General features: G+C 31.7%; 3 protein-coding genes across 9 annotated transcripts; 2 read left to right on the top strand and 1 right to left on the bottom strand.

Annotated features, from left to right (window-relative positions):
* Window positions 1–13781: 13781 nt before the first annotated feature.
* Window positions 13782–44923, top strand: LOC132730325 (centrosomal protein of 41 kDa-like). Of its 5 annotated transcripts, none has more exons than XM_060716217.1 (12): window positions 13782–13877; window positions 13997–14060; window positions 24867–24914; window positions 35764–35825; window positions 36229–36271; window positions 36677–36830; window positions 37737–37882; window positions 38558–38625; window positions 39513–39627; window positions 40204–40389; window positions 41355–41494; window positions 41902–44923. In XM_060716217.1, exons 1-11 carry the CDS (start codon window positions 13839–13841, stop codon window positions 41480–41482), a joined length of 1053 nt encoding a protein of 350 aa, XP_060572200.1. In that variant the 5' UTR covers window positions 13782–13838; the 3' UTR covers window positions 41483–41494; window positions 41902–44923. The 5 variants fall into 5 exon arrangements, with proteins under 5 accessions (XP_060572200.1, XP_060572198.1, XP_060572199.1 ...); XM_060716215.1 differs by having other exon boundaries at window positions 36229–36280; XM_060716216.1 differs by having other exon boundaries at window positions 36229–36280; window positions 41355–41498.
* Window positions 44924–50716: 5793 nt separating this feature from the next.
* On the bottom strand, window positions 50717–71317 carry LOC132730324 (ubiquitin-like modifier-activating enzyme ATG7). 3 transcript variants are annotated; one of them, XM_060716211.1, is made up of 16 exons: window positions 71187–71317; window positions 65275–65821; window positions 64661–64804; window positions 63931–64019; window positions 62764–62885; window positions 61884–61974; window positions 60605–60749; window positions 59642–59806; window positions 57839–57890; window positions 56954–57090; window positions 56011–56178; window positions 54954–55151; window positions 53799–53879; window positions 52211–52330; window positions 51552–51642; window positions 50717–51330 (listed from the first exon to the last, which is right to left on the bottom strand). In XM_060716211.1, the coding sequence occupies exons 2-15, from the start codon at window positions 65788–65790 to the stop codon at window positions 51592–51594; spliced, it is 2079 nt and encodes a 692-aa protein (XP_060572194.1). In that variant the 5' UTR covers window positions 65791–65821; window positions 71187–71317; the 3' UTR covers window positions 50717–51330; window positions 51552–51591. The 3 variants fall into 3 exon arrangements, with proteins under 3 accessions (XP_060572194.1, XP_060572195.1, XP_060572197.1); XM_060716212.1 differs by having other exon boundaries at window positions 71229–71261; XM_060716214.1 differs by lacking the exons at window positions 50717–51330; window positions 51552–51642 and having other exon boundaries at window positions 52205–52330.
* Window positions 71318–74525: 3208 nt separating this feature from the next.
* LOC132730326 (alpha-aminoadipic semialdehyde synthase, mitochondrial-like) lies at window positions 74526–99942 on the top strand (the record flags this gene model as incomplete). Its single annotated transcript, XM_060716220.1, has 13 exons — window positions 74526–74681; window positions 78778–79047; window positions 80003–80179; window positions 80884–81036; window positions 81637–81783; window positions 82215–82293; window positions 83141–83268; window positions 83683–83957; window positions 89707–89818; window positions 90766–90825; window positions 91028–91098; window positions 92127–92248; window positions 99702–99942. Coding segments are annotated over exons 2-13 (1805 nt in total), but the record flags the coding sequence as incomplete, so codon positions are not given.
* Window positions 99943–107002: the final 7060 nt, after the last annotated feature.

Raw genomic sequence — 107002 nt, 5'->3', positions numbered from 1 at the left:
AAAACAAAAAACAAGACAGACATTTTCCCTGTAAAGTAATGTCAATGTCCCTAGGGATTCGTAATTCATTAAAATTTATCTCCGTCAGCTTTGTCTTTTCATTGTCCAGCATTAATGAAGGAATTTCACGTTTCCCTAAAACTGCGAGGTTGATAAAAACTGATTTCTCTCACGTAGTTTTTTTTATTGTAAATTGTTGCATATTTACATACGTCAGAAGATTTAAGTCATAATACCAAGATAAAGTTATTTGTTTCAGTCTAGACAACTAAATACAAAATAAACTTCTGTATTATCGTATACTGATGCACAATAATTATCATTGGGACATTTAAACCGAAACATAAACTATAGGCCCTTAACATATGTCACTTTATAAGCCAAGTTACTCACTCAATTTTATTTACATCATGTATCAGGCAGAAATATCAGGATCCTATAATGATATCAAATATTTCTCCACATAAATTGCAGAATTGACATTAGGCATTTTTTCAAAGTTATTGAAGGGCAATAATATAGCGATATTGGGCAGATATTCAGAATTTGAAGTTGATTCTGAATTGAATATTAATTTAATGACCCAATGTTCGCAAAGCATGCATGTCAAAACTATTAAAAAATGATTTTAATCTGATATTAGGTAAGATAATTCTGAGATCTTAAAGTAAACTGTAAAACAAATGTATCAGTGATATGTCAAGGGAATTTTTCAGTGATGGCAGGCTTACATAGCATTTACCTTACGTGTTTTTAAATATCAGGCAGATTTTAATCAATATCAAAACGCATATAATCATTTAAGGTAGATCTGTTAGCTTGATCATATAAACATATTTTCTGTGAAATAATTTCTTACTTTAGACCTTGAGCTTGCATGTATATCATTAATAAGCCGACTTGAAATGTATTTACAATAATAATGTTTATTTACACTTCATTTATTTTACTGATGCATATATATAAAAAATCATCATTATAAGTGAAAAACAGCTAGATAGGAAATGGCATATTTCACTTACGCCTTTTTACGTACTTTATTTCATACAACTTGCGTAGGTTTGTTATATCAAAAAGTCTATTGGTAAACACTTTGTTTATTGTAAATGAATTAGAAAAAAATGACAGCAGCAAGACTACGTGCAAGAGTACATAAAAAAACCTGATGATATAATATTTTATGAAAGTCATATTCTCGATGGTATTTTATGAAAGTCATATTCTCGATGGTATTTTATGAAAGTCATATTCTCGATGGTATTTTATGAAAGTCATATTCTCTATGGAAGCCAGATTGGGAATCAAAATAAAACAATCTTTATGTCTGAGTTAGTTGATATTAGCTTTTATTGATATAAGACATGCAAACGATCTTATTTGTAAGAGGATGGGTATAAAAATTGTTTTGCAGTTATTGAAATACAATAATGATATTTGAAAGCTTGCAACTTATGTTTATAAACCTTATGAAAACAAAAATCAAAACGCAAAAAACTAGATATTTTGTCAGCATCAGAATACTTTATTAAGTACGTACATAAGCTTTTGACATCAATGTTTTCTCTTTTGAAATGATACAATTATTATTATGCTTATTTTTGAAAACACACATATGCTTACTCAATATTTGCCATCTAACTATAATTTAATTGACCACATGTTTAAGTCATGAAATGCTCATGAATCATATATGCTTTATTACAACTTTTTTGTTATTCTTCTATAAAGAACGAGTTTTTTTTATTTTCAAGCAATTGGTGATTTTTCTTTATTATTTATGGGATGATTTATAACAGTATTCAGCATTTATGTAAACCCCATAAAGTTGACCGATCAAATATTTGTTGTGATGCGTAAATAAACTAGATTAACATTTTAGCAGTTCGGTGCTGTGTCGTTGTGTCGACATAGCCCTGTCAGCAGTAATTTTTAGTTCGGTTCGTGCTTACAATGAAACGTAGTAGACACAACTCTTGTAAATATCCAATATATCTACATGTATATACAACATATATCTATAAATACATAATTATAAACGTAACTATACTGCCCTAGGATGATAATTTGGTCTTAACGGTACATGGGAACGGTGTATGTCGATAACAAATTGTAAAGTGCCATGAGGCATCGCTCAAAACACTCGTAAACAGGATTTCCAGCTACGGAGCCTACGGATGACGGATTTAGTAACGGTAAGTAGAGATGATAGAGTCATGTTATAAAATGTAATCTCATACCCTTACAAGTCTTGAATCAATATGCGAAATTTATTTATTTATTATTTCGATTTCAATTACGAATAAATTAGATAGCGAATAGTTTGAAGTGACGTCATAATTTATATTGCAAATGACATCATCGATGTTCACGTCATACTATACATGTAATCATAACAAACAGGCTTGACGATTTTCTTTGAGAACTTGTAAATGTTTACTTTATTTCGCTGGATTATTATTTAATAAGTGAACAAATTGTGTCGTTTAAAAAATAAGACGCATGTTTGTGTAGCTTGTGTTTGATTCCCGATTTGACTTTTCTTTGATTGAAATTATCGTGAACTTTTGAATTTGACAATTCAAGGCAAAAATTGCAGTAAAGTTTAGTTTATGTGATTCTAAGCGGATTTTTGGATCGATGTTTAAATTAAAGGTAAGAATGTTATCGTATTAGGCCTACATTCTGTTGTATTTTATCCGAGTCGAAAGAAAAAATGGCCGCCAATTACAAATTCTAAGTTTCAGGGGCGGAGGAATTTGTTTTCAAGAATTATTTTCTTTGAATAAAAATTCCCCTTTTTAACGAAATTCGCTATTTAAAAGTAGATTATTTGTTATTTTGACAGTTATTTATGTGTTACATGATAAATAGAAAAACATGCTACTGTCTTTTGATATCAATTTTATCAGGCTCGGCTGATATGGGCAGAAAGGGCTCGGCAAGCCTCGCCCTTTCTAGCCCATATCAACCTCGCCTGATAAAATTGATATCAAAAGACAGTAGCATGTTATTCTCTATAACACACTTATTGAGATAATTTCATAATTTATTGAGTGTGACGCGACAGAACGCAATTGAATACAGTTAAGTACACAGTTATTTATTTCTTGCACCGTATATAGACTTCACTTTAATGGACACTTATATGAGTTAGAATGTCTAAACATTACTTTAAATCGGCTATTTATTTTTTATGATGTATAGATTTAACATAGATTTTTTTAAAGAGATTCTTCTTCTTGATATTTTTTCATCCTTCAAACTAGATATTATTGTCATAAAATTAGTATTGAGAAAGTTTATTATCTTCGCTTTAATTTAATCCCACCAATAAATTGATAACACGGATCAACAAGGCAACGGCAACGTTCACAGAACGCAGCCCCCGACACAATCCAGTCATACCAGTAGGTCACCCAGAGGGTACCAAACCAAAAAGAAGGAAAGAACAACACCCACATACATGTATACGGCCGACCTCGATGTCCGAGCGTATCTTTCACGAAAACTGCAACTTACAAACATTGTATAGAAGTTCTAAAGCGGCACTTGACTTTTCCTGCAATAAAATTTAGTGGTATATGTAAACGGACAATTTTGAAAAATGAATTTTAAATGGTTTGCCTAAAGAATACGTTGACGAAACTAAAACTTGCTCTTAACAAACAAATGAATCTGTACTGTGTTGACTGGAGGACAAAACAATTAACAGATTGCAAGTCGCAAAAAAAAAATCCAGCTTGTGGAATATAGGTACAAAGGTGTGTAAATACATATCCTGATATCTGGCTGCACAATGACCAAGGAAGCAAGTTTATAGAATCCAGTCGTTCAAACACAAAACTCGCATAAATTGCACTCAAAACTTGACAAGTATTTTCAGAACAATAATGGCTTCTTTGACTAGTCTTTATAGTGACAGGGATAGTGATAAGAATTTTCGAAAGATAAAAGGACACTAAAATTGTGTCAAGTGCTGTAATTTCAGCACTTTTAAGTGTTGAAAAATAAGTACCGCTCAAGATGATGCTAGGGGCGTGAGGAATGTTGCACTTTTTCATTATCCCTCATGCACAGACGCAATCAGACCGAGTCTGCAATTTTCATGTAATTTTGCTGGTTTTAATGCTTCCGAGGGATCACTTTTTTTCTAAATGGATTTACAATCCCTCTGTATAGTCACCTTTAACATGTATATCTGATTACTAACAAGTGAAAAACATCTTAGACACATTGTTGATTAACAATACGCATGCGTCTATTCACAATATCACATTTTTGTCATGTACTTTAAAAATAAGATAGTAATAAGATAAAAAAGAATCATTTGACATGGAAGATGAAATGTTTACGATTTTAATTTCTACATAAAAAGACGTGCATGTTATGTAGCTCGCTCAGTTTGAATGGTCTTTATGAATAATAGACGTGTTTCGTTTTAAGACTTTTAGTAAAAAGTAAATATTTTTAAATAGAATGTTATAAGCAAGAAATTAGAGACAGATGATTCATTAGCTAGTGACGCAGTTACAGTTTCATCTTCATTTCCCAACTACCAGTAAAAAAATAGTGTCGTAAAATAAACGAATATTTATGAATGACAGCTGAAACTGATCTCATAACATAATGTTTTACTGGTTCATCAAATCCTCTATTAGCCACACTTCTTCTATTAAAAACCCGGATATCAAAATAATGAAGTTAATAAATTCAATTAAAATATGGATATACAATTTCTACCTTAGCTTTTTATACTAGACTTCTTCAATAAGTATTATTTAAAGTGTCTTGTCAAATTACTTAATTTTTCCATATCACATCTAGTTTATGATTAAGTGTACATATTTACCACAGTCTCAAAATAATCGTCATACCTTGAATCTTCTCAAGACCTATTTAAGATATTTCCTATACAAAACTGAAAATCCAGATGTTCATTTTACGAAGATACAACATAAAAAAATTTAAAAAGAGAAGGAGTACCAAACAAAATATGAAATGTTAAGGATGTATCGAGAACTTTTCAGTTGTTTTGTTTTTGATTTTGTTAGTGTCATTACTGTCGTAGTGGTCATTACTTTTGTACAGTGCCCGACTATGAAACACATTAGTTATATTGGTTTGCATCTGCAGGGCAAAATAATAAAAGATATTAACTTAAATCTTTATATTACCGTTAACACCTGTTGAAAACGGTACAGTATGTGTAAAAATTAATAGGGGATATGGCATACAAGTGAATTTACTTCAACAAATATTGCAGGTACGTCATGGCTGATACGGGGATGAGTGCACTCAAAGCTTATTGCAAGCCTTGTATGGAAGGGCAAAGACTTCCTGTTCCCAGGTTTTTGCACTTGATTGCAATGATCACCTTTTCTGCAAAACGTGTTTTACTTATCATACAAAGACATAGACTTTCCAAACATCACAACCTTCTTGACATGAAGGCAATGCCGCTAGTCGTAGAACAAGTCCTGTCACCTTCATACGCTAGTCCGAACCTACTAACCTTAACAAAGCTTTGGCTTCCCAACAAAAAAAAAAGCGAACGCTAAAATTATTTTGGGCCATGTTTAAATAAATTTTATTTTTGGCGGGGTATTGTGTTTCCCCCTTGAGCACACGAGAAACCCCCATTTTAAAATTTTTTCAAACCTAACATACCTACATTTCGCGGGCGGCATTGACAGTCAAACAAAACAAAGATGTTACGATTCTTTTTCCCCAACCGGGTTTTAAAAGGTAAAAAAACCTGAGCAATGTAACAAAATCAAAAGGGTTTTTTTTTTGAAAAAAAAAGGAAAATTAAAGGGAACCAATTTTCAAAAAAATTTTTTAGAAAAAAAAATTCAAAAAAACTTTTTGGGTTTTATGGAAATGCAAGTCGTTAATAAAGCAAATTTCCCAAATTAAAAACCAATAATTTTAAAAAAAAGTTGAAAAAAATTTTATAAAAAAGGACGTAAAATTTTTAATAAAATTTCTCTAAACCCTTCCAACAACTTTAAAACATCTAAAACATTTTCAAAACCCCAGCAGAGAATGTAAAATTGGGGGTAAATATTTTTTTAGCAAATCTTTTTCCCGGCCAATTTTAAAAATTTAGATTAATAAAGGAAAGGGAAATGTCACGTCGGGTTCACTGTACGGGATTTTGCTGGGGAACATTTTCCCCGTTCCGAAGCCTTTTCCAAAGTTTTTTTTTCGGGCTACCCCCAGTTAAAAAAATTGAAAAGCCCTAAAGCAAATTTCATTTGATGGGTTTGTTTGCTGCTGAAGAGGGCTTTGAAGAGAAACTAATTTGTTTTTTTTTTTTACCCTTTCAGTCCAAACATGGCAGATGCGGCCCCCTATACTTAAAAAAAATAAAAAGGGGAAAACATAAATTAATCCCGGCATATGTTTCAGTTGACGGGAATAATATATGTTTCCTTACAGGGTATAAATACAGTCCCGCAAAAGAAAACTGATCGTTCTGAATCGCCCAAAGGTATTGCACTTTCAGATATGGAACTGTAATTGTCTGGACTTTCATTAACCTTTTTAAAAAAGTATTGTTGTAAATCTCATCAAATATTGTTTCATAAATTAGATTTTAAACGGAAAAATCCACCACGGTAGCACTAACAATCGTGTACGAATTTTAACAAGCAAATGAAGACTAATAACCAGATTGTGTTATGCGCTACCGTCACAGTTTTATAGTTGCTATCCGGAACACAGCAAAATATGATATTTTCTTGTGCCAAACACACTGTAAACCGTTTAAGCTTCACGGTGCACTGGGCCGGGGGCCCTTCAAAAAAAAGGAAAAATCAACCCCTTTAAAAAGATTAAATTTTTTATGAAAAACATCCTTTTAACAAGCAAAATATCCTTTAAAATTTAAAAGGCCCGGGCTATTTAATAGCCCAAGTTTTTAAATATTTTTTCCCGGATGGCCCCAAGGGGGATTTTTCTAAATGCAAAAGAATATTGAAAACACCATGAGGGCCCACAAAAAAATCTTTAAAAAAACTTTTTTAAAAGTGTTTTGGTTTTGTCTGGAAAAAACCAAAAAAAAGGGTTTAGGATCGTATGAAAACCCATTTTTTTCCAAATAAAAATGTCGCTTTTTTCTTTTTTTAAAATAAAAAATTATTAAATGAGCTTTAAAAGAATTGGTAATTTTGAAAAAAATTTTTTAAAATTATACTTTTTTAAAAAAACTTTTTTCTTTCATGTTTTTTAAGAAGGGCAAACAATTTTTTTAAAAGCATTTTATTAGAGACGAACAGCCTAGTATACTATCTCAATCCGAATGGTTACTAATGGTCGCCTTCTTACCATGTAAAAATATCATTTAGGGTGTTTAACATACACGTGCCTTTCAGAGCACGTGATCCCGGGAAAGTACGCGCGAAAGCCGTGGTATGCTTGGCCATCAAAAGAAATGGTAACCCCATGTGTCTCATGCATGCATAATTTTGTCTGTCTTCCCTATATTGAGCATTTACATTTTCTAAAAGAGGAAACGTCACATGACACACATCTGCAACAGAAACATGTTTTCGCGGTAAAACTCAAATTTCATTTTGTAGAATTCGCACGGAAATAGTTGCAGGTTTCAAAACGGACAAACCGTTGTCCAACATGCGTCCTTGGTCTCGATCACATGATATCCTATAAAAATGCCATGTAGATTTTTTAATGTTAATTTGAAACATAAATATGGAATCTACGAAAGTCAAAGTTTCCACATTCGCCATTAACGGTTTTTAATTACGTTAATCAAAACTGCCGAGAGAATACCATTATGTCAGCAGTTATATAAATTGTAATGCTCGATGAAATATTATAGATTATTAACTTGAATGGTTTGTTAGCACAGCTTAGTAATTGTTGAGCTAACATTTTTCTCAGTAAAAGCAAGCACATTTTAAATTTAATTTCAGCTACAAGTATCGTTAAAGTAAAGCTCGTTACTCAAGTTTCAATTGATCAGAAAATTATACCGGCTATAGCTAGATTAATTAAAATGAAAAAAAGTAACTTTAATATGAACAGGGCCGTATGTTACATCAGAATAGTTGCCTTTCATAATCAATATTTGAGTTTGGATTCATTATTCATAAATCAATATTGCAAATTAACTTATGGCAATCTTGTTTATTTACATCATAACAAAGCTAATAAAACGACATAAGGAAGGTCCTGTAGCCTTATTGATTTCAATACATGGTATTATGAGTTATTATTCGCAGGGGGTCGAACGTATAGCGGTGCGATACTCCTTTAAGCGAGGTGAATTCATGCGATACGCCCTAATGGCGGACAGTAACGAAAACGAAAGTGGGTATGAGCATGTTTTTTTCCAAATATTTGTTGTCTATTGTAATTTTTTGAAGAATAGCATTGTGCATGCTGATCAGAACTTATAATTGTGCATGATTGTCAAAATAAAATACTAATACTTATAGAATTGAGGAAGTTATTGAGGTATTTGTTGCTGCAAATTCAACCGTAAACCTGATATGCTCATGCAAACGAATCATGTATCATTCGTTTTAAAACGAGATATTCGATTAGTTTAAGTCCCAACATGTTTATTTTTGAAAAACAAAACGATACACAAGAGTAGTTTTCCATGTCTATTCGAAAATATATAAAATATATCCAGTTTTCTTACTGTACGCCTAATATTTGGTCCGATAAACCAACTGTACGCACAAATGTTGGTATGTTTTTCTCCTGTAGCAACTTCCTCATTACAGTACATTCTTATTCATTACTGATGAAATATCAAGTTTTGAGTTTGTATGTTAATCATATGTAAATCACAGTGTCAATTAAAATAACAATGTCAATTAATGCATTATACTATGATATAGTTAATTTAAATATTCTTTTCTCACAAAGGTTAATCATTCAAATGAGATAAGTTATTGCACAGAAATTTGAAATTCTATCAAATAATCAATAGTCACGATAATATTCGTTTTGTTTCTTCCATTTATTCAGTAAAGGTTTTATCATTTAATAATATGTTTTTCTATTATTAATTACATATTTATGTTGTCAGAGAAAATAACTTTAATTAAAAAAGCAACATATGAGAAATGGATCTACTATTGTTTTACATGCACTGGTCGCAAAACGCTCCCATCCATTCTTATGTTCACTCAATACCTTGGGAACTACATGTAATTTTTTTTTATATGGAACTTGAAATTTAAAAAAAAATACTGGTTTGGTTTTCCTCTATGGATTGGATGTTAGATATTATATACAGAGCACATCATTGTATTTCAGTAATTCTGATGTTTGTCATTAGCTCTGACGCTTTGAATATATAACTATACTACTCCATAACCAGTGTATACCAAACAGTTTTGTGTATTTGCTTATGAAAAGCATTCATACTTTTAGTGATTTAACATATCTGCCAGTAGTGTTACTTTTAAAACTAGGCTTTCTCTGCAACATTTAATGTATAGCATTACCCCCTCACTTTTTTGTAAATATTTCATTTCCACTGGGAGTTACTCTAACTGTTAAAGCAAGTGTACCATGTGACTAAGAGATTTATACTGTTACAGGCCAACAGTACTTTTTTAACAGTATAAAATCTGGGCAAGTGTTTTTTATGTAAGTAAAAGTATTATAGATTACAGTATCTGTTCGGGAAATAAAATAAATAACACACAAGCACACAACAGTAAAAATATCAACCCTCTTAAAATTACTGTTCCCCTCGGCTAACACTTTTGGCTAGCAGTATTTTCCTTGGGATGATATTTTAACTGTAACCCACAAATCCATGTGTTATTTATATACTACTCCATAACCAGTGTGACTCAATCTAATATTATATACTCAATAGCTTTTTTGTTTATTTGCACATGTGTCAGCATTTGTACTTGTGGTACTTTACCTATCTGGTAGTAGTTTTGTTTGTTAATCAAGTTGTTATGTTTTAATTTGCTCTGCAACATTTACAACTGTGTATTTGCACATGTGAGCATCAGCTGTTCCTAAGAAAGACACTGAGCTGTTTGGTGTCCAATGTCTGACTGAAGTTTGAAATTGAAGTTTTGTGTTTTTCCTGACAGGTCACAATTATGTGCACTACAAAAATAGCCTGTTCTTAGCAACATTTTAGAAAAGAATTTTACCACCTAAAGAATTTTACCACCTGGTTCTCAGTCTCTATCTCTAGAACAGCAGCGCAATGTTCTTTCACTGTATTTTATAGGTTGTTTGAAATGTTCAATTCTATTTATAAAATGAAAAAATATCAGTTTGACAGCAGCATGTACAAAAGATTTGAGAACCTCATGAAGTAAACAGCCCTTATATCACATATTAACTGCTATTTTTTCTGAAATGTTCTGCTTTAAAAAGTGAGTTTTATTCATACAAGATTTCCTAATTGGTTTCTTAAATTCATTCTTACATATTTTGGTCAAATTCCTACTTTTTATCTTAGATCTTAGAGTAAAGGTTACTTTTATCCAACTCCTAATTATCACAAGATAATTATTATCAATTATTTAAATTAAGTTCAAACACTTATATAGATAGTTATACAAAACTTTTATTTCAAGTAAATCTCTAAGGAAAGAAGAAGATTTCAGAATTCCGGAAACGGGCACATATATGGTAGATATCTTAATATAATCATAGGAAAACATGTTCAACAGATGTGATAATGAAAAATATCGAACCTTTAACAGCGTACAGTTATTTTATCGCACCTAAATCCAGCGTACACTTAAATATTTTGACCAGTAAGCGTCTATGTATATCGGAGCACAAAGGTACTTGCTATGCAACTCAATTATGATTACTCTTAAAGCATAAAGAAGAAAAAGAAATTAACTTTATTGAAATAAGCTTGCATTAAGCGATTTTATTCACCGACCATAAATTAGTTGCCCTCATTTACCCCTTTTAATAAATTTTTTAATTATGAATTTTGGGCCCCCTTTTAATTTTTGATGAAATTTTGTCGGTCCTATCTTCACATCCTCAATTTCAAAATAAAGCAAATTTAATTTGAAGATTTATGAAATACTTAATAAAAAAAACTCACTTCTGACTGGGGTTACCCGGGAAAATCCGCCCCAAAGGGGGATCCCAATGAAATCAACCCCGTTAAAGGATATCCGGGACCCCCTTTACGTTTTGACCCCCCGGGTTCGGGTTTCCAAAACAAATCGAGTCTTTTTGAACTTTGAATAAAAACGTATGAAATTTTTTGCGGAATGACAACCCAAATTTAAATTTGCGAGTTTGTCAATAAACAAAATTTTATAAAAACCAAATTTAACTTTATCAGCTTTTCACTTTCAGGACCTATTTAAGATTTCTTGCTTTGTTGCAAAACATTTTTAATTACATTTTCCTCAAATGGACAGACACTGTTTTCTTATCGCCGCATACAAATAATGGACTGTGCAACTGCCTGTAGTTTACCGAGATTTGATATCGTGGAATCAAGCTAAAATTAAATCATGCGTAAACACGTTTTATCTGAAGATAGCAAAGATAAAACTTAAGGAACAAAACGTATTGGTGTTGCACTGTATGTAATAAAACATCTGAATTTTTCAATCTATCCGTTTGTTTACTTTTAGAAACTAAAAAATAAGTTTGTTTTGAAGATTAAATGTATATATTTCAAAGTTTTGTATTTTTTTCTTTTTAGAAGGTTTGGATAGTACTGTGCGGCTTCAAAAACTTAGCCGCCTTTTATACAGTAAAGTGATGTCACACGTGTGTGTATGTTTTTGGTTAGATTTGGTAACGGGTCTGATGCCTTTAATGACTTATACATGTATACTATGTTTATGCTCAAATTAAATTTTTTTATTGTTGGTCATTTGCTTATTAAAAGTTGAGATATCGTTTAATTGGGATAACATTAATAATGTCCAAGGCATTGGGATGAACCATTACGAGCTGTCAGCTCTGTCTATTTATAAATAAGATATCGGATTCCAGGCACAACACGACCTTGGCTAAAGGGTACCCGTCATATCACAATATAAAACGAGTACTACTAGTACGACGTAATGAAATTTTCGTGTCGTTATGCTTCCCCTTTAATTTCAACAACTGCGCAGATCTTAACAGCTTATGTGCCTTCGCAGCCATTTTACGCGCTTGTCTTATGTAAGAGGGAAAACTCCTATAATGGTATTTAAAATCGTTTAACAAACGAGTTGTTCCCCTTAAATGGTACGTTGTGTGTTTCTGAAAGGGTTTGTTGCATCCAACACTGTGACAATAACTACCGGCATTTTTAATACACGTAATTATGACCCAAAAAATACAATGCAATGTTCAAAAACTCGTTCATTTTAGCAATTTAAGAGCAACCGTCTAATATAGACTCAATTATCTGCAAAAAGCAACACAAGTGTGATATGATCCGTAATCATTAATGTGAATTTTGGTGAGTAATAACTTATTATTAAAGTTTGAAAGGAAAGACCGACATTTACTTTAACGCAGTCCCAACATTAACCACCCACACAGAAACATTGATAAGACATCTAACAGGGCAACGATCAAAATGGAGGGTACAGATAATATTTAGTTTGACTTTGAACAGTAAACGTTGGAAAGGAAATCATAAATCATAAGAAATTTAATAAAAAAATGTAATAATGTATGTATGCCGATTTTTAAATTGAGAACAAAATGATAACAATATTTAGTGGTAACATTTCAAAAGGTCCAGATCTTTTATTTTACTTGCGCAAGTATACATTTCTGCTTTAAATAGCTTTGAATAGGGTCTTCAAACAGAAAGACCTTGCTATTATTTGAGGCCACTGCTTTAAAGTACAGATTATTCAAACGCAAAGCAAAGACAAAATATCCTAACAAATCACGCATTTTATTTTAGTTACTACACAAAATGTTTCAAATATTTATTTACGTCTAATTTGTACAAATGCATTTAAAAGCATACAACCATCAAACAACATGCATAATTCATGTTGCAGATATTCGTTTTATGGACATGTATTTCGAACATCATTTTATGTATCTATGTCCTCGTATTTGTATATATCTTATGTAATTGTCTCGTTATTTATGTGTTATATTTGTTTACAGTCCGATATACAAGCCATGCACCTTCCCATACCATTCCAATTTCATTATCTATTCATCCTAACAACTAATTGCTTTTACCACGGATCTTAATTACATATATAAAGCCGTGCGTTTACATATATTTTTAGACGTAACACAGAGCTATATTTAACATTATCTGTAATGTCTGGACATTGGAACGGCGATTGGACAAAGTTTTAAAAGTTCAGCCCTCTATATAATAAATATGTGCACACTGAAAAATCTTAAGTTATACTGGAAGTGTAAATAAAATCCAGCGACGATATCGTGGAACTATATACTGTAGTAGATCTAATCAGTAAAGCTAAAATTCACGTGACGAACGTGCATTATCTAAATTGAATTATCAAAATGAAAAATATTTTATCTGACTGTGTGCGGTAAAGGATATATTAAAGTAGTCATAGGCCTAAGCCTATGTATTAAGGCCTATGTTTGTATGTTTATTGTTGTTATAATGAAAAGACCGTGATTGCTGTCGCTAATTATTTTCCTTCTTGACATTATACTTTAAAAGTTTGAATTGTTTATGTAAAATACTGTGATCACCGCTCAGAGTCATGGAAAACTGACGCCGAAATTTATATTTGTTTTAACAGTTTGTAGAAACTGAGAAAGTAAAACCCCGTCGCGCATGTTAAAAGTTTCAAAGCACGCGGGACTGTTAATACGCATGCGTACATACCTCGTTACGAATATATACAAAGATGTCTTCCGTCAGCACGTCAAGACCGAAAAAAGTGGATGTAATTATAAATTTCTATAAAATTACAATGTGTTATGCTCTGTCAGTTTTCAGGATCGAAAGTTTTTATATATTAACATAAAACCTGCAATATATTCATTAATTTTCTTTGATTTTCAGCCACTCAGCAAGAAAGTGCCGTCAAATCCAAAATATCAGAATGTTAAAGCAACAGTGGACACAGGTTAGTTATAAAACTCATTAATTTCAGTTTAAATATTAATCTTCATGATAGGATTGTGTTGTTTTTTGCCTTTACAGAAAAAGTTTGAGTTAATACTTTTTAATTTATACGGTTAAATCAAAGACCTAGTAGGATGGTCCCCTATGGTACCACTGTTCTTATTATTTCCAGCAAATTGTACAAATAAAAAGAACTTGTATTTACTATTTTATTGAATTGTGTTTAGCTGTCGCATCTTGACTTTAAAATACACATGTCATTCATAGAATAACTCAATGATTTAAATTAGAAACACTTATGGTCAGTCAGCCATGTTTTGAATGGGAGCTTAAACGGAGAGCACTATGGTACCGTGGTATGTTAATTGATGGCCCTTTTTGGCTTCAGTATAACTTTTTGTAACAGAATATGATGTCAATACAGTTTCAGCAGACAACATTTACTTGTCGAAACATGAAATTATCAGTTTAACCTTTAAATATGTAGGTGGCGCGATAGCTCAGTTGGTTAAACCACTGACTATCACTCCTGAGGTCCCGGGTTCGATCCTGGGTTACACCCTTGGGATTTTTCAGAGACACTTTCAGTGTTTCCCACCTACTAGAGGTGTACTGGTAAGAAATCCAGGTAATCCTCGCATGTATCAGTGCTATACACTGGGCATGTAAAAGAACCAAGGGGTCTATTCAATAAGAGCTAGGGACTGGTTCCCGGATTCCCTTGTATCTTAAAGCTGTTTCTTAAATGTATACAATGTATACCTGCTTAGAGTGATCGAAAACGATTTTAAAGCAGTATGATGTAGATGATGTAGAAAAATAAAGAAGTGTTTTCAACAGGCACGGGCAGCTTTGGATTTTCCAATCAATGACAGAATTTATTTAAAATGAAAAACATTTCTTACAATTTCTATCCAAATTCACAAAAAGCAGCACTTTCAATTTCACTTAAATGGTGGAAACAGTATTTTGTGGCATTCAATGTGTAAAGAAACAAATTTTTTTATTACATCGGAATAAGCAAGGACGCGTATCCGCGGGGAGTACTATACATCTGTAGATCTAGGGCAATCTCCTGGTTTAGACCCCTATGTATTTTTCAGGATACAAGTAAAAAGGTTTCCTGCGGGGAACATTTTTAATGATATAAAGATATTTCATTTAACTATTTTCAACATTGTTTTGGGGGATAAATAAACGTTTGTATCAGGAATATAGTTGACAATAATCGATCAATATAGAAGAAGGTCTTTGGAAACTGGTGACCGTTAAACACCTGAGACCGGAGAAGGTCGAACATAAAACAATTATTTCTTTTTAAGAAAATGATTAAATATCATTTTCTGAATAATTCCGGGCAAAAAATATAATAAAGTAAACACACAAGTTTACGCAGAAAATAACTCTATTTAGTATGGCAGATGCCACTATGAATATTTTAATTTTGTAGATTTTCAGTATAAACAATTTATATTCTTTAATAAGAAATATTGATAATTTTCAAACACATCATTTAAGTTTTTCCACCTTAAACGGTAAAATAATTATAGAAAATTAGAAATATCACGTAATAGTTTTTTTGTTGTAAATTAGGTGTAATTCGGACTAATTCCCTAGAGGTAAATCCGTAACGTACCCGCAAACGGTATTTAGCTAGGTTTTCGAAAAGGTCAATTAACCAATCATGTACGGATTACAGATCACATGCTCCTCCATGTACCGAAAACAGGTCACGTGCTCCTCCTTAAACAGGGAATAATACACTAAAGAAAACGGAATGAACCTAATATATACTCCTGGTTTAGACCCTGGGGTCTAATCCAGGATATAACGGTTTAACAAAAAGAATATTAATCCATAAAAGAATAAATTGAGAAACAAGAGGAAACCAGAGAAATTTATTTTAGAATAAGCAGGTAAATTACCCATATTTCGACACCTTAAGATAAATTTCCATTATAGATTAACATTTTTATGTATATCCTTATTTTGACGCAATTTACAGTATCCAACATTTTCACTCGCTTTTCCAACACTACTATAGCATCAAAGGTTTTCAATGTAATAAAGTATTTATTTGAGGGTCGGGTATTTCGACATGGTGATCCTACATTCGACACCCTTAATATGAAAAAGGCAAAGCCTTCAAGCAAGCTGGATTTACTTTTACCATGAAAAAATGTGAAATAATCGTTAATTCATTTTTATTTTGCATTTTAATTCGGTATTTTATTCACTGCTTCTGTTTATTCTGGTTTCCTGTCCTATTATGTTTCCTATAAAAGTGTGCAGAATACCAGTCTACGCATTAGTTTTCAATCAGAATACCACGGCTTTTATGGTTATCTTGTAATTCGAAAAATTGCGATGTGTCAATTTCCCACTTCTGACGAAAGTTTTCAAAACCATCACTCTCTAGCAGGTACTCGCATAACCGTAAAGCTCACTTTGCTAGCAGGCCCTTTAGGCCAGCTCTTCGAGCTCTCTATTAAGGTTTTAGACATAAAAAGTTTAAAAAATATGAAAGTAAATGATTTGCAACACTTTTAATAACACTTTACAACCCAAACAAGCAACAATATTGCATAAAAAGCATGATCAGAGCTTAGCTCTTTAATCAGTATCTCTACTGCCCCAAAGTCATAGCAGGTCTCTCACTTAACTAGGAGTGCCAGTATTAAAAAAAACTGATACCGGCAAATATTTTTTCAGGTAAATAGTCTTCTAAAAGTGTTTTTCTTCCATAATGATTTAAGACTTGTTAATTTTTACTTCATAACAGATAATCGGGTAGAACAACTTAATTATATTGTGTTGTCATCATGACATCACGCACAGTTTAAAGGGATCCGAACCAGTTGGTGCATTTCCACTAAGCTTATCAGTCAGGGCTGTCCTTGGTATGCCAAATATCATTGCCATTTTTATCTCCTTTGATATTACACCACTTTGAACCATAGAAATAGCGTACGATCATCAATTTTGATGGCGAATATCTGCAATATTTCTTTTCATTAGCTTTACTTGTCATGTTTACACAATTAGGCATCAATATGTTATTTTAATCACTGATATATTTACCTATTGCTGAAGTTCATTTTATTCAAATACATTGTGTAATAATTAAATTGCTTTTCAGAATAAACAACATCACCATTATACATTACCATTACATATTACTAATATTATTTTTTTTGATATGAGAATTTCAGAGATCTGCCGAGGACGCGATTTTGCGCCATTGGCGCTAAAAAAATGAGAATGGCGCAGGAAAATCGGCAGCAAAGGGCCATGGGCGCATCTAAAATCTGTGCCGGACTTATAAGAAAACAAAACTGTCTGCTGGGTTATTTAGTCATCCAGTCAAAACTGGTACCAACAGCAACATGTTACCCATGCTCCTGTAATTACGCATATTCTTTAGTTTATCCATTCCCCTATAGCTTTTGTCCATGTTATCTACTTACCGCATTTCTTCTCATAATCCCTTTCCCACACAGATACTCATTTCTACTACCATAAATTTAATCCAATAAAACAAACAAACAAATGATACAACTACTAATATTTAAAATGATTATCGGTAACTGAAAAAAAAGTGTTGCTATTTTAAGAAATGCTGTAAGTTACAGTATAATCTGACAGGTGTTCAACTTGATCAACCCAAAGGTCACTCAAGTTCACGCAAGTTTTGGCTGATGAAGTGTAAAAAAAGATGTATATTTCGTCATCAGAATGTTTGACAGGGTGATTAACCAATCAGAGAAACATTGTGCATGACTTTTTTCATGATCAAAAGGTCTGTCGGCAAATGTCTTTGATGTATGCTGTCTACACAGAGGCATACAAGGGGCAATAAAATTCGTCAATATACAGTGGTAAGGGACATTTGGTGCAAAGTAGGAACAATTAAATGGATAATGCACATTATAAAACATAACAAGTAAGAACCAGCAATTATGTGAATAAATTTGCATATCAAATTTTTGAGCAGCCATTAAAAAAATATTTTCATTTTTGCCTGCAATTAATATTAGTTAGAAAGTTACCATGTTGGCATAATTTTTAATTATTGGTAAAGTACTGAATTATAAGTGAACCACTTGTCATAAAATATGATTTAAGTTTTATTACCGGGGAAATTCAATTACATGTATCTACAAACTTTTTAACAGTTATTTTGGTCAATGTTTACTTATTTTCCCAAGGCCCATACTTTGGTAAAAATGGCCCATCATTTTCAGACCAAGTGGGCCCAGGGCCCAGTACTTTCAAATTCTTGGCAGATCTCTGGAATTTATTATCGAGATCTGATACTTCAATATCGAACATCGTTAACAAGTAACATTTATACTCTACTGTAGGCCCTAATACATACTTTCCAAAGCCAATACAATGTAGGTAATGTCATATTTGGTCAGTTTGATTTAAGTTTGTTCTTAATTGGTGTCACATGTGTCAAAATAATGAACCTCCTTTTAAATTTGGCTTTTAAGTTCGACACTCGCACATTGGTGGGAAATAACATCATCAAATGAATGATGGACATAAATATCTATCAAATTATCAGTTAAAATGCTTCATTTTAAGATTTCATGATGTTTTTATAAAAGGTGTCGAATAAATGGGTATGTCAAACTAAGGTGTTATTGCTCTTATATTAAAAAAAGAAAAAGTAACTTCGAAGTAATGATAGGGTTTCTAAATATAAGTTAATCAATAATGTTTATAAATGAATGTGCAAATGGCTTTGTTTGTACACAAATAAATGCAAGGCCGTAGTCGATGGTCCGACCGGTCCGATCTTGGCCGGACCAATATTTTGACCAAAAATGTCCTGTCCTTAACGGTAAAAAACAACAACAAAAATTTTAAAATAAAAACATGTGTAGCTGATTAGCAATTTGACACTTAACTGGCCTCTTATGCAAGCCTTGGAAATTAATATACAAACATGAAACCAAACAGCTGGACACTGTTAATTGACCAGGTACATGTAGGGGTATTACGAGTACAAAGTAAAGTGTGAAGTTATCTTAAATTCTTAATTGTCATTAATTGACATCACAAAAAATATTATGTATATTCTGAATATGACATCACAATTCTTTAAATTTTACTGCAGCGCTATTCACATACAAATAGTTAAAAGTATTAAGATATCATAACGTGGGACACAGTTCCATCGGAACCAAATCAACTAATATTATTCTTGTTTCCAAAATGAACGACAGCGATGTGTTTTTTGAAAATTCTCAAAATGAGACTGATCAATTGATTATTAAGCTTAAACCATTTTTAACACAATCTGCTTACTTCTGTTCTTGTATGTAATATTTCCTGTACTTGTTTTTAGCTCACCAGAGCCGAAGGCTCAGGGTGAGCTATTGGTATCAAAGGGGGATGCTCTGGCGTCCGTCGTCATGCGTCAACAATCATCTTCTTCTCTGAAACTACTGGGCAGATTTACTTCAAATTTGGTCTGTAGCATCCTTGTGACAGTCACACTTGAATTTGCTCATGTCATTTCAATTGGCCCCTTTTAGGGGTCAGCAGAGCTAAAAATAGAAAAACCTTTAAACATCTTCTTCTACAGAACTAATTGATGGATGATCACCAAACTTTGTCTGTAGCATTCTTGGGTAGTCTTTTATCAAGTTTGCTCATATTAATTTGATTGGCCCCTTTTAGGGGTCTCTAGGGCTAAAAATAGAAAAACCTTTAAACATCTTCTTCTACAGAACTAATGGATGGATGATCACCAAACTTTGTCTGTAGCATTCTTGGGTAGTCTTTTATCAAGTTTGCTCATATGATTTTGATTGGCCCCTTTTAGGGGCCGCTAAAGCTAAAAATAGAAAAACCTTTAAACGTCTTCTCCTACAGAACTAATTGATGGATGATCACCAAACTTTGTCTGTAGCATTGTTAGGTAGTCTTTTATCAAGTTTGCTAATATTATTTTGATTGGCCCCTTTTATGGGTCTCTAGGGCTAAAAATAGAAAAACCTTTGAACATCTCCTACAGAACTAATTGATGGATGATCACCAAACTTTGTCTGTAGCATTCTTGGGTAGTCTTTTATCAAGTTGGCTCATATTAATTTGATTGGCCCCTTTTAGGGGCCGCTAAAGCTAATAATAGAAATACTGTAAAATGTCTATTTCTAGAGAACGAATTGATGGATGATCACCAAACTTTGTCTGTAGCATTCTTGGGTAGTCTTTTATCAAGTTTGCTAATATTATTTTGATTGGCCCCTTTTAGGGGTCTCTAGGGCTAAAAATAGAAAAACCTTTAAACACCTTCTCCTACAGAACTAATTGATGGATGATCACCAAATTTTGTCGACAGCATTCTCAGGTAGTGATTTATCAAGTTTGCTCATATTAATTTGATTGGCCCCTTTTAGGGGCCACTAAAGCTAAAAATAGAAATACCGTTAAATGTCTATTTCTACAGAACTAATTGATGGATGATCACCAAACTTTGTCTGTAGCATTCTTGGGTAATCTTTTATCAAGTTTGCTCACATTAACTTGATTTGCCCCTTTTAGGGGCCGCTAAAGCTAAAAATAGAAAAACCTTAAAACATCTCCTACTTCAGATCCAATTGATGGATGATCACAAAACTTTGTCTGTAGCATTCTTGGGTACTCTTTTATCAAGTTTGCTTAAGTTAATTTGATTAGCCCCTTTTAGGGGCCACTGAAGCTAAAAATAGAAAAAAACTTCAAACATCATTTCCTACTGAAATAATTGATAGATGATCACCAAACTTTGTAGCATTCTTAGGTAGTCTTTTATCAAGTTTGCTCATATTAATTTGATTAGCCCCGTTTAAGCTAAAGCTTAAATGCCCCAGGTCATGACATTTCTTCAAATTATTGTTTAAACATATTCTATGCTCAAGTTTAATATGAGAATATATTGACATTCCAACACTGAAAAGCATTTGTTTCTGGTGAGCAACTCAGGGCCATCATGGCCCTCTTGTTTATTATCATCATATAAAAATGCAACTTAAGAATTATAACAACATCATTTATAGTCTATTTTTCATTTGTCAAATATTAATTATTCATATTTCCTGTACAACTGTCCATCCGTTACATGATAAGTTACAAGTTACACAGATCTTTGTAAAAATTGCCAAAATTAAAATTTACTAGCAGCATGCTGTAAACTGTGTCAAATACACAGGAAAACACTACTGACAGCATCTTAAAATAAAAAAAAAATTCCAGGGAGCATGCCACCATACTTTATAGAATCACCAAATTTGCTGCACGAATCATAAAATCGTAACGAGTCTGAAATGAGTTAGTGAAACTAACATGGTTCACTTTTTTCAAAGTTAATAGACTGGCATTTTTGTGCAATTAGTGCCTTATAATTAAATAGTTGAATAATTTTTTAATTTTGCTGCATTTTGTTATTTTTCGCCTTAATCCATGTTTCGCAACAGAAAGGTTGATTTCTGGTTTTGATGTAGAAACGAGATTCTGACCCAGAACAAAAATATCTCATAATCTAGCTTTGGCATGTCAAAATATTTTGACTAATTAGTGTGGTTATACCAACTGGCATAAAATCCTAACAAATGTTATAAAAAAAACTAATTGATAACAGATCTAATGAAAGTTCATGATTTATCTATGTTCTTATTTCTGGAAATGGTTTCATTAGAACAAGTGTTTGCATTATAAATAGAACAAGTATATGTATAATGCTTGCAGTTAAGGTCTAACTAAACAAATGCTAGGTGTACTGTATGCTCTTAATTCAGATTTTGTGTAGATCAAAAGTGTTTGTAAAATTTATGAAAGATTTTAATCCATTACAAAAACACAAAATTGTATGTACATTTCTTTAAAAATTGTTTAATCACTAGTTAACCTAAATTTGTCTGTGCCTGTTTTAAGTGTTTGCGGCCAGAATGCAGTTACTCCACTTGTGTCAGCCATAGTAGGGTTAAGTGAACATGCAGGAAGTTTAATGGAACATAAAATTTTAGATGAAAAAATGATATCAAAACATGTTAACCCATTACGTTATATACACGCCTTTTAACGCCTTTTTCACCCCCCCTTTTTGTTGTCTCAAATGGTGAAAAAATGCCTTATTTAGGCCCCCAACACTTGTTTTTGTTTGAGAAATGTTGTTAAAAAAGTGACCTCTTTTTCGGCGCGGCTCCCCAACGAAAAGATACTTCAGGGGGGGATGTGCCCCCTTCTGTTTGGGGGGTTTGAAGGGGGGCAGAGTCCCCCTCATCGCCAAGAAAATTTTGGACTTGTGAGAGGCTATATTTTAATGACCCCAGATTGATCATAAGGTAACGTGTAACCAACGCTGAAAAGCATTTGACTCTATCTCAATCCATTGAGAAGTTGCAGCACTTTGAAATCAATTTTGATGGAAAAAATCAACGCCAAATAGTGATTTTTGGCAATTTTGAGATGTCTCCTCGTTGCCATGGTAACAGAAAATTTAAGCCTGAGCATGTTGTTGCATGGGCAATGGTCCAGTCAACATTTGTGCCAAGTTTGATTAGTGTTGAAGCAGTTTTTATAGTATTATAGCAATTTGAACTTGTAACAGGAGACTTTTCAATGAAAACAGCCATTTCTCACAAAATGCTCATGAAGTAATGGGTTAAAGATGTTTTTTTTCTTTTCTCAGTTTTATGCTTTTATTTACTAAAATATTCTTTAAATCATTGTGTTTGCACCAAGCATTTCTATACGCTGAGTCTTGATCCGACCACTCTAATTTGTTCTTTACTTCTGATATTTTCATTTTCCATGGTATGTTAGGTCTTAACAGATAATGGAAAAAAAAACATACAGTAAACAAATTAGGCTTCGTTTCAGATCTAATGTATTGAAACAATTTATAGTATGATTTTATTGACCTGTCAATTATGAATTCATTATATGACTCATTTAAATATTCAATCCACTTCGGTTTGGTCGGTGTAGTTTAAGAGAATTAATGTGGAGTATATTAGTCATGGATTGAAAGTCACGCCAGCTTAATGCGAAGGTTTTCGTTAATTCACAATAGCACAGTCGGTTAGGGGAATGCTTGATAATTGAGAGGTCTGTGGTTCGATCCGTACTGTTGCCATTTTTTTATTTGTTTGGGTCGTCAGACCAAACAAATAATGGTAGCGAAATTTCAGACTCTAATGCTGTTAATTGCAAATGCCGAAAGTAGTCCGCTTTTTTGAAGCGGTTACTTCCCTTTATATGTAACACTAAGGCCGAAAAATTCAGGGGAGATCACTGCGTAAATATGGTCACATGACAGGCGCATTAATTTTCAAGCAAAATAATTCCCGAATGGTCGAAGATTTCTAATATTGCTTTATTCTTTATAGATATACATGCTTATAGTAAGCGCCATGATTATAATTACACAAGTGTTTATTTACAACAACAGTTAGCGTCGTTACAAACCCTAATTTAGAATAATATGCTTTTCTTCAGACATTTAACATGTAAATTCACAGTGGCCAAGGGGTTTGCGCGCTCGCTTAGGAAGCGAGAGGTCTGGAGTTCAAATCCCAGTTTAAAGCAATTTCTTTTTTCAAATTGTTTAAGTCAAATAAACATTGGCTTGAATATCAGTGTTGCAATTAGTCAATCTACTACAATAAAACGCTGGAAAGCATTGGTGGCACTATACAAAAACAAATTGTTTTTTTTAGAATCTCACAACCTTCACCTTTCTGACATTCTGAGACCCAAACAAATTCAGCGCCTTCTGTGCTTTGATTAGTACTCTTTCTTTATTTTTTGCAGTATATTTTAATGGAACAGATTTGTAGTGTGTTTTACGGCATTGAAAAGACAGTTATTCATTTTAATCCATTTAATTTTAAACATGAATTCTTAAAACATGTTATTTAAAAAGAGTATAGACATAACAAAATTCAGTAAAACATAATAAAACAAAACGAACAACATAAAATAATCATATATAACTTCATTAATGTTGAAAGTATTGATAAGAAAAAAAAACATGGACCAACGCGGTGTCGATCTTAAAACACGTGTGACACTTCGATTATAAACTCGTGATTTACCCTATTGCGCTATAACGCTGAGTATACTTTGTTTATAGATACAAATTAAATTCCATCGTACAGCGTACATATCACGGAACTTACCGAAAATCTACCGAAGATTAATATACTGTGTAATCAGTATGTAATTGACAGGTTAATAAAAACAAACAATAATGAGTAATGATTTGAAATAGCTTATCTGATGAAAGACAAATGCAAACTGAACATGCTACTGAAAAAAAATGTCTAACATATATGCTTAAATTGTACTGCATTAGCATAATATATTTAAATATTATAATTTCAATATGGCTGACAATTTTAAAGAATGGAAAAAACACAATCTTGAAAATTGCAATTTGCATTCAGACAAATGTAGAAGAAATTATTTAAACTTTTGCTTAGCTGATTGAATAAAAGTAGACAAACATGAATATAATCAGTAAATTTGTTAATGAATTTTCATTTTCCTCAAATGACTTGATGACAGGTAATATGGCTGTGTATAGATAAATGTTTTCTAACTAACAATTACCTTGCAGTTCAAGTCGGCAATTTAAATCAGCTCTAAAACAACTCGACATGTAAGAAATAAGTAGATTGGAATTTAGATAAGGATCATAGCAGCTTCAAATTGTAGATATTAGTCAAGAGAAAAAGGAATTAAACAATTGACTTTTGTATACATGTATATGCTTTGTATTCTGTTAAATATAGAAATGTATTGTTTTCAGGTGCAAGTGTCACAAGGTACCTAGAGAAGATTGAGCATATAAGACAAAGTAAGTTGTATTATGTATATTGTATTTCAGTAAGTGGTATGTTGACATATTTTCGTGTAAATTACATTAGTTTATTTACCAGTGCAGTTGAAAGTGTGTGCCACCAGCTGACCAATCACAATACAATAGAACTCGGGTTAAGAAAGGGTTTAAGATGACAGACTGTTTTATTCTGGGTTGTTCTTGGGATTGTTTTGACCCTGTTTATTCTATGTTGATTACTGTCTTTCTTTTACATACACAAGAAATGTGGTAGCAAACAAATATTTATAATTAATCTTTTTGGATGAATGTTGTCCTCTGTAAACAAGGGTTTTATATTTATTTAGGATTTTTGTTTAGGATTCTTTTTCTTATGTTTATGTATTTGTATGCATACTGAGATAATCAAGTAAACTTTGAAAACTTGTTTATAATATTACTCTAGTTTGTTGTGACTATGTATTAATAAATATATATAATTTGTTTCTAAAATAGATAATTACATATATGATGATTTTGTCTAAATTTTAATGTGTACTTTCAATGTTGTGATTCATTTTAGAATTTATTATTTAAAATGAGAAATACTGGTACGACTTTTCCCCCAAAAAAGAAAAATAACAATTTTCTTATTTTATTATGTACATGTATATTTAATGTTAAAACAATATATTTAGAAATAGAAAATGTCAATATGAAAATTTTATATTTAATTTTTGCTTTTTTTCTTCTTGTTACTTGTGTGTGGTTAAGCCTTTGCCACCATTATAGAGTCAGACCAGTCTGCATTGTCCTGCCCTGCCATCTGACCAGGCTCTATACTTGTGGCAGCTATAAAAAATTAATGTCAGATATCAGACTTCCTTGAACTTCCAAATTCAGATTAGGGAGCCATTACAAAAAAGTTCAGGCTTGTGATTTATATAAAAAAAAAAATGATAACGTGTTGTGACAGACACTTCAGATTTTCGTCTATTACCAATTAAGTTTTAGAGGAAATAAAATATTCATTATTGCTACATGTATGAATGTATTCTTAAAACTTTTGTGTAATATCTTGTCTTTTGTTTTGTACAATTGCTTTTCAATTTGTGAAAACAAAACTATTTTAAATTTTAATGAAGCTGTATTGATGAAGGGTTTGCAATCATCAATGATAAATGGAAAACAATAATTGACTTGAATAATAAATCATGTTGATCAATAAGAAAATGTATGAATTTCAGATCATAAAATAATTGATCATAATAATTGGTTGGTAAGGGGTTACCTGGACCATTTTTAAATTAAGGACTATTTTGTTAGGTGATCTCATGGTATTTTGTGAAATACAATTGGACCATGTTAAATTTTATTTTAACTAAATTTTTACATTTTTATATTGAAATTTTTAAAACTTTGAATAAACTGTTCTAAATTCAAAGGTGGGCAAATCCATTTCACAAATTCAGCAGAGTTAAAAAACACTTGGTAATCAATCTAGTATAATTAAAGAAAATATCTTATCTCTTTGTATAATGCACTGTATGAAATCAGTATGAATGAACCAAAATCTTTCATCTTATGAAGATGAAATTAATTACTGGTGTTGAATGTATGGTAATTCTCAGATTGCTGGTTGCAAGGGAAGTAATACCTTATGCATCATCATAGGAGCTTTTACAGTATTGTGTCCCTTGAAAGCTAATGTAATAGCAAATGCACAGAGAGTTACCTCCCTTCAGTCACTTGTACACATTCTTTGGCTTTCTGAAGGCTATAAACCATGAAAATGAAAGAATACAACATAGTTTTACATTTAATCCAATTATTTAATTTAATTGCAATTTAATAAATTCTGCATGGTTTACAGCAGAGGCAATCAATAGTGACAGCTTTCTGTCTTTCAGGCCATTAATTTTATCATGTTGGGGGAAAATGTAGCATTTAAAGGGAAATGCAACGGAAAACAGTTTGTATTTTGTAAAGGTAAACAATCACTGCCCTTTGTTTCTAATTTCTTCTTGAAGTGTCATTTAAGTAAAAATTATATTTATATCTCCAAATTCTAAGATAGTATAATTATATTTTAATCTAATTTCTCTAACATTAAACTGTATCATAATCAAATAACATTAAGCAACTGTAACATTTTTTAATGCCTGTTTTTTTTTCATTATGTTACTTGTTTAATATTTGCATGCTAAACTTAGATGTAAAATTCATAGCCCAGTTTAACATAAGTTTTGAAAGTAGAAATTTGAGAAATTCCTTCAAGGAGTATAATTATGATAATAGAGAGGACACAAAGTTGTGAGACTTTTAACCATCAAGGGTGATCTTGACCTTCAGCAAGCACAGCGGCTGCATGGCTTCTTTTCAGGATTTATTAAGTCAACATCAAATTGTCTGACATTTGACCTTCAGGGTTAACCTTGAGCGTCAGGGTTCTTTCTCTCACCTTGTGGAATCAAGTTGGAAGAAAATCTATGAAAAGGATAAGGATGATGAAACAGATACAAAATTGACATTTGGCCTTCAAGGGTGACCTGACTTTTAATTGATTGATATCAAGTATCATTGTGTATGGTAGGTTGAATGATACTTTGGATTCTTCTAACAATTGGCCGAATTTGGAGTCCTCGGCACCAATATTAAAAAGAGATTTTTACACTTTTTCTCATACAACCTTTATTCATGGACTGATGTCTTTCATATTTAGTAAGTATGCATATTGTCATCTTATTTTGGGTGGAGAAAGGGGTGGCTTGAATCAAGGTCACCAGTTTGCCTTTAGCCATAATTATATCTTGTCTATCCCTATTTCTGGCAGTTTTATGGTGTGCAGGAGTAAGAAAATGGAAATTTTAATTGAATTCTGAAATACACAATCAATAGCATGTTCAAATTTAATTGAAGGTTGTTAAGTAATAACTACTTATTAATGATATATATATTGTTATTAATATTACAGTATTGATCAATTATATACTATTCAAATGCTTGTCGCTGACAGTATTAATGCTCCCTGTCAGCCAGCGATCAAACCATATATATATTAATTATAAACTAAATTACCTATGACCTTTAAATATGAGCCATTTAATATAAGCTTTAATACCAGTCTTTAGTAGATAATCCAGATAAAATTGTGTTAAATATTTGATCCTTTACTACTGTAAAATAGGAATATTTTTAATGTATTTGAGACTGATTGATTTTTGAATCGTTGATATTGATATATTAATTGTGTGCTTTTATAACTTGCTGTGTAATATTGACAAGGGCAGTTCAAATTTGATTGTTTGTTCTCTAAATTATTTCTGTAAATGAATAAATTATTAAGAAAAAAATACAAGTAACATTTTTAAGAAAATGGCAAACAGGTAAATATCATCAGCTTACAGTAGAGACAGAACTAAATATCTGCGGACTGAATGTCGACCTGCATGTAATAGTGTTATATTCTAGTACTGTATAATAGTGCTTCTACAGTCATACTGCCTTAGATACAGTAATCAGAAACAGTCTATGAATGGGCATTAAAGTGAAAATAGCGAAAGTTTATTTAAACTGAACTTTCCTAAAATATACGTATACAATAGTGAAATATTGTTAGTATCTGTTTATGCGCAGTATTTATTTAAAGGTGTTTGTTAAGCCAGAAATAGCGAGCAGTTTCCTGTAACAAGAATTACGTGCGTGTTGGAATTTTTTATTCGCAGGCTAAAGAGCTGATCCAATTAAGTGATTTCTACGTTTTATTGTGCAAGTTTATGTGTCATGTAAGGTCCCAATAATTGAAAGTGGTAATTTATTTGATGTCTAGTTGATAGTGGTAGTAGAATATACCAGATTAATGGACATTTTAACAGCAGTATACATTTGAAAAGGAAAGGAGTGTTAAAGATTGAATAAGAATTTAATCCAAAAAGATAATAAACAGATTTTTTTTTCTATAAGAGAAGAAAACTATTCAGAAGTTTATAAGGAATAGGAGCTAAAAAGTACAATTGGATTTAATATTTGAATTTATTAACTTATATTAAATAGATAATAAAGTGATTGGGTGACTTACAGTAGGTCAAAGATGGCAGTTTAACAGCATATATTTTATTGTTTACTGTTGCTGTTGACAATTGGATGCAGTGTGTTAACAATTTGTGACTTGATAAGAGAAGCATTGGCAACTGATATTTTATAAAGAAAATGCCAAAAAAAGGGAACCCTACGCATAGTGACAGCAACTTTAAGGAACCAAAACCGACACCCAGAATAAAATTGTTTAAAGAGGACAGGCATAATTTATTTGATATACTTAAAGATGCTGATAAATCAGCTGCTAAAAGGGGTAGGTCTAATTCGTTATTTGTTAATATGTTAAGCAAGGACCAGTTACGATTTTGAGTAAAAAATGTTAAAACTTTTATAATAATAGAGTATTTCTCTATAGCTTGGAAAAAAAAGCATGGAGCTTAATGAAACACTCTTGCGCCCACTTCCTATACATTGGGGCCAGCACTGTACTGTCAGTATAATTGTGTCTGTTGTTAATTGTTTCTGCTGGCACCTTTGAATCATCTATGATCAGCATTATTTGAATTTAGGGAAACCAAGAATACCAAAAATTCTTATTATATTCCCATCACATAATGTGGAAGGGCCATAGTGTATATACTGAAATCACTTTGTCATGTCTGTATATCTCCATCCAGTGAAGGATTATTTTCCAAGGGATCACCCCTTTTCCAGTAAGAACTATTAATATGGCGGTCTTTAAAGAGCTATAAATTTGACATGAGCAAAAAAAAAAAGATTTCTAATTTAATATGCTAAAGCATTAAATTATTTGTACTGCTCCACAAAAATTGATTGAATTATTAATTTAGTTAGGGAATATATTGAGGTGATAATAATGCAATTTAGAGCCTTATTGCTTTAATATTTTGTTTAAGGTGTGCATTTTGAACTCTTATAACTGATTATGTTTCATGGGTTATTTTTCTATTACAGATTAAAAGGTTGGCAGATTCTTTTGCAAATTGACTAAATATTTGTTAATATTCAGCAGTAAATTCTTTCTGCAGTTCCCAGTAACTGGGGCTTACAGAGAGCATTAAATTTTCAGGGTTGAGTTTAGATGCGCAAGAGTATAATCATAAAAGCTGATAGGCCTGAGTGATAATTACAAAGCATTTGAACAATAAACCTTACATTTTCATCATACAACCTTGCAAGGAATATGAATATCTATTTCCATTCTAACTTTCTTATAAAAATGAGAATTGATAAAAATATGTTGAACTACATTTACTGTAGAAATAATTTTCCTGTCATCAGTTTCTTTATTGACATCATTTTTGACACCATAATGATGTGTAAGCATTCCTGGTATGTCGAACATTATTGTGTTACAATGCACTCAACAGTCCTGTCTGCTTGATAGGGGAATAATGTGAAGCAATTGTTAGAATGGTTGTTATATAATTATTTTTATTACTGTTTTACAGTCTATGTTGTCGCTGTGATATTTTTAAGTGTCCACACATTTTGAATGCATTTTAGCATGTTTTGTGTTGATATGGTTGTCTACAAAATTCTAGTACAAAGAACATATTTCAAATTAATCTTATGCCCATAAAACTACTCTGTGTTTTTACACAAAGCCATGTAGTAAACATTGAAGTAAGCAACCATGCCTTCAGTTGATAAAATTTGACAGGTAGAAAGTTATAATAATGAACTCAAAACATCTAATATGATTTAGAATCTTAAGATTTAATTTATTCATGTGTCACAATGTCACATGCTGACTTTGCTTAGTTAAAGCTAATTGTAAAGTTTTTAAAAGTCTTTAGAAAACATTTATAAATCAAACTTGCTTCTTTCTGGTTATGTTAGCCAGGGATTAAAATTGTAGAAAGAATCAATCATCATGTTTCCACATGGATATTAATGTTATATATGGCTTTTGATTTCTTTGTAGAGTGTTCAAGTACATATAGATTTACCTGTGTAATAGCTTTTAGTGCTTTGAGTCTAAAAAAGGGTGTATATTATTCATATGAAATATAACAATATTGGTGGATCATAAAATTGGTTATTAATCTGTATTAATCCGATCAGGAATCAATTCTTACAGCATATAAGCTAGTGGTTTAAATTTTTTAGATCAATAATTTATAATGTCGGCACTTTATGTTTCTCTACGTGCATGAACATTGTTTTCTTCATTTCTTTACAGAGGCATGAGACTTGTAATGTTTTAGTGGTTATTGAACTTGGGGTTGATTATTCTTAACCTAATATTTGCTTAGGAAAGTGAAATACATTTATACTTGAAGAAGCCATAGTCTTATTGAAGTAGGAAAATAGAAATTGGTATGGGTCCTTTATTGTCTGTGGATTGTTCACCTCTAATGAGTGTATGCTTTTAAGTGTTAGTATAGTAAAACAAATATTTAATCTAACTAATACCATTAAGCTATTAGGTTTTGGGAGAAATGAAAAATTTATACATGTGTTTATGTAGATCATTTTATGTAATGATATTTTCAGCACTGCCTCATGTAAATAACTAAATACTTATACAATTTATTAGTCCCCTACCGGTTTAACCGGAGGGGACTTTAGGTTTACCCTCTGTCCGTCTGTCCGCACTCACGAGAGGGTATATGTTGGGTACTGAATACCCAACAACTACCAATCCTACTCACTCCGTATGTATTGTTGGGTATTTTCTTTGATTGTTGGGTACCTTTTTTACACAGTAAAATACCCAACAAGAATACAAATGTAAGAACGTCCGTCTGTCTGTCCGTCCGCACTCACAGGAGAGTAATTATGTGGCTAGAGGGACAATAGGTAACTGTTCTTTCTCTTTGATGTCATTCATTCCGTAATGCTTTTATGTGGCTATTTTTTCTTTTGCGTGGCTAAAAAGAACAATAGAGAGAACAATAGAGTAGCCACATAATTACTGTTCTGTGAGAACTTCCGTTTGTCAGTCCGTCCGTCCACAAAACTGGATCCCGCGATAACACAAAAAGTACTGAAAATATTTTAATGAAACTTGATATATGGATAGATGGCAGTATGGAGATTATGCACGTCTTTTTTTTTCTTCTAATGTTGAAAATTCTGGTTGCTATGGCAACAAATAGCCTGAAAATATGGCAAATTGAACACATAAACTGGATCCCGCAATAACACAAAAAGTACTGAAAATATTTTTTTGAAACTTGATATATGGATAGATGGCAGTATGGAGATTATGCACGTCTTTTTGTTTTCTTCCTATGTTGAAAATTCTGGTTGCTATGGCAACAAATAGCCTGAATGTCAAGATTTCTGATTTAAATTTTTCAGCTTTTTCACTATAAGTTCTTTATTTCTTAAGGTGTTTACTTCAAACTTTAAATATAAGTTTCTGGTCATCAACCACATCATATGTGACAAGGTTTACAACTCTAGCACAAAAATTATCAGTATTACCTCCCTTGAACTTAGAATTTTTATGAAAAAAATGATGTCTTTTTTAAATAACTTCTTTATTTCCTAATGTATCTACTTCAAACTTCATATATATGTTTCTTATTATCACTCAACATTTTTGAATGGGTAAATACTCTAGCAAGACTACTTCCAGAATTATGTCCCCCTTGAACAGAGATTTTTTTCGAGAAATTGGTATTTTTCACTCCAACTTCTTCATTCCTTATAGGATTTACTTTAAAATCCCACATCGTAATAATATGACAAGGTTGTATAAACATAATTTCCTTACTAGGCAGGGAAACTCTATAACACATTACTGTGATATAGACAAACTTAGAACTCAAAAGATTCAAGTTCATTCATGTCATTTATTCACTGGTAAAATTGACTGGCCAATGGCCCATCAGAAAGTTGCTGGGGTTCTAACCGGTAGGGGACTTATGGATTGCTTGCAAAACTATGATAATTGCTTGTTTTGTTGAGCGTTTCTTAGGAATGATTTGTACAAGGTGATGTATAAGAATGTCTTCTTTTAGAGAACAATATGTAGTTATTGCATATATCAGACATTATACTTTTGCCGGAAAATGTCATCTTACACCCTATAGATTTGTTGCATGGTTTGAATGGTGTTATTCTATTGTAATTATGTATAAGTCAGGTGCTTAAAGCATGTTTTGTTCTGCCATTATAATTCAAGGCAAAAATTCATATTCATGATACTATCTCACCAGGATGTCCGATGATCAGCATCACATTTTGGGTACCAATATTTTTGTACTGCCCTAGCATTTTTCTATACCTTAAGACATTCTGCTTATCAAATTTTGAAAAGATAAAGATCTCTAGATATTAGGTACAATAAAATATAAATAAACAATTTAAAGGGCAATAATTTATGAAGTTTCAATATTTAATTTAATCTTTGTGAATGATCTATCAAATGCATATAATGTAGTGTTAACTAAGGTACAGCCACATAATCTCTTGACTGTATAAAGTTAGGTGCAAACATTAATTTGGCATGAGAATAAAATCATGTCTGCTAGTCTTAAATTAATGTATATTTATAGCTTATTCTTTCACTTAGGTAAGATCAAACAAACAAAATAAATAGAGCCACCTGTTTAACAAATACCTCTGTAGCTAGGGCCCTACAGTCTTTAAACAAAATATTTTAAGCAGTTTTCGACAGGTTTTTAAACAGTGGATGTTAAGCTTAACCGTCCATTTAAATGCATTTATTTTGGTATTAGATATTTTCAAAGGTAAATATTTATCAGGATATGATCATTTGTACACAATAATGGTGGGGTGAGAAGGCTGTTTAATCAGTCAGAGGAAATTTTAAGACATGCCTTTTGTAGTTTAACTTAAAACCCACACACAAGCCTCTAGTTTGCTAAACTTTTAGTTTGTTCTTTTTTTCTTTTAATGAAAGTATTGATTGCAATGTTCACTCACATCTTATGGTTTGAGATGAATGCACTTATATTGATACATTATATTGTGACCTTTTTTACCATTATGTGTTTATGATGTTTATGTTAATGACACTAATGTTATCTCAGTATATATTTTAAGTAGTTTGTATGTTCACAAATCATAAATAAAGATTATATATACAGTCCGAAGTTCTCATGGCATGATTTTGTTTTGTTAACATGATAGGTTTAAAGCGACTGCATTTATACAGGGAAATCACTCTATAGTAAATGTTTCATGTATACATGTAACTGAAAGTGACAGGTGCAAGAAAGATTATCTCAGCAGAAATAAAGATGATTTCTATGACATGCCATATTTTTATTTGGTTTTGACATAAAAACTTTTGCCCTGTTCTATGATTATATTAGTCTGCTGCTTAACTCATTAGGGAGCACACTGGATAAGAAGAAATCAAGGGTTGCTTGTTCTATCTTGGTCAAGGCATAATTTGTCTGTGACAATTATTGATCTCAGACGTTTAATTATTACTTGTCTTTCACATCTGATTCGAAAGTATTGTGGGACTAGTATTAGGTCACTTGTAAAGAAATCAGTAATTATGTGTTAGTTATATAGGAAATTCAGTAAGTTGGGGAGAAAAAAACACCAAGATATGACCAAAACATGTTAATTGCATGATAACATGGAAAACAATCAAATAATTTTTGAAATTATATATTTTATTTAACTCTATTCTATGACATTATGTTGTGTTTTGACCAGTTCTATGACATTTTTTTTATTTTGTCCAGTTTTTAGCTCGACTTTTCTATGAAAAGGGGAGCTATCCTACTCGCCCCGGCGTCGGCGTCGGCGTTGGCGTCACACCTTGGTTAAGTTTTTCGTACCCCCCCACTTTATTTCAGAAGTATTACAAGTATGGCTTTGAAACTTACCATACTTGTTCACCATCATAACCTCCATCTACAGACAAGAGTACATAACTCTGTCAAGGTTTTTGACAGAATTATGGCCCTTTTTTGACTTAGAAAGTGTATTGAGCTTGGTTAAGTTTTTTGTACCACCTCACTTTATTTCAAAACCATTGGAGGTATTGCTTTGAAACTGACCATACTTGTTTACCATCACGACCTTCATCAACAGACAAGAGGACATAACTCTGTCAAGGTTTTTGACAGAATTATGCCCCTTTTTGACTTAGAAAATACATTGAATATGGGTAAAATCCACTTATTGCCTTAACCCTTTGAGATATTGCTTTGAAACTTTTAATGCTATTTCACATCATTACCGCCCATCTGTACGCAAGAGAAGGTAACTCTGTCAAGGATTTGTTTTAAAAATTAAGGCCTTTTATGACTTAGAATCTTGGTTAAGTTTTTAGTACCAGTCCACTTTTTGACTGAACTGTTTGAGATATTAATTTGAAAGTTGGAATACTTGTTTACAATCATGATTCCCAAACATGTCCAGGAGAAGGTAATTCTGTCAAAGATTTTATTTGAATTATGGCCCTTAACTGTCAATGTTTTGTATTATAGGCAAGCACTAAAAAACTTAAAAAATCTAAAAAAATTCATTCCTATCCACTTGTTCACTTTACCATAAATTATGTCATATAAACATTGCTGTAATATTCAAGGGTATCAAACAACTAGTTCACTTTAAAAATACAGAGATTCTTGTATTGCCTTTTACTGCAAAAACTTTTTTTATTGGCAAGCAATAAAAAAGTCGAGCGCGCTGTCTTACGGACAGCTCTTGTTATGACAATATTCTTTGTTTTCCCCTGTTTGATGACATTATTTTTTGTTTTGTCCAGTTCTATATATTAATCATACGGTATTTGCTCTGTTTTATGACATAATATTTTGTTTTACCCTTTTTCTATGAGATTATATTGTTTGCCAAGGTTTTATACATAAAGTTTTTGTTATTACAGATTACAATTTCAAGACTGATGAAATATTCAGACGGATGAAAGTTACAACATTTGTACAGTTGGTAAGTTTAAACTTTAAAGTATATACATTCCTTTCTTTACGAAACAAATCATAAAACAGTCAAACCTGTTTAAAGGACTTTGTCAGATTTTAACTATAATTATATATAAAACTTATGTCATGTTTCACAGTATATAAACAAGTCTACTTCCTGTAATCACAAGACAGGTTTAAGTTAGAATATATTGGCTTGTAATTGGAAGACCAGGAACATATTGAATTGTATAAGCTCGCAAAAGAGAGAAAATTACTTCATTTATCTACTTTGATGTTTAAAACCATCTTAATGTGTAAAGATCTTGTGATGCATTCATTTGTATGTGTCAAAACCAGTCAAACTTTTTCTTGGTAAAATAATCATAATTTTCTTCTGTTTATAAGCTTTATCCTGTTTCTATTTATAGATTATGCAAGTAGCGGAGTATGACAACACATGTTCACTTTACGGTAAGTCAGGTAAGAGTCAGTTTATTGAATAATGAAGAATTTTATTTTAACTGGAAAAAAATTCTTCCATGGGCTTATTTGACACATTGGAAAGCCTTAAAATGTTAAACGTATGGAATATATACTACATTTAGATGTCTTTTCACCCCCACCCCCCTTTGAGGCCTCAAATAGTGAAAAAATGCCCTATTTAGACCCAAACACTAGTTTTCTTTTAAGAAATGGTGTTAAAATAACTTTTTGATCACTTTTTTGGCACCATACCCCTGGGAAAATTCAATTCAGCTAGTGAATATGATACTACACCCAGTGAATATGATTTTATAAAAAGTTCTGTTGACTACAGTTTGGACCAATGAGATTGCAGCTATATTTAGATGATATAATATCAGATATATTTTACAGAGAATGGCTCAGAGCGGCCAGACACAGCTGATGATGAGGTATATAGAATACAGCGAGGGGGTGGTGATCGGTCCCCTGCACCATCACTAGCTGTCACAGAAGGTGATTATGGGGCACCAGCAGCAGGAAATACAGGAAGATCTACTTTACAAGGGTATACTTTGTCTTAATTCCTTTGTTGAATTAAAATCATGTTTCAGTAGGACTTTTTTGGCTTATTACAACCAAGTTTTTCAAATGACAATGTAAAACTAATGTCCTTCACTTATTTCTAACAAACTTTATCATTTAGTAAAATAGAATGTACCAGAGGATGGCTAATATTGCCTTTTAATGTTCAGTGTTGATAAGTCAATTATAAAATAGAATAGACAATATATACTTCAAACTATAGAGCAGCCCTGTGAAGGGCAGTAACTCTTTTACAACAACAGGATTAATTCTTCTGAAAATTAGCCTTCCTGTCAAAGCAACACCTCTTGGTAGCACAAAAATCTATGTCTTCAAAAGAGTGTTTCTGTGCAGAGGTTGTTCTATACATAATTTGATAAATACTAAATGAGAAGTAAAGTTCTTATATAAATGTGGTTTGAAAAAACACAAGATCATTGTGCCAGTATTCATATGTAGGTAGGACCAACAATGACACTCCATACATTCAGTCCACATATATGAAGTTCACATAGTATGTAATACCTCCCATAGCTGCTATTTTGAGGGTCATTCCTTATCTTGTGATATATTTGAGATAAAAAGCATTCCCATTTCTACTATCTTCATGCAAACTGATAAAGTATGTAAGATACAGGTGCTACATTTGTATAACAAAATTTTCCTTCATTACTATAAGAAACTTTGACAATTCACCTTAATAAACTGTTTACATTTTCTTTTTAATATTTTGTAGAATATTGACCCCAAAAATGGGTGGCACTTTTGGCAAGGGAGGTAAATTTTTAAAAGTCGGGAACTAACTATTATGTGATGGAATATTTTGTTCTAAAACTCTCATCGTTTGTTAATTGTACATCTTACCTTACTGTGGTATTTTTTATTACAGGGTCATCAAAGGAGAAGGAGAATTAGATAGAAATAGGGAACAAAGATCATCAAATAATTTCTCAGAAAATGTATTATCAGGATGTCCATACTTGTTGTTAGATGTTAGAGATGAGGATAGTTTTAAACAATGTCATATCATCACAGGTATGATATAGAATTTTACCTTTGTTACATAAACCAGGATACAGGAGTGTAATAAAATAATAAATAATATAAATGATATTAAACTAGTAATGAAAATAATAATAAACGCATTATTTCATGAAGATAATGTTTTATTTACAATATGGCCTTCAATTAAACAAGGGGAAAAAACAATACAAATATGTACACACATATTAAAATAAAAACAACAAACATTTAAATAACATTGTAATATCAGTGATTTCATTTGCATTTTACAAACAGTGTAAATGCGCGCTTATTTTAGCGTTTCACTATACATGTAGGTATTTCAACGAACAAGTGACTTTTTATATGTGACTTTTTTCTTAGTATGACTTAATGAGATGAACATGTAGGTTCTATACTATCAGCCTTGTTGACTAAAACAATATTATGCTTGCCAAAAACTCACATGATATGATTTTATTCAACTCATTCAAAAAGTATAGTATTTAACCTACACTCATACAATATCCTCAATATATTTTATTCATATCTTAATAGGGAACAAACTCCTTATTTCCTGACATGATTTTGCTGTTTAATATAAAAAAAAAACAATTATTCATAAAGTTTAACATTTCTAGATAACATGTTGGTTGTTAAAACTACATGAAATATAAAATGTGACATTTTTATCGTTTTATTTTTCAGCAAAAAATTACCCATCAGCCATGCTGTCTCGAGCTTGTAACTATGAAACCAAAGATATGCTGGCTTTTGTATCCTTTCTTTTATACCATGGTTATCAAACAAATCTAGTTACATGTATAAATGCAACAGCTAGACTTTATCTTTGTGATTTCCATAATATAGTGTCACAAGCTGAATATTTTAAAGAAAAGAATTTTTATTGCCTCTACTTAAAAAATAGTGTGAGCATACTGTGAAGGGATCAGTCTTTATGTTTGTATGTAAATCCATATATATGTTTATGTTGATAGGAACATTGCCCATGGCCAATAGATATTGATTTTGATGTTATAAGGTCAAAGTTCATAGTTCTGCTTTGTGTAGAATCCCTGTCTGATTTGTAACATAAAAAGGAATAAGCTTTAAGAACATTGTCCATTGCTATCAGATGACATAAATGGATTTTAAAGTCAAATTACAAGGAGGTCACTATAACATTTTTTGGAAATTTCTTGAGTGGGAATTAGCTTAAAGTTATTTAACTTGATAGGAACAGACACTTGACCTTTAATTAATAAGCTCAAATTTGTAAATTTGAAGCTGTGAAATGCAAATGAAGATTATTAATACTGTTTTACATTACAGGAACACTAAGTTAATATTTTTATATAATTATATTTCTTAAATCCTATTTAACAGTCATTTTAAGCATTTGAAAAAAAAGTTAAAAAAAACAAGATTTACGTTTACCCTTCTGCCAGTTATACACATCCATGCAATTTAACTGCTGTAATAGGTTCTATACTATTGGCTAACAAACTTTAGATTTTTCAGCCATATAAGTCTAAGAATTTCAATATGTTAATGGTTAAAAATATGCATTTGTGAAATTTATATACATTTGTGAAATTCATTGTTGTTTTGATATAAAATATATTAAAAGATTGTTGATTGATGTACCTTAACATAAACCTAGAAAAATCAGCCAGGAAAGATTATTGTAGTATATGATGAGACAGAGAATTTAGCAAATCACTGTGCAACAACTCTATATCAACGTGGATATGATAATTTATTCCTGTTATCTGGAGGTTAGTTCATCTATTTACTATATACATACTGGTCTTATATGACATAATAATTATATAGTCTTACTAGCAGATAAAAAAATGTTTGTATAGGTTTTCAGCATTTTATACTTAGAGCCATTTTTTTCAATCACAAACATGCCTATGAATAAGTAAAAGGCATGATACTGATGGTGGGAAGGATGTACAATTGTCTCAGGTTTAATGAAATATTTATGAAATCTCTGGCTTGATCAATGCTATTAATTAATAGAACAATAAATATGATTATGATAATTATGAATTATTTTCAATGATTTTATCATGATCAAAGGTGGTACACATATAACCTGCAAAATATTTAACAAAATACTGTCATTACAAAGAAATAAATTGGCTATATATGGAAACACGGAAATTAGGATTCCAGAGAAAGTCTTTATTGTCAAACTGACAAAGTTGAGATAAGTTAAATTGTGGTAAGCAAGTTACTTACTTTGGAAAGAGCTTATTAAAATCACTAACTCTTAATTGATACATTCAAACATGGTATAATTTGTATTGTATGACATTACATATATAATGATATTTGTATTGTAGGTATGAAAGTAGCATATAAGATATTCCCTGAGGGATTACTGACAGGAACTCCTTCAGATACAGTTAGTGAGACCCCTAGATCTAAACGCAAACCAGAAATGGCTGACAGGGATAAGTTTACTGCAGACGATTTGGCGAAAATTGATATTTACTTAAATAACGCTCTCTGTGATAAAAGTTCAGGAAGTAAGTGTAAACTATTTTTTCTAAGGAAAATACTATGGTTCATAGTTGTCAATACCATTCTCATTTGAAATTGTCTGGATTTGTAGTTATTGAATTATTTGTACTCATTGATACATTTTATTGTCTTGTTTTCTAAAACTTTGTTAGCATTATACTTCTTATTGAGGCAATCCAATAAGTTAATCAAAATGCAGTAACTGCTCAAAATTCATAAATATCCAAAGAAAATGTTTTATGTGTATTTTGCTGGATAACTGATCCCCTGCACAAGGAAAGTTGTAGGGGTATACTGATTTGACCAATTGACAGTCTGTCACTCTCCATTAAGTCAGCTTTATAACCCCTGTTCCCCTCAAAAGATTTTCTTCCAGTTTTAGCACAAATATTTACCTAAACAAGGCAATATGCAGAGCCAATGCTGATGCTGTGCGAGGTCAAGGTCACAATTGAAGGCCAAAACTAATTCCATGCCCACTCTATAAATCCTGTATTTCTCAAAACTTAGCACAACAAGGTGATGTGCAGAACCAGATATGTAGATAACATCTATGTATCTGGCAGAACTTGTGCTGCTGCTGTGCTTGTTCATGATTAAAGTTACTCTTCAAGGTCAAATATCAGACAATTCTGGTCCATTCAATCAGTCCTTTACTTCTTGATGGATTCTCATCAAACTTGATGCAATTATTCACCTCAACAATGCTATGTGCAGGATCCACCCAGCCACTGTGCCGGCTCAAGGTTATGGTCACACTTTGGGAGGAAAAATATTTTGCATTGTTTATGAATGAAATACATAATGTTAGGAATGGCTTGATTTCAAATGCTTCTTTAACCATTAAATTTTCTTAGTATTGAAAATCCAGACTTAAATGTTAAATGTTTATCAGTACTTTTTTCCAGTATCACAAGAAACTTGTTTTATTGATATATACTATATATATGTTATCTTCATATTTTTCTAGGTCGTCTGTCAAAGGCTAGCACTGCGGCAAGTAGGATGAGTAATAACTATTCATCATCAAAAGGATATAAGACACCAAACTCAGTGGCCTCTGGTAGAGCCTCACATCAAACACCATTCAAACCTTGATAATTGTTACAAGTATGTCAGCATTTACTTATTTTTCCAGCTTTGACTTGTGTTTTCAATCAAATTGAAACAGTATTATTTTCCAGTTTTGACTTGATTCGCAAGTTTTGTTTTCAATCAAATTGAAACAGTATTACTGTCACATACTAAAAGGCAGTTACCTTATTAGAGTTCTTGGATTTTTATCAGTAATTACATTTATTAAGTGGTTTGGGGAAAATTACTGGATTCTGTATCGGAAATGGTATTTAATATTGAAGAGAGATTTTTGTATATTTATATAAATGTCAGGTTTGATTTTGCCTGTCATTAAGGGTCATGATATTTTTAGGAAGTTATCATAAAATCATTTGTCTTTAAATTTGATTGTTTTCATAAAAGATGTGCTCATTGTTAACTTATTTTTTCTTTGTTTTCAGAAATCTACTGGAGAGATGCAGAATTGAGAAAGCCTTATTGGAAGTCACTCTGGTCCTGCTTGTGTTGATCATTGTGTGAATTACCTCCCTTTAATTACATTTTTTATTGGTCAAGTTGTTTTATAACTACAGGTTAAAGATGTATATATGGTACTGTCTTGTACTGTATAGTTATATTATTATAATTGTTCACTCGTTACAACTGGTAACACTGCACTTTTCAGTCAATGCAATATCTATTAATATTTTTAACAGTGTAAAATTTATGTTTTGGTGACAGAAAGTATATTTTAAAGTAAATAAGTTGTGTACATGTACACTACTTGTATTTTTGTGTTTGATGATATTTTAATCATCAGAATTTTTTTCGTTAATATGGAAAATGTTGAGTTGAACCATCCAAGACTTGTGTTTTGTCTCAGATCAACAGTGATTGACTTCCCACAAAAGAAAACAACCCTGAATGCCATATTAAAGTGAAGAGTAAAGAAGTTGTCATTGATGTCAAAAATAGACCTTGTGGTGTTAAAGATTAATATGAATAGTATTAATTCAAGAGCTAGTGACTTGAATATCTTTATAAAGGAAAAACCTCAAATACATTACGTGAAGGGTTGTTTTCTAATGTTGACAGTAACAGTCACTTTTATACATTTTTCTTCATTTCTTGCTCAAGTGAATTTCTGTATTGACAATATTATAAGACTGCTATTTGTTGTGTATAACAGATCAAATATACTATAATGCAGCAGTTCCCGGGATAGAACAAGTGGTGTCTTTTGTTCTTGGGGGGCAGTGACACTGACTTAGATACAAACAGTTTTATTTTTGGCCTAACTTTATAAGTAATCATTTTGTGTATCACTGCAGGTTTTAATTAATCACCATCTTATATTAGCATTCTATCATCCCATATTTTCTCACAAACATTTTCTGTATAATGTCTGTTTATTTCATTTATCTTTTATGTATCTTTTTTTTATTTTAGTGATTATTATTTTTAAGAAATGTGTAATTTAAAATTTCCAATCTTAAGAAAGCAACAATAACAAAAGCATCACTAGCATGTATTTATTTTTCTATTTAAATTGTTCATTCATTCTTCAGATCATTTTTGTGACCTTTGGTACAAATATATATTTCATTACATGTTACATTATGAAGGAATGAATGCAAAAGAAACATTTATGTTGTTTAAATGGTGAATGAGAGTAAGTTAATGAATGTGTTAGTGTGTTTAACCTACATTATGGTACAATTTTACCTTTAATAATAAAAAAATGTGGACACCGATATAATAATTATTTTAAAAAAATTTGAAACTCAAATGGTATGGTTCATATTGAAGCATATGTGTATATAAGATTTTGATTTGTGTAAAATATGTATACATGTATTATATATCTAATTTATAATTAATTTTTACAGCAATATTACTATAAAATCAGCATTTTGGCACCAACTAATATACACGTGGGAACTTTATCTTATACTATAGAACTACATGTAGTTTTCTTCTGGCTAACAGCATTACTGTATTAACATACCCACAAGTCTTGCCTCTACAAAGAAATGGTGTAATTACATATTCAGTATTTTTATTCTCTTGAAAGTGATTTATGTTGGTTGATAGATAAGCAATTGTTAATTTCTGCATTTTGTTAAAGTAATAATGTGTTAACTGTATTGTATGTGAGTAAATGTTCTAAAGTCAAAGTATGTATTTTATTTATTGTGATGAATGCTGTATATTTATATTCATGTGCTTTTCTTTGTTTCCTCTGTCATTTACAAATGTGCTACATTATTAATAAGAAACATACATACATATATATTGTGAAGTCACTGTAGGTGAATTTTGTGGCATTAAGTGAAAATATATTTGGAATTTGATGGATTCAGTTTGATCTAGATATCTTGCTATTTTTATATTATTCTTAACTCCTTATTTCTTTGTTACAGACATTATCATAAAAAAGCTGTCTGAAGAAAATCTTACATTATTCTGTAGTCGGAATTTGTGAAATGCAAATGTTAAGAAGATTTTTTTCCTCTAACAGTCACAAAGTCTTGGGTAGAAATAGATATTTTTTCAGCAATATTTATATAAGTACACAAAAACTGTTACCATGTAACAAAAATAAATGTATTTTATTGTTTAATATTCAACTCTTTGGAAATACTATGTTCTAAAATGAAAATTCATCAAATACATGCGATATTTTTTCATTTAATTATCCTTAAGATAATCTAATTTAGATATGTTAAAACTGCCCTATCTGTCAGTATTTATGTGTTAAATTTTCCCTTTTGTTAGCATCAACTAGATTAGCTTTTGTAACGTGATCGTGTTAGCAGATATTTGGCATTTGTCTTTAACTACAGCCTGATAATAATGTCAACATTAATATCATGTCTCTACAATAGTATGATGTCATTTGACAACAACAAATTTATATAAACTAGACTGTAAAGAAATTCAAAAAACATTTAGAATGAGGGAATCAAAATATTTCTCTCTTGACTTGGCAACTGTTTCAGGATAGAGTCAGAATTTATAGAAGTTTATATGTGATTTTTATGGGAATCTAGAGTAAAACCTAACTGATTCTTTTATTTGTTCATATTACATCTCCTGGTTGACAAACCTATGTGACTATTGAACAATGTCCAAAGCAGAAAGTACATAAAATTTTCCTGATTTGGGTAGGTTTCCTAAAACATGTCTGCCCAGTGTCATGAATTTTTTGCCAATTGTTTCAAATAGATTTGGCAAGAGGAGAAAGTTCAAAAAGTAAAAGTTTACTTCAGTTGATTTAATGCACTCAGCATAGTAGAACATGTATAGTTTGCTCATTAACTTTGTGTTCAGTGATCACAATAATGGTTGTATCTCGGGTGTATTATTTTATATAAGATATTGTCCTATAATATCATCAAGTTTTATGTCTTCTTTTGATGTGTCATCATTGTAAATGTGCTTGTGATAAAATACTGGAATAAAAAGTGCACATTTTACAAACTTGTCTTATTTCATATTTCCAGGTCTGTTTGTTGTGTAGCAAATGGTCATCTTAATTTTTTTGTTGTCTAAGTAGCATATAAAAAGTATATGTTAAAACTGCCCTACGCTCCTGGCATCTGCATCTAAAAGTTCTGATTTGAATATTTGTGCAACAATTTGTTTCTGTTTACACAACAGCAGTTTCACTTTTAGCTGGATTATTGTATCTTTATAATGGGGAGTGCTGTTTTTGGTACCACATGTTTGGCTTTTGCTTTAAATACATGTTAGTGACCATCATCCCCACTTCCAGGCAAGAGTGCATAGCTCTGTCAAGTTACTGACAAAATTATGCTTCTTTTTGACTTACATTTTTTGTGAAGTTTTAAATTTCCCCAATTATTTGCTATACTCTGATTTTAATACTTCTTAGTGACTATTATGCCCACTTCAAGAGGACATAACTCTGTCACCTACTTCCAGTAAAGAGGACATAACCCTGTCTCGGATTTTGGCAAAATTATGCTCTTTTCGTAATCTATCCATCTTAGCTACAGCAGGTGTGGTGATTTTGACCCCTGGTGTTACTTTTAGTTTGTTACACCCCATGTTAGCCAAAATCATCTTTTCCTGTATGACCTTTACTGCGTTGGTGACTGTAAAACCAAACCAAACAAAAAAAAACATTTCATTGCATTGACAAACAAACTTTAAACTTTGTTTATATATGAACCCATACAACAAGGACATATAAATTTAAAATGTTAGTTTGCCCCTTGTTTGGCTCTCGTTTGCCTTTTGATAACGTTAATTTCTTTAAACTCGTAATACTTTTTTTTTCAAAATTAAACTGTGTTTCTAAAGGGCAGATAACGCAGAAAGTAAGTTTTGCTTAAATTATCTCCTATTCTGATATCTTTATATTTTCCTTAGTGCCACTATCATGGATTATAATCGCTTCAAAATTGAGACACTTTTATACTGTTAGATGTTATTCTGCCAATCAGTTCTGCATAATTAAACACTCTTTTTCTACTTTGCTTTTACAATACTATTCAGCATTGGAACACAATTAATGCTACTCGGATAGCTTTGGTTCGATTTAAACCATATCACTAGAAGATCCTATCCGGAAACGAAATGTTCCCTGTCCAAGGCCAGTTGATTCTCGAGGGTATGTAGAGCTGGAAGTACACAAGTTCCAACTAAGCCGAGACTTTACTTTAAGGCATCTGAAAAAGGATATTCTAGCTTTTCACTCAAAGTTTGTTTTGGTACCAGCGGACAAGGCGGCTAATAATATCATTATTGTATGACTTATCCATTATATAACGTTTTGCGTAAGGAACTTTGATATGCAGGCTTCTTTCAAAATTCCATTTTGTTTAGTTCCGCCCATCGTTTTTTCGTTCGGGGCACACGCTTTCTATTGCTTGGGGACCATACGCCACTTTTCATGGAATGGCACGAAAGTGTCACATTAAAGGTTCCATGATAACCGCCATATGAACACATCTGCGTATGTTTCTAAATTGAAAATTTTACCATTTCATGTTTGAATGTTGAATTCTGCTTCATTCGGTGGTAGTGGGCGTGGACGGTAGTTTGTATTTGACAGTACCGTCCATGAACAGGCTCAATCAAATCCAACCTGCAACATTTTCAATTTTGCCGTTTTGTGCTTTCTTTAGTGTTTTTATTTTCTCAATTTAATAGTATATTTTAAAACTACTTATGAAAAAGACATTGCTAACAATCACATCTCTAATATTTCCAGTCTTAAAGTCCGAACCGATTAAAAAGAACAAAAACTTCCTATTATGTATTAGATTCCTAAATTACATAAAAAAAAGTTACAAGGCCAGATTCATTCTAGCACCACAAGTAAACTTTCTATTTTATTGACCTCTTGTTTGACTGCCATTAAAACACATGTGATAAGATATTGTGATAAAGTGTACGAAAACACCGGCAAACATCTATTTTGGTCTATTAAGAATTCTGGTGAAATTTTGGATAAATTGAAAATTAAGATTTATCAGGCTTCAACTGTCAGTACATACGATTTTTCTACCCTTTATACTACACTGCCACATAATTTAATTTATGATAAACTAACTGTCCTAATTCAGAAAACCCTTGCACGACAAAATGTTTCCTTTCTTGCATGTAACTCTCAAAAAGCATTCTTTACAAACTGTATTGTTAAACATTTTACCATGTGGACCTGTGAGCACTCTCTTTTCTTTTAGACAATATTTATGTCAGGTTTGGTAATACCCTATTTAAACAAATCATAGGAATTCATATGGGTACTAATTGTGCACCCCTGGTCGCCGATTTGTTTTATATTGCTATGAAAGAGACTTTATGTTGAATCTCTCCGAAAATACACAACAAGATGTAATATTAGCATTTAACACTTCCAGATATCTCGTCTATGGTGAGTACCTTCCCTTTTACCCCTCGTTTAATTTTTTTAAATTTTGCACCCCCTTTCCCCGAATCTCATGTCCCTTCCCCTGTGCCCTTTTACTTTTTGGGCTTATTAAAGAATCATTTATTTGTTTTCTTTGATTTCCTTGTCGGTAACTATTATTTCTTCTTATGTATCATTTTAGTGGATAGCCTGTCCGTGCCCTGCCTGGCGCTCTGTCTTGTTTTTGTTTTGGTCCTCCTGGGCTCCTTGCCACTGGTTCTTGTTGTTTGGTTGTGTGTGGGTTGAGTTCATTGAACGCCGCCTTTCCTTGTTGATCTTGTTTATGATATTCCAATGTTTGAACCACGTGATGTTCCTATAGAAATCATTATAGGATCCAATGTTATCAATTCAGCCTCGTTTCCATTTCCGGAGTTAAGCACTTTCATCTATCTTACAAATACCTGCGTCACAGCTGAGCTCGTTGCGCGCACTACTTGTGAAAGCTAAATGTTAAATCATAAGGAAATTTTATGGTGGCTGATTTGGAACGCTTTTATTCATTGTGTTCTCGCTAGCGACAGCACGACAAAGCGCCAAACGGCGCGTTATCGGACTTCCGTCTTATCCTCCTGTCGCTAACGATGCGCGCCAAACGGCGCGTTGTCTTGCTGGGTGTCACATTGTCGCTCGGGTCAAATCGAATGATTGGCTTATAAGTTATCAACCAAGCGACAGGGCGACATCGCGCAGCATGACAACGCGCCGTTTGGCGTGCTTCGCTAGCGACAGGACGACAGTGCGACAACGCGACGTTTGGCTCGTTTTGCTTGCGACAACACGAAAAAGCGATAACAATAAAGATTGTTTTGTCGCTATCGACAACGTAACGCGCAAAATGTACCAAATCAGCCACCATAGAATTTTCCTACAGAGATTAAACTTTTTTTCAGAGTTACGTCTCAATTCTCAGGATTTTCATTGGGAAGTGAATATTCTGTGGCAGTTTCTTACCAATCAAATACCAGAGATCTCAGTTTGAGCTTATGTAATTTCTTTATAACCTCGGACACAGATCGAAAGTAAAATCAACTGCATTTAGCCCATATGTGACCTGGACCATGGTCAGCATAAATGACCTATATCACGCATGAAACAGCAACTGATAAGCGAAACAGTATTTAAATTATCATCAACGGAATCATCACATAAAACACGTGCTGCAACTGCACTCCGTAGACTTATACCTTAGACAGTTAATTTTTAGTTTTTATTTGCCATGCTAATATATGTCAACTTCTACAAGTTTAAAGAATAACCGAGTAAACATATTTTGTACTATTGTGTCGATAATACGCAAGAGTAATTTCTTAATATTACAGTGGAACGTGTACAAGTGAATTAAGCTTATGTAATACATTACTCAACAAAAATTCACCATTGTTTAAATAGATATTATATTATTTAGATAAGTGTTGGATTTGCAGGTATCGAATTTATTTTATGGTACAAATGTAAACACATGTTATAAAAGATTGTACAATACTTATTGTACAATAGTACAGTCACGAGGTCTATCTTTACTTCCTGGTGGGTAATACCAAACAAAATTTATTATTCTATCAGCAAACATTCTTTATGGTAGTGATTTATATATTCAAACTTTAAATAAAAATGATAAAATATTCAATGTGAATTGAGGATAATTCTTCCATATGTATTGAAGTGTTGTTTTATAAGACTTAAGAAATAAAAAATGTGAAAAAAGATAGTTTCGAGTGTGCAGGGAATGGAGTTCTATCAGGGTCGATTACCATTAGAATGGCTGATGATACTAGTAGTGATAATCGGATAAATACAACAAACAATGATAACTTCACCGGTTTATACATCATTCCTGGAAACGTAGATGGTCAAATGATACTATGTGGGCAACCAAGTAACTATCGGAGGAATTTAACAAATGTTACTGAATTATCATCGTATCACCCTTCCACTTGGTTCAGCTTTGTAGATGAAGTACAAATATCTTTATTTATGAGTGATCACCGTTTTCCAAAAGTTGAATGTCAAAACGGAACATATATACGTCATCACGAACTTATGAAGAAAGTCGTGTATATGACACTGTCAAATAATGCCATAGCTGAACTATGGAATTACACGTTTGTAAAATTTCGATATCTTAAACATCTGGATTTATCTAGCAATAATATTGCATTTGTACCATCCCTTGCATTTTCAAACCTTTCTCACCTAGAAACACTTGATTTGTCGAGAAACGAATTGTCAATCTTAGACTTTGACTATTTTCTTTCTTCCGTTATGAAAAACAGTGTATCACAAAGTCTGAGATATCTCAACCTGGTGTCCAATCGAATAACCTCGTTTTCATGTTCACCGACAGCAACAAAAACTTTTAACGAATCTGAATATTTTAATTATAATTATACACTAGATGTATCATACAACAACATATCCAACATTTCACCATCATGCAGTGATAAGATTGTAACTTATTACAAGAATGTCACAATAGTTATGAATGGCATCACCATGAACTGCAGCTGTAGCACGAGACGTAATTCTACTGCCGATACAACTTATGCAGATCTGCAGAACTGTACTTGTCCCGAAGCCGATGACTCAAATATCTCTTCACTGAAATTTTCCTACATGGGATTTTCGTTGTGTGTTTTGACATTGTCATTCCCTGTGATAGCGTTCGGTTTTTATATTATAGTTCGCAGAAAGGAAGCTAAACGAACTGAATCTCCATTGTGCAGAGAAACGTTCTGTACAAATGTGGTACAAATAACAGAGAACGATCCGTGTGCTGGACAGACGGGTATAATCTATTCCTATGTTTATATCGTGGCTTCATCAAAAGATTCGGACATTATTGACACGTTTGTGGAGGAGTTAGAAACTAAAAGAAACATTCCAGTTATATTTCAAGAGAGAGATGAGATACCAGGGTATTTCAAACTAGAGATGTTTAGAAAGTGGATACATACAAGTAAAAGGACAGTATTCTTGTTAAGCTCGAATTTCTTCCAGGATACACATTGTACACATATATTAAAACAAGCCAAGGCAATAGAGGTTGTCGAGAAACGTGTTATAGTGATTATCATCAAACTAAATGATGACATGTCTCACACTGAAGCTCTACAGATGTGTGATATGTTAGTTAACAGTATCTGCTTAGATTTTACACCATCTGAAGAATTCTGGGATAAACTGATTCAAATCATTTATAATAGTAGAATGCATGCACATATATCAAATACTGGTACAACATAATCATGTATTACATATATTCTTCTTACTATAGAATCATGTAGTCAATGGAAATGTTTTCTTAGAAAACAGTAAAGTTTGATACAAAGTAATTAAGATATATTTATTGTCAATCATTTCTATACATAATATCACAGAATACACAAAATCAAATTCATATAATTAAAACTTTACAATACACTTATATTTATACATTTTAATAAGTGTTCTTAACAATTAAAAGACTATTTTGTAAGTTAGTAAAGTAAATATGTCATTTTAACTGTTTCCAAATTGGCATAAATTAACTAAGAACTTTGATCCAATTAAAATTGAGGGCAGACAGGTTCCACATATCATCTGTGTTACAGTCAGCTTTAATGTATTTTACAGATAAATATAAAACTTTGGTTTTTAGCAAAATTTCTAAATACATTTGTAAATGTGAAGCTATCCTAAGATGTGATTGGTCAAAAGATATTTCTGGTGTGCTCAGCACGTTGTTATTTCAGAATTTGTATTTCAACTTACAATGAAGTATCTCATATATTGTTTTCTTGTTTCTAACACTGATTTTTTATTTGTTATACATCTTTTGGTCACATGTCAACCATAAATCCATCTTTCCTAGACAACTAGCAGTAATAACTAATTTCTCAGCAGAGACTTGGGGCAAAGCAAATAATAACAGTTTTCCTTGCTTAAACATGTATCAGATAAAAATATTTATTATATATAATATATATTTATTTGTGAAATTGTTTTTATTGTAATTTGAATTGTTGTGTAATATTCTGTATTATGTATTTTGTGAAATGTATTTGTCTTGTATTATATTTGTTTGTAATGTGATGTCTCATACTTATTCGTTACAGGTTTTATTCTTTATTAAATAAACATATATAAACATATCAAGGTGTTTATTGTTGGAACCCCCCACTACATTAGCTTATGTCTAAAGTACATAATTCAATTTACTATTTTATCACGAGGAATCCATGCTTGAAAATTCATCTTCATCATCATAATCCCATACCTGTAAATATATTTATATACATATATAATGCATATTAAAACAGAGAGTCTGTAAAAAATGAACAATTAAGTTGATAGTGTATAACAACAAACCATGAAAAAATTATGAATTGATGTTGTTTGCAATTGCCAGATACATACCCCAATATAACATATTTATTTAGCAAATAATAAAATATTGCAGAACAAAATATTATTATTCATCACAAAAATGTTCATTCTAAATCACTTTGAACTTAATCAACATTTTTTCTTTCAGGCAACACATTGTAAGAATATCCAAATGATATTTTTTATCATTTTTATCAATATTTTGAATTACTTACAGAAAATGTGCCTATTGTAGACCTATTCATTTTAAGGTATCAAGAAATCTAACTGATATAGAATCCAAAATTTTTAATCTTTCAATTATGTTTAGTTCTTAAATTCCTGTCCAGTAATCTTTATTTAATCATGTAAATTCATCTAAATCATCAATCAAAAAGTGTTTTGTTATTGACTGCTCTAACAACACTTGATTCTAACTGATGACCTTAGTTCGTATGGAACAAGGTGAGGTACTATACCTCTGCTTCAGCGGTCTCCTGGTGCATCTGTGTCAACCCAGTCAGATCCTCCAGGTAGTGGGTCTCATTGAAAGCTTTTAACAGGAAATTAAACCCTTCACTCTTGTACTGATCAACTACCTGTATAAATATATCATACCATTATATATACATGTAGTGTGAGACTCAAAAATGATAAACTGAAAATACCTGAAATTACACTCCTACAAAACTGTGTTTAAAATACCTGAAAAATAGTTTATTTCTTTTAAATACTTCTAAAGCTTTTACAACTACAATGTATATAAAACGGTCAAATAATAATTATATTACCGATTACAATATTAAAATAGTTGAAGTGAGCATCAATATGTTAAGTAAATGATCACACAGTATTGATGTACATGCCAGCCTGCCCCAATACTGGCAACATAAGTCTTTCATTATTTCTGTTAAATATATATGTTTATGTATTACACATTTGCTAAAACTGTTCATATTATCATGTATATATATAAATATATAGATACACAAGACACATGACAGGTAGAAATCAACATAATATTCCCTGGATTATGTGAGATTGTATATATTAATAATTTATGAGTAGGCACATTGTTTGAATGAAATTCTGTCAACTTCTGTAACATTTTTGTTATAAAATTCTGATAGAAAAAAACTGTATTAATCATTCACATTTGTTTGTAATTGGTTAACATTATGTGTACAAGCCAAAAAAATTACTAACAAAAGAGTTCCATGTTTAAATTTTATGATGGAAATTGATAGTCATGATGTAAAAGTTAGTTTATGAAAAAGCAATTTCATTTATGATAACCAATACAGAATATGTGGGTTGTCCCAATATTCTGTGACAAGATTGTTTAAAAGCTAAATAAAATAGACCTGTACAAATTTGATATTTTCATATGTTAGGAAAAATATGTGAATATGTAAATGATATTTGTAATTAAGTTTACTAATGTACATAGTTTTGATACCTAGTATAGAGACCTATAACTTAGTGGTTTATAGATTAATTTTGATAAGAAAATATTCATTATGTAACTACTTATGAAAACTATAGCTGGTATTTTCTTTATCAATCAAAATTGATTTTTTCCAAACATTAAAGCTGCACGCCTCTAGATGAACCAAAAATATTTCAAGAAAAACAAACTTAAGAAAAATGTACTCAGAGAAGTAAAAATATTTAAGATGCAAGTAATTATTCATGTGCTAAATGTCTTTAACGACCGAAGTCGCAGTACTTATTAACATATTTCTACTGCGTGTGCTAACGCAGTAATGGATATTATTGTATATTTTGGCCTTTTTTGGTAATTTAAGTAGACTGTAAATGCTTTTTGTAATGTGTAAATTATTCACTACACTATATTTTTCTTTTAGAGACATTTTCAAAATTTACATGAAGAATGAGCATGAATCTGGAGGCATGCTGCTTTAAATGATTGTTGATATTATGTTATGTTTATATGTGTTGATGTCACACACTGTTTGTTATTTTGCATGTTTTGTGTCCTCATGAGCTTTAAAGCCTATTGAAATAAAATAAAAATGTTCACTGTATGAAATACTTGTATCTTACCATTTTAGAGCATGCAGTACATTTATCAAATGCCCGACTAGCAGGCATTATCTGCTGAAATCTTGACAAAAATCCTCGTATCTGAAATATAGATAAACTAAAATATAAGTCAACATGAACTGTTTACATATTCCTGTAAATATTAAAGATTTACACCATGATCTTCAAATAAAAACCTTGACGGAAATACTACTCCCTACAGTAAAATAAACACCACAAAACAGTTACTATTGCAATAGAGGATGATTTCAACACTAATGAGTAATACATGTACATGTATCTTTGACACCATAAAATATCATACTAAGAAGGAACAAGTATTGGATAGATATTAAAGGAAATTTCAGATGAAACTAGAAATGTGTCCATAGGACACGGATGCCCCCACACGCCACTGTTCTGTCAATCTTATGACTAGATCGAATATTTTTTGAACTACATATGCCACAAACTGAAAACTAAAAATCAACAAAGGGCCATAATTCTGTTAAATTTGGTCGCAGCGAAAATTCCTTCCTTTACTACCATCTAAACATTAAGGTTATTCATCCCTGGAAGTTTAAGCAAAATCTGCCATCCAGTTTAAGAGGAGTTGCATTCACAAAATTTCTACATAGTATACAGTGAAAAAATCAACAAAGGGCCATAATTCTGTTAAATTTGGTCGCAGCGAAAATTTCTTCCTTTACTACCATCTACACATTAAAGTTGTTCATCCCTGGAAGTTTAAGCAAAATCTGCCATCTAGTTTAAGAGGAGTTGCGTTCACAAAATTTCTACATAGTCTATAGTGAAAAAATCAACAAAGGGCCATAATTCTGTTAAATTTGGTCGCAGCAAAAATTCCTTCCTTTACTACCATCTACACATTAAGGTTGTTCATCCCTGGAAGTTTATGCAAAATCTGCCATCCGGTTTAAGAGGAGTTGCGTTCACAAGATTTTGGGACGTACGGACAGACGGACACTCGGACGGACAAGTGCAATGCTATATGCTCCCACTCTGTGGGGGCATAAAAACATTTGATATACTAAGGAGGCTCAGTAAAGCCACTAACTGGAGAATCATACAGAAAAGAAGATGTCAATACAGATACTGATAGCAATTATGCTGCTATGATTACACAAATATGACTATAGAGAGATGAATGTTTACCTGATGAGGAACAAGTCCTAGAGAACAACTATCAGCATCTAGAAAATCATCCCCTGTACCAGTATCACCTGGGGCACAGCCTCTTTCTGGATGTTGTAATACAGAAACTAACAATTCTACAGCTAAAGCACTTGCTATAAATGACATTCCAGGACGAGAAACAGTGCATTGCTGATCCAAGGTGCGATCTTTTGTAGACTGAAATAACACAAAATGTGAGTTTATAAGCTATTATACTGTAAAAGTGGATATTTCCGCGCGTCCAAAAAATTATCAAATTTAAAATTTAAGACCTTTTGCGCGAGAAAATATTAGCATATTGTGCAAGGGTAGAATTTAATGACAGGTTATTTGATATTTACCTAGAGGAAATTTTAGTGATTTTCGTTAATTTGAGAATTTCACCAATATTTCAGATTGGCTAGCTTAACCTGGCATTTATACAGTAAACCTAATGTATTCAACTTATCTTTTATAAATTTCAAATCATCATACATCTACACTGAGATTTAGGACTTTAATCAAAAGAGCAAATGCTTTTCTTACTAAATATATGGACAGTGTTAAATGAATAAATAAATTACATGTACTATTAAACACCTGTTAAAAAGTGGCGGAAAGGCAGAGTGGTTAACGCATCAGACAAATTATATATAGATTGCTAGCCATGCAGTTTCAAAAGCCCATCACAGGCAAGCCCTTGTTTCTATGGGCAAGAAACTTTACACTTATTGTTCAGTATTGGTTGGTTCCTGGAACGGATTCGAAAGTGTGTCTATAAGCTTATAGCTTCCTACACAATCAAACTAAAATTCTGTATAAACCAAACATCTGAACTTTGTAAACAAACCTTATACATTGATCAAATCTACTACAAATGGAATGACCTTACTCCACAGTTTTTCAAAAAAACAAATTGTGTGACATACTGTATATAACTACTGGTAACAAGAGAGTAATGTGAGTGTGTTTATGTTTGTTTAACCTCGCCACCAGAAAACAAATATTTGGGCGAGCAAAGAGCATAATGATATAAAGATGTAAAGTTTTTGCTCACATCTCCTGGTGCTACAACATCATTGCAGAAATAGCATCCTAGATGGTTCCCCGGAATGATTTTAGACAATGGAGCTTTCTGTTGACTGATTCCTTGTTCATCATATGACTGGTACCCGTGTCTCATCACCAGGAATGTATCAAAGCCAAGAGCTGAGCAAATCACAATCTGTCCAATATAAAATTATGGAAAATGTCTATTAACTATCAATCTTTACCTTTGTTGTTTTTTTTTTTTAATAGTTTGGTAAATTATTTTTTTTGGTTGGGTTTTATGGTGCACCAACATGCTATAAATTGTATGGTGAATTTACCAGATTTACTGGTGGAGGAAGGTGCCCTTCCATACATTATTACAGGCGCGAATGGGCACCTGAGTAGAACCAACAACATTCCTTAACTAGCTGAATAAAGTGGATAGCTTCCTCAAATGAAAGAATCCGAAGTCCCTGTCGGGATTCAAACCAAGAAGAATGAGGGGCAAGTGATTTAAAGTCAACAACCTTAACCACTTGGCCACAGAACCCCCTATCATTGTTCTCTATCATAGTAATTTACTTAAGACAGCAAAAAAAACTCCTTATTTGTTTTACAAGTATCATGAAAGAATTTCAAAGTCATTATTGTAAGTAAATATCAATCTTTATATCACAGAATGATGATCATATGGTTATATGTATGCATGAAATACTCTAAACAAAGTTAAATGTATAGTTTTATCGTTCCATGCTTGAAGGGTATCTTCTTAGAAAATTCTATCAGCAATATTAGAGGCTTCCTGGAATAAGGTAGTTTTGTCTGTAACAAAAATTCAAAATTACAATAGTGTCTTAATAAGGATCTTCTATATGAATAATTTATATGAGTTTTCAGATTTTCTCAGTAGCTTGTACATTAAATTTGTCATTTACATAATATTTTATTATACAACAATATAAACATACTTTCTTCTTTGCAGCGGCCATGACAGTTGGCAACCATCTACTTTCTCGTGTATCCAGCAACAGGAATACTGCATCATGGGAAGATATCAATGAATCAAGCTTTTCTACATCTTCTCTTGTTTGTTTTATTGCACTTTCTGTAAAAGCAAATCAAGGGAAATAAACATAACACTTCTAGCTTTAAATTATCAAGTCAAATAAGGTCAAGTCAACAATTAATTTAATTCAAAGGTCATGGACCCAAACTACATACTATACAGGTTTTTTGAAATGCATTACTATAAGAGTTATGCCTTAATTTTAAATAAGAGTTTTAATTTCGTAGAGTGAAACATAATAGGATATTAAGACATTGACACCATGGATAAACTCATGCTTTTTAGATGAGTAAAAATATTTTAAGAAATTCAATCTTTAGAAAAAATTATTAAGCTCTGAAGAAAATTAAAAGTATTCAATATTTAATTAATTATTTACATGTTATGTGAAATTAATGACTGATTTTGCAGTATCAATTACTATCTTTCTACTTCGTTACTAACGCAGTAAGAGGTATTAATGTATATTTTGACCTCTTTTTGGTATTTACGTGGATTGTAATATGTAAATAACTTTCTTGGTTCACTTCCCAGTATTCAACTTTAAATACATTTTCAAAATTTTCATGAAATTAGCATGAATCTTGAGGCATGATGCTTTAACTTTCTAAGTATAAGAAGATAAATTTATCCAACTAGCTTAAAGGAACACAGTTCTTAGGGGTATTAAGCATTATAAAACCCTATTCAACCAAAAAAACCAAAATTTTGCATCAGTGTGAAGTTCCTGAACATATATATTTTCAGATTTTTTCAGACATGTATATTACTGGCAAAACTGGCATACCTGATACAGTATGGCCTGGCATAGGTATTGATAAATTCACTCCTTCACTATTCTGAAATTATAAAATACACATATAAAATGATTGTCATAAACTTCAAAATCTTCATTTATTCTATGAATATGTTAAAACAGTCACATCAACTAATATTTGCAATTATGCTGCTATATTTGTATAATGTGTTGTTACCGGTAAATGAAAGGATATACTAGAAATGTGTCCATAGGACACGGGTGCCCCCACCTCGCCACTGTTCTGTCAATCTTTTTACTAAGTCAAGGGAAATAACTCTACAAATACTGGATAAATCCACAAGCGAAACCCCAGGTGCAAATCAAAATATGCTGAGCAACCTGCCCATAAGGTTTAATGACTATGTCAAATCCTTTTTGAGTAACTTGCGACACAAGTTGAAAATTGCAAAAAATTTCTAAGTGAAGGGCAATTACTCTAAAAATACTAAATAAATCCAGACAAAAAATACCTGGTGCACAACTGCACATGCTGATCAATATTCCTGTAAAGTTACATGACTCTAGGTCAAATACGTTTTGAGTTACGTGCGACACATGTTGAAAATTGCAAAATTTTACTAAGTCAAGGGCAATAACTCTGAAAATACTAAATATATCCAGACGAAAATACCCAGGTGCACAACTACACATGCTGATCAACATTCCTGTAAAGTTTCATGACTCTAGGTCAAATACTTTTTGAGTTACGTGCGACACATGTTGAAATTTGCAAAATTTTACTAAGTCAAGGGCAATAACTCTAAAAATACTAAAAATATCCAGACGAAAATACCCAGGTGCACAACTACACATGCTGATCAACATTCCTGTAAAGTTTCATGACTCTAGGTCAAATACTTTTTGAGTTACGTGCGACACATGTTGAAAATTGCAAAATTTTACTAAGTCAAGGGCAATAACTCTAAAAATACTAAAAATATCCAGACGAAAATACCCAGGTGCACAACAACACATGCTGATCAACATTCCTGTAAAGTTTTATGACTCTAAGTCAAATACTTTTTGAGTTACATGCGACACAAGTTGAAAATTGCAAAATTTTACTAAGTCAAGGGCAATAACTCTGAAAATACTAAAAATATCCAGACGAAAATACCCAGGTGCACAACTACACGTGCTGATCAACATTCCTGTAAAGTTTCATGACTCTAGGTCAAATACTTTTTGAATTACATGCAACACAAAAGTGAATGGACGGACGAAAGGACCGACAAGGGTAAATCTAAATGCCCGCCACTAATGTGGGGGCACAATAAATGATTTAAGCTACATAGGCAGCAGTATAGAGTATGGTAACACTGTTCAATATACATGTACTGATGACATAATTGAGTCAGGATAAAAAATAATGTTAGGGCAACTGTTTAGGTTGTTAAAAATAAATATTTGGGGAATCGTTGAGATCCCATAATTACATGGGGTTTAAATTTAATGGGATTTCCATGACATTTATTAAACTAAAATTATATACAATTACAAACAAATGAACTCTGCATGAAATCTTGTTCTTATAAATCAAACAAATATGCAAATGATAAGACATAATTCAAACATGTATTGATTTTTCAGGGAAAGGTCTTAATATTAAGATACTATAATGATACGCCTATACCTCTGATACAGAATCAGGCATGCTTCATCTGCATACAATCTAAACTCACCTGTTAAATGTAAGTACTTTGATATTAAAATCACCTCAATTCAGTTCAATCACAAATATAACAAAATAAAGGTTCATAATTATTTGTGATTAAAACAAAGAACACTTACCACACCAGGAAAGATTTTCTTCAGAGCTTCAGCTGCAGCTAGAGCTTTCAAACAGCCTCCTGCAGTCTTTTTACAATCATCAAACACAAACAATGTCTGTCGTACTGGATTGCTATATGATACACGTCCATTATCCACCAATGTTATGTTCCGTACTCCCCAACCCTAATATTGTTAAAGTGTATAAATTTAGTTCAGTGTTTTACAGAACTTCTTTCTTAAACAGGGATAATTGTCAATCTAAACTGATTCTCTTAAACCAAAATACTTTTACATACACTGATCTACATGTAAAAAGTTTTAATGAACCTTAAAATCACTAAAAAATACCCAGCTGATAACAGAAGAGATAAGCTTTTGCTAAAAGTATAGACCAGCTTGCACATTTGTGGCACTACTGTTGGTTGCTCAGCCTTTGTTTATTGGTACGGAAATCCCTTCAACTTCGAATGAACTATTTAAATTACAAAATGGGCAAATTTATTGCACAAAGTCAGCGGGTTAAGGGTTAAATGAAAATCCAGCATTTATTTTCATCTTTTAATTCATTACTGTACATTTTTATTGAACTTATTGTTGTAAAGACAAACAGCTTCTGTGCAATACTTGTATTACAAATTAAGAATTACATATTAATTTATACAATAGTATTATAATTTATAGATCACATAAAATGAAAGGTAAATACTGAATTCATTTCAATACAATATTATCATACAAGTTTAATAATATACAACGTAAATCCTTGAAAATAGTTGAGTCTGCTATATTCTCCTTACATTGTAAATGAAGGCGGCTTAATGAACCTAACTAAATAAATTATAATACTTCAATCTGAAAGGAAAATAAATATTTGTTTTGGGGAATATTACTAAAACATAAAAGCAACAATTTATATTACCCATACATTTAAAAAAAATTATAACAAACTTATAAAGGAGTGAAAAGTAATTCTGTACAAACCAGTAAGCACCTTGCAACATTACATCCCAATGTTCCTGCTCCTAGCAGAAGACATTTTGTCTTGGCAACAGTTTCTAGGTCAAGGTTAGGTAGCAGACGCCATCTCATCAGCTTCAAATTGAGGTCAACTGCCGACTCAGAAAGTCTGAAATAATATCAAATAAAATACATATACTTTCATTTCATCATAACATCAAATATATTTGTTTAAAAATAAAAACGAGAGCTGTTGGAGGAGATTAAATACATGATGTAGTTAAGAGAGACAAAACTATAAAGAATCAAAACTACAATAAACATGTATTATATAATAACAAGAAGGTACTCAAATGTCCATCTTTTTCACACTACGTATCATGCATATGACCATGTCAATGAAAGTGCAACAGAAAATATCAACAGAAATTTCAAAAAGAAGACAACTCTTGAAATAAAGATGCTAGAGATATTAACCTTGTCAAATATGATGGGAGTGATGAAAAGAAAGTCATAAGTAACAAAGAAGATAAAGTAACAAAAACATTAACAATTTTCAAGGAAATTTTAAGTTCAAAATGAAGACTATTCTAGAACTATAAGTGCTAGATGGATGAACATTTATCACAAATTATGTATGTGTTGGTAAAGAAAATTTTTTGAAGTTTCTTGAAAACCCTTGAAGAAAAAAAAAAGAAAAAAGTAAGGTTATTTTTCAACTTTCAGAAGATATCATTCTACATGTATAAAATATTGATGCAAGAATTATGGACCTTATCATATTTGTTGTTGATGTAGGTAAGAAATATATCTTAAGTTTAAAGTAAATCCCTCAACTTAACAAGAAGTTAATGTAAATTTTACCAAAAAAAGTGTAATATTAAGGGGAACTAAATCACTATGGTGATGGACCTTATCAAACATGATGTGGCCAATGATAAGGAAAATTGTTTTTATGTTTAAAATAAACCCCTTATTAAAATTCAGAAGTTACAGTAAAACTAACAAAAAAGAGGGAAGGGGCAGTATACCCCCATACAATTTGCCACAATAATCTCACTAACAAGACAAATTTCTTTTGGATTTTCCTTAATTTCTTTGGACACACCTTGCAATAACAAAATACTTATATTTTCTTTTATTTTCAAATATCACATTACCATCCAACTGTTATTGTTTGAAGACATGCTGTATCAAGTATTAAAACTTATCTCTAACTTTACACTAATATTTTCCCTTGACAAGACTCCCTTACAACTATTTCACAGTTCAGAACAATATTCATTGCTGTATGTAAACAAACCTGACAGGATCCATTGAAGAACTCAAATTTACAAGTCTTGGTCCAAGTTTATCTCTTTCATTTTTCTCCCATCCGACACATTTTGGACAAGCTGTAAAAAAACAAAAACAAGTCTGTAACATTTTATATTGATGTTGTCTTATGAACTATTCTTTTCATTTATCTTTAAAGCAGCACGCCTCCAGATTCATGCTAATTTTCATGAAAATTTGAAAAAGTATTTAACATTATAATATTGTAAAGTTACCAAAATAATGCAATTTACACACTATCAATGGCACTTACAACATATGTTAATTACTATAAAGAGGTCTAAATATTTGCACAATAGCCTTTACTGCGTTAGTAACGCAGTAGAAATATAGTTATAAAAACTGAAAAATTGGTCATTAATCGCACATAACATGTAAATCTTTACTAGAATTTTGAATGTTTATACCTATCCTAAAATCTTAGTACATTTTTCTCAGTATGGATTTTATTGAAATATTTTTGCTTTAAGTAATGAAAAATTAGTTTTTTGCCCAGAACTTTTGTAATGTTCAAGTCTTTGTGAAGAAATTGTCCTCTTTTAATACCTTGTCTCTATGAACTTAAAGGAATTGAAATGAACTTACTTGAACTTCTATGACATCTTTGAAAACAGACAATTGACTGTTCAAGTTAGGACAAATATGTATAAAAAAATCAGAGGGGAAAAAGGATAACCTTCAAATGTTGAATTAACATTACAGATTTATTTTATAATTTCCTTGCCATAATTTCTTGAATACATTGTATGTATACAGATTCAGATCAATCAAAGTCCTTATTTCGTAAGACCTGCATAGATATATCATATAATTGTACAACACACAGGGGATAATAGAATGATACCTACCTGACATGTCAGCCATTGATGACATTTTTACAGTCAGAAATAAGCTATGATTGACATCATGTACACCAGATCTGCTCAGGTAACGGAAACACACAACATCAATGTTATCAAGTCTTGAACCCCTAAAATAAAAATTTCCACAATGAACACTTAAAACAGAAGCATTTTAACAGTAAACATCTGAAACAAATATATCACAGTTGTATATACATGTAATATCTTCAAGCATGACTATTGTTTATATCAATCATAACAAGCCCTTTCGTAAATCATAACATATTCTTACAAATAACTCATATTCAATAACATGCCACTTGTCACCTTATATCATACTTTAGATAAAAGATATTTCAAAACATTTAACAGAATGCTGACCTTATGGTAGAATGCAATGCTTTGCAAAGTTTCAAGTAGCATCTTGAAAATTGGCATGTAAAAAGTTGACTATATTTCAGATTAGATTCCACTAGTTTCAGCCATCTTTTGACAATGAAGTTGACCCGTTTTGGAAAATAATGTGCTTATCCTTATAAAAGTGTTGCATTTTATCTTAAGACCATGTATGCAACCCATCAAAAATGTACTCGTACTAGATATTATGAAAACTGTCAAAATGAAACCAAGTCAGTTTCCAGTTTATTACAATAATATCAAGCATAAGATATTTATCCATTTATCAGGTTTTATAATCCTGAAGTTCTCTTGTTCAGTTTCTTGAACATTTTTGTATCCAGCATTACACTGAAGGTTTATAATCACTCGAGTCCACTTCTGTGATGGAAACTTTTTCTTTCTTTATATAGATGCTTTTCACATAGTAATTATTACCTCCCCTGGCTACCATATTGGGGGTTATTCCCAATATATCTAAGATGAGATAAAAATCTTTCATAATTTTATCATCTTCATGAAAAGTGATAAAAATCTTTTACATATTGGTGCTATAATAGTATTTTGCTGCATATGTATAAAAGAATTTGACAAGTAACTAAAATAGGCTGTTTATATTTTTTCATATACTGTCAATTATATACATGTAGAATGTTGAGTCTCAAAATGGCTGCCACTTTTGGCAAGGGAAGTAAATATTGTAATAATCGGGAACTATCTATAAAGCTTGCATATGGAATTATTTTAATGACTTTAAAGATTAAATAAAGCTGTTACCAATGATACGATATTAGTACCAGAAAATTTCTCAGTGGCCAGCCAGGATAATCATCCATTGTAGAGGGATCAGTGAAAGCAAACACAACCTGTAAAACATTAGAACAAATTTGTATCTTTAAATTTTTGTCCACTTTCCTTAAAATTCATTAATATATAATTATTATATAACAAATATGTATTCACTTTCGTTAAAAGCAATTAATATATCTGACATTGTTCTGGATAAAGCACATCCAGTAAAACATGCAAAACAATTTTTAATAGGTATTAATACTAGGGACTACATGTACATGTATATGGAAACTATATAGCTTTCTCATATAGTGTGAAAAACTGGTAAGATAACAAATGGTTGGCTACATTTGAATAAGAATTTGTAATATTAAAATAATCAAGAAGCTTTTCTGAATCATAATTCCTGTTTGATGGAGCTAACTGGATATACATGTATTCAAACCTCTTCTAATGAATATACCAAATTCAAAATTAACATATTTATAAAACCTGTTCATTTTCCCATCTGAACAATAATATTGTAGAGTGACTATTAAAGCTTGAACTGCCAAAAAACATACTACATGTATACTGCCAAGAAAGACCACTCTGCAATTTCCCCGAAGACAAGTCTTAATTGACTGTTAAACTTTGATTCTTGAAAATTTCAACCTTTCTTAATCATTAAACACGTTTTTAGCAAAAATAAATCATTAATTGATTATTGACAAACCTTTGTGTTATTGTCAAGGTACTTCTGAGTATTGCAAAGTTTGTCTATACACATTGTGTCACCATCTTGAACTATTATAAAATAGCCAACACTCTCTGTAAATGATGCTTGGAATGTGTTGTACTTGTCTATAAGTTGTGTAGTCTGTATGTTAAATTAAAGAACTCATTTAGATAATACATTTCCTTCTACACATATATCTCCTGCACAATTTAATAGTCATTATAATATGTTAATAAATCAGAATTCTATTATATAAAATATTAACATCAAACTATAATTAACCACACGTTAAGTAAATCATTATAGCAGTATGCTGACTGGAACATGTGACCGGTAAACAGGTGACTGAGCTTTAAGCTTATACAGACCTAATTTATGTGTAATATTTCATAGAAAGAGTTGATGGAGCGAGAATTTGAAAAATCTAATAAACAAATGAATGTTACGATATTTATCTAAGTTGGTACATATATTGTGTAATGTTTTCATTTTTACTGTTTTGCCATTGAAAACCCTTCAATGTCTTGTACAAGACTGTTAGTTAAAACAGTAAAAATTTGATGCTATAATACTAAATTAATTTCAATTAAAGAAGGTCAAGCATGATTTACCTGTGCCTGTACATAAACATCAGACAACTTCCGTGGTTTATTCAGAAGTCTGTAATCTGTAGGAGGACACAGACATGGAAAAGCAAACCAATAGTAGAAATGGTACTTCTTTAAATCAGCATATGTTAGAAGTAGAAAACGTGAGAGAAGGCTAGTGTCTTCCAGAGCTCTACCAGAGGTGATAGCTTCCCAAATCTCACCACCAAGCTTATCTAACAGGGACTTTTTATTAATTTCTTTAAAACCATCCAATGTGTTTGTATTGAATAGGGAACCTCTAGCTCTTAAACAACGAGTTGGAGGTTTGGCATTCTCCGTAAATGCTGTATGGTCCAAACTCATCCTACATGGCATGCCTGATGGATCGCCATTGTAATAAGAAGCCTGGATATCTTTTACTGTGTCATCTAGGGCATAGACATTTAGCTTATTGTACGCCAGCTTATGCCAAAAGCCACCATCGAGAAAACTGTTAAATGGTACAAACTGTAGTGCACCAGTCCATGTCTCATCCATGCTTTATACAAATGCAGTTTTGAACTTAAATCTGAAAACAAATAAATCATAGTCTCTTACACTTCACATACAAACAAGAGCAATCAATAATCACATGTGTCGCCTCATGATGGCCAATTTCATGTTGGGACAAGTTTTGTGACAGACGGACAGACAGTGCACAACTAGACTTGGTACTGATCATTCATGTAAAGTTTAGATAAAATTGCACCAGTAGTTTATGAGGAGTAGTCTGAACATGCTTTTGTGTATCTGGCAACACACAGAAAAAAACACCTTTTTATCAAAGGGCCATAACTCGGCCAAAAATCATTCAACCAGAAAACCCATGCAATATGCGCAATGACTTGAGATACAGATCAATCCTGTAAAGTTTCATTGAAATTGCATTTATGGTATAAGAGAAGTAGTCCGGACAATTTTTTAAAATAAAAATTATTAAAGGGCAATAACTCTGACAACAATCATTGAACCGGAAAATGCTGACAATATGCACAACTAGACTTGGTACTGATCATCCATGTAAAGTTTGGATGAAATTGCACCAGTAGTTTATGAGGAGTAGTCCGGACATGCTTTTGTGTATCTGGCAACACACAGAAACACCTTTTTATCAAAGGGCCATAAATCGGCCAAAAATCATTCAACCAGAAAACCCGTGCAACATGCCCAAGGACTTGAGCTACAGATCAATCCTGTAAAGTTTCATTGAAATTACATGAGTGGTATAAGAGAAGTAGTCTAAATAAAAATTACTAAAGGGCCATAACTCTTGACAAAAATCATTGAACTGGAAAATGCTGACAATATGCACAACTAGACTTGGTACTGATCATTCCTGTAAAGTTTGGATGAAATTGCACCAGTAGTTTATGAGGAGTAGTCCAGACAAGTTTTGTGACGGACTGACAGATGGACGGACGACGGAGAAGTGATCCCTATATGTCGCCACTACTCCGTAGAGGCGACACAAAAAGCAAAACTCTATCTAAAACAAGATATGTTTGTAAAACATGTATGCTCCCTATTAGCAGGCTGCAGCCAATTAGTCATGTGATCAGTTTATTATGACTGACTTTTGACCTAGTGACCAAAAATCAACTAGAACTGCCAGTGTCTGACTTTTGACCTAGTGACCAAAAATCAACTAGAACTGCCACTGTCATGGCGTGAATACTCCCGCATACCATTTTGTCAGAACAATAGTGGCCATTTAGAACTCAAGGACTACCACCCTGCCAAATCTGAGGTTACTAAGCCAGTGCATTGCTAAGATATGTATTCTCCATGCTTCAAATGTGAAAATTTTAAAATCAAGATTTTTTAGTCAAGGCCCCTGTGACCTTTACCTTTGACCCAGTGACCTCAAAATCAATAGGGGTCATTTACTAATCATGACTATCCTCCATACCAAATATGAAGATTGTGGATCAAAGGAATCTCAAGTTATTGGGAAGACAAGCTTTTTTAAGTCAAGGCCCCTGTGACCTTCAACTTTGTCCCAGTGACCCCAAAATCAATAGGGGTCATCTTAATCATGACTAACCTCCATGCTGAATATGAAGACTGTGGGTCAAAGGAATCTCAAGTTATTGGGCGGACAAGCTTTTTTTTTTTTAGTCAAGGCCCCTGTGACCTTGACCTTTGACCCAGTGACCTCAAAATCAATAGGGGCCATCTACTAATCATGACTAACCTCAATGCCAAATATGAAGACTGTGGGCCAAAGGAATCTTAAGTTATTGGACGGACAAGCTTTTTAAAGTCAAGGGCCCTGTGACCTTGACCTTTGACCTAGTGACCCCAAAACCAATAAGGGTCTTCTACTAATCATGACTAACCTCCATGCAAAATATGAAGACTGTGGGCCAAAGGAATCTCAAGTTATTGGGCAGACAAGGATAAACTGATGGACGGACGGGGAGACGTCCATCCGTCCCGAAGGCTGGACGGACAAGTATACCCCCTTACAACTTCGTTGTGCGGGGGTATAATGAAGGTCAATTACTGGTAATGACTAGTCACTAGGTAATTGTGACCGCAAAAGTTGTGTGCAGCAATTTTATGACAAAATTATTTCAAATCTTACCAAATAATATATGCATAAATTTTATGAATCATGTAGGCCTCATTAATGACAGCCAAGTTGTCATATTACATAAGACCTTCAAATGTGTATACCAAAAGGATTTTTAGTTTAATAAAAAAATATCAACCAAGGCACCTTGAGTTGTTGTGTTATTGGTCAGAAACAGTCTTTACATACAAGATCAATATGACCATTATGAAATACAAGGTCAATGCAACCTTGACCTTTGTACCCCTGACCCCAAAATCATTAGGGGTCATCTACTGGCCGAGACCAATGCACCTTTAAAATTTGAGGGCCAAAAGCCAATAGCTTGTCAAGTTATTGATAGGAAACCTTTTTAACTACAAGGTCAGTGCAACCTTAATCTTTGACCCCTTGAACCCAAAATCAATAGGGGTCATCTATTGGTCAAGTCCAATGCACCTATCAAGTTTTAGGGCCATGGGCTGTCAAGTTATGAATCTGAAATTTTTTTTTCCTTCAAGGTCAATGTGATCTCGACCTTTGACCCCTTGACCCCATAATTAACAGGGGTCATCAGCTGGTCATATACAATCATAATACCAAAATTGAAATTCTTAGGCCTTAGCCTTCTTGGGTTATTGATCAGAAACAGTTTTTCAGATACTTTCTTTACATAGCTCTGGGAAATTCACCTAATGGAGTGTAATAGCGAACTCGATGTTTTCAGCCTTTTTAGATTAAATTGAAATAAGACAGTTAGATTTTTTTTTATAAGAAAATAATTAAATACCATTGTATGAATAATTTCATACAACAAAATAAAGTAAATACACAAGTTTACGCAGAAAATAACCTTATTTATTATGGAAGATTCCACTACGTCTGTTTAAATTTTATTGATTTTCATCATAAACAATTTATTTTTTTGAAAAATTGCAATACATATTAAAGGAATATTGATAATTTTCACAAAAATCAATTTTTCCACCTTAAACAGTAAAATTATGATAGAAAAATAGAAATATCATGTAACTGCGTTATGTACTTCATTTGGTGTAATTCCCAAGAGCTAAATCAGTAACGTGCCGGAAAACGGTGTTTAGCTATGTTTTCGAAAAGGTCAATCCACTACTGCCTAAACAACTGTATAATATACTCTTAAACACTTTATGATCTACGTAAATACCCGAGGTATATCGAGTGAAAAATACGAGTTGCTTTCCTTATCTTCGAATAAAATCGATACCGCTTATGCTAAAACAATACAAAATAAGCCCTTTTTTTTAACCGCTAGTTTGGTGTGATTAAATGTCCAATTTTTAAATGTATTACACCAATAGAAAGCTTTGGGTCTTAGCTTCATCACAGTATAAACTTTTAATACATCTTTTAACTCCAAAGTATTAAAATTAACTGTTAAACCTACCATATGTCAGACCATTTTACATGCGATTTATACAGTGAGATACGCAACCCGTTATCTTTACTAGAAATACAACTGATAAGAATAGCCTGTCGTCTGCTAGTTTTGAAAGTGTTTATCGGTGTTTTTTCTCATCTTTTTTTTCTCCTCAGTTCTTATCCGAAAATATGAGTAGTTGATAAGCGGTATGCCTAAAATACGAAAGTGAGATTTTTGACGAAAGTGAGCGAAAGTGAGCGAAAGTGACTTTTAAAATTTGAATTGGACCGTTTTAATAGAATTTTGTAAACAGTGATTTTTCTGTTTGTAGACGTAAATTATTAGCAACTAATAATATTTCTTTTAAAAAATAATCACTATGACGATTTAGTCGCCATTCATTTGCATAATTTCTATACACAAGTTCTAAGATCTTCCTTTTGCTCACTTTGAAAAATACGAAAGTGACTTGTAAAATATTAAATTTAGAGTTTAAATTGAAATTAATACTAAAATTGCAGTTTGTAGACGTATATCATCAGAAATATATAATATTTATTTTCAAAAATAATCATTATGACGAGTTAATCACCATTTGTTTGCATAATTTCTATACACAAGTTCTGAGATCTTCCTTTCGCTCACATTGAAAAATACGAAAGTGACTTGTAAAATATGAAATAAAGCGTTGAATTGAAAGTTAGTTATACTAATATTGCATTTTTCAGGCGTATATTATCAGAAATTAATATTATTTATTCTCAAAAATAATCATTATGATGATTTATACCCTTTTTTTTTTTACATAATTTCTATATTCTAAGTTCAGCAATCTTCCGTTTGCTCACATAGAAAATACGAAAGTGACTTCTAAAATATCAAATATAGTGTTAAATTGAAATATAGTGTTGAATATCAAATTATTAAATTCTGATAATATTAATTTCTTATAATACTCGTCTATAAACTGCAAATTTAGTACATTTTCAATTTAAACTCTATATCCAATACTTTACAAGTCACTTTCGTATTTTTCTATGCAAGCGAAAGGAAGATCGCTGATTTACTTGTATATAGCAATTAGGCAAATAAATGGCGATTAAATCATGATTATGGTTATCTTTTATAATATATATAATTAGTTGCTAATAATATACGTCTGCAAATAGCAATTTTACTGTAAAATTCTATTAAAACGGTACAATTCAAATTCTAAGTCACTTTCGCTCACTTTCGCTCACTTTCGTCAAAAATCTCACTTTCGTATTTTAGGCAAACCCGTTGATAAGCATTGTGTACACCGGTCTTACTGACCTGTGTGAATCCACGCTAAGCATGATGGGAACGCACTAATTTTTACATTGCGGCTTGAACACCGAAGTGATAGAACAAATCGAAAATGGGGCCAGTTGAAAAATTAAACTTTTTCCATACTCTGTTGGCATAATAGCCATTGCATCATTTTTACTCAACATGCACCAAACACTCTTCTGACAATCCTTTATTTGTTTTAAAAACCCAGTTTCGTCCAACACCCGTGATAGTATTTCGTTGGTTGTTAGTTTAAATTAAAACCGAAAGTGAAAGTAGTTTTGAATATTTGAATTGGAACTATCAATATTGCACTTGCAATATTAAACTCTGGAAAACAGTGATCCTTTGTAAGAAATAAACGATTTTAATCACTTGAAAAGATATATTGTGGTTTGTGAAATAAAATTGTCATCCCTACGCGGACTTTTTCTGTCGGAGTCATTTTTACCCTCATTTGGGGTGAGTAATGCGTCGTAAGACACAGGTCGATATTTGAGACCGGTGTGTATACAAATTATGCGTTGATAAGTGGGCGTATCTTATCATGTGATGTTTTTCTATCGGCATCGAAAGTAAGAAATCGTAAAAAAGTTATCTAATATTACAAATACTAGAGGGGATTACCTTTAGATCAACGTTTCTTTCTTTTAAGTAGCAAACATTTACGTTTTTTCGAGTTGACGATTTCTTGTTGTTCTTGTTGTTGTTGTTGCAGCTGCGCTAATACTAATACCGCGCCGTATAGTGCCGTAAAATTTATGCGGATAATTCCTTTTAAGGTCTCGGCCCAGTGAATTTTCGTACTCTTTGTTCTATAGTAAATCAGTCACAGTTGAGGCTTAATTCTGGATTCCACTGTTCTTGTTGAATTATATACAGTCTTCAACTTTAAACATCAACACTATCTAAGTCAAGTGATGCCCGAAATATAATGTGTTAGCCATCTACTTTTTTCGAAATCTTCATAAAAGTTATTTTATTCTATTCTTCTGTTGTAACACTGTTTAAATTCGCCACTTAAAAACTCCTGACTAGTGGTGGGTAGTACATCTTTAATCCTTCTGCCAACATATGAGGTCCTAGAGAATACACATAAAACAACTTTTAAGGTCACCATATTACACAAAAAAACTAAACTGATGCAATAAATACACTTTAATTATGACAAGTCAAGCTAGAGATTACTTAAATTGGACCACTTTAAAATCTAAAAGAACTACTTTCTAGATGCAATGGATCCGGTCTAATTCCGTACCGTGTTGTGACAATAGCTATCGTTACATCATGTATTATCTGTTTTAGGACATCATTGATCAATTTATTTATTTCTTTGCAAAGAAATTTGGAAAACTTTGTTCTTCACTCCACGACAGTTTAATCTGACAATATTTAAATATGTTTACCTGAGGGAAATAATTGAGATAAAGGAAATGAGGGGAAATGGTCTATAAACTTTAAATTTTAATTTAGTGCCAGATATCGTAAAAGCCACAGACAATTATATTTTACCGATTGATTCACTGTATTCAAAATATAAAAATAGAGATGATTTTGGACCTTAATTATAGTCATGACGATTATGATGTCGTATTTCTGAAATACACATTTTACAGTCAGCATTTTAACTTTCTATGGTATAATAACTTTTATTTTCCCTGTTACAAGATGATCAAATTGAAGTGAATTTTCTTCAAAGAATGCACAGACTAGTTCACAGTAATAAGGTTCACTTATTTCTTAAATCGCATATTTTCATGAGACAACATTTCTAGTTTTGTTTAGAACATAATGACATCAAAAAATTGTGATGGCACTTGTAAGATCATATAGAAAACGTATTATATAATAATTATTATACGCCATTTGTGATTAACATGTCCTATAAATATTTAAATAATCACAATATGTAAATTATCCGAAGAGTCCAAATGCACAAGTTTGGTACCCATTTGATTGATTAAATTATATAAGGGCTGTCCCATAAAGTCTTGGAAAATTGCTAGCTGTAAATCAAATATATAACGCCCGAACCTAAAATTATTTTGCACAAGTGTATCTCCATCAATTAGAAGTAAAATAAGAAACAAAAGTTAAAGAAAGTATACATATACGTGAAACATTAAAGCATTAACACAGGCCCCCGCCAAAAATTGTCATTTTACAAGCTTACAAGCTTAACAGTGAACCCCATTGGAAATAAGCTTTTAGCTTAATGGTCAATCCCTTAATAAATCGATACGAACACAATATCTTTTTTAATGACACATTAATTTTGCCTACTCTTGTGACGTTGGCATCAACCGTATGTCAGTCGCTATATGTTAAAATTTCAGGGAAATCGCAAGACATATACAGTGCTTCCTTTGCTTTATACATATAATTATGTTATATTCTTTTTGTATTCCCGAACTAGGAACAGGGTTCGTTTACACTGGTTGGTTTCATAATTTTCACATACTTCCTATTCTCTTTCCTGAAGATCAAACGCATGATTGATCTTAATTAAATTGATTTGATAGAAACTGAAAGTATTACACATTTTTGAACACTGGACTGTTTTCGTATAGACGATTTATTGCACGATGCGCAATAGAAGCAGTATTCTTCTCAACAATCACCTCTTTATTTAACACTACCAATACTTTTTAAAGTTGAAATTTGTTATCATATTAGCCCAATATATGTACTTAATAAAGATCTTTTGAACTCGCATGAACAAAAAAAAAGACTAGATGGCACACAATACAGATTTGAGAATGTTTTTTTTTTTTTTTACTAAAACATGTAATTGATAAGATTGTTTTTTTGTTTTGTTTTGGGTTTTACGTCACATCGTCACAGTATAGGTCATATCGCGACGTTCCAGCTTTACTGGTGGAGGAAGACCTCAGGTGCCCTTCCGTGCATTATTTCAGGCACGAACGGGCACATGAGTAGAACCACCGACGTTCCGTAAGCTAGCTGGATAGCTTCCTCACATGAAAGAATCCAACGTCCCTGTCGGGATTCGACAGCACGGGATTCGGGCAAGTGGTTTGAAGTCAACGACCTTAACCACTCAGCCACGGACGCCCCTGATAAGATTGGATACTAAAAATAATTATTTATATTGGAATATCACACAGTGCAAACAATGGAAGTTCATTTGTCACATTTTACAAGGTATGAAATAGAAACAATTATTTTACCCTAGAGTTATTTATATTCCATAACATCATCATTTGTGGTATCTTTCGGTCCTATCGCGAATGGAAGGACTTTTAAGTTTTGGCTATACGTGCACTCCTACTCCGTAACTTTTTTTCCAGGGACAAAATATATTTCCTGTGAAACGTTGTGTGTCGAAAGTGGAAACTACATGATTGAGATATACACACTACAACAGTTTTCATAATTATTCCCATAAAAAAATAATAGCAGGCGATGTGCATAAATCTGAAATAGATAGAAAACTATATATGTAGGTAATACACTGATTATAATTTTTTTTGAAAAATACATGTTTTCGAGCATTTATAAACATACTCGTATTTCTCAAAAACAACTTCAACCAACGTAAAGAATGAGGTGAAATGTCTGGACACAACAAATTGCACTGAAAACATACATGTAATGCTATTTTACAAATTATTACATCTCACCATTTGGCAATGTTTAGTGCAAGCAGGTACGTATAATAATGTTAATATACGTACCTGGTGCAAGCTATCTCAAAAGATAATGACAATGGAATTTCTCTATATGATACCGATGCTCAACACGTTTTTCATACACTTTTTGCTATATGAATTAAAACCAAACTGTTTGTAGTAAAAAAGTTACAATAAAATAATGAGGGGTGCGAAAAGTGAAACACCTACACCTTACTACTTTGACAGTTCGTCTACACGTTTACAACGTACAGGTTACAATACCGTGATTGCTCTGTTCAGATGTGTTTACATTTTAAGGCGTGTGGAGGTGTGTACTCTTAATGCACGTTGATTGGTTTAAAATGGCAACTACCACTTAGTTCAAGGACAAAAAATTTCCGAAGAAGGCGAACAAATTAGTTTGGATCTGATTTTTTTTGTTATTTCTTCCTTTAACAGAGCAATTTACAGATTTTACAGATTGAAGGTGAGTATAAAACTATTTATACTTGTAAGCTTTTACTGTATCAACGTCTGCGCATATAAGAAAAAAAGTTAAACACGAGAATTGTGATTTGCTCGCACAATGCCAAACGTCAGTTTTAGTTTTGTATAGTATACATGTATTTGTTGTTGTATATACAATTTAAAACGTAAAATTGTTATAGCTATGAAGATGATTTGTAATTTAGAATAATTTTCATTTTTTCAGCATATATATATTTTTTTTTTGACAGTTTTTTTTTTATTTTGTGAAATATCGTCGTATAAATTTAAAGTTACATTGTATATGTATAGTTACTGTTTTCTTACCCTTAATTTTGGACTGTCAAATCATTTGATTTATAAGCACAGTAATTCAATCCAAACGCTACACTGGATTGTTATTTACTTGCATAATACTGCACTAAAGTTGTACAAACTGGCATAGTTATAGGACAATCAGATAAATCTGTTAAAATAATTCTTATTTTTAAAATGTGATTTATTTTCAAACCCTGATAACATAATGAGACGCAAATGACTAATTAAGTTTTTGAAAGACTTAATTGGTTCATAAATACGATCATGTGAATATTTTACTAGTATTGCAAAATTATATCTAGACAAGGATTGTTCTGAAAATAGATTAGCAGAATATGAAATGCACATTAATTAGTAACAGTACCTTAGGCCTTAATTGTTGTCATTTCTTTTATACGCATATAACTCAACACATTTTGTGTTAAATGTGATTATTATGATTTGTATGTTTTCTATCTTGTGTAGATACTTCAGTCATTACTTTTTAAAATTCACTCTTCATTAAATTGTTATGTGCACTGCATATTCTTCACTTAGTACAGTATATATATATGTATATGTTTTGTACATTCTTCAGTTCATGTACATACTCTATAGCATATTACATACATGTACATTATAAGTCTCCTAACTACAAAGCCCAGAGTGGAGATATTTTGCATATAGCATCAATTTGTAGTCTTCAACGAAAATTATTTCCATCATGAACCTAAGGTCAAAGTTTGATTTTGGCTTGTGACTTCCAAAATCTAATACTTTTCCTTCTTCACCTAATATGACCTATATATAATGTGACTTCCAAATCCAATATCAGAAATTTTGCAGTCTCTGACTTCCAAATTTTTAAAACTTAATGGAAGACCTGTATTATGTTATACTCCCTGGTGTCCATCCATCCGTCTGTCTGCATTACCGAATAGGGATTATTGGCCATCTAACTGTAAACAGAACAAAAGAGAACAATAGAGTTCATTCCATAACAATAAAATAAGGGGACATTAGCCCTCTATTAAACAATAGAAAATAGCAAAAATAATGGCCCCTTATCCCATTTCGGCTGGATGTCCATCCCTTAGCAATTTGGTTTCCAGAGCATAACTTAAGGTCCATTTGGCTCACAATATTCAAACTTTATAGGATGATTGTCCATATTGGGTAGAAGACCCCTATTGATATTAGGGTCAAAAGGTCAAAGGTCACTATTACATTAAAACTGAAAACAGTTTCCGGGGCATAACTTAAGTTCCATTTGGCCCACAATATTCACACTTCATAGAATGATTTTGCATATTGAGTAGAAGACCCATATTGATTTTGGGGTAACAAAGTCAAAGGTCAAGGTCACTATTACCTTAAAACTGATAACAGTTTCTGGAGCATAACTTAAGTTCCATTTGGTCAAAAATATTCAAACTTCATAGGATTATTGTCCATATTGTGTAGAAAACCTCTAATAATTTTGGGGTCACAAGATCAAAGGTCAAGGTCAGTATTACCTTAAAACTGAAAACACTTTCTGCTCAATCAGGGTCACAATGATCTTTACACTGAAAATTGTGGTCTCTAGAGCAAAACTTAAGTTCCATTTGGCCCATAGCGTTCAAACTTCAAAGGATGATTGTCAATATTAGGTAGAAGACCCCCTATTGTTTTGGTGTCAACAAGGTCAAATGTCAAGGTCACTATTACCTAAAAAAAAACAGTTTCTGCTCAATAACTTAGTATTAATCAACCTACAGCTGTAAAATTTTATAGGATACACAGCCATGTCCAATACATGACCCCTATTGATTTTAGGGTCATAAGGTTAAAGGTCAGGTCACAATGATCTTTACACAGAAAATTGTGGTTTCTGGAGCACTACTAAAACTTGTGCTTTCTAGAGTATAACACAAGTTCCATTTGGCTTACAGTGTCCAAACTTCATAGGATGATTGCCTATATTGAATAAAAGATCCATATCCATATTGGGATGACAAGGTCAATATCAAATAACTGTAACATTGTTAACAATTTTACAACTGTCAAACTTCATAGGATGATCACTTATATTGAGTACATTAATCATATGCCCTAAAAAATTTGCTTATATATTGTTACACCCCTGGTGTCTTTCCGTCCATCTGTCGTAGCATTTTTACTTACAAGATAACAACTTGAAAAGATTTTATAGTTTATAATTTTAAATGCTTAATTTGTTGGTATTCATTAGTAAGGGTTAACAAAAGTAAAAAAGGTTGAGCTGAATTTTAATTTTGTAAATGCTTACTAATGAACACTAACCTATAAATTAAGTTAGAATATATAAGTAGCCAGTGATGGAGAGTCTGGTTATAGTTAGTTGAATGTTGGGACATGAAGCTGATATTGTATCAACTTCATTATAAAATAGGCACGTTTACCTTACAGTTAAATCAGTTTATACATTTTTCTTTAAATTGATTAGCACTTTTTCCAAATTCATAGAAAATAAAGTAAAATTTGTGAAAAATTGTGACAGGTAGCCTATAGAGGCTTTATAAGGAGAGGGGCGTTTAATAGGATTTTTAAGGTATACATGTATATTGATTAATGGTATAATAAACTATTATTGATATAAATTAACAATATAATCCTTAATTAGTTGACTTTTAAGTGTGCAGAAATTTAATTTGACCTTCCAGTATAAGTAAATTACAGTGGAATCAAGAAGTAGGCTTATCCCAGGTTTATTTTCTATAAATCATTTTGTTTATGTTTTGCATTTAACAATCATGACTAATATGCCCTTAACCTGCTGACCTATAATGAAATGGATTAACCCAGCTTTGAATTTGGAATAATTCATTAAAAATTTTAGGGGTCACAGTATAAAAATACAAAAATTGAGCTGCCATGGGAAAGGCTTGTTACTTTATGTTCAGCAGGCTAAAGTGGTAATGATAAGTAAAGATTTAAAGTTATTGTTTGATATTTTTTTACTCTAAAAGCTTCTTTTTTTAGTGTTTGAAAACTTATTTTGAGATGAAATTTTGACAGAATAAGAGTTACATTGTAATAAGGAAAATTATATAAATTTGTACAGTTTCAAATAAAGCAAAAACACATTACTTTCATCTTCGGAATTTTTTTTGTTGTGCATAAGATTTTTGGATTAAGTGCTAAATTAAGTGTTTGATTTTCATGTATTGTGGATATATTATAAATCTAAAATAACTTATTATTTCGAGTAAATCGTGACTTTGGAGAACTGTTTTCTGATTGGTTGTTTATTGTAAGATTATTGTTGCGCAAAATTTGGGCTACTTGTCATTCAAGCCTTTACTTTACATGAAAGAATGATTAAAATTTATTTTCTAATTTATTTGCATACACATGCCTTTTCCCGGTGTCACCAAGGGTCAGATTATCAGACCCATTCCTTATGGCAATTCTAAATTATTAAAAAAAAATCCATATTGAGCTGAAATTCCCGATATCTAACCAAACTGTTTGCTGACGTTCAATCTGGTATTTTACAAACAGATGTTTCCTTAATTTTATCTTCTATATTATTTTATTGTATTTGTAACACCTTGGTACATATTTGTGTTGGTTACAATAAGCAGTGTCGCACAATTAAAACATAAAGCCAAAAGAGCCTGAAAGTAGGTCTAAAAAGGTCCTAATGGCAATAATGGTATTAATTTCCTAATTAAGCAATTTTGGATGCAAAATTTACCAGATTTGGCAAGGTCCCTTTATCCCAAAATGGCAAGGAAAAGGTCAGATTCACATTCAACTTTCTTTAATTTTTTCAGATATCATTAAAGTTTGATCAGTGAGTTACAATGTGGAGGCAGAAATCTCATCTGCTGTGGCGTCATGTCAACAGTCCAGCTGGTATCTATGGCAACCAGTGTGTCAGATGCATGTCAGATTCTGACAGGCCAACATTAGCTATACGAAGAGAGACTGTTAATGTTTGGGAGAGAAGAGCACCTTTGGCACCAAGACATGTGGAGAAGTTAGTGAAGAAAGGAGTGAGAGTTATAGTTCAGCCATCTAACAGACGGGCATATAACATGCAGGTTAGTCAGTTAGTGTGTAGTAAGCAGATAGGAGGTTACTGTTAACTTATTATCATATGTAATGTATACATTGGCTCAAGTTTTCAGGTATTTGTCTGAAGTTCCGGTTTTTTAATGCTCCTCAAAACACTCTTCTTTAATGAAAAAAAAACAATTGAAAATTTTTTGAATTTATGGCTTTTACATTTTCTAACATTTTGCACTTGCACCCATGTGTATATTACTATAAAAGGACTTTAAAAAATAGATTAAAAATTGTTGCCATTTACCATTGCTTTTCATTTTCACAGTACATTAATTTGACAACAACAAAACAAATTTCAAAATATCATAGGAGTAAAATCATGCATAAAAAGAATAAAAAGACAGATTTTTGATGCTATTTAATATATGTATTGCAAACATAACCTGAACAATCTTTGATTCCACTCATGTATTAAAACACATAGAAATAATCAATGTACTGGGTATTATGAAATCTTGTTATAATAAGCACATGGTTTATGTGATATAGACTTCATTGTTTATAGATGAATATTAAGTTGTTTATTGCTTTTGATAATGTTTTTATAAGCTTGACTGTTAGAAAAATAGGGAGAGCTATTGTACTCATCCAGGCATCAGAGTTGGCATTACACTTTGGTTAATTTTTTTCGTGCATGTTGGTATCTCCAAACTGACTGAACATGCTGAAGGGAATCAGTTGAAATTTGACCGCATTATAAGCCCCTCGTGAACGTAGAAAATTCTTCATTATCCAGGATCTTGTTTTACTATCAAGTACTGAGAATAGTTAAACAAGTTGTCTTACTGACAGCTGTTGGTATTAAATGAATCATTACATAATTATGATTAATGATAAGTATTATGCAGACACATGTGACAATATAATCCAACTTTGTAAAAATTTCAGTTTCATATATTAATAAGTGAGTCATTTTTGTTTTATTATCAGGAATATATTGAGAAAGGTGCTGTAATCCAGGAGGATCTCAGTGAAGCATCTGTTGTAATTGGTGTTAAACAAGTGCCCATAGATCTTCTAATGCCAGATAAAACCTTCTGCTTCTTTTCTCACACAATCAAAGCACAGAAAGACAACATGCCTCTACTTGATGCTATACTTGAAAAGGTTTTTTTTCTTAAATAATTTCATGCAATGCATTTAAGTTTTAACATATTTAGTTTAGTTCAGTTGTGATGTATGCTTGAAGCTGATTGAACTAGAACTAACCAATAATGGCGTTATATGATTTGTTTGATTGGGTTTTACATCACACCGACACAGTATAGGTCATATGGTGACTTTCCAGCTTGACTGGTGGATGAAGACTTCAGGTGCCCTTCGGTACATTATTTCAGGCAGGAACGGGCACCTGAGTAGAACCACCGACATTCCATAAACTAGCTGGATAGCTTCCTCACATGAAAGAATCCAAAGTCCCTGTAGGGATTCGAACCCACAGTGGTGAGGGGCAAGTGGTTTGAAGTCAATGATCTTAACCACTCGGCTACGGGAGCCCCCACAGACACTTTATATGACTATAATGAGTAATCATGGTCATGACTTAGTAGGAATCAAACCCCTTGTACCTTTGATTGAGAGGCAGGCACATTAACCACAACACTACCTCCGTCCCTTCACACAGCACTTTAGATTCCTGTCAGATATTTAGAGTGGTTTAAAACACCACAATGAATAATAAAATAATGGATAAATCCTTATAGATATGTTCAAGTAAAATATCTCAACAGTTTCAGTTTATATTATATTTATAGCCAATCATATATGAGATAGTATCATAATGTTATTGACAACTGCAGTATTTATTGTAGAATGTAAGACTGATAGATTACGAGAAGATGGTGGACGACGGGGGTCAGCGTGTTGTAGCTTTCGGTAAATATGCCGGTGTGGTGGGAATGATAAACATTCTACATGGTATGGGTCTACGTCTGCTAGCTCTTGGACATCATACACCATTCATGGTAAATAGTATACATCATATTTGTTATAATGAGAAAGTGTATGCACATGTACTCATGTACAACAGTAATTTCCATGATTGTTTGTATAATTATATTAGTATTACAGATTTAATTTAAGGTATATTTGCATAATTACTTTACTGTATGTAATAAGGAATTTCCAACTTGCCAATAGCATTATTACTTCATGTGTTTAACCCTTGATCTGCTGGACCTTAAAGTCATTAACCTTTGCCCTCAGCATAGAGCCAGGTCAGGTTGCATTTCTGTGCAGCCGACCAGGTTCGATACTGTTTGCTGACTCACTTTTAAGTCTCTTCTTGATATTTCCAAATTTGATGATGTTCTATAAATGGAAATTCAGTAGGCTAAAGGTTAAGGTAAAATAAAAGTAAACGAAAAGTATCAAACTTCTCACATGTTTTCATCGACATCCTTATGCTGCTGTGAATTAGGATTTTAGGATTTGTTTATAGAAGGCAAATAATGTCATAATCAAAACATATACATAACAGTACCATATTATATCTCTACAGAATGGCAAAAACTGTAAAGGTATGTGATGAATGTATTTATGTTATATGTTTGATATTTGTCTAGCATATTGGACCCAGTCACAACTATCGTAACAGTGAGGCTGCTCGACAAGCTGTGAGGGACGCAGGGTACGAGATAGCCCTCGGTAGAATGCCTAGATCTATTGGACCTTTAACATTTATATTCACAGGGTCTGGAAATGTCTCCAACGTAAGCCAAGTTTAGAATCTACATGAAATCAATAAAAATATGAATCTCAGTTTTACCTATATACCTTTTTCTGCCAGATTTAATGTATAGAGAGCAGGAATTGCTTTCCTAAATTATGATACCAATACATATCGTTGTTTATTTGATTTCCTTTGAGATATATCCACATATATCTGATTATATTAGGTTGTAAATAACTTATTAATATTTAAGGATATACAAGGTGATACTGCTTGTCAGATTATGAAGGTGCCTTTATAAGCCCCCTAATGCAAAGTGAATAAATGCAAAGTGACACATGTATGGCAGTTAATTGAAATTTAAAAGTGTCATGTGACAAAGATATGAAAATTACTTACACTTTGATATAAGAAGTGTAATATCTAAGCATCATATATGTAAATATATATTTAGACTTGTATATTTTGTAGGGAGCCCAGGAAGTATTTCAAGAGTTACCACATGAATATATAGAACCTGATCACCTACCAACTGTTGCTAAAAAAGGATGTAAGCATAATTTACCATGGTAGATTTAGAGCCTTGTAAGCACCTTTAACAGTTACACTTGTGTGCCAGATATTCCCATCTGTTCCGGAAACTGATGTTAAATTCTTACAAACATCTGGCTTGAATGCAAAAGATTCATTTAACGATAAGATATTTGAGTCGCGTCATGACAAAACCAACATAGTGCGTTTGCCACCAGCATGGATCCAGACCAGCCTGCTTATCTGCGCAGTCATATCAGGATCCATGCTGTTCGCTATCAGGTTCTCTACTTGTAATAGGGTTGATAAACGAACAGCATGGATCCTGATCAGACTGTGCTGATGCAAATGCATTATGTTGGTCTTGTTTTGACGCAGCTCATTTATAAAATCAGTCAATACAGGTATTTAGCAGAGTAAAGCTTTCTGTGGTTCCATCATTTATTGTATACAAAAGTATTTCATTATTCTTAGAATCTAACTGAAACTTACTTTTGAGACCAAATAAAATTTTACACCTAACTTTTTCAATGTTACACAATTATATCATAGATGAAACTTAATATTGTGGAAATCATAGCCAATCTGTCAAAAGTAATTTACTTAAAAAAATGCAAAAAGAATGTGTTGTGTTTTGATTATTTTCACTGTGTCTTTTGACAGTGCTCTCTTTTACACAATATTTGTTGTGTACAAGGTTACTTGTTTTGATGAGGTTATTATATTTCTTGTCACAGTTATATAGATTGATAGAGAACAAAATGATAAAGAGATACCTTCAAATGAACCTCCTGCATTACAAGTGCCCATAATGTCCAGCCTTAGAGATGTATAACACACATGTACAAAATTTTCATTTATTTCAGCAATGAGGAAAGTGTATGGTTGTGTGGTCAGTCGTGATGACCACTATGTCAGGTTAGAAGGTGGTAAATTTAATGCTGCAGAGTTTGAGGAGCATCCAGAAAGATATGCATCAACTTTCAGTCACAAGGTGGGTATTGTTAAACTTAAAACTTGCAGGTGCAGAGATAGATTAAGGGACCTCTGTGGCTGAGTGGTTAAGGTCGCTGACTTCAAATCACTTGCCCACTGTGGGTTCAAATCCTGTTAGATATTATGGAATCTTTCATGTGAGGAAGTTATCAAGCTAGCTTACAGAACATCAGTGGTTCTACGTAAGACACTCCTCAAGTCTGTTATAAGGAGAACATGAGATCTCCCTCTACCAGTAAAGCTGGATAGTTGACATATGACCTTTTCATTGTTGATGTGACTTAAAACTTAACAAAATGAAAGGCTGGATATACATATATTAATTCTTCCTTCAAGACAATAAATTTTGTTCTTCATATTAACAAATTTGCTGAATTCTCAAGTCATTATTTGTTTTTTATTCCATATATAGGTTGCACCTTACTCCTCGTGTATTATAAATGGTATATACTGGGCCCCAAATTCACCTAGACTACTGACCATTCCTGATGCTAAAACACTTCTGAGAGCTGCTGAATTTCCATGGATTCCATCGAGTGAGGGTTGTCCGCAATTACCACATCGATTGATTGCATTATGTGATATCTCGGCGGACCCAGGGGGCTCGATAGAGTTCATGAAAGAATGTACAACTATTGATAAACCCTTCTGTCTGTATGATGCTGAATTGAACGTGGAAAGAGAAAGGTAATGTTAATTGGTGTTTGAAAAAAATAAAAAAGAGATTAAGTACGGTAAAAGTTAGCTAATATGAAATAATTGTGATGTCAATCAGAAAATAACCACAACTAACAATATGTGTTATTGCATGTATTAAACATTCTGGTAAAAATTGTTTTCATGCCCTCTTTTTTGCCCTTATTTAATGTTTATTTGAGCATCTGTTCCTGTAAAACATTGATTACTAAAGTAAATAACAGAAATATAGTTATCTTCATTTATTTGTTTCAAATGTTGGACATAACGCAGAGTAAGTGCCCTTGACATAGAATTGAGTGATGTTATACCACCAGCATTCTTGTCCATATTATCTCATAATAAGGTGGCATGGATACAGTGATGGTTGTTAGATTTGTTAGCATGAAATATTTTGAACAGTTAAGATTAATTAAATTTGCTGTGAATGCAACATATTTATGCAATTTCTTTTATTCAAGTAGATTGTACACTTATTTGAAAAAAAAAAATCGCAAAAAACTGTGAACAATTTTTATTGTTGTGACTTGCAAATTGAAAAAAAAAAAAATACAGTAACAAATTGACTTATTTGACTTGAAATTTATGGCAGTATTTTCCAGAATTGATCACAACATGTTTACATAGGAATGTAAAGGGGAAGACAAAACTGTTGTGTACATATTAATTAAAATATCCTTTCTTCATATGGAAATTTTGATGATATGATTAATCAGTGCCATTAAAAACTTGTATAAAACCTTGATAAATTTGTCTTTCACATTTTAATAAAAGGAATTACTGTCTGTCTGGTCCTGCACAAATGAGCAAGTTAAAGTACTCTCACATAATTAAAACAGTAAAAAATTCCCGATGTTAATTAACTGGTTTGAAACACACTGCCTGATTAGGCTTAACAACCTTGTAACTTACAATAAAAAAACATATCTTTAACATACATGTACTCAGATGAAAATTATCATAAAAATTATAATATACTTGGGAGTATAAAAACAACATCTTCGTGTGATTATTTGTCATTTATGTAGCAGTTTTATTTACAGAACATTTCAGAACTGCTTTATTTAAGGTAATTAATTGCTTTGTTTAAGGTATTCCAACCTAATAAATGGATATGTATTTAGCTTTCTGCTTCAGCTCTAGGTATAATGGTTATATCCTTCCCCCAACACCTCTTAATAAACAGATGTTCATGTGATTAATTCAATTTTCTGCATAAAATTTATCTTTTATTGCTATGCAAAATAATTTATTGTATTTCTTACTTATTGTACAGCAGGTAAGTTTGAATATTTAAACAAGCACAATTGATAGTATTTATTAATATATCTGTTTTTCACTGATATTTATTCTGTATACATAATGCAGATTTTGTATTGTTCAGTGAACATTTATGTATGTTCTGCCTAGTTAGATACACCTATAGCTTTGGCTAGTAGGTAGTTTGTCTGCTTTATATCAAAATGGTGGTAGGATTTGATCCCCAGTCTGAAAATGGACCTTTATAAAAAGGTTTTATATGCATCAAATACCAAACCTTCTCATTACTTTAACAGCAATGCCTGCTTTTACATGTACATGTATATCCTTCACAATGCCTGCTTTATGTCCTTCACAATGCCTTTGTTAATGTCCAATACAATGCCTGCTTTTATGTCCAATACAATGCCTGTATCTGTGTCCAATACAATGCCATCTGAAATGTCAGATAGATTGCCTGCTAATATATCAAATACAATGCCTACTAATATATCAAATACAATGTCTGCTGATATATCAAATACAATGCCTACTGATATATCAGATACATTGCCTGCTGATATATCAAATACAATGCCTACTGATATATCAGATACATTGCCTGCTGATATATCAGATATAATGACTGCTGAAATATCAGATTTGATGACTGCTGATATATCAGATACAAAGCCTGCTGATATATCAGATACAATGCCTACTAATATATCATATACAATGCCTGCTGATATCTTAGATACAATGCTTGCTTATATGTCCAATATAGTACCTGCTGTCTGCTTAAGTGTTTGATAAAGTCCCTGCTGAAATTTCAATATCCAGTACCTGCTGATATATCAGAAACATTGCCTGCTGGCTGCTGAAGTCTTAGATACAATGCCTGCTGATATGTCAGATACAATTCCTGCTAATATATCAGACACAATGCATGTTAATATATCAGATATATTACTCTGCTGATTAATCAGATAAATATCCACTTATTTTTCAGATAAATGCCTGAGACATATCAGATACAATGCATGCTGATATATCAGATACGATGCCTGTTGATATATCAGAAAAATGCCTTACAGTGCTTACTGATATATCAGATACAGCTGCTGCTGATATATCAGATACAATGCCTGCTGATATATCAGATACAATACCTACTGATATATCAGATACAATATCTACTGATATATCTGATACAATACCTGCCAATATATCAGATACAATACCTACTGATATATCAGATACAATACCTACTGATATATCAGATACAATACCTGCCAATATATCAGATACAATACCTACTGATATATCAGATACAATACCTACTGATATGTCAGATACAATGCCTGCTGATATATCAGATACAATACCTACTGATATATCAGATACAATACCTACTGATATATCAGATACAATACCTGCCAATATATCAGATACAATGCCTGCTGATATGTTGGATACAGTGCCTGCTGATATATCAGATCCAATGCCTACTGATATGTCAGATACAATGCTTCTGATAAATCAAATACAATGCTTGCTAATATATCTGATACAATACCTACTGATATATCAGATACAATGCGTACTGATATGTCAGATACAAGGGCAGACGCAATGCCTACTGATATATCAGATACAATGCCTACTGATATATCACATACAATGCCTACTGATATATCAGATACAATGCCTGCTAATATTTCAGACACCGTGCCTACTGATATATCAGATACAATGCTTACTCATATATGAGATACAATGCCTGCTGTCTGCTGAAATGTCAAATTCAATGCCTACTTAATATATCAAAAGCAATGTCTGCTTTTATGTTGAAATTAATGCCTGTATATATGATATTTGCAAAACTAAACCAGTGCTTGCAGACTTTGTCAAAAGCAATCCTAGTTTTACAGTCAATGCTGATTTTATAATGTATATTTATTGTGTCTAACATTCGTAGGTAGAAAATCATCATGCACTCTTTCATAATCAGCAAGTAACATATTTGACTGTATTTTTAGCTCATCTGTCACAAAGTGACAGGGTGAGCTTTTGTGATCACTTTTGGTCCGGCGTCCGTCCGTCGTCCATCCGGCGTCCGTCCGTCCGTCCGTAAACTTTTACTTTAAATGACATCTCCTCATAAACCACTAAACCAATTTCATCCAAACTTCACAGGAATGTTCCTTTGGTGGTCACCTTTAAAAATTGTTCAAAGAATTTAATTCCATGCAGAACTCTGGTTGCCATGGCAACCGAAAGAAAAAACTTTAAATATCTTCTTTTAAAAAACCCAAAGAGCTAGAGCTTAGATATTTGGCATGAAACATCTTCTAGTGGCTGTCTACCAAGATTGTTCAAATAAAAGCCCTGGGGTCAAAATTGGCCCCGCCCCAGGGGTCATTGATTTTCCCTATATGCATATAGTAAAAACTTAAAAAATCTTCTTTTAAAGAACCCAAAGAGCTAGAGCTAAGATATTTAGCATGAAACATCTTCTAATGAGTGTCTACCAAGTTTGTTCAAATAAAAGCCCTGGGGTCAAAATTGGCCCCGCCCCAGGGGGTCATTGATTTTCCCTATATGCATATAGTAAAAACTTAAAAAAATCTTCTTTTAAAGAACTCAAAGAGCTAGAGCTTAGATATTTGGCACGAAACATCTTCTAGTGAGTGTCTACCAAGATTGTTCAAATAAAAGCCCTGGGGTCAAAATTGGCCCCGCCCCAGGGTGTCATTGATTTTCTCTATATGCATATAGTAAAAACTTAAGAAATCTTCTTTTAAAGAACCCAAAGAGCTAGAGCTAAGATGTTTAGCATGAAACATCTTCTAATGAGTGTCTACCAAGTTTGTTAAAATAAAAGCCCTGGGGTCAAAATTGGCCCCACCCCAGAGGGTCATTGATTTTCCCTATATGCATATAGTAAAAATTTAAAAATCTTCTTTTAAAGAACTCATGAAGCTAGAGCTAACATATTTAGCATGAAACATGTTCTAATGGATGTCTACCAAGTTTGTTCAAATAAAAGCCCTGGGGTCAAAATTGGTCCCGCCCCAGGGGTCATTGATTTTCCTTATATGTGTATATCAAAAACTTAAAAAATCATTTGTGAAAAAACCCAAATAGCTAGGGTTTAGATAATAAGCATGAAACATTTTCTAGTGTGTGTCTACAAAGTTTGTTCAAATTAAAGCCCTGGGGTCAAAATTGGACCCGCCCTGGGTGTCATTGATTTTTCCTTATATGTGTATAGCAAAAACTTAAAATCCTCTTTGATAAAACCCAAATAGCTAGAGTTTAGATATTGAGCATGAAACATTTTCTAGTAAGTGTCTACAAATTTTGTTCAAATAAAAGCCCTGGGGTCATAACTGGCCCGCCCCAGGGGTGTCATTGTTTTTAACTATATGTGTATAGTAAAAACTTAAAAAAAAATTCTTTTAAAAAACCCAATGAGCTAGAGCTTAGATGTTTAGCATGAAACATCTTCTTATGGGTGTCTACCAAGTTTGTTCAAATAAAAGCCCTGGGGTTTAAACTGGCCTATATACAGGTGAGCGACCTCAGGGCCATCATGGCCCTCTTGTTAAATTGATTTGACACTTGAACAATACTTTTGCAATATTTTTGTTTTGGAATTTTATTGATCATATTGATTATATTTTGTTTAGTTTTCATGAATAATTTTGTATGTTATTTTTCAGAACATGCATGAAATTTTTTCTTGATAGTGAAAAATCTGTGGGAAGATTTTTTCTCCTCAATATTTTAAAGATTTGTTTTTTTTGTTTTTGTTCATAATATCTTTGTACATTTTTCGCAATATTGATTGTCATGAAATATTATGGCACATCTGGAGGCATGTGTATATAACAATCAATATTAAAAAAACAATTTTGAAAACGTACATTAGGATTTCTATCAGAAATTTATGACATTGACTTTGTTTCATACATCTGGTTGCCATGAAAATGCGAAAAAATAAACTGTATATCTTTTAACAAAGGTACAAAGGTAAACACAGACTGTCACTTTCTTTGTGTTAAAGGTTTGTAGGACTGGTTGGTTGATCTTTTCATAATTTTAATATTTCCAAACTTACAGACATAATGAATGTATCACAGGTGTTTATATATGTTAATAAAGTATTCTTTTTTTTTTACATTTTTTGACAAACTTAGTTAAGTAAATCAATTAATGAACAGTTAAAAAAAACAAAACAAGAAAAACCCCATAAAATATGTGAGTTTATGTTACTAGTAGTATAAAGTGTATTGTTTGTATGTTATGTTTGTATGTGTTCCAAAATAAAAGCATTTTATCAGAATATCATTGATGCATCATTTGACATTCTTGTTATGTTGTATAATGTAAAAGTGCTTGTAATTAAACCATTATAAACCAACTTCTACCAATTGGTTATAGTGTTACTCAGGTTATAATGAGGACATTGAAACATTCATTTGTTTGTTTTCAGCTTTAAAGGAGATGGTGTGTTGATTTGTTCTATAGACAATATGCCAGCCCAGATGCCTAGAGAGGCCACAGAATATTTCGGGAGTCTGTTGCTGCCATACATCCCAGAGATTGTGAGTATCTTTAATTTGCTGATGTATTGTTTGTATAAGTTCAGCAATGTGTTTATGAAAGTTGTTATGAAGGCTTTCCATAGCAACCATGGGTTTCCATCATTACCATTGACTTTCTTTAATATCGACCATAGACTTCCATAGCTACCAGTGCCTTACCATAGCAACCAATGACTCACATAGTAACCATTGACTTTCCATATAAAACATTGATTTCCATAGCAACCACAAGATTTCCATAGTAACCATAAACTTCCATAGCAACTAGTGACTTTCTGTTAGAATTACTAGTATTGATTTCCATAAGAACCATTGACTTTCCATAGCATCTGCTTGCTTTCCATAACACCCATTGACTTCCATAGCAGCCATTGACTTTTCATATTAAACTGTAAATTTCCATAGCAACCATTGACTTTTCATATTAAATTGTAAATTTCCATAGCAACCAGTGTTTTTTTACATAGCAACCAGTGACTTCCATAGCAAACTTTTACTTTTCTTAACAATAAGTGAATCTACCATTGAATTTCACAGCAGTTAGTGACTTCCAAAGAATTCACTGATTTTTATAGCAACCAGTGACTTCTATAGTAACTATTGTTTTCCCTTAGCAAAAGCAGTCAGTAATGTTTTTACAAATGCATGATTTCAGATACAGATATGAATTTTATGATATTGGTTTAAGATTTGAGAACCAATTAATATTGGTACCCATATTTTCATATACACACAAGTAAATATTTACCACATGTTAGAGATGCAGTATCAGTATACTTTGAAATATTTGTAAAACTTCTTTGTTTTAATAATACATTTTGCAGAGTTTGAGAATATATGCATAGTATTCATATTATGTTTCTTATTTTTTTTTATTGTTGACATATTATCTGAACCAAAGATGCTATTCAGCATGTTTTTCATCAATGTCATTAAAATATTTACAGCTAAAGTCAGATGCTAAAGGATCCTTTGAAGACTATTCTGCCAATCCGACTGTCAAAAATGTATGTATACATAAATTGTATTTTCATTCTTAAAATAATGTTTTTAATAGTGTCTATAGCCTCTATTTCTGAGCTTTTTTTTGGAAAGCAGTTTAAGCTGATATCCTTTGTCTGTCTGTCTGCCTGTCTGTCTGGATTTTATGCTGATTTCAACACATTTAGGTCATATCTTTGTGGTTGATTGGTTGTATTTCTATTAAAGGCTGTCATTGCATCAAATGGAAAGTTGACACCCAGTTTTGAGTATATTGATGATTTGAGGAAAAGGAGCATGTGAGTAACCTTTAATATGAGCCGTGTCACGACAAAACCAACATAATGGGTTTGTGACCAGCATGGATCTAGACCAGCCTGCGCATCCTCACAGTCTGATCAGGATCCATACTGTTTGCTATCGGTTTCTCTACTTGTTGTAGTGTTTGTAAGCAAACAGCATGGATCCTGATCAGACTGTGCGGATGCGCAGGCTAGTCTGGATCCATGCTGGTCGCAAACCCATTATGTTGGTTTTGTCATGATGCGGCTCAATAATAACAATGACAAGTTATTACTCAGCATTAAGTAAGACTTCTGAAGAGTAATTGGGAAGAAAGTAAAATGAAATAGGAATGTAAAATTTGAAACTTAATGTCTAAAAGTGGTGAAATCTGTAGTCAGAAAATGATACTCTGAGAAAGAGGATGCTCAAAAAACAAGAGATATTAAAATAACACAAAAAAAGTTCTTGTAGCAGGAAATATGTCCCTGTCTTCTCCAGGGTCTTTCAATTCAGTATAAGATAAAAAATGGCATTAAGATATAAACATCTTTATTTGTTCCACAGTATCAAGCTTGATTTTTTATGCATGCCTATTTGCCTTAGTATATTTATTTTGTTTTAAACGAGAAAAGGAAGAATTGATAATGATTAGACCCATAACAATTCACTCAAGATTTTGCCTCTTATTTGGTATAAAGAGGATGTGTTGCACACATCTCACCTATGTATACATTGTTCTCCTTGATCTAAAGCTTATAGGTTCAGGTTTAAATTAAGAAGAGCGGGCTGGACATTCTGCCCGTGGGCATGTCTTGTAAGTATAGTTGTTACACATTGAAATACTTCATCTACATCTTTGTATGCATATGGAAATATTCAAATCAAAATGAAATGAAAATTTCAGAATGAACATATCTAGCATGACAAAAGAACATACCAGACAGATTCATTTTAAAATGTATGAAAACTACAAATAAACATATATAAAGCATTAGCAATGGTTTAAACAGAAACTTGGATATTTATACATTATTTTATATAGGTCATCTAAGTTAATGGAAGTTGTACCAGGACAGAAGAAAGTGTTGGTACTTGGAGCAGGATATGTTGCTGGACCTGCTGTAGAGTACCTGAGTAGGGACAGTAATATCCAGGTGACTGTTGGTAGGTATAAATCATATAAGTTTAAGAAGGGACAGTGATATCCTTGTTGGTAGGTATAAATCATATAAAGTTTGAGTAGGGACAGTGATATCCTTGTTGGTACGTATAAATCATATAAAGTTTGAGTAAGGACAGTGATATCCTTGTTGGTAGGTATAAATCATATAAAGTTTTAGTAGGGACAGTGATATCCTTGTTGGTAGGTATAAATCATATAAAGTTTTAGTAGGGACAGTGATATCCTTGTTGGTAGGTATAAATCATACAAAGTTTGAGTAAGGACAGTGATATCCTTGTTGGTAGGTTAAATCATACAAAGTTTGAGTAGGGACAGTGATATCCTTGTTGGTAGGTATAAATCATATAAAGTTTTAGTAGGGACAGTGATATCCTTGTTGGTACGTATAAATCATATAAAGTTTGAGTAGGGACAGTGATATCCTTGTTGGTACGTATAAAATCATATAAAGTTTGAGTAGGGACAAGTGATATCCTTGTTGGGTACGTATAAATAATATAAAGTTTGAGTAGGGACAGTGATATCCTTGTTGGTACGTATAAATCATATAAAGTTTTAGTAGGGACAGTGATATCCTTGTTGGTACATATAAATCATATAAAGTTTTAGTAGGGACAGTGATATCCTTGTTGGTACGTATAAATCATATAAAGTTTTAGTAGGGACAGTGATATCCTTGTTGGTAGGTATATCAATATATATAAGTTTGAGTAGGGACAGTGATATCCTTGTTGGTAGGTATAAATCAGATAAAGTTTGAGTAAGGACAGTGATATCCTTGTTGGTAGGTTTAAATCATATAAAGTTTTAGTAGGGACAGTGATATCCTTGTTGGTAGGTATAAATCATATAAAGTTTTAGTAGGGACAGTGATATCCTTGTTGGTAATGTATAAATCATATAAAGTTTTAGTAGGGACAGTGATATCCTTGTTGGTAGGTATAAATCATATAAAGTTTTAGTAGGGACAGTGATATCCTTGTTGGTAGGTATAAATCATATAAAGTTTTAGTAGGGACAGTGATATCCTTGTTGGTAGGTATAAATCATATAAAGTTTTAGTAGGAATAGTGATATCCTTGTTGGTAGGTATAAATCATATAAAGTTTTAGTAGGGACAGTGATATCCTTGTTGGTAGGTATAAATCATATAAAGTTTGAGTAGGGACAGTGATATCCTTGTTGGTAGGTTTAAATCATATAAAGTTTGAGTAGGGACAGTTATATCCTTGTTGGTAGGTTTAAATCATACAAAGTTTGATTAGGGACAGTTATATCCTTGTTGGTAGGTTTAAATCATACAAAGTTTGAGTAGGAACAGTTATATCCAAGTGCCTGTTGGGAGATATAAAACATTAGTATTATGTGAGTGCTGGTAGTGATGTTACAGGACTTTGATACCTTAGCATATCGAGGGCTCAGCGCAAGACTATTCTAACTCAATATTTTTCAGAAAATGGTTTTTTGACATTTTCTTGTATAAATTCCTTCAATGCATGTTCTGTTAAAAAGACATAATTAATTTCCCACTAATTTTTAAGTTTTACACATTTTAAGAAAATATTCTATCTGGTGATATAATATATTCAGTGCAAAACTATTCTAACTCAAGTTAGAATAGTTTGACAATCACTTTTAAGTTAAAAGCTTGATATTCTTTTGTGCAAGACTATGCTAACTTCAAGTTAGAATAGTCTAGCGAAATAAAAGATGCTGTTAACAGGAGTTTTTGCTATTTAAACTATTCTAACTGAAAATTAAACAAAGTTTGATGATGTCATCACAAGCTTTGATGATGTCATAAATTACAAGAATATTTATGACACTTTTTCTTTGATCATATTTTACAGAATTTTTACAGTTTTAAAACATATTCTGATGTGTTTTTGCCTGTCTTTCATTGTTTTCAAGATGAAGACAATTTGATTCCTCATTTTAATACTTTATACCAAGTGTAATCAATTTCAAACACTTGTAATTAATTTATTTTACTGACTGCATGGCATTTCAAATTCTCTGTACAAAGAATAAAAAAAAATCAGAACTTAGTATTATACAATTTTAGAAGAAATTTTCCCTTTTTAGTCTTTGTTTATAGTAATGATGAATGTAAGTTGCTTACATTTAAAGATTTATGGTTTATCGCCAATCAAGTTCACTGGATGGAGAAAGTGATAAGTGCTCCTGAGTACTGGCTTTCAGTAAATTTCAATAAAACAACAGAAGAATAAAACAAGCTTTATGTCAATACAATTATGCAAAAATCATCTCTGAATTAAATCCAATTCAAAAATAAAGAAAAAAATATTTATTTGAATGAAGTGTTGCCAGTATGAACAAATAAGGAAGCTTTGAGGTGTATTAAACCGTTCAACCCTACTTGAGTTAAGGAGACCACTGTAAAATACCCATATCTTGACCAAAATACACTGTTTCAAATTATTTGTGTGTGTGTGTGGACAATCACAACAAATAGGTAACAGGGCATTAATTACCTCAGTGATGAAACAGAAATGATTCACATCCATATTGTGTATGTTTTGAGTCCCCTTGTTCCCATATTTTCTGTATGTGGAACATTTGAGTGTTTACAAGTTAAATATCATCTATACCAATTGTGCAATGAATACTTATGTTTTCAAAATATTATTTAAATACGCATATGGGAGAAGAAAAAGGAACAACCAAAAAGGCAACAATATGCCTGTAACAGTATTAAAACAGTATATAATATTAAATCCCGGGATAAAGTATGCAAAATGGGCGATAATATTTTCTGACAATCAGTGTTTATGAAAGCATGCAGTTTTTGTATTTTCTGATCGCAGATCAGATAATACATAGCTAACATCCACAGTCTAACACAAAATTTCCTAACAGTCCTAACAACGCAAATTAGTTCTCACTCAAAACTGCTTAAAAACCAGCAATTTAAAAGAAAGAACAATTTTTTGTTACAAGTGTCCAACAAATTACTACACCTTCAAACTTTTAAAGTAGCGTTGGCTTATAGAGTTGTCAATAAATGCACACTCACAAATTACGCGGATGAATATGATTTTAATCAATGAAAATGCTATTTTTAGCGATGTCGATTACCGAATACTACACAAATAAATCTGACTGCCGAGTAGTTGAATATATAGTTTCTACATGTTGGACTGTTTGGGCGAGAAGATTTTTTCTAAATTATTTACTTCAATTTTAAACAACAGGTTTACCCTGAACAAAATACCTAGAAATTACCCTAACCAGAAATGCAATGGAAATTCTAAATTTAGAATGACTTGATTTTATTCAGCTTTTGATTTTAAAACTTCTCCGTGGTGCAGGGGTAACGCGCTCGGTTGGTGTGTGAGAGGTCCGGAGTTCAAATCCCAGTCGAGTCAACATTTTTTTAATTCTTTTTTTTAGTGTCTTTGTTAAGGAAATAGCCACGATATGCAAGGATAAAGTGTGGCTATCATAAAAAATGAACATAAATTATTTTTTGATGCAACTCTAGTTATGCAAAATTCCGTATGTATCAAACTCTGATGCCCTGCAAGATGACTTATAGTACATAAAAATAAACTTATACAGGAAAACACATACAGATATACAGTACGATTTAGACTGCAGGGATCAGAAAATACCACAGAGCTTGCAGCCCTTTGATTATAGAAAGGTCTTTTCCAGTCTGACTAAAGTTCTGATCTACTTATTTCTTACATGTAGATCTGATTGCCCCCTTATTTGTTTAATCTTCATTGTGATTTGGATTTCCCAGGAAAGCTATTTTTAGCAGTGAAATCAAACCGTCCTTTACATATAGGATTTATAAGACAAAGTATCAAATATCATTTTCTGTTAAAGTAAACATAAGTATTGTTGATTTTTGATAGAAAAAAAATTGTTGAAGTGATGTGAAATGAACTGGAAATTAAAGACTGAATTTATAATGGGCATGCAGTTTACCTGCTGGCTATCTGGACAACACCATGTTTGTTCTCGAAATTGTGAAAATGACCTACTCAGTAATGGTTTTCCAGCCATTGAAATTAGAAACCATATCGCTTTCAAAATTGTAAAAGCTTGCTGATGATTGGCTGTTTGAAAGGTTATCAGAAGGCGACAACCAAAATGGTGGTCGTCAGATCCTAATTAGTAGTGTTAATTAGAAGCTGATTTTAATCAGGACATCCTTAAGATTCATATTATTCCAGTTCAAATAGCATAATTTAAGTTTACAAGCCTGTACATAATTGTTTTCTTTCTTTGTATTTACAAAAGTATACTTTATAATACTAGATTGATAATCTAGAAATACAATTTAGAGTTATGTGCTTATGAATGTTGAATTTTTTAAATTTTTAAATTTGAAAACTTCCAAAACTTTCACTGAATTTATGTATCTTCAGCAACCTTTATTATATAGTAAAAAAATATTTTGTTTTTGAGGATTTATTTCTTAAAACAAGGATTTTGTTTTTACCAAAGCACATTCTTTTACATTTATGAAAATCAAGTAATACTATAATATTATGAAAATTAATCACTACTAAAATGTATCTTCTAAATTTTTAAAGATTTTCATTAAATATTGTGTTTTGTATTTAAATACACTTTTAAAATGTCAATTTCTAAGAAATTGTAATCTTTGATTGGCAAACTTTGTAAAATCAAAAAGTGTTTTCCTGGTGCATAATTGTCAATTTTATTATATGTTTCAATTGTGTCGATCATTTATTGAAAATATATACATAAATTACCGGTACAAAATTTATGTTAAAAGAATAAAATGTTTCCTTAGATAAAATATTTCAGTCATTTTAAAGTGGGGTTTAGTATATTAGAAGATAAGATTGAAACCTATTATAAAATGAACACCCAATGCAATATTTTGACACAGCCACAAGTGAAAATATAACACTGCTGGTGTTCACAAATTAATTAAATGAAATCTTATTTGACCTTACTTGCAAAATAAACAAATTTTACATTTATTTCATATGTTTTTAATGGTGTTAAGGCACTTTGATTTTTTTCTGTGTATCATCTTATATATTACTTTATCACATTATGTTTATATTCAAAAACTAATTCTGTAGTATTTCATTAATTTCGTTTGATTTGTGCAAATATTAAAGTGCTTCTCATCATATATCACATTATACTTATAACTTAAGTGTATTTCTCACAATATTTCCATTTATCGCATGCTTTTCAGTGGACAGTGAAATTATAAAATATCATTATCACAGTAGCCAGACTATATCTGAATGCGGATGAAAAGAATATAACTTAAAATACATAAAAATACCGAATACACACCATTATGAGTAAAATGTGCTTGAATACGAGAAACACATAAATATCTAGTTATCTACATAGTCATATCAATTCAAAAATGTATCATAATTTCGTAAAAGGTGACAGGATTATTTTTCAACAAGAACTATGTGACATCATGATTTTATGACATCATTAATGAGAGCGCATATTGTTATTTGGCAAAAGTCAGGAAAAAAAGATTAAAACCGATAAAAAAGGATGGAATGAATAGAAATTTTTTTTTAATCATGCAAGATCACAATATATTTGTTAGTTTATAGTCGCAAAACAATTTTTCTATAAATTGAATTAATGATACATGTATTATGATATATCTTTTAATTTGCAAAATGTCTAATGTGTTAAATAACTTTCAATAACATCATGTACGGTATTTTTTACCAGTACCTATTTAAATTAAAAATAATAAGAGACTTAAAGCTGCATGCCTGCAGATGAACCAAAATATTTCAATAAAGTACAAACCAAACAAAAGTATTCAGATTTTAAGAAAAGTATAAAGATTCAAGATAAAAGTTATAATTTCCATGTTATGTGTGAATTACATTGTATGACCGATTTTGCAGTCGTTTTTAACCTTAGTTCTATTGCATTACTAATGCAGTAAGGGCTATTTTAGCATATTTTGACCTCTTTTTGGTAATTAACACGGGTTGTAAGTACTGTTTACAATTTTCTTTTTTCACTTCACAATGTTTTACTTTATAATACATTTTCAAATTTTTCATGAAAATTAGCATAAATCTGGAGGCATGCAGCTTTAAAGGATAGTAAAATTCCTATAATGGAGGGTTAAAGCAGTCTTTTAATTGTGCATCAACAAGGATGCATTCACAGCCCAAGCATGCATGCAATGCTTTCTAGCACAATGTTAAGAATCTGCAGATTTCACTTTTAAGAATTTGTATAAACACAAAAGATATGACTAGAATGAAAATTATTACCCAATTTGTGTGTTTGTATGAGATAATAAATCAAGGTTGCCATCACTTGTACCTACTATATATTTAAGTAGGGTATAACAGGGCTTCCGTTAATGGAAGTTTGGAAGTCATTTACCCCCTGATTTTGCCTTGTGACTTCCGAAATTTAACCCTTTTCCTTCTTTACCTATATAATGTGACTTCCAATATCAGATATTTGCAGCCTCTGACTTCCAAATTTTGAAATTTAATGGAAGCCCTGGAATAAATTACTTATAATTATGCAAATATGTAACAATATCAAATTATAGTTATATATTATGGTCTTAGAACAGCCCGAAACCCTCAAATATCCCTTAAAAAATATTATTTAAGAAATTAATTTTACTTTCAAAAAGTAAACATATATTCTAACTTGATAGATAAAAGATATTCTTAACTTTCAAGTTATTGCAAAAGTAATCTATCTTAAGATAGAATAGTTTTGCACAAGATTTAGAAATCAAAGGGACATATTTTATAGTGTTAAAGTATTCTAACTCAAGATAGAATAGTTTTGCACAATAAATATTCTGGAAAAAGTAGCTTTTCTAGTGCAATACTAGGCTATGTTAGCATGTAGGCAATAAAATGCGTATTTTACACTTTTCTTGAAAAAATGAACATGTACACAACTTACTTCTATTTTTTGATAAGGTTGGTTGTGAATTTTTTTTCAAAAAATGAAATCAAAATAAAATAACATATTTTTTCCCTTTCCTGAAAATTTTTCAAAATACAAGTTAGAATAGTCTTGCGCCGAGCCCTCGATATACTGTTTACTTTTCAACTTTGATATTATATCCTGAAATTGCAATGGATTGCTTTAACCAGGAATTGAAATAAATGCTTTAACCAGGAATTAAAATGAAAAATTTGTTTTTCCAGATTTTCAGGATTTGAAAGCAATATTTTAAGTTGGAAAATATGGATATCATTTTTTGTCACCATCTAGAATGATGCAAGCCCTTTGTGCATTTGTTGGTTCTTTAAATTAATAGCAAACTGCAAAACATTTTGAATTCCACAAGACTCTCAAGCAATGAAATAAAATAATTATTTGTTGTACTGGTAATTATATTAGTTGCAGTATTTGATCAAATTATCAGCATGCCTTCTTGTGGATTGTTTTTTACAGTTTCTCAGTTGAAAGAAGAGCTAGAAAGAATAGAATCTAGATGTTCAAATGTTGAATGTCAGATGTTTGATGTGACACGGCATCCGGAGGAAGTTGATAAACTTGTACCAGAATATGATGTCGTAGTGAGTTTATTACCGTACACAATGCACCCAGAAGTTGCCAAGTCATGTATTAAACATCGTAAAAATATGGTCACTGCAAGTTATGTTACACCTGCCATGAAGGAGTTACACAAAGCGTAAGAATGCTGTATACTAATTTATTATTACTGAATCTGTTAGAAATACAGGGTGAATATAAAAGTCCTTACTCAGTTGATTTCTTTTTGTCCCCCAAAGTATTTTAAGAAGGAGCATGGGTTTTTATCGTATACAAGTATGATGTTTTTATATTTGATATTAACTCCAACGATCAGAAAGTTGATTAGGATAATGCTGTATTTCGGTTTTACTTGACACAGATTGCAATAAAATTCGAAATGATTATTTTTATGAAGACATAGAAATTAAAGAAAATGTTGAAACAAGTCATGCTGCTCATTTTGCTAAATAATGTTTTCAAAAGTAAACGAAATACAGCATTAACCTAATCAACTTTCTGATCGTTGGAGTTAATATCAAATATAAAAACATCATACTTGTATACGATAAAAACCCATGCTCCTTCTTAAAATACTTTGGGGGACAAAAAGAAATCAACTGAGTAAGGACTTTTATATTCACCCTGTATTTCTAACAGATTCAGTAATAATAAATTAGTATACAGCATTCTTACGCTTTGTGTAACTCCTTCATGGCAGGTGTAACATAACTTGCAGTGACCATATTTTTACGATGTTTAATACATGACTTGGCAACTTCTGGGTGCATTGTGTACGGTAATAAACTCACTACGACATCATATTCTTGGTACAAGTTTATCAACTTCCTCCGGATTCCGTGTCACATCAAACATCTGACATTCAACATTGGAACATCTAGATTCTATTCTTTCTAGCTCTTCTTTCAAACTGAGAAGAAACTGTAAAAAACAATCCACAAAAGGCATGCTGATAATTTGACTCAAAATACTGCAACTATATAATTACCAAGTAACAAACAAATAATTATTTTATTTCATTGCTTGAAGAGTCTTGTGGAATTCAAAATTGTTTTGCAGTTGCTATTAATTTTAAAACCAAACAATATCTTACAAAGGGCTTGCATCATTCTAGATGTGACCAAAAAATGCATATCCATATTTTCCAAAACTTAAAATATTGCTTTCAAATCCTGAAAATCTGGAAAAAACAAATTTTCATTTTAATTCCTTTAAAGCATTTATTTGCAATCCTGGTTAAAGGGCAATCCCCATGTTGCAAATTTTTTTTTCAGGATATAATATCAAAGTTGAAAAGTAAACAGTATATCGAGGCTCTCTGCGCAAGGACTATTCTAACTTGTATTTTGAAAAATTTTCAGGAAAGAAAAAATATGTTATTTTATTTTGATTTCATTTTTTGAAAAAAAATTCACAACCAACCATTATCAAAAAATAGAAGTAAGTTTTGTGTACATGTTCATTTTTTCAAGAAAAGTGTAAATACGCATTTATTGCCTACATGCTAACATAGCCTAGTATTGCACTAGAAAAGCTACTTTTTCCAGAATATTTATTGTGCAAAACTATTCTATCTTGAGTTAGAATACTTTAACACTATAAAATATGTCCCTTTGATTTCTAAATCTTTTGCAAAAACTATTCTATCTTAAGATAGATTACTTTTGCAATAACTTGAAAGTTAAGAATATCTTTTATCTATTCAAGTTAGAATATATGTTTACTTTTTGAAAGTAAAATTAATTTCTTAAATAATATTTTTTAAGGATATTTGTAGGGTTTCGGCTTTCTAAGACCATAATATATAACATAATTTCGATATTGTTACATATTTATATATTATATAGTATATTTATTCCAGGGCTTCCATTAAATTTCAAAATTTGGAAAGTACAGAGCATGCAAATATCTGATATTGGAAGTCACATTATATAGGTAAAGAAGCGAAAAGGGTTAAATTTCGAAGTCACAAGGCAAAATCAGGGGTAATGACTTCCAAACTTTCCATTAACGAAGCCCTGTTATACCCTACTTAAATATATAGTATGTACAAGTGATGGCAACCTTGATTTATTATCTCATACAAAACACTACAAATGGGTAATAATTTTCATTTCTAGTCATATCTTTGTGTTTATACAAATTCTTAAAAGTGAAATCTGCAATTCTTAACATTGTGCTAGAAAAGCATTGCATGCATGCTTGGCTTTGAAATGCATCCTTGTTTGATGCACAATTAAAAGACTGCTTTAACCCTCCATATAGGAATTTACTATCCTTTAAAGCTGCATGCCTCAGATTTATGCTAATTTTCATGAAAAAATTTGAAAATGTATTATAAAGTAAAACATGTGAAGTGAAAAAAGAAATGTAAACCAGTACTTACAACCCGTGTTAATTACCAAAAAGATGTCAAAATATGCTAACAATAGCCCTACTGCATTAGTAATGCAATAGAACTAAGAGTTAAAAACGACTGCAAAATCGTCATACAATGTAATTCACACATAACATGGAAATTATAACTTTTATCTTGAATCTTTATACTTTCTTAAAATCGAATATTTTTGTTTGGTACTTTATTGAAATATTTTGGTTCATCTGCAGGCATTGCAGCTTTAAGTCTCTTATTATTTTTAATTTTAAATATTCTACTGGTAAAAAAATACCGTACAAATGATGTTATTGAAAGTTATTTAACACATTAAGACATTTTTGCAAATTAAAAAGATATATCATAATACATGTATCATTAATTCAATTTATAGAAAAATTGTTTTGCGACTATAAACTAACAATATGATTGTGATCTTGCATGATTAAAAAAAAATTTCTATTCATTCCATCCTTTTTTATCGGTTTTAATCTTTTTTCCTGACTTTTTGGCCAAAAACAATTATGCGCTCTCGATTAATGATGTCATAAAATCATGATGGTTTCACATAGTCTTGTTGAAAAATAATCCTGTCACCTTTTACGAAATTATGATACATTTTGAATTGATATGACTATGTAGATAACTAGATATTTATGTGTTTCTCGTTATTCAAGCACATTTTACTCATAATGGTGTGTATTCGTATTTTTATGTATTTTAAGTTATATTTCTTTTCATCCGCCATTCAGATATAGTCTGGCTACTGTGATAATGATATTTTATTAATTCACTGTCCACTGAAAAAGCATGCGATAAATGGAAATATTGTGAGAAATTACAACTTAAGTTATAAGTATAATGTGATATAATGATGAGATAGTCTATCTATATCTATCAAAATTCCAAACAAAGTAATGGAAATACGACAGAATAGTTTTTGAATAAAACATAAATGTGATAAGAGTAATATATAAGATGTGATTACCAGAATAAAAAAATCAAAATGCCTTAACACCATTAAAAAACATATGGAAATAAATGTAAAATTGTTTATTTTGCAAGTAAGGTCAAAATAAGATTTCATTTAATTAATTTGTGACACAGCAAGTATATTTTCACTTGTGCTGTTCAAAAATATATGCATGGGGCTTCATTTTATAAATAGCGTTTCAATTCTTATCTTCTAATTACTATATATCTCTCACTTTAATACTGAAAATATTTTATCGTAAGGAAACATTTTATCTTACATAAAATTTGTACCGGTAATTTATGTATATATTTTCAATAAATGATCGACACAATTGAACATATAATAAATGACAATTATGCACAGGAAAACACTTTTGATTACCAAAGTTCCAATCAAAGATTACAATTTCTTAGAAATTGACATTTTAAAAGTGTATTTAATACAAAACACAATATTTAATGAAATCTTTAAAATTTAGAAGATACATTTTAGTTAGTGATTAATTTCATAATATTATGGTATTACTTGATTTTTTTTTTTTTTTTTTTGTTTTTGCATAAATGTAAAAGAATGTGCTTTGGTAAAAAACAAAATCCTTGTTTAAGAAATAAACGCTCAAAACAGAAAATTTTACATATAATAAAGGTTGCTGAAAGATACATAAATTCAGTGAAAGTTTGGAAGTTTTCAAATTAAAAATTAAAAAAATCAACTTCAAAGCACATAACTCTAAATTGATTTCTAATTATCAACTATATATAAAGTATGACTTTGTAAATACAAAGAAGAAAACAATTATTACAGGCTTGTTAAAACTTAAATTATGCTATTTGAACTGGAAATAATATGAATCTTAAGGATTGTCCTGCATTAAAATCAGCTCTTAATCTAAACACTATAATTAGAATCTGACGACCACCATTTGGTATGTCGCCTTCTGATAACCTTTCCCAAACACAAATCAGCAGCAAGGCTTTTACATTTTTGAAACGAATATTGTTTCTAATTTCAAGAGCTGGAAAAACCATTACTAAGATAGGTCATTTTCACAATTTCGAGAACAAACATGTGTGTCACAGAACAGCATAAACTGGCATCCCATTATAAATTCATCTTTAATTTCCAGTTCATTTCACATCACTTCAACAATTTTTTTCTATCAAATCAACATACTTATGTTTTACTTTAATCAAGAAAATGATATTGATACTGTCTTAAAAATCCTATATGTAAAGGACGGTTTTATTTCATGGGCCTTAAAATAGCTTTCCTGGAAATCCAAATCACAATAAGATTAAACAAAATAAGGGCAATCAGATCTACATTAAGAAATAAGTAGATCAGAACTTTAGTCAGACTGAAAAGACCTTCTATAATCAAAAGGCTGCAAGCTCATGGTATTTTCTTGCATCCCTGCAGTCTAAATCGTACGATATCTGTATGTGTTTTTCCTGTTATTAAGTTTATTTTATGTACTATAAGTCATCATTGCAGGGCATCGAGAAGTTGATACATACGAATTTTGCATAATAGGAGGAGTTGCATCAAAAAAAATTAATTTATGTCATTTTATGATAGCCACACTTTATCCTTTGCATATCGGCCTATTTCCCTTAACAAAGACACAAAAAAAAGAAATTAAAAAATGTGATCGACCTGATTGAACTCCGGGACCTCTCACACACAACGAGCGCGTTACCCTTGCACCACGAGAATTTAAAATCCAAAAGCCTGAATAAAATCAGTCATTTTCTAATTTAGAATTCCATTATTAGGTAATTTCTAGTATTTTGTCAGTAAACCGTTTTGTTTAAATTGAATAAATAATTTAGAAAAAATCTTCTCGCCCAAACAGTCCAACATGTAGAGAACTAATATTCAACTACTCGCAAGTCAGATTTATTTGTATATTCGGTAATCACATCGCTAAAAATAGCATTTCTATTGATTAAAACATATCATCCGGCGTAATTTGTGAGGTGCATTTATTGACCAACTCTATAAGCCAAACTACTCTAAAAAGACTTTGAAGTTATTAATTGTTGGACATGTAACAAAAAATTGTCTTTCTTTTAAATTGCTGGTTTTTAAGCAGTTTGGTGAGAAACTAATTTGCGTGTTAGGACTGTTAGGAAATTTGTGTTAACTGTGATGTTAGCTTGTATATCTGATCTGCGACTCAAAAATTACAAAAACTGCATCTTCATAAACACATGATTGTCAGAAATTTATCGCCCATTTTGCATACTTTACCCCGGGATTTAATTTTAAATTACTTTTTTTAAACGGGTTACGGGCATATTTTTTTCCTTTTTGGTTTTTTCCTTTTTTTCTTTCCCATATGCGTATTTAAATAATATTTTGAAAAAAAGTATTCATTGCACAATTTTGGTATAGATGATTTTTAATTTAAAACACTAAAATTTTCCACATACAAAAAAATATGGGAACAAGGGATCAAACATCCCACAATATGGATGTGAATATTTCTGTTTCATCCACTGAGGTAATTAAGCCCTTTTACCTATTTTTTTGGTTTTTCCCACACACACACACAAATAATTTAAACAGGTATTTTGGTCAAGATAGGGGTATTTTACAGTGGTCCCTTTAAAACTCAAGTAGGGTTGAACGGTTTAATACACCTCAAACTTCCTTATTTGTCATACTGGCAACACTTTTTCAAATAAATTTTTTTTTTCTTTTATTTTTGAATTGGATTTAATTTTAGAGATGATTTTTTCTAATTTATTGACATAAAGCTTGTTTTATTCTTCTGTTTTTTTATTTTAAATTTTCTGAAAACCATACTCAGGGGCACTTATCACTTTCCCATCCAGGCTTTATGGCTAAAAAATAAATTTTAATGTAAGCAACTTACATTTTCATTTACTATAAACAAAGATAAAAAAGGGAAAAATTTTTTTCTAAAATTGTATTTAAAACTAAGTTCTGATTTTTTTTTTTTTGTACAGAGAAAATTTAAATCCATGCAGTCAGTAAAATAAATTAATTTAAAGTGTTTTAAATTGATTACCATTGGGATAAGATTAAATGGGAATCAAATTTTCTTCATCTTGAAAAAAATGAAAACAGGCAAAAAAAACATCAGAATATGTTTTAAAACGTAAAATTCTGTAAAAATGATCAAAAAAAAAGTGTCATAAATATTCTTGTAATTTTTTGACATCATCAAAGCTTTTGATGACATCATCAAACTTTGTTAATTTTCATTAGAATTTAAAAAGCAAAAACTCCTGTTAAAAGCATCTTTTTTTTCGCTAGACTATTTTAACTTGAAGTTAGCATAGTCTTGCAAAAAGAAAATCAAGCTTTTAACTTAAAAGTGATTGTCAAACTATTCTAACTTTAGTTAGAATAGTTTTCACTGAAAATATTATATCCCAGATAGAAAATTTTTTTTAAAAAAAATTTAAACTTAAAAATTAGTGGGAAAAATTAATTATGTCTTTTTAACAGAACATGCATTGAAAGGAAATTTTTACAAAAAAAAGTCAAAAAACCTTTTTTTGAAAAATATTGAGTTAGAATGTCTTTCGCTGACCCTCGATATGCTAGGTATCAAATCCCGTAACTCACACCACACCCACATAAACTAATGTTTTATATCTCCCAAACACCTGGGTATAACTGTTCCTACTCAAAATTTGTATATTTAAACCTACCAACAAGGGGTAAACTGCCCTAATCAAACTTTGTATGATTTAAAACCACCAACAAGGGTATAACTGTCCCCACTCAAACTTTATATGATTTAAAACCCACAACAAAAGGGTATCACTGTCCCTACTCAAACTTTATATGATTTATACCTAAACAAGGTATCAT

The sequence above is a fragment of the Ruditapes philippinarum genome, unplaced genomic scaffold (genome assembly GCF_026571515.1).
Source record: "Ruditapes philippinarum isolate M1 unplaced genomic scaffold, ASM2657151v2 ctg5721_1_1_1_1, whole genome shotgun sequence".
In the NCBI taxonomy this organism is placed as follows: Eukaryota; Metazoa; Mollusca; class Bivalvia; order Venerida; family Veneridae; genus Ruditapes; species Ruditapes philippinarum.
This window is presented reverse-complemented; position numbering and strand designations above follow the sequence as displayed.

What these genes read in the sequence shown, in the direction of transcription:
- LOC132730324 (XM_060716211.1), bottom strand. Translation starts at nt 65,790, where the DNA reads ATGGATGAGACATGGACTGGTGCACTACAGTTTGTACCATTTAACAGT. An exon ending in TAGGACTTGTTCCTCATCAG is followed by an intron (nt 53,880 to 54,953) that starts GTAAACATTCAT and finishes TCTATATTTCAG; the next exon opens with ATACGAGGATTTTTGTCAAG. An exon ending in AGGAGACCGCTGAAGCAGAG is followed by an intron (nt 51,643 to 52,210) that starts GTATAGTACCTC and finishes ATATATTTACAG; the next exon opens with GTATGGGATTATGATGATGA.
- LOC132730325 (XM_060716215.1), top strand. Translation starts at nt 13,839, where the DNA reads ATGTCTTCCGTCAGCACGTCAAGACCGAAAAAAGTGGAT. An exon ending in TAAAGCAACAGTGGACACAG is followed by an intron (nt 14,061 to 24,866) that starts GTTAGTTATAAA and finishes TATTGTTTTCAG; the next exon opens with GTGCAAGTGTCACAAGGTAC. An exon ending in TTTATTCCTGTTATCTGGAG is followed by an intron (nt 39,628 to 40,203) that starts GTTAGTTCATCT and finishes TTTGTATTGTAG; the next exon opens with GTATGAAAGTAGCATATAAG.